This window comes from Crassostrea angulata, chromosome 6, assembly GCF_025612915.1.
Source record: "Crassostrea angulata isolate pt1a10 chromosome 6, ASM2561291v2, whole genome shotgun sequence".
Classification (NCBI taxonomy): Eukaryota; Metazoa; Mollusca; class Bivalvia; order Ostreida; family Ostreidae; genus Magallana; species Magallana angulata.
In genome coordinates, this window is record NC_069116.1 from 52122017 (window position 1) to 52235128 (window position 113112).

Below are 113112 nucleotides of genomic sequence, written 5' to 3' on the forward strand. Positions count from 1 at the left end.
TCTTCAATCATAAGGAGGGCCCAGGATTACTGCAATCAGTCAGCAATCGGTTCAGATTTGTCTCTGGAATCCTTAAATGTCACTGTGAATTGGTCAGGAAGGGGCGGACTAAAATGGGAAGAACTTGAAGATCATATCTCACTACTGCTTCAGGAGCATGGCACCCCACTTCGTGTATTGATCATTCACTGCGGTGGTAACAGTATTGGGCTTGTGTCACATAAAAAACTTCAATTACAAATGAAACCACTCATGGGTTCTTTACATCAAAAAATGTCAAACACTTTGCTGGTATGGTCAAACATACTTCCCCGAAAATATTGGCTGCACATGATATCAAGCATAGCAGCAGAGCAGGCCAAAATACGAATAAATAGCTCTTTGGGGTCATTTGTTTGTAAGAAGCACAACGGGGCACTAATACGTCATCCAGATATTGATATCAACCAGCCGAAGTTATTCCAAGATTATGTTCATTTATCGAAACTTGGTAATTTCATATTTACAAATACCATAAAAACTGCCCTCGTTAAGTTCCTGACAACAAAACAAAATGTCTACCTGTGCATTTCATTCGGCGATATCTGTTTATGGTTGTCCAAAACTTTGTTTAATTTGAACAAACCTACTGCCCCCTATCAACCCGTTTCAACTTCTCTATCCATTCCCTATTAATATCGCAACTCCCAATTGGATGCACGTGTATTGGAGACATTGTGCATCCCCATAAAGTGTTGGTTTGCTAATTCAAAACCTTATTGCTATTCGTCATGATTGAAAAAGACTTGAAGTGTTTGTGTCGTTGTTACTTATCTTGAAGTATTGAATTGAATTGATTTGTTTCTATTGTTTATTGCGTTTCATTAAAAGGCATGATGTCTTGTTCGCCAAATCGCCGCCTGTTGATTGGCGGATGGACTGCGGTTTCCGTGTCTCGCGTCCCGCAATCCACTTGGCAGAATTTTGCAACAAGCCATCGCTGGCAACTTCTGTTCACCGTCCAGGGTTGCCAGCAATACATGGCTCCTTTTTATCATCATATATAATGACTAAATTTCAGCGCCAAATGCCATATTGAGGATCGGCGCTTATCCATTGTAATTTTATAAAACTCATGAATCATATGCACATGTTGAAATATTGAAAACATAATAAAGCCATGACAGATACCGCCAACACTGTAGTCGTTTATTCTTTCAAGATAAATCAATTCGTACATATTTAAATTATACTCTGTCCCGAGTTTTTGCTTCCACCACTTTTCGCTGGATATTTCGATAATCACAAATACCTTTGAGTTCAAACTATGTTCATCCACTGATATGAAAAATGTTCAGATTATCTGTTTTTAAACGCCCCCTCTACCGCATCAGCTTTCAATGCACATTCCAAAATAGAAAGTCAACGGGGATTTAATAAGCCCGGACGATAACGTTGAAAAATTGCGCGAGGTCGCAGGTGTCCCCAGTACTTCCAAATGGAGAAAAGATGTAAACATTTCCCATTATAAATCTCCGTAAGAAATTTGTTTCCGTTCCTGTGAACTTTTATGAGTGAAAAATGATTATTAAAATCATCGAAAAGTGATGGAAGCAATAACTTGGGACAGACTATAATTTTAAAAAAAACTTCAAAATACCGGTATATTTGTCAAACCTTATTTCAAAAAAGTGTTTAAATCAGTATATAATCTTTATATTTCTGAATTTCTTTCGTCATTATAATATAAAAAGGTAACTTTATATAAAGTATTTTGTTATTTCTGGGTCTTATCAAAGGAAAGCTGTATATTTTACCGGGAATTAATGTTACAATAATCTTTTGCCGACTTCTGAACGCAAAAGTTTTTGTAAGCACTGGTAAAATTTTTAACATCTCTTATAGTACCATCTTTAATTGTTTGCAAATGAAAGCAATGCTTACCTACCGAATCCGTTGATTTTGATCTCTCATATTTTGTAGGTTCGGTTGAATTTGTCGTCGTTATGCTATATTGATTTATTTCCAGCTTGTTCTGAATCGAGAGACAGCGAGCCTGAGGGTTCTTGCATACTAGACACACCTATGTCATTTGATTGACCTTTCTCATCCATAGAAAAAGAATACTGTAAATTCCTTTTGTAATTTAGCTTTGGAGTGGTTGTTTCCACCATACTTTTAAACTCAGTGCAAAATGATGCATTGCAATTAAAAGTCATGTCTCTTCATTGTATAGATCTCTCTAACATTTCTTTTGATTTACCTAGAGCTCATATGTACTTATGATGTGAACCATACTCCTACAGATCGAAATACATGTACTCTTTGGGTCACACGTTCATTGCTTCCTCGAAACATTGTTTTTCATCCCTTTTCTTTGTTTCCTATCAGTCTGTTTGTATGAATTCGAACATTTTTTTTCTTTCATTAAGATTTTTCTCATCTCACACCATGCTCTTGCTTTTATACGACAATATTCGTCAGTGGGAAATTTCAAAATCTCATATGAAGGACGGGCGGCTTCTTTGTTTTTTCATTCGTTTATAATTTTGAAAGGTATGAGATTGTTTGCGTAAAGTAAATGCAAGATGAAAATCCCAAAGTAAATTCCTCTCTGGTGCTATACCTTCTATATATGGCTCTCTGGAATAGCTGCACTGCTTTTTCGTAGTGGTGTGGACCCAGTCGGGAATAACAGTACCCAGTTTCTGCAGTCGCTCGAAACTGGAACCTTTTGTTTTTAATTTTGTCCTGGATTTCATCTAAAAGTTCCATCGCACAGTAATGCTGTTCAAGTGCGACATTGAATATTACTTTATTGCAACGAATCAAATTTGGCTCTTTCTCTAGGTCTTAAGCAAGCTTCGAAGAAGCAAATGCCTTTTCTCTCTCTCCTCATCTCCAATGCAGAAGGAAATACAATTATAGACAAAAAACCCTCGTCTATTATTCTTGTATGTTTTGAAGTTTTTTCTTCATTTTATCTTTGTGGGGCAGTGCATCGTCCATCACAAAAGATGACCATTGTCTGGCTGTAGCCTTCATCATTTCTTCTGCTTTTTTATCTATTGTCTAGATCTTGTTGTGTCGCCTCTTATTTATCTGAGAAGACAACGTGGTTTGTTCTAATGTAAATTTTGAAGATGCTTAGAGGAAAAAAAGAAATACAATGAATACGTTAAACAATATACTAAACGGTGTATGAGTGTACATAGAATTTTTTAAAAAGATAAACACACAATCATGTATTTCATTTTCATAGGTAGGTATTATTTTACTGTTACAATATCAGTGTAACAAATACAGGGAAGAGGGAAATGATTTTTCCCCATGATTTATTTAAAAATTTATGAATTATGTTTATGTTCTATAAAGAAATACGGCAGGTCAGATGCAATTTTAAAAGTGCATTCGTTAAAACAGAGAGTTGAAGTCGTTTTTTAGAGGTTTGATTGCATGATTACTTGTAACTTCTGTACACGTAAAGAGGGATGTAACCAATACTTGACACGTGTTTCATATAGTTTTTTTCATTTTGATGAAAGAGAGGTTAAAATGATGTATCATTATTAATTATACTTTTACGTTTTGAATTACATGTGTAGATTGGGTGCTGTAATTGTCATAATACATGTAGCGTGTGAAACGTACAATTCAAGAAGGAAATTATACTTTATATATTGAAAACAGTAAAGGTGTAATGCGTCTTTTTCTTGAAATCGATTAAGTAGGTAATGAGTGTTAAAATGAAAACATTCTTGTTTAGGTGATAATGTAATTTAATTTATTTGAACCATGTATAATTATAACGCGAAAATAAACAAGTAAAGATAGAATATTCACAAGTTTCGACTGTTGTGTATAATGGTTTACCATGATCAAATATTATTACATATCCTTGGATACATACGTAACATTTGATATAATATAATTCTTCTCTTGATGATAGTATAAGCATATAGTCACAACAACTGCAATATCGTTTGAAGTGTCACCGTGTGATTTGGGTTATGGTGATAACTAAATTCTTTAAACTTTTCTCAAGAAAACTGACAAAGGTCCTTAAGTCATTAATTCTTTTTAATCAAAGTAAGGAATTCAAAGGACCTTATTATCTATATCTTAGGAACTTCTAGGCATATAAATACCCCCCCCCCCCCCCGCCCGCCGTTCTGACGCCTATGACCTTTTTGCATTATAATTTTTTTTTACCCCTATAACAATCTAATTTGAAATAAATTATTTGAGAATATCAATCTTTTTATATATGCAATGCAGTTTTTTTTAGATATAATCCCAGTATGTGAACGACAAAATAAAACATGAGGATCAAAAGTGTAACATTTTAGAAAGAAGGATTGAAAGGTAAAATTCTTGCAGAGTTTTGTTATATTTGAATGATTTTACGATGAAACTTAACCAAATTCTTTAAAAAAGGATCCGGAGCGTGTTGATTTTTGAAAGTGAAACAATACCTACAAAATATGTTAAATACATATTATAAGTTAAAATTAGAGTTGCGACCATAAAAATGGTTTTTTCTTAAAATGTTAATTAAGAAATAAACAGCAATTTAAAAAGTTCACCGGGATATGAACTTTGTTGGTCACATGATAGAATCCTATGAAGCCTGAAGGGCTTCTCATAAGATTTGATAACGTACCAACCAATTTGATATCCCGGTGAATTTTTAAACATTGCTGTTTATTACTAATATTTATGTTTAAGACTGGCAAATAGTTCAGAATCATTAATGTAACGGTATTTTTACGTTTACAATATTGCAACCGTCAAGCGATAAGCGCTTGCCGTTATCATTGTCACGTCACGGATGTTCACACAAAATTCAACGTTTGTTTTCGCTATATTGTATAGGTAAAAAATAAACGGCAATTTAAAAAGTTCACTGGGATATGAACGTAGCTGGTCACGTGATCAAATCCTGTGAAGCCCGGAAGGCTTCTAAAAAGATTTGATCACGTACGAACCAAGTTCATATCCCAGTAAAATTTTTAACATCGCTGTTTATTACTTATATTTACGTTTGAGAATGACAAACCATTCAGAATCACGGCATAAAACGGTGTTTTTACGTTTACAATATTGCAATCGTCAATCGATAGGCGCGTGCGTTTATCATTGTGACGTCACGAAAACGTTCATACAGAATTTTTTTTAGGTATATATAAGGAAGCATATTTGCAATTGAGAAATAAACGGCAATCTAAAAAGTTCACCGGGATATGAAGTTGGTTCGTCACGTGATCAAATCCTGTGAAGACCGAAGGGCTTCTCAGTAGATTTGATCACTTACCAACCAACTTCATACGCCGATGAACTTTTAATAACATTGCTGTTTATTACTTATATTTACGTTTGAAAAGACAAATCGTTCAGAACTGTTAAAAATTACCGAGATAAATGTTTACTAGAATAATCCAAGCGACAAGCGATAAGCGCGTGCTATGATCATTGTGACGTCTTGAAAAAGTTCATACAGAATTGAACGTTTTCGCTATTCTATAGGTTCATCTAAGGAAACATATTTGCAAATGTAAGTATATGTAAATGTGCTCATATAAGGAAACATATTTTGCAAATGTAAATTAATATATGCAAATGAACTTTCAAAAATGCAAGATTTTTTTTTTTACATGTAATCATTCTTCTCTAGAAAACCTTCCACACGAAATTATAGTTCCTGTCAAAACTTACATGTTTCTTAATTTTGGATTCGGGTTAATTTTTACAAATCATTTGTAGTAATGATAAATAATCTTCATGTGCTATGTTGATAAATATATTAATTTTATGATAATTAAAAAAAAAATGACAACGTGCGCAGTGAACGAAAAAACATGACAAAATATTTTAAAATACACTAGTATTTATGGTCAACTGGAGTACAGTTCCAACATTTTGTAAATTACATTCTCGTTGATTTAATTTAATATGTGTCTCTCAGAACATTATCTTGCAGTAAGTAAAGCACTCCCCTGAAATAATCTAGATTTGTTGCACATCATGCAAGTTATACTTAACCTTGCAGTTGCTGCTTTCTATGTCACTCCCATGTACAATGTACACATAAAATAAAGGTGCATTAAAATCAATACATTATCAATGTTCTCGGAATTTTTAACTTAACTTCTTTTTTCACTTTATACTTTAATTTACGGCAGACCATAAGGGATATATAAACAATAAAAATTATTGCTTTCTTTGATGATCGATGCGTGATATGAAGATGGCGACGTTGCAGAAAATATACATAACCTGCTAACGCGGGTTATGTAATTATTTTATGCAATAATCGCTACCTTCATAACCCACATGAATCATCAAATAAAACATTTTAGTTAATACTTTCGTCTTTCTTTTAACAAATTGATTAATCAATTGTAAAAAGTAAGTAAAATTCACTAATTTATGTTAATGTACATCAGTACGTTAGCTAAAATAAAGAGCCAAATCGTTTTAATGGGAATTTGAGTCTGACATTATCATATGGTTATTTCGTGCAGTCCGGGATTTTTTCTTAAGTCGCTGTAGGTTTCGACCAATCAATAAACGGGGCCTGTACATTTCAGTCTGTTTCTATATTTTGACAATAAATTTTCCGTAGGAAATATACTAGGTAAATATAAATAATATTTTAGCTTTAACATTCGAGTGTTTGATTGAGGGAAAAGCTTATTCAAATAAGACTTTCACATCAGAAGTTTTTGTTTTGTTGTCAGGTTTTTTGTTTCCCAATGAAACAGGAAGATTATTGATACGAGTATAACGGTGATGGCATTCCAATACATACAAAAACTTTCAGCGCGACGCATGACATGAATTGAATCTCTCTATTTCATAAATGAACTAAATATTATCTCCATGCAATAAAATATCTGTGTTGTGATACATGTAAATGTCATATACCTAATAGTGAATCAGCACTGATACACGTGTTTTGGACTAAATGAGACAGCAACCAAAAGCTAGGGCTGTATCGCCCTTGGGGCTGATATCTCTCTGTCTCAGTCCGTCGTCAAGGAGGTATATTGCCCTCAAATTTAAAATCGCTAATTCCCAAATATTTCTGCTTTAAATTGAGCCTATTTTGTAAAATAACGTTAGAATAACAAATGAATAATACAAAGCATCACCTTACACATCTGAATATTTTTATTTATTGCTGAAAATTGAAAAATAATAATTGAAAAATAGCGCCAAATAGTAATGTGTATCTAAGTAAGGGGAGGTAACCTACACAACGGTTGTGTATTTAGAACAATAGTATACAATTATTTAATGCTATAGCAGTCAATAGACCAGAATATTTTCCCGAGGTGCAGGGAACAGCTCAGTATGATCTATTGCCCGAGGCCAACGCCCGAGGGCAATAGATCATACTGAGCTGTTCCCTGCACCAAGGGAAAAAAATCTGGTCTATTGACTGTTCAAGCATTAGATAATTGTTTTATTACCTAATTCCTTTTTTAGTTTTCAGTGTTTACAATTTGCAGATGGTTTTCGTGCCATTATGCAATATACAAAGTTTTTTTTTCATCTTTTACATGCACCAAATCTGTTGCATGCATTACAACATCTTAATTTAATATCAGTTTACACAAAGAAGGAGGATTCTTCAACCCATTAGATTTTAAATAGTATTTTACCTTATATGAGGCTTTAAAACTGTTGATTATTTGATGCTCCATTTTGATAACATTGAATTTGGTTTCACCAAGTACTAAAACAGCGTCTATGTAAAGGAATATACATTCCCTGAGAAAGGATGTAACATTATAACGTACACGCGTTCTGATATACGTTGCCGGTCCAATAGATCACAGTCTATTGACCGGCGGTCTAATAGATCGCAGTCTATTGACCGGCGGCCTAATAGATCGCAGTCTATTGACTGGCAGTTCAAAATAGACGCAAATATTTAATTTGTAATAAAACAACAAAATCCCTTTGATTAGGTAATAATACGCTTTATTTAATATCAATCAACATTAAATTTTAAGTCATGGAGGATGTAGAGAATGATGGAACAAGACTTAATCTCAGAAAACCAGAGTTTAGATTAAATGGTTAAAGTAATGGACGCACTTATGAACGTTCTCAATCAACTTGCTATAACAGTATGAATTTTTATAAATGGAATGTGACAGGGAAATCACGAAATCCCAGTGAAAGAATTTGACGTATTACGAAATTGCGGAGGATGGAAGTTTCTCTCTCGATCATTTTGAACTCTACATGATAGTGCTTCATCTCAGACGACAGACTCCCTTCTACTCTATTTAAAACGACGATGATTTGTCAACAAAGTCCGACAACTCTTTCAGTTCTTAACATATATAAAAAGGAATAAAAACGAACGAGTTTTGTTCATCCGAAAAATATCTAAAGCTTCTTCATGATAAAATGATATTCCTTATTTGCCAGTTAGAATTTGAATAAAAGTCTTTGATTTTATTATATGACATAAACAACATTACACTGTTGTTTTGACCTCGGTCCTGTTATCAGCCCTCGGATGGTATCCCCAAAGCCCGCTCGAGCTGATACCAGGGCCAAGATCAAAAGAACAGTGTTATATTCTATAAATATGGCAAAAAGTGATACACAGATGATTTTATAAGTCGTTAGAGCACCTTTCCAAAAGGCGTTAACAACCGGCTTTTTTCATTTATTGCAGACACTTGTGCTGATTTTACCATTTTCATTTCAGAAATGTTTTATTAGTTTTTTTTAAATTATTATTATTATACTTTATTTCACTTCAACAACAATACCCATTTATTTACGCTAGATATCCCGGGCATTAAGAAAGCTCTCATCATTATAAATATTTAAAGTTATCATGCAATTTATTCCAAGATTCACAGAAAACACACAATATACCGGTACGACATATTCACATTGTCAGCTCATCGTCTCGTCTCATCAGAGCGATATAAGGTGCGATGCGAAAATTAGGGGGGGGGATTCTATTGGAAACTCTTTCAATGATTAAAAGGTAGAGATTTAATCAAACACTTTATAACATCTTAAGATACTTTATCTTTTGACCAACCGAGGCTCGGCATTCTGCAAAGTTTCAAACAGTCTCAACTGACTTTTTTTTTTAAAGATGTAATCTTGCTTACATTACATGCACATATTGTTTTAGCATTATATCGTATAATATAAAAAAATATGAAGTAAAATAGTAAATTGTCGTGAAAAGAATGTGTTCATGTACTTTCATACGCAAACAAATTGCTAAAAACAGGTTGGATCCAGATTTTATCAACATAAACAACAATCAATTTTAAAATTATATAAGAAGCACTAAAAAACCAACAATACTCGTTTTCTATAGTGTCGGATCAAATGATACACGGTTATAAGATGAGATATAAAAAAGCACTAAAAATAACCAACGACACGAACAATGAATGAAAATATTGTCAAATTTTCGGGACGACCCGTCCCTTCTTCAGGACAACAAAATAAAACTACATATGAAAGAAGAAAAACATCTACAAAACTAGCACAAAACCAAAAACTAAATAATATATAAAAACTAAAAAATGTATAAACACCGGATCGAAACGTGGCAGCTACATCTTTGTATTAAAGATTTCAAGCCCGAGAAAGAAAAATCCCGTCCGACTTAGCGGACGGTTTGTGAAGAAGTGCTAGAAGATAACACGAATGAATTAATTTTGCTAATTGGGGATTGCTGTTAATTAAGTTGTACTAGCAAGAGAATTCGTAGTGAAGGTTTGTAGGGAAGATAGGCTCTGTAAAAGTACATCAGAGTGTAAAAACTAATGGGAGTTAAATAAAGAAAATAAAATGGATAAAAAACAATTTAAAATAACAAAACCAAAGAACGAGAATAAGTTGAATAAATTACATGAATGAAAGTTTGTACATGGACCCAAAAGGATGATGATAGTGATATTGCTACGCTTAGTTGATGTTCATTTTAGTGAAGTCACTTAATTTGTTCATGCCGTCAGGGCGGAATGACTTCAGTCTATGCATCCAAAATTTTTCTTTATTTTTTCTATCCGCATCTGTCCAGTCTGGGTTGTGATCAATAACCAAAACCATCATGTCCTCCCATTTGTGACCATCTAAGTTAAAATGTTCCCTATATATATATATATATATATATATATATATATATATATATATATATATATATATATATATATATATATATATATATACATAGCATTCACGGATTGATTGGATAAATAAAATGTTTTTGTTGTCATACAACCAATCATAAACCTATCAGAATTGTTAATAACAAATATTCCCTCTTTACATCTCTGATACTTTCTTTAGCACATCAGAAAGCAGATCCCCTTGCAGACGTTGGCTTCTTTCAGAATTGAAATTTTCATCCAAATCACATGAAAGGATTACTTCTTTACATACTAGTTCATCTTGATCTACTCCTTCTTTCCTGATTTTGAGAGTTTTTGTTTGGTGCATTACTAACGCTATTTTCAGTGCTTGATCTATGAATTCATCCTTAGTAACAACAACTTCACTTTGTTCATGCTGAATTATTAATATACATCGGGATTTACGCATTTCTTCGATCAGATAATCAATTCTTTGACGAAATGGAAGGCAATCGTTATCGTTGATGGCATATTTCAACTGCACAAATGATTCTAATGTAGCCTTGACAAAGTTGAGGTAGCGACAATTATCGTTACTACAGCTATGCAAAACGAAGATATCGAGTGTATTATTATCGTCTTTTTCTTTCAATGTCGACATAATTTGTTTTTCATTCAAAGTCAATGGTATATATTGCTCCTCTCTGCAGGTTGATTCATTTTGCTCCTCTTTCGAAGCCAGTATATTTTGTTCCTTTTCGGAAGTCGATATACTTTGTTCCTCTTTGGAAGCTGGTACACATGTCTTTCCTCTGGAAGTTGATACCCTTTGTTCTTCTTTGGAAGCAAATGCATTTTGTTCTTCTTTGGAAGCTGATACATTTTGTTTCTCTTTGTAGGCTGGAACATATTGCTTATCTCTGGAAGTCGATATTGTTTGTTCTTCTTTGGGAGCCATTGCATTTTGTTCCTCTTTGGAAGCCGATAAATTTTGTTCCTCTTTGGAGGCTAGTACATATTGCTTACCTCTGGAAGTCGACACATGTTGCTCCTCTTTGGAAGCCGATATAATATGTTGAAAAAATGTAGCTGTGTATGCGTTTAGAAATCTAATCTTTGCCATTTCTAAATCACGCTTCATCAATGAATCCTTGGCTCCATCTAAGCATGTATTCACAAACATTAATTTATAGGAAGTATCCCACTCAATTTCGCCTTTAAGTAATGCCAGCGTACATATGGCATTATTGAAATCTCCAACCTTTATGTAGCTTTGTGCAAGTTCTTTTACTGTTGTTGAATTGCATTCCATATCGGCTATCTCTCTGTGAAATTTGATAGACTCTTCATCATAACCTAGCAATTTGTGTAATGTTGCAAGCTCTTTGGACGTACTGAAAGATTTCTCTTCATTTTGCAGTAGCTCTTTAAGAATTAAAAAACACTGGCTTGTTGTTTTTAGCAATGGTATAGCCAAAATGAACCCCGATGTTATAGTAAGGGCGTTCCACAAGGATTTTTTGGCGTCGTATTTTAGTTCTTTCTTCCTCTTGGGGTCAGTTTCTTTTAATATTAAATCTAGTTTGCAGATTGCTTGTTGTTCATATGCATTGATTAAAGTCATGGGAAATTTGGATGGTTTTCCACAATTGTTGAATGTGATGAAAGAAAAACTTCTAAAAGCATCGTCCGGTTTGTCTAGCATTCGGTATATTAACCCCAAATCATACCTTGCAACGTCAAACCCTTGGCACATTTCAATTGCCTTTTGAAGGTGTTGCACTGCTTGCAACAGCAACGGATTGTCTTTCGAAACACGCACTGATCTTGGCGATTTTCTGTAGGAAATGAAATGAAGTTTAGGGTCAGTAGCATTTGACTTTGATTTAATTTCTGTCTTTTCTAAATCAAGAGACGCTGCGGCCTCCGGTATGCTAGACATAGACAAATCTAATTCTGCCGATATCTGAAGAGTCAGAGCCAAATGGTGTCTTGCAAAAGTCGTGTCTCTCAACTGTATAGCTTTCTTTAACATTGATTCCGATTCTTTTACCTCTTTTATGTATCTGAGATATACTCCATATTCCTGTAGGACGAAATAATCATCGGGACACAACTTCATTGCTTTCTCGAAACATCGCTTTCGATCTATTTTCATCGTTTCTTCCTCATCTGTGTGAATGATTTCAAACAAATTCTTTACGTTACATGTATGTAAGGTTCTGCTAATCTCACACCATGATCTTGCTTTTATACGACAATATTCTTCAGTGGGAAATTTCAAAATTTCATAGAATAGACGGGCGGCTTCTTCATTTTTTTCTTCGGGTCTATAATTTTCTGCCGTTGTCACCTGAAAAAAATGCGACTGTCTGCGTAAAGTTAATGCAAGGCGAAATTCCCAAAGTATATTCCTCTCTGGTGCTATACCTTCTATGGCTCTCTGGAAGAGCTGCACTGCTTTTTCGTGGTGTTGTGGACCCAATCGGGAATAACAATACCCAATCTCTGCAGTCGCTCCAAACTGTAACCTTTTGTGTTTAATGTTATTGTGGATTTCTTCTAAAAGTTCCTTTGATCGGTAATGCTCTTCAAGCTCCATATTGAATATTACTTTATTGCAGTGAGTAACCAAATTTGGTTCTGTTTCTAGCTCTGCGGCACGCTTTGATGCAGCAAATGCTTCTTCTCTGTCATTTAATCTCCAATGAAGATAAGAAATAAAATTATTGACAAAAATCTTTTCTTCGTTAACGTCAAATCCCTCGTCTAAATCTTGTTGTAGCACTTGACGTTTTTCCTTCATCTTTTGTTTGCTTTGCAGTACATCGTCTATCACAAACAATGACCATTGCCTGGCTTCCAACATATTTATTTTAACTTCTTCATCCATCGTAATACCCAAGCTGACAAAGCAAATGTAGATCTGGCGGAAGAAAGAATAATCTTATCAACATGAAGCTATTTATGATTATACTGAATGATTACTAATAAAGAAAGATTCCCTGATGCTCTAAAACATATTTCCGTTTATATGTGATCTTTAATAATATCTTACTTTGGTCGATGAACATAACAACACCAACCGTTTTTCTTATTATTTAAAAACTAATAGCTATTAGATTCTGCAGAAGACGTTAACTTAAAAAAACTAAACCCATTTGTGCATGTCCCCTGATCATGCTTCAAAACAAATTCATTCAAAATACGATATGATTTGTACAGTATTGTCGTATAGTAAGTTCTGTTATTCTATTAATTAACAGTTTAAATGAATTTTTTGTCATTGTTGTCCTTATGTCATTCTTTAAGCATTCGCAGGGTAATATTTGGAAGCCTGCCCAGATCAGAGAGTTCCAAATAACATGATAAACCTTTTTGATAAGCGTATTGCGGCTTTTAAAAATTCTAATTCATGGTCTCTCTCCAAAAAATGTCTGTTTGTTTATTTATTTATTTATGTTACAAAATTGCTATTAACAGGCTTTCGTACCCCCTCCCCCCTCCCAAACAAATGTCATCAAGACAGATAGCCCAAACTACTTAACGGTATCGAGTTATGCAGGAGCACCTGTCACATGTTTGAAAGTAATCCCTTTTGGAAGGAGAATAACTTCAGAATATACCGTATGAAATCGTTGATTTTTAATACACGTCAGATCATTATTTTCTATTTATTAGCAGCAGCAAAATAATTACATCAAACATTAAGCTGACACTCTAATATACCTACCTTAATGTAAGGCTAATCAAGTCGTTTAAATGCCACAAATGTATGCACACAAAATTAAAGACAAAATGATAGTGTTGGTTCTTTCAAAACTTTTATCGATTAGCACTATAGACTACGTACTTCTTCCTTCTATGTATTAAGTATGGCGTAATAATCCGATCAGCTGATAAAAACTGAATATCAATACTGAGGCAATAAAGTTTCCTAGCTCCCCATTGAACAGCGGAATTTTTCGCCCTCGACGGGAGTTTTTTTTTTTATGAGATGAAAATCAACATATAAGATTTACATTTTGCACTTTATAAGAATACGCGGTCCTTCGAAGTTTCATTTTTGTCATTTTGGAGTGGGTTACTTTTGATAGGGCTGGTGTAATGACCCCCGTAGAATATTGAGAAGGTGTTGTTTTTATGTAGAAAAATGACCCACACTGCTGTAAAATACTTGGATTACATCGTAGAAATTATGTCCTCATGTTCATTTTTCTCCGTGTGGGTTGTAGAAAAATTTCTCTGTAGAATATTGACTATAATATCTTATTACAAATTCTATGTCGACTGGTTTTATTATGTGCAATATTGATTGCTATGGGTAGATACAGGGACGGGGGTTGGAGAATAACATTATCTACGTGATATTTCGTATTATCTTGTCCGAAGAACCAGCTTAGTATGATTTTCTGATCACCACCTATTACTGCCTATCTTCATTATTTCAGTCTGTGTTTAAATTTTTCAAATGAAAAAAGAAAACATACAATCAGAATTATAGTACTCTGAATATAAAAAGTAATATACTACCCTTCATCTTGGCAACTAAAGAAAAAGACGTACCTTAGATAACATAACAACTGATGGTTAATTTGAACATGTTTATCATGGATAAGTTAACAAGGCATGAATTTAGAACATTTATAAAAGACTGTGGGAGTTGGGGGGACGATTGATAATAAAACATATGTTCATATTGTCAAACAATGACTAAATAGAAATGGTCTCAGGTTCGTAAACGATTCGTCAACTATAGTTTACATCTGTATGCTATATTTAATGCATGTAAACTGAAGTTTACGAATGCTGATTTAAGTTTATCTTTCTGCAAATAACGTTAACAATGGCTTTTGTTGAGAAATAAAGATTCACACCTATTTGAATTTTAATTTCCATTCGTTAACTATAATTAAGAGTTGTTAATCATAGTTTAACAATCGTGAATCTAGATTTGTCACCGTCGCATATGGTTGTTTTCAGTGTTTATTATGGTTTAACACTTCTGAAACACAGATGATCATGTTCATTTAAATATGGTTTACACATGTTAAATATAGATAAACATTGTTAACTATAGTTTTGTCCTTAAACTATAGCATACAACCGTTATACCTAGGGTATCTTCTGTGAACTCCATTTTTGTGGACTTGGCGTAACAGACCAACCAACGTCCGAGGTTTCTAACCCCGTCAAACTCTGCCTTTGCAGTCAAGGATTCATGTAGAACGGACCGGATCAGAAACCCTTGTTTTGAGAAGATTCACATTGTGTACAGAAACTCAGGAAGTAAGGTCTCAGTATTGTATTATATTTAACAGTTCGTTACAGAGGTGATGAATGAAAGTTTAAATGAGACTTAATGCATTTGAGAGTTAAATAGCATTCAACGGTATTTGATGCACAGTCGCTGTATGACCCTGTTCTGTTATATTCAATCTGCTATCAGTCTGAGAGCAATTTAACTTCTTTCAAACTAAATCCTCCATTTACAAAACACTATATTGATCAGAGAGTTGTTGCTCATGTGAGCGATCTGTCCCTGGACATCTTGTTGTAATCTTTGATGATGATTGGGAATCTACAAAAGTAGAAGTCATGCAGGACATCCTTGAAAACAAATGTGTTCAGGCTCCTATGTTTCAGAAGAAGCTGCGTACCTCGAAACAATCTACGATTTTTGTGGAGGCAACATTCAACGAAGAATGGGGATCAGGACTCGATCGCCAAGATACCCTGAACACTAAACCCGAACACTGGCCTGGGTATAACAAAATCGGTCAACTTCTAAAAAAAGATCGCAAAAAAAGTCAGGAAAAGAAAACTTAGTGATAGCGTTAACCGCAAACTAAAACACTCGAATCGGGACCAATCAAAGCAGCTCAACATCGTCCAGATGTTAAAGCAACTGAGAACAGCTTCAGACAGTGACGTGTCCGGCTGCAACCCAGACTCTGATAGCAGTTCCGATGAAGGGAAAAAGTATGTTTGTGATTGTTATCGGTATGTGAATTAAGAACTCTCTTATTCATAACACAATTATATTACGAAATGGCATAATTCTAATTTTTTGATTTAAATATTACTGGGGGGGGGGGTTGTCTGCAATGATGCAAAATGTCAATATAACTTATGTCAATGTACGAGGTTTAAACACTTATGAAAAAAGAAACACATTTTTTACATGGGTTAATCAAAGTAAAATTTATGTTTTATTATTACAAGAAACACATTTTATAGAAAACTTTTAAGAAAATATGATATACTAACTGGAATGGTAAATCGATGCACGTTTTTTCAGACTCCACTTACAGAAGAGTCGTCTCTATACTTTTTAGAAAAGAACTAGATGTTCAAATACTTAATACAAATAAATCAGAAGACGCACGAAAGGTTTTAGTAAATGTAAAATTAAATGACGAGATACTAAGTTTTGTAAACATTTATGCACCAAATAGTGATAATGCCAAAATACCATTTTTAAGAGACTCAAAACTTTCATCAGATGCAATATACCACAAAAAAGTAAAGTATTTTAATGTGGAGATTTCAACTGTTGCATGGAAAAGAACAATGATAAATCTTCAAAACGTTTGTTAGACATTTTAAATCAGCTTGATTTTAAAGATCTGTCGCATTTTAAAAATCCGCATAAAGATGGACGCACGTGGTAGGATTCCGAGAATACCCCCAAAAGCAGAATTGATCATATCTTTGCTAAAAATATTAACCTAAACCAGATAAAAACTTTTGTTGTAAGGCACGTACCGGGAACGCATAATAATAACACAAGAATGGGTGACCATATATATTTAAAAATATGTGCCAATTTCATACATTAGAACAAGGCTCAGGCTACTGGAAATTAAATATCTCTCACTTAGAAAAAGAAGATTATAAAGAAGGTATTAATTCTTTAAAAACAATCTAATTCTGATATTTTAGAAGAAAAGTCACAATTTTATGAAAATCTGAATCAAACTAAAAAGACGAAAAAATATGTGATTATTTAGAAGATTTTAACTGTCCAAAACTAAAGGAGAATGAAAAAGATATAGTAGATTCTAGACCTACACTCTCAGAATGCGAAGAAGCTATATAAAACAATCTCCTGGGTTAGATGGATTACCAAGTGAGTTTAGACGAGTTTATACGAGAACTGTCATTCTCACAACGTTTAGCATTAAATACTGTTCTTTCCAAAAAAGGAGATAATAAAAATCTAAAGAATTACAGACCTCTTAGTTTGACAAACAATGACTACAAAATTATTGCGTTTATATTAGCAAGAAGGCAACAAAAAGTTATTAATAATTTAATCGGCAGCGAACAGACTGCATACATCAAAGGTCGTTTTATTGGCGCCAATGCAAGAAATATTTTTAGATATTTACGAGTATTGCATGGCGAATGATAAAGACGGATTATTATTGTTTTTAGATTTCGAAAAAGCATTTGATTCGGTAGAATGGAACTTTTTATTTAAAGTGCTTAAAAAATTTGATTTTGGAAATCATTTCATTTCATGGGTAAAAATTTCTGTTTATAAAGAAATGCTGTGTTGTTTTAATGAATGTAAAAGGTTCATTCATATATCTGAACTTTCAAATGTAACATTTGCACAACAACCACTTTGGAATAATACTCTGTTCGAACATAAGGGGAAATCATTATTTTTTTAAAAACTGGGTAATGAGTAAAATTTTGTTTGTTAAAGATTTATTCAACAAAAATGGTGAATTCAAAACACTACAAGAACTTTCAAATGATCTAAAGAAGAAAAATAATTGGTTGTGTGAATACAATATTTTTAAGAAAGTAATTTAGAAAAAAGTGAGCGTTTTGATATGAAGTGTTTTTTTTATACTGAAATACTGAAAATACTGAAAAGATATGTTTATAATTTTCAAAAGGGAGTATTTGATATATTCGATAAGAGATGGAAATTGTTATATGTAAACTAGCTTCATAAAAAATTTAAACCACCTCGCTACCAACCTGCATTTAACAATTTATTTAATATTGGTAGAGAAAATTGGAAAGATATTTATGAAAGAAAGGTTAAGAACATGTATGACAAAAGACTTAGTGAATTTAATTATAAGTTGTTAAATAATATTTTGAATTGTAATTCCTTTCAATACAAATGTAAATCAAGGTCTTATGCAAAATGTGAATTCTGTCCGTGAGAAAAGGAGGACATTAAGCACCTTTTATTTGATTGTCTATCTGTACAAATATTGTGACAAAAATTGAATAGTATTTTGAATTTTGATGTATGCTTGAAACACAGCATTATAGGATTCTATTTAGAAAAAAATTCAAAAACAGTATTTTTAAATACAATTATATCATATGTATCATATGTGATTTATACATATAAAATAACATGAAGAATGAAAGAAAATTTTCAATCATGTAACACTTTTGATTTTTTTTCAAAAGGTCTCTCTCTAAAGAAATGGACTTGATGTTGAATTTTTCAAAAACAAATATATAGAGAGGTAAAATATCAGAACTTATTCGATTGTTATAATCTGTTTATTAGTTAAGATTTAACTGCTTGTCCTGACCCGGGGCAATCAGATATTGTAAAGGGTTGCATATTTCTGAATAAGATATATGATAAAAAAAAATTATTAAAGCTGTGACCTTCGGACATATACTGGGGCTCTAAGAGGGGTTCCAAGTTTAACATAGAAATATAATTGGAAAGTGTCTAAAAATTTTCTTCTCGAGAACTACAATTCTAGAGCTTGTGAGATAATCATGCAAGGATCCTCAAACAGTGAAGATTCTAAATTGTTAAAGCCAACCGTAAACCCCATACAATTACTAGGGCTCCAGAAAGAGGTCCAAACTTTAAAATAGAAATAGCATATGCTATGAAATAGAATGTTACAAGGAACTGTTGTTCAGGTGAGCGATGTGGCCCATGGGCCTCTTGTTTAAAATGAAATATATGATTACATCACATACATATTGTACATTCATCAATAAATTTTTTGATATGTTACAACTAATTATAGTTATCTTTCAACTACACACAAAGCATGACCCTATATACATCGTTGATAAAATATATCAAATTTTGCATTTAAACTTTCAATTATCACAGAATGAATAGCTTCTATCTAAGGGAAACAGGGGGTTGCTGTGTACAAATATTTGTCAATGATTTTTTTTTTTGCTTTTTTAACACATTTACGTTAAGATGTCCAAAACAACATATATATCATTTTCATGACTACTTTCTTACCATGCAAGGAATATATTTTTGATAGGAATTATTACCTTTTTCTGGTATTATGAATTTTTTTTAACAATTTCAATTTTCTGCAATACTAGTAATTATTTTTTTTTATGGAATTTATATACAAATCATATTCATTAATTTTGAGAACGAAAACAAATTTCAAAAATTGTTTACAACTTTGGCTCTTTTACATTGTAATATCACAATTTTATCAATATATTGCTGAAATCAGCGGTTCAAATTTTAAAGTTTCTGATTCTAAATTTGAACAAAATTTGATGGCACATTAAGAATTGTGTATGAATTTTTTTAACAACCTTAGCATGTGCTTTATAACTTATAAAATTTTCATGGTAAATTTCTTGGCTTTTGAGAGATATACTACAATAGGAATCACCTTACTCCTTATATTGGAATTATGACCTTTTGTGACAAATTCTGTTTGGAACCATAAAAATTAATGCGTTATTTCGATTTATCAATCAACATGAACGGATCATTATCAGAATGTATATCCAATTATATCAATCGCTTATGATTTTGTACATTTACATCTCTAAACTTAAAATTGTTAAATTTCCATCAGCTCATGTTGTGACAATGACTACTTTACAGTAGAGCCGTTATACATGGAAAAAGATCTATCAAATCCTTATGACGTCATAATGAATAAACGACATCATAGCATCATACATTCAAATCAATTATGACGTCAGAATAGAGTTAGCACATCAGCGCATCGTTGCAATGATAGTCACGTGATATATGCCCTGTTCCCTCTTAAATTTTAGATTTGGGCCTGGTTTCAATTATCACAGACTGAATAGCTTCTCTTTAAAATTTTCGATTGTTTTAAATTGTTTTCTCTCTAAAAATCTGCGACATTTGGATCGGCATCTTTGAGAATAGTTTCCCTCGCAACAAAAGTTGGCTGCTATCATTGTGGACTATGTCACGGCAATCGCCCGGCAGCACTACTTCTTTACACCCTGGGACTTCTGGTGGTACCCCTTCTGTCCTTATTTGGAGAATTTTCGCTCGATGTTCCAACGACGCCGTTTCCAACACTAAACCTATAAATTCATCCCCATTAGCATGATCATTGTTATTTTCGTGAAGAATCATACAAATACAGTGGGATTCGAGCATTGCTTTTTTCAGGTAATCCATTCGTCGATGACCTGGAAGACAATCTTTGTAATTTACGACATATTTTGACTGAACAAATAACTCTAACGCAGACATAACATATTTTTGGCAACAACAACCATCATCACAACAGTTGTTTAAAACGAGAATGTCCAGCGGACTTTCATCGTCCTCCTCTTTGGTCACAGACACATTTAGATGAGAAAAAATTTGACTGTAAGCCGTAAGAAATCTTATTTTTGCCTCTTCTAAATCAAATTTCTTCAACGAATCAATTGCTCCCTTTATGCACGTATCTACATAAAATGATTTGTCGAAAATGTCAAGATCCTTTGCGTACTGGAGTAGCGACGAAGTGCGAATAGCATTCTCAAAGTCTTCGGCCTTAATATATTTTTGTGCAAGTTTTTTAATGGTTGCTGAATCATTGCGTTCCACATCAACGATTTGTTGATAAAATTTTATGGCTTCTTCGTCATAGTCCATTAGTTCGTGTAGTTTCGCAAGCTCTTTGATCGTTTCAGAAGAGTTGTCTCCCTTTTGCAGTAATGTTTTGATCGTTGGAAAGCACTGGTTTGTTGTTTTTAACAATGGTATTGCTCCAATAACCCTAGATATTACAGAAAGAGCCCTCCACATACATTTCTTTGCATCAAATTCTAGGTCTACCTTTTTCTTGGGGTTAGTTTCCTTAGAATTTTAATCAAGTTTACAAATTGATTGTTGTTCGTATGCGTTAATTAAAGTCATTGGGTACTGAGACGGCTTTCCACAATTGTTTGATGTAATTAAAGAAAAACACTTCAGCGCTTCATCTGGTTTGTCTAGCATCCGGTATAATAACCCTAATTCATGTCTTGCAAGGTCAAATCCTTGACACATTTTAATAGCTCTTTGAAGGTGCTCCGCTCCCTGTTTCAACTTTGGATTATCCGGAGAAACACACACAAATCGTGGGGATTTCCTTTTGGAAATGAAATCTTTTACATCTGACTGATATTTGGAAACCGAGTTTTGATGGGACATCAAATGTTGATTTTTTGTTGTGTGATCTTTTTCTCGAAGGCATTTAAAGGGAACTTTTGAGACATTTTCAAACTTTGTCAAGGAAAAGTTTCCATTTATATCGGTGTTTGCTTTAGTACTTGCTGTAGTATCAAGTTTATTCAATTGCAAATTATAGCCACGCTTCCTTCAAGAACCAGTAGATATGGATCCTGTCTTGTCTGAATCGAAAGACAACGAGGCTAGGGCTTCCGGCATAGCCTTCGGCATACTAGACATACGACTGGCACGTGGGTCAAGCTTTGATTGCCGCATCTCATCACGAGAAAAAGATTTATGTAAAATTCTTCTGAATATTGGCTTTGGAGTGGTTGTTTCCACTATTTTTTTAAGAGTCAGTGCTAAATGATGTCTTGCAAAAGTCGTGTCTCTCAACTCTATAGATCTCTCTAACATTTCTTTGGATTTTTCTAGCTCTCGTATATACCTGAGATATCTTCCATACCCCCGTAAGACGAAATATTCATCGGGGCACAACTTCATTGCTTCCTGAAAACATCGGTTATCGTCTATTTTCTCCGTTTCTTCCTTATCTGTGTGTATGATTTCAAACAAATAAGGTGTTGCTCATCTATACCCATGATCTTGCTTTTATACGACAATATTCGTCAGTGGGAAATTTCAAAATCTCATATAAAAGACGGGCAGCTTCTTTGTTTTTCTCTTCATGTCTATACTTTTGTGCCGTTGTCATTTGAAAGATATGAGATTGTCTGCGTAAAGTTAATGCAAGGCGAAACTCCCAAAGTATATTCCTCTCTGGTGCCATACCTTCTATGGCTCTCTGGAAGAACTGCACTGCTTTTTCATGGCGTTGTGGACCCAGTCGAGAATAATAATAACCAATTTCTGCAGTAGCTCGAAACTGTAGCCTTTTGTGGTTAATGTTGTTGTGGATTTCTTCTAAAAGTTCCTTCGAAGGGTAATGCTGTTCAAATTCAATATTGAATAATACTTTATTGCAACGAATAATGAAACTTGGCTCTTTCTCTAGTTCTTTAGCAAGTTTTGAGGCAGCAAATGCCTTATCTCTGTTACCTAACCTCCAATGCAGATAGGAAATAAAATTATAGACAAAAATCTTCTCTTCGTTTACGCCAAAACCCTCGTCTAAATCTTCCTGTAGCTGTTGAAGTTTTTCCTTCATTTTTACTTTGCTGAGCATTACATCGTCCATTACAAATGATGACCACTGTCTGGCTTTATCCATCATCTTTTCTTCTGCTTCTTCATCCATTGTCTAGATTTTGTCAGGTCGCCTCTTATATATCTGAAAAGACAATGTGATGTTTTTAATTTAAACTAGATCATATCCCGGGAAAGTGCAGGAATTAAGACTTTTAACAATAATATGATACAATTTTAATATGTTAAACCATATTTTGGTTTTTGGGTTTTGTTTTTGTTTTTTGTTTTTGTTTTTTTTGTTCATTGTTACATACTGTGTCGGATTTTTGTCTCAACTGTTTTTTAAATCTTAACCTATTTTTTATATTTAAAATTTAAAAAAAAACCAACTGTACAGCTGGATATATAGAGGAGCGGACAGGGGTAAAAATTTAAACTGAAATGTATGTAAAATATATGTACGTGGCCTTAATTCTTTTTGTTGCAGGATTGAGAAAACTTTTTATTTCAGTGAGTTGGTATTGAGTTCATTGTATCTCTAAATTTTGTTCTTTCGGTCAAATAACCTTATAATTTTAATACAATACAATTATAAAAAAAAAAATTAAAAAATCGCTAGTGTAGGCATATGTATTTGTTTATTTTAAACAAAAGTTGTCAGATCCAAAGTACAAAATTATATCTACCCAACGGTTTACTCGCCCTATTCTTTTCGCTATGACGTTAATTAGTTAACCCGCGTCCTTGGTTGGTTACCACGTTCTGGAAAGTTCTATTTCATTCTCTCACCAGGGGGTCGTGCTTGGTAAGCGTTCTATCCATCCAAATTAAATTCGCGCATTCAAGAAACGAATTGGCTTATTTTATTTGTTTAACATTCGTCAAGTCTTAACTTCTATATATACTCGAAATAAGTTGCCAGAAATATATTTGTTCTTATCATTAAATATCATTTCATTTCAAGTATATGTTTTGATGCAAACTACCGCTGATATGGATCCGCCAAAGCATGTCCACCACCTTACTCTCATTTTTGCTATTTTGGGCTTGTTTATCGAAAATGAAAGTAGGTTTTTGATTAATTTCACAATAATTACATTACAGTTTAAATTCAATTATAGCTTACGGATATCATCTTACACGTGTTGAAATACAAAAGGTGTAAGCAAATTCTTTGGTGCAGGCGTTTTGTAGTTTATTTGCAAAATGTCTTGATTTCGATTTTAAAAATACTTCGGGAGACAATAAATACGTTAAACAATATACCTAACGATGTTCAAGTGTACATATATATTTTTTTTAAAAGATAAACATACATGTATTTCATTTTCAGAGGAAGGTATTATTTTATGATTACAATATCAAAGTAACAAATACAAGGAAGAAGGAAGGTTTATGAATTCTGTTATTTGTTCTATAAAGAAGTACGGCAGGTCAGATGCGGTCTTAAAAGTGCATTTGTTAAATCAGAGTTGAAGTATTTTAAGAGGTTTGATATTGCATGATTACTCGTAACTTCTGTACATGTAATGAGGGATGTAAACGACAGTTGGTCATGTGTTTCTTATTGTTATTTTTTTTTAAGATGAAAGAGATTGTATCATTATTAATAAAGTTTTGAATTTTATATGTCCAGTAAATCAGGTGATGTAATTGTCATAATACATGTAGCGTGTGTACGTACAATTCAAAAAGGAGTTTATACTTCATATACCGGAAATAGTAAAAGTGTAGCACGCCCTTTTCTTGAAATTGATTTAGTAAGTAATGAGTGCTAAAATAAAAAAAAATTCTTGGTGTTTTCAAGTTGGTGATGTAATTTAATTTATTTGAATCATGTATAATTATAACGCAAAAACACAAGTGAAGACAAAATATTACCAAGTTTCATCCGCTGGATATCATGGTATACTATGATCAAATATTATTACATATCCTTTGATAAATGCATATCATTTGATATTACATGTATATCATTCTCCTCTGGATCATATTACTATCATATATTCAGTCACAACAACGTACGTTTACTGCAATATCGTATGAAGTATGACCATGCCAGTTGCTACTTAAAAATGCATTGTAATTCCAAAAACAGGAAGTATCTTTAACGGAAGATTAATTCTAAGCATTTTTTTTCCTGTTATTTTGCTTTGTTTTTTGGGTTTTTTTTTTTAGATATTTTCTTATAGTCATAGAAATCGAATATTGTGAACTTCATGTATGTTATATAACCATAAATAGTTATGCGAACCGTGCAATATCGAATGAAACAGGGCCAAATTGTCCTCAACCATTTCCCTAAGGCACCACAATGTTTGAACCTTTACAGTGAAAAAAGCCCAAAATGCCCATTTCCTCTTAGGGACTACTCGGTAAATTCAAAACATCATACTTCATACTTTAGGAAATAGTTAAGTAAAGCCTTAGTCACAACTGGTCGCACGTTCTTTTACGGGTGGTCTACGGGCGGATTTTAATAAAAATCTTGCAAGACAGGCAATGCATCTTACGATTTTGGAAGGACGTACGCTTGCCGTAAGCACGCACGGTGGCTGTTGGACAAGCACAACAATCGAAACGGTTTCCTTGCGAGATCTGAAAACGTACGTTGCACTTGCACATCAATCAAAGAACCCGTAAAATAATCAAAGCTTCCATTAATCCCCCTCTAAAAACAAAATCCAAACAAACAAATACGTTCTTGTTTAGAAAACGGAAAAAGGTGGAAGGTCTAAGAAGAAAAGTAGGACAAGAATGAACTTGATATTGAAGTAGATTGGAGAGAAAAGGTAAAAGATTTCCCAATCACTTCGACTCGCAAGTGTGCTAAGAAAGCTTCTTAACATTTTCGGAGTAAGGAGAAGACATATTATATCAACGCACAGAACGATATTTTTAGCTAGAACCATCTTCACAAAACTCCAACACATCCTACCTGAGGAAGTTGTTGAAGGTCTTGTTGCAAAATCTGGGCACACAGTTTTTAATGAAACTCTCAGATAGCTATAGTGCTAGTTATTTTCGTGAGCGTTAAATCTTAATATCAGAAAATAATCTGTAGGCTTTGATTTTTAAAATGATTGAAGTGTAAATGGTGTCACTCTTTAATATTAACATTTGTAAAAGCAAAGTACGCTGTAATTCGTTGTGGAATTTTACTTTCAATTAAACGTTTCGTCAAAGGTTTTTTTTTCACACATATTGTAAAGTTCGAGAAATAGTTAACAAAACTGTAACAGCATTCACAGATATAACATTGTCCAGGAAAGTTATCATTTGATAATTAATTTGCTGAAATTAGATTTTTGCGCAGAAATTCTTCAAGATTTCAGAGAATTTTTTATCTTTAGTGGTAGTAGATACGAAAGATGACTTATGTGTTCAAAACCCTCATTATTTGTGTCCTCTATGTTATCTAGTCTTTTCATGAAAGCAGCAATTACAGAATAATACTGTAGATTCCTTATTTTACGCAAGTACTTCATTCCGCGTCTAACTATTTCTCATCGAGTCGCAAGAATATTAAATCGCGAACGCCGAGTTTTTATCATTTTTCATTTTGGTTTACATGCGTCCGAAATATAAGGGCGAGGTTTTAAAATTCGAGAGATGTGATTCTCGCGATTTTACGCGAATATTAATTCCTCCCTTTTAATTAGGAATTTACAGTAGTCTTCTTTTTCTTTGAGTTCTTTTGGCGTTTCAATATTACTGTAGATATATTTTAGCACTTGTTTAAAGAAAAAGAAGTTCTTTATTTAATGTTAAAAATATTAATTGTCCGCGCAGCTATTTTGGGGCACAGAAAGGTACGGTTTACGTTCAAGTGACCTACGACGTGAATGTTGTTACTGTCGTTTGCAAGGCAAACGCACGTTTGTTGCACGATAATTGTAAGACACAAGTACGGTTCCTACTGTCAATGCACGTTGCAAGTGATAGCCCGTCTCCAAACAAAACTGTACGTGGCACCTGCGACTAGCACGCCAAACGTCCGTTTGTCTTACGTTGCCCTTTCAATCACTTCAAAAACGATTTTTCATGCTACGATCAGCCACGGGAGCCACGACTGGCAAAACTGGTAGCACATGCACGTTCATCAAGCACGTACGGCGAGTTGTGACTAAGACTTTAAAGAATTCAAAGGACCTAAATATCTTTTTGTGATCAGGAACTTCTAGGCATATAAAACGTTTTAAAGAATAGGGGCTTACGGCAGCTAGAAAGAGTAAGTGGGTTGGAGGTATGCACTCCGTACTTTATAAACTACTAGAATACAACATGAAACTTTATATTCAGGGCCTGATGTAAGTGGAAATGTGTTTGCGTGGGAGAAAGATGGCCTTTTAATCATTTTTCCCTCTTCAAAAATGCAAGTATAAGAAAAGACAACTTAAAAATATATAATTACATAAAGTTGTTCAACTAAGCTGTAGTGTATTTAAAAACTACAACGAATTGTGTCTCCAACAGAATAATTGTATAAAGTGTACATATATGTAAATCTGTACAATTTTATCTAAAGGTATACATGTATGTGGAATATTTTTTCATGCTAAGAAATATTTGATTGATTTATTTATTTAAATATGTTATATAAGGATAGATCTTCACAATAGATTACGCAGTTTATATCAATCGGGTTAAAAAAGATATAGAAATTGAAAAAAAAATATAATTACTGTGGAGTCCATAATAAGTACAACATTTAAATAACCCCAGCCTTAAATCGGTCACGTGATACCAATCTCAGTCTATCACAACAACAATGGCGACGACGAGTAAGATAGGTGTACCGTTAAAATTGACAAGTTTGGCAAAGAAAGAAAAAAGACACAGACTGACAACGATAGGAACAATGGGAAGATTGTCATCCCAGACCATGTAGATTGATGCATTAGGTATTTAAGCCGAATTAAACTTACGTTTCCTCATGAAGTTGTAGGGGTTTTGCTAGTCAGGTTCGTATGTGCTCCATGTGTTTCATGTTTTTACTTTATAAATATAAACCACAAGTGGATTTTCGTTTAGAGGAATTTTTTAATAAAGAATAAATAAACACTCTCGGGACATGCATCCCTTAGGAAGAGGGTGTATTCAGTCAATTTACCGTGTCGTTGATGCTATAATAGTGTTTCATCTTTATTACACATAATTAGCAATTTATATCGTTCTACATTAATGCATAACGAAATAATAATGCTTCGGATAATCTTCTGAAATAAGAATTATATAATTTAAGACATTAAAATCGTGATTCTAATTTGTAAACAAACTGTTCTTCCATCGTGTTTTCAATACTAGGTTTTCCCGCACTCATGCGCAGTTATGTTACAAATGGCAGATCACTTTATATATTCATCAGACGTATAGCAAAGTTTAGAGACAAATAACTAAAGAAAGATAATGTTTTACGGGCCTAGAGTTTGTGAAACATCTAATTATAAGAAGCATGATGTATATTTTTACTCAAACTCATGTAAAGATTTTTTACTCCAAATAGCCACATATACCTTTAAGCAGTCATATTATGAACGACCATTGTCAAATGTCAAATTGTCAATTGAGGGCTATAATACGTACGTTCCTCATCCATCAGACGTCTAAAGATGCAGACTCCGGAATTTAACTTTAAAAGATTAATTATCAATTGCAAACCAAATCAAAGTATTAACTATATGAATTTTGACTATTAAAAATCGTTCCCAATTCAATTTATAGAGCGATTCAATTAAAAAAGAAATCAGATTACCTAAGTTTTACAACAGTAAATATAATATTTGTAAGAAAAATTATCTATGCATTGCATTTTTTCATCGATTCACTAAAAATTTCGAATCAACCGTTGACCTTTTTCCGTATACTAGCTCCTTTGCAGCAATAAATATCTACTTTAAGAGATAAAAAATGGCATTTAAAAGGACAAACTGTAAACCATCATTTATTTGCGCACGAGAACTTTTTGCAAGGTTAGCAACAGCTTCATTGTCGATTTCTCGCCGCGGATATGTATTTGCCACATTGTTCTTATACAGAAATCGGTTTGGATAAAGCTTTATCGCGAAATAAGTCGCCGAGACCAGTTCATATAAAGTAAATCGCGAAATAAAGTTGTCGCGAATAATTTGTTGGTTTATAGTATCTGGCTCATCCTTGTTATGGCATAGTTTCGAAATGAACAATTCTAAAAATATAAATATACTTTGAATTACTTTACCCTCAAAGCCCCTTATTGTTTTCTTTCACAATATCACACATCTAACACTATAGTATACTTGTAAGGTTGAGGTGTCAACTACATGACTGTTTATATTAATAGTGTTACTGAAACCAGCAACTCCAACTTAAGGTACCTCACTCCTCTAGGTGGTTGTATTAAGAATTTCTGAAGAAGTATATCATACAATCAGTAGGCAAGACATGCTTAAAAGTTACAAAGTAAAAGGGGGAATAAGTACCCATCCATCTGAATATAGTGCGTTCAATTTGACCCTTTTTGCACTAAAGATTCAGTTGCCAATGTATTTACATTTAAACCAAACAGTATATTTACATTTAATATTGTTCTTAATTATGCGCAATGATCAAGTTGAATGTGGTGATTATGAAAGAAACTATATACAGCCACATGATTTTTCCATGACCCTTTTGCACTTAAAAAACATTTTTAACTCTAACAATTTAATTTGAAATAAAATATTTCAGAAAATCATACTTTTTATAGTGCAATTTGTCCAGACATGCTCCCATTATGTAAATGAAAAAATACACGTGGGGTAAAAAATGTCAGTTTCTAGATATAATGACTCAAAGATAAAATTCTTGCCTTTGGTTAAATATCTTATAGACTTATTCGTTATATTTTCACGGTTTGACGATGAAAGTTAACCAAATTCTTTAACACTGATTTTTAGATGTGAAACAAAATATACAAAATATGTTTCAAACATAGCAAAAGTTGAAAGTTTGCGACCATATTTTTTTTTTTCAAAATGTTTAGTTAAGGATGTTGTTTACTCAGGGTTTGAGTTTTCAAATTTGGATTGTTATAAAGTTCAATGTCATGAGTAAAATTTATTCTTAACACAAAAAGTATTTATGAAATGAATAATCATTGACATAACGTTCAATATTTCAACTATATTATGGAAAAAGACTCAAACAAACATAGACTTTTAGCCAAACAGAAAAAATTTAAACTACATTTTGCAGATTTTGTTTTCCGCTAAAACATTTTTGGCAGTACTCTAATATTAAAAGTCAAGGTTTTATATTTTAGTCGATATAATTTTGCATATTATCTGTTGGTTTTACCTCATTTATTCATTAAAATAATCGTATAGCATCTTTCAATGATATTTCAAGAATGCATATGGAGAAATCACGTACACTTTATTCATGAGGTAAACGCCACGTGACACTGTTCTCATTAATATTCATGTCTTCAAACTGTCTCCCTTACGAATGAAAATTACATACCTTTTATGTATGAAATTTGTGTGATTACGTCAAAACTTTCATTTTTAAATGAGAACATGTGTTAGGGGCAATGCATAGATTATCTGTGTATGTTTTTGTCACCACAATCAGTGATTCCCACTTCAAATTCACTTTGAATGCCTTTCTATCAAACCATTTTACTAAAAATAGGACTATACCGGCTTAAATGAGTAAATAAATCAGTAAAAGCTAAAAATATCAGCCTGAAACAGAATAAAATTATAAACTGAAACATTTCATTCAATTTATAACAATAATTCTTAAATAGAAATATGCAATATGCCTAATGATTCAACATAAAGCCTAAATGCCTTGTTGCAAGTCCGATAGCTTACTGAGAAAGTCTTGAAAATGCTAAATTTAAAGTAAAAGGGAACCGACACTACTTTTTTAATTTGAGTCAAGATTTCTGACACAACTAGTTTGTAATGTAAACTTTTTAAATATATGAGGAACTATTTTATCTATGAATGGCAAGTATTTTAAAAATAATTCCAAAATCCCTTCATGACGCCTTTCATCACTAAAACACACTTTATTCCTACAACGTCCCGCTTCGATTTTTCAGGTTCAAAAGGAACCGCAATCTCAATATCTAATGTAAACAAAACAAGTACATTCCAATCCCGGATAAAGTAAATGACAAAACCAAATGAGGAGAAAATATTTCCGCAATACTTATTATTTTAAATTTGTAATTTTCTCATTCCTTTCTATATATTCTATTGTATTGAAAATAGCCATTGTGGTACATGTAACAATATGGCTGCTATGCAAATTAGTAAAATGTACACCATTTCTCCATATGGCAAGATTTTTACATGTAATCATTCTTCTCTAAAATGAAATCTTCCGCACAAAAATATGGTTCCCGTCAAAACTTATATGTTTCTTAATTTTTGATTGATTTTTCGTTACAAATCCTTAGCAGTAATGAAAAATAATCTTTATTTACTTATCTTTATGTATAATTGTGATAATTTTAAAGAACAAAATAATGTGCGTAGTGAACATCAAAACAAGACGAGTGAAAAATCTAAGATATTTAATAATACACTAGCATTTAAGGTCAACTGGGGTACAGTTTCAACATTTTGTATATTACATTTATATTCTCGTTGATTTAATTCGATATGTGTCCCATAAAACGTTATCTTGCAGTAAGTTAATTAAGCACTTCCCTGAACTTATCTAATTTTGTTTCATATCATGCAAGTTATACTTTACCTTGCAGTTGCTGCTTCCTATGTCACTCACATTGATTGTCAGTACAATGTACACATAAAATTTAGATGCATTAAAATCAATACGTTATCAATGTTCTCGGAATTTTGAACTTAACTTCTTCTTTCACTATAAACTTTATTTTACGGCAGACCATAAGGGATATATGAACAATAACAATTAATTCTTTCTTTTATGATCCATGCGTAATATGAAGTTGGCGACATTGCAGAAAAAATACATAACCCGCTAACGTGGGATAGGTAATGTTTTTTCTGCAATAATCGCTACCTTCATAACCTGCATGAAACATCAAAGAATACAGTTTAGTTTATATTTACATCTTTCTTTTAACAAATTGATATATCAATTGTAAAAAGTAAGTAAAATACACTAATTAGTTTTTAATGTACATCAGTACGTTAGCTAAAATAAACAGCCAAATCTTTTTCTACTGGTATTTGAGTCTGACATCATCATGATTATTTCGTGCAGTCCGTGATTCTTTTTAAGTCCCTGTAGGTTTTGACCACTCGATAAACGGGGCGTGTAGATTTCAGTAAAGTTTGTTTTTCTTTCAGTTTAAATCGTTGTAAATTTCAACCTGTAGATTAACGATGCATGTAAATTACAGGGAAATAAAAGAATCATACTAGGTAGATGAAAATAATTTATAGCTTTATTATTCGAGTGATTGATAGAGGAAGAAGCTTATTCAATCCAGGCTTTCACATCAGAAGTCGGGTTTTTTAGTAAGTGAGCTATTCTGATCACATGTTGTCTGTCGTCCGTCCGTCTGTCCGTAAACTTTTCGCCCAATTGGAGACATTGAAATTCGCCCAGTCATAAATTCCCCTATTGACATTGAGGGAGAACGGAACAAAAAGGAATATGGCAAAAAAGTGATATGTACACCGATGGCCCTTCCAAAAGTCTTTGGAACACCTTTCTAAAAGGCGTTAAATACGTCTGGTTTTTTTTCTCTTCTTGCAGACACTTGTGCTGACATGAACATTTCATTTCAGAAATATTTAAGGTTTTTTTTATCATTATTATACTTTATTTTACTTTAACAACAATACCCATTTACAAATGCCAGATATGCCGGGCATTAGGAAAGCTAGCATCATTATAAATATTTAAAGTTATCATGCAATTTTATTCCATGATTTACAGAAACACACAATTTACAACACATACACATTGTTAGCTATGTTCGTCTCATCAGAGATCTTAAGGTGCAATGCAAAAATTTGAAGAAATAAAATGCTAATGGAAACTCTTTTAATGATAAAAAGTTAGATAATTATTTAAAGCAATTTAAAGCCTCTAAATACACTATATATTTTGGAGAAAAGAAGCTCAGTATTTCTCAAGTTTCAAACAGTATCAATTGACCGAATTTTTGAAAATATAAACTTGCTTACCCCTTACGTGCACCTAGTTTTTAGCTCACCTGAGCTGAAAGCTCAAGTGAGCTATTCTGATCACATTTTGTCCGTCGTCCGTCTGTCCGTCCGTCTGTCCGTCTGTCCGTCCGTCCGTCCGTCCGTCTGTCCGTCTGTAAACTTTTTACATTTTGAACTTCTTCTCTAAAACCGCTTATCCAATTTCAACCAAATTTGGCACAAATCTTCCTTATGGGAGGGCGAATATAAATTGCAGAAATAAAAGTTTGATCTGTATTCAAAGCGGAGAAAACCTTGAAACTGTAGAAAAAGGGGGGTGCATTTTTAAAAATCTTCTTCTCAAGAACTACCGAGGCAAATTCAACATAGTTTAGCATAAATTATCCTTATGGGAAGGAAAATATAAATTGCAAAAATTAAGTGGAAATTTTGTTTCAAATCTGAGTTATTACGAAAATAATAATAAAGGAAATGCGTGTTTCAATCAGTTTAATAGCTTCGGGTTCGGCATCCGGTAAAATGATTCCATACTTCTAAAACGAGGTTCTTTGTTTAAAGCAGCCATGACATTATACGAAAAAGGGTCGATCTGACTATGATGAATTTGCTTGTTGTGCAACAGTTCGCGTATGAAGGGAAATTTTGAAACATACAAAATATATTGGTGCCGATTTTGTGAAGTAAATTGAGGCTAAATATTTCAATGCGTTGACAGTTTTCACACATGACGTTGGTGTTAGCTTGTTCTGATTTTCGTTTCGTTCTCATTATGCTTTGTAACCTGGAAACTATCGTCTGTATTTCGTGATTTTTACGTATCAAATCAAACAGAGACTTCGGTAAATCAAACAGTTAACTGTTTACCTGCGCAAATTAAGCAAAATCGGATGTAGGGGACGGGTACTGAAATACAATTCATTCTATCAGTAATTCGGCATTATCTTTTGCGTAATGGTACATGTAGATTAATGCAATAGGTTTTGTTGAGATGCTCGGCATTTTTTCGAGTTTATTCAGTTTAAATAGAGTTTGATATCGCTGACGGAAATATGTAGGTATATACATGTATATATATATGATTCATTTCGAAAAAATAAATTGTGTTCTTTATTTGTTATACATGTAGTGCATGTTTCTTGTGTTTAATTGTTTACAATTTCTATTTACTAACCATATTTGAGTGTTAAGCTTCGAATTATAAGCAAGATACAGCGATTTGCTCACAATTCTATGTTTGTACACAGATCTTAAAAACTAAAGCTTAAAAAAGTAAAATATTTGTCAATATTTATTAAGAAAATTTTCAAAGTCTGTTCTTCCAGAAACCAACTTTAACAACTTATTGTATTGTAAACTTAACCTTTTTAGCTCACCTGAGGGTGGGGCCACAATGGGGGGTCGAAGTTTAACAAATGAATATATAGAGTAAATCTTTAAAAATCTTCTCCTCAGAAACTAATCAGCCAGGAAAGCTGAAACTTGTGTGAAAGCATCATCAGGTAATGTAGATACAAATTTGTGAAAATCATGATCCCCGGAGGTAGGGTTGGGCCACAATGAAGGATCGAAGTTTTACATAGGATTATATAGAATAAATCTTTAAAAATCTTCTTCTCAGAAACTAATCGGCCAGGAAAGCTGATACTTGTGTGGAAGGATCCTCAGGTAGTGTAGATTCAAAGTTGTGAAAATCATGACCCCCGGGGTACGGTGAGGCCACAATGGGGGATCGAAGTTTAACATAGGAATATATAGAGTAAATCTTTAAAAATCTTCTTCTCAGAAACTAATCAGCCAGGAAAGCTGAAACTTGTGTGAAAGCATCCTCAGGTAGTGTAGATTCATAGTTGTGAAAATCATGGCCCCCGGGGGTAGGGTGGGGCCACAATTGGGGATCGAAGTTTAAAATAGGAATATATAGAGTAAATCTTTAAAAATCTTCTTCTTAGAAACTAATCAGCCAGGAAAGCTGACACTTTTGTGGATGCATCCTCAGGTAGTGTAAACTCATAGTTGTGAAAATCATGACCCCCGGGGGAAGGGTGGGGCCACAATGGGGGATCGAAGTTAAACATAGGAATATATAGAGTAAATCTTTAAAAATCTTCTTCTCAGAAACTAATCAGCCGGCAATGCTGAAACTTCTTTGGAAGCATCCTCAGGTAGTGTTGATTCAAAGTTGGGAAAATAATAACCCCTGGGGGTAGAATGGGGCCACAATGGGGGGTCGAAGTTTAACATATGATTAAATAGAGTAAATCTTTAAAAATCTTCTTCTCAGAAACTAATTAGCCAGGAAAGCTGAAACTTGTGTGGAAGCATCCTCAGGTAGTGTAGATTCAAATTTGTGAAAATCATAACCCTGGGGGTAGGTTTGGGCCACAATGGGAGGTCGATGTTTTAGATAGGAATAAACAGAGTAAATCTTTAAAAATCTTCTTCTCAGAAACTAATCAGCCAGGAAAGCTGAAACGTGTGTGAAAGCATCGTCAGGTAGTGTAGATTCATGGTTGTGAAAATCATGATCCCCAGGGGTAGGGTGGGGCCACAATGGGGGGGGGGGTCAAAATTTAACAAAGGAATATTTAGGGTAAATCTTTAAAAATCTTCTCAGAAACTAATCAGCCAGATGTTTCTTTATAATTGTTAAGACTTTGGCCCCAGGACAATTCTTTGGCCTCCCGAGAAGGTTCATAGTTTGATGTACGTTTATATCTAATATATAAACTATTGTTAAGGATCATTTTGAGAACTGCAATACTCAACATATGATAAGACTATAAAATCATCTTGTTAGAAAAGGGACTAATGATTATAAACATAAGAATATCCAGGGGAAAATGGATTTTATTTATACAGGATCTACATGTATTATTGTACATTGTCCAGATAGTTTGTATTATGACTCCATTAAGCTGATTTTATCATACCTATTGTTCCTCAGGTGAGCGATGTGGCCCATGGGCCTCTTGTTTGCATCATATCGTATAATTTAACAGATTATGAAGTAGAATAATAATGTATCGTAAAAAGAGTGTGTTCATGTATTTTAATACGCAAATTGCTAAAAGCGGGTTGGATCCAAATTGTTTTTAATCGACACAAAATAAACAACAATCGCTCATATATATATATATATATATATATATATATATATATATATATATATATATATATATATATATATATATATATATATATTGGTTATAAATGTTTTTGTTGTCACACAACCAACCATAAACATATCAGAATTGTTAATAACAAATATTCTCTCTTTACATCTGTGATACTTTCTTTAGCACATCAGAAAACAGATCCCCTTGCAGACGTTGGCTTCTCTCAGTATTTTCATTTTCATCCAAATCACACGAGAGGATTACTTCTTTACATACTAGTTCATCTTGATCTACTCCTTCTTTCCTGATTTTGAGAGTTTTTGTTCGGTGCTTTACTAACGCTATTTTCAATGCTTGATCTATGAATTCATCCTTGGTTCTATTTTCATGCTGAATTATTAATATACACCGGGATTTACGCATTTCTTCGATCAGATAATCAATTTTTCGACGAAATGGAAGGCAATCGTTATCGTTGATGGCATATTTCAACTGCACAAATGATAGTAATGTAGACTGGACAAAGTTGAGGTAGCGACAGCTATCTTCACCACAGCTATGCAAAACGAGAATATCGAGTGTATTATCATCGTGTTTCTCTTTTAAAGTCGACACATTTTGTTCCTCATTGAAAGCCGGTGCATTTTGTTCCTTGTTGCAAGCTGATATATGTTGTTCTTTGTTCAAAGTCGAATTATTTTGTTCCTCTTTGAAAGCTTGTACATATTGCTCCTCTCTGAAAGTCGAAACATTTTTCTCCTCTTTTGAAGCCAGTAAATTTTGGTCCTTTTTGGAGGTCGATATTATTAGTTCCTCTTTGGAAGCTGGTATATATCGCTTATCTCTGGAAGTCAATACCTTTTGTTCTTCTTTGGAAGCCAATGCATTTTGCTCCTCTTTGGAAGTCGATACATTTTGTTCCTCTTTGGAAGCCGATACAATGTGTTGAAAAAATATAGCTGTGTATGCGTTTAGAAATCTAATCTTTGCCATTTCTAAATCATTCTTCATCAACGAATTCTTGGCTCCCTCTAAGCATGCATTCACAAAATTTAATTTAAACGAAGTATCCCACTCTTTTTCGCCTTTAAGTAATGCCAGCGTACATATGGCATTCTCGAAATCTCCAACCTTTATGTAGCTTTGTGCAAGTTCTTTTACAGTTGTTGAATTGCATTCCATGTCGGCTATCTCTCTGTGAAATTTAATAGACTCTTCATCATAACCTAGCAATTCGTGTAATGTTGCAAGCTCTTTAGATGTACTGAAAGATTTCTCTTCGTTTTGCAGTAACTCTTTAAGAATTAAAAAACACTGGTTTGTTGTTTTCAGCAATGGTATAGCCCAAATAAACCCCGATGTTATAGAAAGGGCCTTCCACAAGGATTTTTTGGCGTCGTATTGTAGTTCTTCCTTTCTCTTGGGGTCAGTTTCTTTCGATATTAAATCTAATTTGCAGATTGCTTGTTGTTCGTATGCGTTTATTAAAGACATCGGGTATTCAGATGGTTTCCCACAATTATTGGATGTGATGAAAGAAAAACTTCTCAGAGCATCGTCCGGTTTGTCTAGCATTCGGTATATTAACCCCAAATCATACCTTGCAACGTCAAACCCTTGGGACATTTCAATTGCCTTTTGAAGGTGTTCCACTGCTTGCAACAGCAACGGATTGTCTCGAGAAACACACACTGATCTTGGCGATTTTCTGTTGGAAATGAAAATAAGTTTTAGGTCTGTGGCATCTGACTTTGATTCAATTTCTGTCTGTTCGACATCAAGAGACACTGCGGCTTCCGGCATGCTAGACATAAACATGACTGACTCCATCGTTTTCTGAAGAGTCAGTGCTAAATGATGTCTCGCAAAATTCGTGTCTCTCAACTGTATAGCTTTCTTTAACATTTCTGTCGATTCTTCCATCTTTTCTATGTACCTGAGATGAATTCCATACTCCTGTAGGACGAAATAATCATCGGGACACAACTTCATTGCTTCCTCGAAACATCGCTTTTCATCTATTTTCATTGTTTTTTCCTTATCTGTGTGTATGATTTCAAACAAATTCTTTCCTTTAAATAAGGTTCTGCTCATCTGACACCATGATCTTGCTTTTATACGACAATATTCGTCAGTGGGAAATTTCAAAATCTCATAGAATAGACGGGCGGCTTCTTCCTTTTTTTCTTCAGGTCTATAATTTTCTGCCGTTGTCATCTGAAAAAAATGCGACTGTCTGCGTAAAGTTAATGCAAGGCGGAACTCCCAAAGTAAATTCCTCTCTGGTGCTATACCTTGTATTGCTCTCTGGAATAGCTGCACTGCTTTTTCGTGGCGCTGTGGACCCAGTCGGGAATAACAATAACCAATTTCTGCAGTAGCTCGAAACTGTAACCTTTTGTTTTTAATTTTTTCGTAGATTTCATCTAAAAGTTTCTTCGAACAGTAATGCTTTTCAAGTTCGATATGGAATAATACTTCATTGCAACGATTAACTAAATTTGGCTCTTCCTCTAGCTCTAAAGCACGCTTTGAGGCAGCAAATGCTTTTTCTCTGTCTCCTAATCTCCAATGCAGAAAGGAAATAAAGTTATTGACGAAAATCTTTTCTTCGTTTACGTCAAATTCCTCTTCTAAATCTGCTTGTAGCACTTTAAGTTTTTTCTTTATCTTTTCTATCTCTTCTTTGCTTTGCAGTACATCGTCCATCACAAAAGATGACCATTCTCTGGCTTTAGCCATTTTTATTTCAACTTCATCATCCATCGTAATACCTATGTAGACAAATCTTATACTAATTTCAGTAATTTGGCAGAAGAAAGAATAATTTCTTTAGCAATGTGAAGCGTTTCATGCCGGGTTCTAATTGATTTGTAATAAAGAGAAATTTCCCTGACGCTATAAAACGAATTATCGCATATGTGTTGATCTTGAACAATAGTTTACTTTGGTCCAAGAACATACATAAAAACTAATAGCTATCATATTCTACAAAAGATGTTTTACTTTAAATTTAAGCCTAATTTTATCCCCTTATCATTCTTAAAAACAAAATCATTAAAAATACAATTATATCATGTTTACAGATCATGATAGTATAGTAAGTTCTATAATTATGTTATTGTCTTTATACACGTTTTACATGAACTTGTTGATCGTTGGTGTCCTTAAGGATTACGTTTACTCAGGGTTTGAGATTTTAAAAAATATTTTTACTAAGTTCAATATCTGAAGTCCAAAATTGTTTTAAAAACACGAAATAACAACGTTATTAACAAATATCGATATTGATATCCGTGATTTATTTATTTGAGGAAGATATGCTCCGACAAAGGTAGATGAAAATTGAAACAGAGGAAATTCGGACTAATTTTTTCATTTTCTTATTTTCTCTTAAAAACTTTTCGTTGCAATGTAATTGCAATAGTTAAGTTTTTATGTGTTTTTTCATATCATTTTACATATTTTCTGGTTGTATTTACTCGTCTATAAATTTATATCACTGGCTGGCACGCGATTGGAAAAATCTTTAAAATACATAAAATCGATTCAAGATAAAATATCTCGAAATTTTGATCATTGACCTTATATAATGTTAATGACAACATAATACAGACAATAAAAACAGTTTTAGGCAATCAATGGTTTGGAGCTCCTATTAGTCAGTTTTTTGTAAAACTCGATCCAAAATTGGTACAATTTTAGAAATTGGTAGAGGAAATTCGGACTAAATTAAACTTAAGATATGAGCTTAAAACGATTCATTCAAATATAAAATTAGTAAAGCTATTCGTATTTTATCATTTCCCAATCTACAAATTGTTTTATCATTTTCAATAATTAAAAAATAAAGAAAACCTTGAAAATGTTGGACAATATTGACAAAGAATTATATATGATATTAGTCAAATTTGGCCCCCAAAATTCGCTATTTTTAAAATGATTCAGGTACATTAACTTCTTGTGTTATTTTATAAAAGAGTGGACATGAAATATGTGTTTCACCTATTTATTTGATTTATATGCACTCACTGGCAGTATATGACGTCAGAAGTGACGCTATTTTTATAATTCAATCAAAATCAACCAAAAATTGACATTTTTCTTATTTTTTTTCGAATGGGAAATATAGAGCGACTCTTTGAACAAGAACGAACTTTTTGTCACTTATAAGTATTGGAAAGATACATCTTTGGTGAAAATATTTTGTTTGTTCAAGCAGTCGCTCAATGTTTCATTAAAGAAAAACTGCCTCAAAACAGGCCGTTTTATGCTAAAAATTAGAAAATGGCGGGAAAAGGTAAACTTTATGATGTCATATTTTTAAATTGTGGGCACTAAAATCAAAATGAAAATTATGAAAAAACTTCAAATGTATATTTGTACAAATAAAACAAAGAATTACAGTAAAATGACAATGTTCATTTTAGGGGGCCATTTTAGGCTCAAACCATATATAGTCCTTTTGACGATTTTTTCAAAAAACATTTAGAGGTCACTAGCAGAAAAAGTAGGTCATTGACCTAGTTATTTGAAAGTGAAAAATAGCACCACAATAGTGGGGCTACAATGAACAATAAGTAGTTTTTCGTTCCTATTAGTGGATTTGGTAGATATTGGTACTTCTGATTTCCTTTAGAATAAGGGTTAAGTTTGAAAATCCGCCTAGATCAGAGGGTTCCAACTCATATGATAAATCTTTATGATAAGCGTATTGCGGTTTTTAAAAATTGTGTTTGCGTCCTTTCTCCAAAAAATGTCTGTTTGGAGTTGGCTTGTCTCTATTACCAAATAATTTTTATTGTCCTTAGTGTGATAGCCCATGAAATTCGCATTATTTGACCTGAAAATTTATTTCTACCTACAAAAGTGCTATTAACGGGCTTTCGTAATAACCCCCCCCCCCCCCCATGTCATCAAAACAGATAGCCCAAACTACTGTACGGTATTGAGTTATTTATGAGTACCTGTCATATGTTTAAACGTATCTTTTGGGGGGAGAGAATAACTTAATAATCTATGAAATCGTTGATTTTTAACACATTTCATTGTTTTCTGTTTGTTAGCAACAGCAATACATCTGAAAAAACATTTAGTTGACAAAATTACAATACGTACCTTACATGTGTTTCATATCAAGTCGTTTAAATGCCAAAAATTTGTGCACGTAAAATTCAAGACATAATGATACTGTTGGTTCTTTAAAAACTGTAATCGATTAGCACTATAGACTACGTCCCAGGTAGCACAAAACGTTTTCATAACATTTTATTGTGGTTGTAAGGTTGATTTCCAAGAACGTTTTCATAAAAACATTTTAAGAACGTTTTAAAAACATTTTATTTTTGTTGTAAGGATGTTATAAGAAAACATTATCAATACAACATTTTAAAAACATTTCCGTTTAGTTTTGAAAACGTTGTAAAAACATTATGAAAAATATTATGGTTATTTAGCATAAAAACATTTCTAAAATATGTTATAAAAATGTTTTATTTGTGATTTTTATAACACTGTCAATTAGAAATGCCTGACCAAAATTGCTTTCATTGTATTTGTATTTCAAATGTATATTTCTTTATCGTCAGAAAACTGCTTATCATACAGAATGAAAATGTTATAAGACAGCATAATAAAAACATTACCCGGCAATGTTTGCAGAACGTTTTTAAACACCTAAATAATCGAATTGTTTTTTCTCTTTTAAATGCCAAAGATTGGCATACCTCAGTTATTCATATTAAGGACAAAATAAAAGTTAAAGCAGTAATTAAATTTTAGAACACAGTTTATTAAATATCATTATAAAAAAAAGCCAGATTAATTGATTTTCATATTTATACTGTTTGTTGTATTTTTTAATTTAAATACTTGTATATTGTATTAAAAAGACAGAGCATGAATTTGACTGTGAGCATCTAACTGTGGAAAATATATGAAAATACTTAGAGTGCAGGGCATTGGGTTTTCTCTTTCAATGTGTTCACTGCGAGTTAATTGAATGTCACAGCGGGATGCCATGGCCAGGGTGAAAGCAGCCGATCCCAGTTGTACAGTGTCCGCGCTATTTGTTATCAAAGTGGGTCAGAATTTTTGAAAAACCCACGCCATTTTACAAAGAGCAAGGATCTAGAATGGGGGATATTTTCGGTAAATGTAAGTATTTTTGATCTTTCAATGCAGAATAATAACTTGGGTAGTGTGCACATGTACATTTAACTGCATGCTTTGCGCTAAGCCATATCATATCTGTATACTGCTTGTGTTATTTAATTGACATTAAATGTGTACATATGCTAGCAATATATGCAACTCATTGTGGTAATTCCAAAACCATGATGTTTTCAACTTTTAAATACAGTTATTATATTTTACCATTCACTAGGGGCTAATCCCAGACCTTGACTACAGTGTACCATTCCAGAGTGAGAAGCTTATTAAAGTTCTATTGTGTTGATGTCAGCCGAAGATGACTTTCATGGTGTATCAAGCATATAGGTATTTGAAATTTCTTCCCCAGCATTATATATGTATTTTTATATAAACTACATGCAATTGTTGATTGGACTTGCTAAATGCATCACAGGAGAAACAATTTTAATGATTCTATTCCACTGATCAGATGTTTATTTTTGTTTTGATTTAGGGCTAAGAAATTCAATGAAACACACCTGCTGCAACTATAACAATCAAAATGTGTGAAAACTTTTCAGACAGTTGTGAAACTGTGACCATTGGGATGCTGTGAAGTCTTGATATCTAAAGACAATGGATTAAACAGTGGATTTATATCATTCATTTTGTGAAGTATAGTTCTGTGATAATACAGTTGGAAAATTTTAAATGATGTTGTTTTGTTTTATATGAAAATGTTTATAAGGCTCATGTCTTTAACATTTAAAACTGTTGTATTAAAAATCTTAGGTTTTAAAAGTACAAAGAAAGTTTCATAGGGATATGAAAATGATTTAAAAAAAACGTTCCCTACATGATAACAAACAATGTTTAGAAAATGTTTCTTTCAAACGTGTTGTTAACATTTCATAGGAATGTTTTTAGAAAATGTTATTATAACGTAACAAAAACCACACAGATTTACGTTGTAATAACGTTTTTTAAAAATGTTCTATAAACATTTCTTACAAATGTTTTTAGAAAATGTTATTATAACGTAAAAAAAACCACACAGATTCACGTTGTAATAACGTTTTTAAAAATGTTTTGGTTACATTTCTACAACGTTTTTAAAACGTTATGAAAACGTTGTTGTGCTAACTGGGGTACTTCTTCCTTGTATTTTTTAAGCGTGGCGTAATAATCAGATCAACTGATAAAAACTTAATTAATATCATGACTGAGCAATAAATTAAGTTTCCCAGTTCCCCATTGGACAGAGGAGTTTTTCGCCCTCGATGGGAGTTATTTTTTTATAAGATGAAAATCAACAAATAAGATTAATGTTTTCCACTTTATAAGAATACGAGGTCCTTTGAAGTTTCATGTGTATCATTTCGGAGTGAGTTACTTTTGATTAGGCTAGTGTAATGACGAAAAGTGACCCCCATACAATATTGAAAAGGGGTCATTTTTACATAGAAAAATGACCCAAATTGCTGTAAAATACTTGGATTACATCGTAGATATTATGGCCTTAGGGTCATTTTCAGGGACGTAGCATGGGGGGGGGCAAGGGGGGGCCTGCCCCCCCCCCCCCCCCCCCCACACACACACTTTTTCTCGCAGCAAGTAATTTTTTTTAATTTACATATAAAAATTAAATTGAATTATCATGGAGTTCCCCCTCCCTTTTTGGGGGGAGTAGGTAAAAAAATTGATATGAAAATAAGGTTGGATCTCGAGAATTACAGATTTTGTCAATTAAAGTTCACTGAATATAAATAGTAGTCTACTGCCCTACATTTTGGCAATCAAGGAAAAAGATTAACCATAGATAACATGAGAACAGAAGGTTAATTTGAACATGTTGATAATGGGTTATTAAACAAAGCGCGAATCTAGAACATTTATAAAAGGATGTGGGGGGTGGGGCGATTGATAATAAAACATACGTTCATATTGTCAAACCATGACTAATTAGAAATGATATCCTCTATATAAATCTATAAAAATAACTTGTAAGAAAAAATTCATCACGGTCTTTATTGCCATGAGGGATTTATTATTCAACGTGTATAAAATAGGCACGTCCCATACATGTATCACATGCGCGGATCCAGATTATTTTATCGGGAGGGTGGTGAATCCGATTCGAGGGGAAATTGTGTTCGTCAGTGAGGGGTTGGAGGTTGGATCGAGGCCTTTTTTCGGTTAATTTACAAAGCCAATTTAATAAGTTTCAATTTTCTAAGGGGAGGTTCGGTCTCTCCCACGCCCCCACCCCTGAGATCCGCGATTGCATGCATCATCACATTTGGATTTTTCTAACGGCAAATCATTCCTTGCTACAACAGCTTTTAGGGAAAATATATTTTAAACAAATACATTGCTTAATTTTAAAACCATATAAACATCACGAACCCCAAAACTCATCTTCCCAATTAAGTCAGTGGTTTCTGATCTCTTCCGCTTTACATGAACAAGTTACACTAATCGAATTTGTAGCATATTGGGTTCACTAGGACTATAAATTGATATCAAAACAAAAGGTACTTACATACTATCTCAAATTCATTTGACGACAGTGCAACATTAATCAATATACAATTTAAACATCATTCTTGAATAAACGTTTCTTAATTTCTGGATCATTCAAATTTTTATGACACCAACGTTAACCTATGACAGCCAAATTCACGAAAATGAGCTGAACATAGTTTCACAGTCGATATACTATGATTTTTGGTTGTTAACTATAGTTTACGGTTCGTTAACTATAGTTTTAATCAGATTGCAGGTTGTCTGACGATGCCCTATTCACAGTCGTCATCCAGACTTTTTTAGTTTATCATGCATGCACTACATAATTATATATATTTCGAAGACATATCGAGTCGGATGCAGTCATCATCTACATGTCGAAAATCGAGTTTTGGAGGAGTTGTCCCCCTTTTTTTAAGGAGCAGGTCAAAGAAAAAGAAAAAGAAAGTAAATTTTAAAAATTAACTTTAAAATACATGCAGAAGTTTTACTTCGATCGCCCATCGCCCCCCCCCCCCCCCTTTTTTTTTTTTTTTTTTTTTTTTTTTTTTTTTTTTTTGCTTGTCAAGATTTACTAGGATAAGTCTGTCCCCTTCAAAAACAATGTTACATGTTACATATCTGATTCATTAATTATTCATTATTTTGTAATGATAAACTTATCATGTTGTTTTAAGAAATCTGTTCGAGTGCCGCGTTTTTAATTATATAAATCGAAACATCTAAGGTCGAAACATCTTGGGTTGAAACGCTCCGTTCCCGCCCGAATTTACTTAGTCGGGCAATATATTTGACACAACTTCACAAGCGCCTGCAGTTACACGGACGATGAGCGACCTAACGCTGTATTACTTTCCAGCATCCTATTATTCACAGAGGGTAGGATATTAGGAATTTATCAAAGATAAAATTTTCACCCATTTTACAAATTCATGATAAGTAAATTTATACACGTGTATTGCGTAATCGTCACAGAAAGTCACCTTATAACAGTATAATAATTTCATGGGCGATAAACACTTTTATGTGTAATTTAAATGAATACTAGATATTTTATATTTATATGTAGAAATATTCAATAAGCTTATTTAATGAGCTTTATTCATTTTATCAGGAGAGAAATATAAATACTCAGCACATACATTTCCCAATACATGTACCAGTACAATTCCAATCTGATTAAAATACAGATCTAAAATACAGATCTCTACATAAGCGCACAGCGCTCTCTGCACTGTGCGCTTATGTAGAGATCTGGATTTTAATCAGATTGGTACAATTCCCAATTAGCCCAGATCGAGTTCTCTTCCATTGTGTAACATGTTTAATGTTGGCAGGTTGGAGAATGCTAATTATACCAAATCTACAGATATTATGCATCATTCTATTAATTAAATTTATTGGGTGATAACACTGAAAAATATTAAGGAATTGTGATATTGATAGAACTTCCAAATGGAAAAATCTTATTTGCTGCTTTTAATTATACTTATCATTTCTTGGGATATTTTGGATTTTTTTCCCCTTCTATCCAATTAATTGTTTTTCTTTGGCAGGTATTTGTTTTTACATTGAAAATTGTTTACCAATTAATTGCAGAAAAGATTACAGTAACTTGAGCATTTTTGGGAGAGATCAGTTCAACTATTCTGTATATGATTTCAGTACCTTTTTGAATAAGTACATGCAATAGTACATGATTGAGATATTCCTTGATTTGATAACATCTACCCTTTATGCAAATCAGTTGTTATGGTTACAATTAATTTATATAAACATATTATACACCAATGAAAATATAGACAGTTATTCCTTGATTAGAAATTAACATGTACATGCATTGTTAAAAAATAAAGGATTCAAATATTTCAGTGTCCTTGACTGTCTATATACATGTACATGTATGTAATAAAGCCTAAAATCTTTTTATTGTAGGCTCTTTTAGCTCTCTATGAAAAGAATGCAAAATTCAAACACAAGGTGGTGTTTATTCACTCTGGGGACCAGAATGACCCCACCTATATGAGGATGAATCCTGCCGGCCAGGTGCCAGTGCTGACAGATGGAAAGAAGGTCATCACCGAATCTGATGCAGTGATTAGATATGTGGATGAAAATGTACATACAGGTAAAAAGTGTATTCTGATGCAGTGATTAGATATGTGGAAGAAACAGACATACAGGTAAAAAGTGTATTCTGGTGCAGTGATTAGATTGTGGATGAAAATGTACATACAGGTAAAAAGTGTATTCTGATGCAGTGATTAAATTGTGGATGTAAATGTACATACAGGTAAAAAGTGTATTCTGATGCAGTGATTAAATTGTGGATGTAAATGTACATACAGGTAAAAAGAGTAATTTACAAAATTTAGACTCATGGGAGAGTTTTATTTTACCTCACAAGCATTGCGTTAATAAGTGTTTATTGCTAGCGCTCTCGAGCGCTAGCGACTAGATTAGTCTTTTTCACTGGAATATGCATGCTCGACTCCATAGAAGGGGATTCTGGGAATACTGTACTACTGTAGATAAACTGTACCATTTGAATTTCGTTTTATCATCTTCTTATGAAATTTTGTGTTTTATTGTAAATGTCAAAAAGTAGCAGTAACTTAGGTCTAAAAATGCAAAGTTATTTTCAGTATTATAATAAATAGGTAGCTTTTTCTTAAATTCCTTCAAGCTGGGAAACAAATTCGGATATGTTTTCCGAGCATATGCAGAAAAGGCCAGAGAAGATACTATTGCTACAAAACAGTGCCAATGGTTCTTGAAAATTTTCACCTCAAAATTGAAATTACAGTAGATACATAATGATTAAGGCGCAGTGAGCTATGCCATTGCCGATGTGAAACCCACTCTAGATTCACAATTCTAAATTGAGACCCCACTCCAGCACAATTCCAGTATACCACTGTGCCTTTTTATTGTTAATTAATTGATTCAGAAATGATTTAACCAATGTTTTAGAAATCTGCTTCTGTGTTTTATGATGGCTACAGCGCTAGCTCACAAATCTTTTAAAAAGATAAGCTTGTGAGCTATATATACTGTTAAAATTTAGATTACCTGTGTTTTCGTTCTCATGCAGGGATTAGATATGTGAATGAGAATTTAAAAACATATAATAATTGGTATTTAATTTTGTTACAATGCAAATCCTAAGTTATCTCCCTGTATCTGCAAACTTTATCCTTCGTGCACTACCTCTCAAAAATTCTAAAAATGATACTGCAACCCATAACTTCCCTTCCAAAATCACCAGTATAGCACACTGAAAATAGATACAAATATGTTATATACTCTTGATAGCTTGAAAAAATGTAGATTATTGCTACATGTTTTTCAAATATCAGGTCTTCGATGACTGTAATGAAGATGACCTTATTTTCTAGGTTCTACATTGATCCCTGATGAAAGTTCTCCGGTTGGTAAAGAAGTGGCTCGTTTATGGAAATTGATTAATACTGTGAAGGTGGAAATTGTTACTTTTGGGGTAGTCAACTTCCAGGATTTGTCCAAGTCAGGCCTTCATCCAATGGCACAAGGAATGAAAGGTGCAGTAGTTTATAGGAATAATTTTTATCTCCATGCAGAACTTGTTGCAATAGGGATATACCATTGCTGCTGTGCATGTGTGTATGTATATATGTGTATGTGTTTCTTCTCCAGCTCGTAAGCAAGATTCAAGGAAAACCCTTGCGCAGATATTTATCATAATTCATACACTTATTTGGCATGGTAAAAGCTAGGACAATCCCTATTTATTTTCAAATCAATTGGTTACATACTTTTTAAAATTGTTAAAATAACACCATTTTATACAGAAGTTTTGTGTGCAACTACTTCCGCTTCACTACTGTGAAACTAAAGTAAAGGGAAGCAGAGGTAGATTAAATCAGCAACTTGATATTTTTTTTATTTAGATCTAGTGAAGGTAAAATAAACTTTTGTATTAATGGAGGGTTGGTAGAATATCCACAGTTAAAAGTTGAAGCAGGCAAGAGATTTACATTTTAAGGAGAGGCCAAATTTTGGACAATTTTCCCTGTATTACTTTGAATAGGTTGGGACCAGTCACTCAAGTCAGATATATATAATTATAGCCTTTTTGGGATATAATATCCCAAATGGGATATTCATATGAAGTGCAAAAAAAAAAAGAAGATATGGTAAATCCACATTAGAATAGATGAAATGTAACAACTTTTGGTGAACAACTTTTTCTGAAACCATACTATTACGGAGATTGATCCTTTAGTATATCCAAAACTTCTTGGGGATCAATCCTACAAATTATAGGCTTATAGGAAAACCTGCTAACAAAAGTTGTTGCATTTGATATACATTTATGGGGATTTATTTCCAAAAATTAAGTTTTTTGCACTTAAAATTAATGACCTATTTGGGCTCTTATAACCCAAACGGGCTATTTTATCCCATTTTGGCAATTGATCCCAACCTGAAGAATGGTACTAGGCCCTACCTAGTCCAAGATTTAGAAGGGACTTTTACAAATATTGCTTATTTATCATCAGAAAATCATTTTATATCAATAGCTGCATATCTATTATTTTGGGTTGACATGCGACATACCAACTTTAATTTTCCATCAGGGCAGACTCTTCTGCTAGGTTTCATTATGATATATAAATTTGCTTACACAAATCGTTTATTTATACTTATAAAATCATGTATATTAAAAAATGAAGCTAAATCATTAAATTTGATAGCAATAAGCATATGTATTGTGTTTCTTCTAGGAGTAGGGACAACCATTTAAATGTAACCCCCTCCCTCCTCCCCAATGTATACACCAAACAGATTGGGGATAGGGATAAGGAATATTGTGAATTCAAAGTGGTTTTAAGGAGATGAATACTCATGTCATATTTTATATTTACTCTGATCTAAGTTACAGGCTTGGATGCTTCATAACTCTATATTCTTTATTAGCGCATCCCCCACACAATAATTCAAGTCGTGAGGGGATGTTCCGCTTAGCAGTGCCCTTGTTCACTAGGTTTTAGATTAAAACCATTAATTTTCATCATTTAAGTCAGAAACTATAGTAAACAGTGAAAATAACATTGTTTTGCATTAAATACATTTGTCCATTTACCTACTAGCATGAATATGAAAGAGTATTAGCTATCTTACTACTGTAACTTTAGAATTTCTGAAGTATTTTATCATACTAAGCTAGTATTTTCAGTCTAAAAAAATAAAAATAAAGGGACAAACAATTATAAAGTGTTCACTGTATTGTGAAGTAAGATAAGTTGAATTTAATTACATGTACCTGGTATACTCTATAGCTACCAAATGGTTTTTCAACACATTTTGCATTAAATCATTTGATATCCATTAATTATAAAAATTTCTTTCTTTCTTATGCATCATATTACTGGTACCGGTACTCTCTGTGGGGAAAAATGGTTATTTTGATTCTGCTTGCAATTTCAGGTTTTCTTGGAAAACGATCTGATGAAATAAAGAAAAATCTAACAGCTTTAGCTGACAAATATCCAGATCTTCGTGATGCTTACAATGTGAAGATTGAATCTGCCTTCAATTTTCAGCAAAATTATCAGAACAGAGAACTTGTTGTTCAGATATTGAATGATTTGGAAAAAACTTTTGATGAAATGGAAAGGACACTGAAAAAAGTTACAGAAGGCAAGTGAAGATTTTATCACTATGGAAACTTATCATAAATTTGAGTTTAGGACAACAATAAAAAAAAGATAGCTTGTTTGATGCACGTATACTTAAACAGACTCATTCAAAGTTTGTATAATTTTTGTACTTCTAAGGATTATACAGATAGTTGAAATTAATTATGTCAATCACAATAATGAGATTGAATGTTATTAGAGCAACAATTATCGATAAGAAACAAAAAAAAACCTAATGCTGGCCTTATCAGACTGTTGGCTACTATTTTTAAAATAAATGCTGTAAGTAACTTTATTAAGATTATTTGTTTGAATTGGTTTTCCTTGATCAACAGCATAAAAAAATCATTTGATCTGGACAACAGTGTGTATTCATGCTGTGATATTTTACAGAGCAGGGTGTCAGTGATCCTTGGTTGGTGGGGCCACGCTTTACGGCAGCGGACATTGCTCTGACCACTCTTCTAGACAGGATATCATTCCTCGGACTAGCTGAGCGATACTTCACCTTGGAGGTTCGCCCTCTTCTATACAGCTACTTCAAGAGGCTAGGGACCAGGAAGAGTGTTCAGCAAGTCAGGGCGGGGATTGCTGGCATCCCACGGCTGTTTATTCTACGTAAACTGAAGAAGTCTTCCCCGTTTGTTGTGGGGGCACTTGCTGTTGGTATAGCAGCTGCTGTGGCATATAATATAGTCAATAAGAAGTAAACAACGTCTTGGAGAGGCTAATACATGTAAATAGACTTATAGACAGCATGTAGCTGATAAATGAGAAATCTTTCAAGGAGACTTGACAATCTGCAATCATGTTATGCAGGCAGTAGATGTAAATTATTCAGTAGAACTGCTATTTAGGTTGTACATGTAAGCACATGTAATACATATATAACTCTGTCATAGGGCATGGATATGAATTTTGTTACTGATAGTTTTTATACCTTTGTTACATAATGTTCTGGTCATTCCTTTATGATATGATTTGTTCTCTCTGTCTGTCATGATGATTTTATTTTGATTTGCAAGTACATAGTAATTTGAAATGTGGTTGTCAGGTTTAAATGTGTATAAATGATGACATTGGTTTTATAATAATTTGCCTACGGTACTTGCTGGGTTTTAGAGGGTGTCCATAGGGAAAGCTGGCATATTGAATGTATATTCATTAAATTAGAAATGCAACCTAATATTTTTTTTCTTTTTCAACCATCTGTAACATAGAGAAAATGAAGAAAGTCTCTACACAATAAAGGGCAAATAACTCTTGCTGAAGCACCTCATTTACATGTACATTGTTACATATTTCATAGAATATCATTGACTCTTTTAAAAGCTAGCCGTGTACATGTAATAGATAAGTATCACAAGAAGCGGGAACCTGGCACCAGTGTTATGTGTCTACACTGAAATAACAAATATAATGTCTTAACCTTGTAACATGCAAGATCGTGGAGTTTGATAGCTGTAATGTCACTCGGGAGTTCTGAGAACAGTTTCATGATAGGTACAACTGATTGATTACAAAATCGATTACAAAGTAAACTCTTTTGTGTAGAATAGAATAGTTCAGTAGCAGAGAAATATGATGAATTCTTATTCAATACAAATTTCAGGCAGATGATTTATTTATATGAATTGTTGTACACTGCTTCTTTTTCTTCATGGCATTGCATTGTGATTATCATGTACTCAGTTTCGGTGTAGATTTTATTAGGCTTGCATACTTTATTATCAATATATTTTTATCATCTAGTCTGTGATTTGAATCTATTTTTTTTTTTTTTTAAGGTTTGTGATATAAATTTGACAGTGAATGTATTTTGCTGAAATGTTCAGAAGTTGTACAATCTTAAAACATATTAGTGCAATAAATATATCCGAAAGTATTGAAAAATCTGGTTCCAGATACAGAAGGCCAAATGTTAACTGAACTTCAGAACACGTTTATATTTACGTATACACTTCTATTTGTTCATTTATGAGTATTTTGAATAACTTTCTGGCTAGCAATATGAATGGTTGAGGTTGTAGATTTTTTTCCCTACTTTTTAATATACCAATATACATTTTGTTTGTTTTGATAGGATTTCTTAATATTTAGGACCAATTCTTATCACTTGAAAATATTATCCAAGATAAATTATAAAAAGTTATTTTGACTTATTTCTGGTGTTACATGGAAACAGTGAGTCTTATGTATATGCGATAATCTTGTTATTTCAATGCGACAATTTTTTTCTTACAATGCGACAATCTTGTTATTAAAGCTGAACAATGCTCATAAATACATGGAGGTATATACGAGGGTTGTCCTAAAATGGCATAGACAAGTGGAATATTCAGTTAATCGAAGACACAGGAAGATGAGACTTGGGTCACAAAGGGTTCAAGTAATTTGCAAGTTGCATAACATCACATAAAAATCGCAAGATTGTCGCAAAAGATTATTATTATAAGTTTGTTGCATTTTTAAAGTCACATGATTATCACATATTTGTCTCACGATTGTCACATATAAATTTCAAAATTATCGCATATTAGTATCATGCAAGAATGTTGAACTAAAATATCACAAATCAAGTGAGTCAAATATAATGACATTTTTCACAATCACGTTTTATGTTATTCATTTTAAAAATCTGCATGTCCCATAAATTTTGCATTGAAAAAAATATGTGTCCAATGCCTGTAGGCTGTAAAAAAAGTTTGTGTCCCATGGATATACATTTATATTCGTGAGGTTGTTGCAACAAAAATTACAAAAAGTACAAGGTAATTTGCCATTGCAAAACATAGTTTATCTGAAAAATATAGTTTCACGAGTGTAAAACTGATTTACAACTCGTAACCATACTTAACGAATGCAAATTATTTTTAACAGACGTGGATCTATATCAGCAAAATCTTTTGTTAACGTTATTTGCAGACAGATAAACTTTGATTATCATTCGTAAACTATATATATGATTTTGCAGATGAAAACTATAGTTAACGGATCGTTTATTTACGATTCGTAAACTGTAGTTAACAATGAAATATGGTTAACCATAGATTTGCTTCCGTAAACTATAGTTAAACCTTGTTTATCATCTGTGAAACTTTATGTAACGCAGTAAATTTATATTTCACATATGTAAACTATACTTAATGCGATCATCTATGTTTCAGAAGTGTGAAACTATAGTGAACACTGAAAACAACCATTTGCGATTGTAAAACATAATTTTAATATCTTAGAAATATAGTTTCACGATTGTGAAACTATGAATAATAACTCGTAACTATAGTTAACGAATGTTAATTATAGTTTACAGAATTCAATCTGTATTTATATATATTTATCAACATTTCGGGGCAAAACCTTAAATTATTTGAAGACAGATAAACTTAAATTATTATTCGTTAACTATAGTTTACAACCGTTCAATACAGTTTTACCGATGAAAACTACAGCTAACAGTCGATAAACCTAATTTATCAAATGTTAAACTATGTTTAGCTCATTTTTGTGAATTTGGCGTGATATATATAGGCATCACACTTGTACGTAGGTCTTACTGTTTTAGCATGGTTTGATAAAAGGAGAATAGAAATCAGAATGGATAAGATATCCACTAAATATGATTGTTAGCTTACTTTTTTGAATGGAAAAAAGTCATTGTCTCATGCCTGATTAATGTTTATACCGAATAAATTCGATACAATTTGTCTGGTCCCTTAATTACACTGAAAACAACCATTTGCGATTTGCAAAATTTGTTTTACAAATGAAAAAACAGTCGATAAACCTAGTTAACAACATTGAAATTATGTTTAGCCCAGTTTTGTAAATTTGGCGTACCATACGTTTTCAGAAAACACCCGTTTACGTTACATTTTTATAGTTTTCATTGTCTAATTTTTTATATTATTATTAATTATCAAATGTTGTTAAAGATCTTAAATCGTTAGTTTGTGGAAAAGTATAATCCATAATTTTTAAATTAATATGCAGAAAATTTAAATAATGCGTCTTTGAAGAACTTATTATCAGAAAAAATACCCGTACCTTCGGGTCATTAGTCTTTTTCCAAGAGGGGTTCCGAGTGAAGTTAAACGAAAGTAAACATTTCCTCGAAGTGTTCGTATGTGGGTGACTCATTTTCTCTAGCTGGTGAACATGCCGATGTCTGACAGTGAAAAGAAAGGGTGCATTGATCTGTTAGAGGTTCTGAGTGATTGTGATTTGTATTCTCTCGCAGACACAGTGACAAATAAAAAAATTCCTGTTGGGGGGAATAGAAGAGGTAAGAATTAGAAAACGAAAGTACAACAAAACGCCATACAACCTTTAAGATATCATTTGAGCTTGACACGTTTCCCCACGTTCGTTTAGTCGTTTAGGCTTGACGAACCCTCTCATATATTTTCTGTAGATCACAGCAAACCCTGGACACATGAACAAATGATAACTGAAATGGTGCACATTTTGTGTTCTCGATGTACTGCTGTATAGTTGTGTATACATGCAGGTGTAGCTATAGTTTACATGAATTGGATGAAAAATAACATATGTTATTTTAAGAGCCCTAAAGCTTCTGAATTTGATATAATTTTTTTTTTAGTTTTAATGCAATGTGTTTTCCGTAAACACATCAGTCAAACATTTGAACAGTTTCAAAGTGAAACTTTCCTATCTTATTGAAGAATATCCTGTGTAATGGCAGACTTACCGACAGCATTTCATTAAAGTGAGAATTCTTAAAGGGTTATGTGTTTATTTGTTGTTTTTTTTCTTTGAAAAAGGGGTTTCTTAGTTTTAACAGGTTGAGACCACTATATTTTGTGACGTCGGCATAAATTTGCATACTAAATTAGCCATCTGTTTACTTTTATCGACAAACCAATCAGGTGAATGAGTTGCAAGGCATTGTAGGCTACTACAAGTTTCAGTGTATACAAAGCGTATTGAAAATATATACCATTTTGAATTGTCCTTTGGAAACTCACTTTGAATGATTTTTCAGAATTTATGAAAGTAATATGGACAGTTATGTCTGAACTTCAATTTCTATGCTCACATTTAAAAAATATTGCATATGAGGACTTATATCAACCTATTTAAATACCCAATTGTCACTGTTCAAAAGAGAGGCACGTTCTATAGAATTAAAAGCAGCGAGTACCGTTTTTTCACGTGATATCCCATATTTAAGGCAACATTATTAGAATGCGCGTTGATATTTTCTTCAGGGACATTCATCAGAATGCATAACGGACAAAATACTATATGCTGCACAGCTTGCGCTTCTGCGTTTGTATATTTGTGCATTTCTACTACCGTGGCAATTCACATATGTTAAAAATGTACAGTTACCTGTATTTATTTCTAGTGCACAATGATAAAGTCACCAATACACAACTGTGCAGTTTTTTCTTATCAAAACCTGTTTGTACTTGTATGCGTATGTTTGTCAGTCGTTTGATACTGATCATTTCTGAAGCAACAATTGATCAACTAAAACAACAGTATTTTTCAATGTGAGCATGGAACAAAGTTAATGGTACGTAATCTTTCCTTTTTTACCTTCTAAAGTAAAAATCAAGATGTACAAACATTCTGGCAAGCAATTAAATATTGTGAATAAAACAGATATTAAAAACCACGTGCGTCTGTTGAATCGTAAACACGTTGTAGTCACCATCATGCATTGCAACTCATTCACTGGATTGGAGAATCTGTTTGCCGAAAACACTGTCACGTGTTAAATAATGCTATCCATATAAGGTAGTGTACCCGACCTGTTTAATTTTTATAATATATGTACATTTGTTGTTTAGTTATTTACGACTGTCGAAATTATGTATGACCCCATGATTGTTATATTTTATGAGGATAAAAAAAGTACCAATGGTTAATGTCAATTTCTAATTTTAATAAACTTTTGCTAAATACTATATAGTGTACCTGAAAGATAATATACAATCTTATGAATTACTTCACATAAGTACATGTATACACACATAAAATCTATAAAAAAAAATTGATAAATAAGACATAAGTGATTTTTCATAATTATGTACTATTGCTTAAAATATGTTTATAACCCATATTTGGCATGTACCAATAACTTATTTCACCGATCAAAGTATATTTATATGAACGTATGATTTTCTTTCAGAGGCATTGAAAACTATCGTAACTTTCTCTACTTCTGCACAGGAGCTCTTGAGTCGACAAAAAATCAACAAGGATGTTCTTTTTAAATACTTAGTGAAATATAATGTTACTCCCTCAGTCAACACCAAAAAGCCAGAACTAATTGATGAAGTCTTGTTGCTATGGATGAAACAATCACAGAAACGGTCACAGGTCTGTCTGAAAACTCTCTCTCTCTTTCTATCTCTCTCTCTCTCTCTTTCTCTCTCTCTCTCTCTCTCTCTCTCCAAACCGGAAATTAGTTTGAAACAATTGAGTTTAAAGATGAAACTTATATAATGAAGTGATGAATTGGTCATAAAAAGTAAAAAATGCACAAAGCCATTCTGTTCCTTTCTGTATAATTTTTATTATCATGGGTAATTTTAAAATTCAGGTTAAGGTTTACACTCCACAAGCCTCCCCCTCTTCTAGTCGTCTGTCTTCCAGGGATCTGGCCAGTGGTAGCCACACATTCAACGCTGTAAAGTTGGAGTCGCATTCAGTGGTAAATTACAGTCCCACCATCAACTTCACCATCAACAACCAGTATAACACAGTAAATGTGAATCCAGTGGCGGGTGGGGCCTCTCATGAACAAGACCTGCATAAACTGGGACTGACCTTCATAAAGTGGTTCTATGATTCACTGAATTCCCATAATCCCAGTAGAGGAGTTACCCCAAAAGATTTCGGTCCACAGCATTTCTATGGGGACGCTAAGCTGATGGTTCTTCTTCCGGGGCCACCAGAGACCAGGGAAAATTGTACTGGCCAGCAAGCTGTGTCCGAAAAGTTCCTGCACTTTGTAAGCAGGGAAAATCTATTGTTTAATCCCAACTGTGACCACGGTGGAGTGATGGTGAAGGATGATCCACATGGATTAGTGGTGGTGATGGTATGTGGAACAATCCACAAGGATAATCAGTGCCTGGGTGTGTTTGATCAAATGTTTGGACTGATCAAGGATCCCCAGTTCCACAATAATTATAAGATCAAGATTTCAAAAATGAAACTGACGGCTACCGCTGTGTCAAACTTGCCAAGGTTGACAGACAAATCTCAAGCTGAAATTTCAGATCTGGCAGCAGTGTAGCAACTTGCGCTGTACTTTAATGATCACCTGTTTATACCTGAAAAGTTTTGCTTTGTTATTTTTATTGCCACAATGATTCATGCTTCAAATTTTCCTCATTATACATGTAGATAAAATTTGTTTTAATAGCATCATTATTCTTTATTGCTTAAAGATATTACATGCATTTAGCTGTGTATTTCCCATGTAGATTTATACATTGAATGGTATGGAAAAGATCATTGTAATAAAGAGATATTGTTTTAATACACACTGTTTTCTTTTAATTATCATGAATTCATTAAAGCAGAAGATGAAATAATTGCCTTTTTTCTTAGAAAAAAAACTAACAAATGTACTGACAGTCCTTGAAATTACAAGAAACTTCAAACTTTTAAAAAATGTTTTATCACCAGTTAGTTTGCTAGTAAACCATGCAGCTTAATTATGTTTTGCCTTTAGGTCTAGGTTTTATTCAGAGCAGAATAGATCCTTGACTTATGAGGATTGGTACCTGGGTTTAGAAAAACAGTTGTTGGTTGGTTTTTTTTAGAAAATTCACATACTTTGTAACTTGTGATTAAGAAGAGAATAGATGACAAGTTTTGAATCTTTGAAGCTCCATCCAATGGAAATATGGAGATAAACTAATGATAAACATATAACACCTCATCCCCCTGGATTTTCATATGAATTGAATTCATATAGTGAATTATAGTCTGTCCCAAGTTATTGCATCCGGTTCCGACGCCTATGGACTGTCTCTTGTGGGTTGTGAATTGAAGCATGAAGCAGTAGAGGGGGCGTTTTAAAACAGATAATCTGGACATTTTTTCATATTAGTGGATGAGCGTAGTTTGAGCACAAAGGTATTTAATATGATTATCGAAATATCAAGGAAAAAGTGGTGGAAGACAGATTATAGTAAATCCTGGAGATTTTTTTCATAACCTGTTACGCACGCGCTTCATTCAGGAATATAATGGTTATGAATTCTCCCTCACCTTTTTCCTCTTTCGTACATGGTTAATCCAGACTCCTCTGTATTATTAGACGGGGTCACGTGACCCCGTCTATTGGTTTTCTGAAACTGGAAGGCACGCGTAGAACACATGAATTGAGTCTACGCGTAAGAAAATAGTGCAGAAAGTTTTCATGCATTTCAGTAAATATGTATCATAAAAACACGCATTAAATCTTTTTAAGTCCTTTTTGTATAAACAAAGTTCTATTTAGAAAATATACAAATAGTTTTATTGATCAAAATATTCTTGCTCGGGTTCATTTGTGGAATGAGTTACGTAACTGAATGCACAGCGCCGTTGACGATTCAGTTGGTGTACGAGCTCATTAATCAACAGAAGAGGTTGATGGTGGAATCGAAATTAAAGTTCCCAAACGCAGTGTGCCATTTTTGAAAAATTGTGAATTTTATTTTGACAATCTTTTACCTGAATACTATCAAACTTCGATTCATGCGCAAGCCGAAGTTAAAATCGGGACGGGTTATGCACAGATGTTTTACAAATTAAATAGGTGTTTCATTGTCTTCCAGTCTACTTGCGGTATGACTGCTGTTCGTCTCTAAAGGAATTTTGTACAAAGAAAATAAAAAACAGGTCTGAATTGGCCTTCTCGTTCGTTGTCTTTTTAGTTGATTAAACTGAATTTAAATTTTAAACAATGCATTGTTAGCATAATCTATATATATAATTGATTATACATTTTGGAAGACTTATACATCATATAATATATACAATATTGTCGATTGAAGAACCAAGTTAAATATTAATGTTCATGTTTTCCGGCTTAGTTGGAATCCGGCTTGGGGTGAATTACATTGTAAAATAATGTATTACATTACCATTACTTCATGAATTAGGGCATTAAATTACCATTACCATTACTTAATTTTCTTGAACTAATGCATTACATTACCATTACATGAGTAAAGTAATGCATTACCATTACTTTGTGAAAAGTCAATAAGTTTTAAAAAAGTAATTTAAAAACTAAATACAGAGTTTTTGTAAATATTTCATAAATAAAACATGCTTTAAATATTTACAGGTTCATGTTCAGTATCAGGTTCAAATTTAATGACTTATACAAGATTGCTGTTGCACTTGTAGATCTCAAAGTAAGGTTGGTCCCGTAACATTTAAACGCTAATGGCGGGGTTGACAATCTCTGTTATTTATGTCTCTGATTTTCGGAGTATGATTTTTAATGAAAGGAAATGTTGTATCGTAATTCGTGTAGGTGATGCACGAGTTTACACAAAAAGTAGTAAGTGGCGAACGGATTTATTTTTACCTATTAATTTTGCATGAATCGCAAATGAAGAAAATCGTGTCAGATAAGTCGGTCTTAAAAATCAAAATGCCGACCGTGACAAATCTTTTCATTGTCAAAGTTCTTGGAATCTTATTGTAAAAAAATATTTCTAACGTCAGGTGCCTGTGTTTGTTATCGGTATACAAATGTTCACTTTGTTTGTTAATTCAGCATTTTAGAGCTTTCGGGGTTTTCATAAAACTTTTATTACGGATACCGTCCGACCTGTGGATTTTCCCTTGGATCACAAAATTGAATAAATCTAATGATTAAAATTATCTACTTTGATATAGTTGTTTGATTTCCCCGGTTAGTAGTAATTTTTGAAATTTTTCCTTGGGGTCTTATTTTACATAATATACCGTACGTTGTGTCAATTTTCTACAATAACGAAGGCCGGGATTGAGTAAAATTAGACAAAGTATCAGACAATTGCAAAAAAGCCGAATTAACATAGATTGTAACATGTAATTCAAACTCATAAATTTTGGAAGTATATTCGAGGAAATCCAGGACAATTACAAATTCAAACTTTCAAGACCCCGTCTTTCAGTACTCTCAGTACTTTGATAGTTTTATACATGTATTTACATTTACTGAATACTTTCTCCACTTTTATTTACTCTAATATATACTTATTAAAAACACTATTTAATCTGAATGTCTCCATACAGCTACTGACAAAACCGAATGAATATATAAACAGTTCTCATGTGTGTTATTAACATGATTTCCATGCGATCTCTTCACCTTCATACCCTGATGAACCACCAACGTCTTAGAAGACATTTTAATCTTTTTTGGAAAAAGGGGGCATTTCATATTGATTTTTTTTGTTTTATCTCAATCAGTGTTTCTTAAATTTTTGCAAACATTTGTGGGAAATTTAAAAAAAAAGGTCAAGGAGGAAGTGTTAATCTTGGCGAATATTTATTATTACGATATTGTAAAGGAAAATAGCAAACTGTCACTGTAACTTTATATTTAAATGATTATGAGTTTTTAGGTTTCTTTGTCAATATTTTATGTTGATATTTATTGCATGCACAACAATTTTTTACACACGTTACACATACGTGTAGCCATAAATGATTCGACTTTGAACTCTCCTCTTTCTAGTGTTGATATGTCTCGTGTATATACTTGAACTTTACTGCGTAACGCACATCTATAGAAAACTCTATTGTCATTCATCAGAGTCGATGTAGGTAATACTGGCTCTACCTGTCGGAATATGTCTACATGTATAGTGTGTTATGGAGGAGAATTTCACTACGTGCAGTAATCTGTACGTGACCTCCCTTGTCCTCTCCGGGTTTGTTGAAGTCGCAGGGCCTGCTGGGAAAGAGTACCTTTTTATCGTCGATGTCACGTGGTCCGATAATCGATCTTTAACTGTGAAAAGGACTTATAAAGATTTTATAAACTTCCGGACGAAATTGGTGAATGCAGCCAAGCGTGAGAAATGTAATGTCAACATACCGATACTTCAAGGTAAACATAACTCTGTTTTACACTTGAATGATTATCTCGTTTTAGAACAACTGAGACTGATTTATTAAATAAAAGTTTTAGTACTGAACTAACTTGTAGATTATTGATTACAGAAAACTACATACACGTATAAGATGTACATGAATAATATAATCATTCCATAGTCAACCCTTTTCCGTACTTTTATAATGAAGGTAAATCCGATAGGAGATAACATTGCTTGTATATCGATCTTAAAGATTGGGTGTCAACTGATTTTGCTACAGAACTTACAGACATTCCATACTCCTCTGAATGTTGTAAATTACGATATTGTTATGTTGGATTTAATTATAAACTTATAGTCAATGGTCATTCTACAAAATACACTATGAAAGTTGGTGCACTAAAACATTTTAGATTAATATTATCTAGCATAGAGAAAGCACATATTGTTTTACAGTCTGTTTATCAAAAATAGTTGTTTTGTTTAAATTAGAGAATGGATTAGAATGTTTGCGAATTCTCCAAAATGATAAAAAAAATAATCTCTATGTTTAAGCGTTAACGTGCACCTGTATATTTCATGTATATTTTCTTGTAACAATGCAGTCTGATTATTTCGTTTGTTTAGGCTACAGAATTTTTCGCCGTTACGACCGGAAATTAGCCGAGGAACGGGAGGAGGAACTACAGAAGTTTGTTTCTGTAATATTAAGCGGAGACCCAAAGGTACATGTATAATACACAACGTATATATACCACTTTCTTTAAAAAAAAACCAAAATGTTTTCCATGTTTTATATCTATTATTAAAAGGAGTTAATATTGCACATTCATCTTGCAAAGCCCCCCCCCCCCCTTTTTTTTTTTTTTTTTTTTTTTTTTTTTTTACAAAAAACCGACAACTTAGAGAAATATTTTTGAAACAAATGTTATCAGCACAACCCAAGCTTGCATCCATCCGAGTTCCTTAATTATAGTAATTTTGAAACCTTTACAACATTTTTAATGAATCGTTACTTTTGTACACTTAGCTGAGGAAGCTCCCAACCGTTGTAGACTTTTTTGAGCCACAGCCGTCAGATCCGGTCCCTTACAGATCGCCGCCAGATGGCGCTTGTAACGATTCAGATACAGACGACCCGTTCGCCGAGAAAATCTTCGACCGGAAATGGATGAAAAGCAAATGAATCATAAAGACGCAGGGGTTCTTTTCACCTAATAAAAATATAGATTGTTTGGAGGCAAATATACCGGTTGCATATTGATAAAATGTCAAACGTTGCAGTATTCGATCTCCCATCAATGATTTCTGTTTGTATTGGATATTCTACAATATATCTTATATGAATTCGATAGTGCAATGTCTGATATATCATACACATTCGGATTGGAGGGCTATACACTATACGTCTCACTGAACATTGTATTTACTTGATTGTTATATATAAGATTTGTCTATGCATGTAATGCTTTTTCTATCATTAATTATTATGCCGATGTTTGTTTTTCATATTTGACACAAATAAAATCACCACTTTGTTAAAATTGACTTAAATTTGAAAAAGAAGTAAAATCGACGTAGACGACGACCTTTAGGTCTGCATATTTTTGGGTTTATTTTTGAATATACGTCCAGTAAACTTTTTATAAATGGAAAGTTATTTATTAGGAAAATATTATAGTCAGTTTCGTCAGAGAGAGAGAGAGAGAGAGAGAGAGAGAGAGAGAGAGAGAGAGAAGTGATCATCTATAGTGCTTACACTTTCTTCAAAATTATCAATATTCATGTATACAGTTCTAAGAGTATGCTCAAGTCGAGTGGCTATTTATGAACGTACAAATGTACTAGAAATTTCGGTTAAATATTTCCGACACATGAGAGAAAGTAGACTCAAGAAATTTCAATTTTATGAACAAACCATTGCATAATTATATCAAAGATGAGCTTGCCAAATATGAATTTTTATATCAGTTGTCTAGATCTGTCAGAGAGCACACTTAATTAGTACATTAGTTTTAATATCATATGAAGTGGGCCCTTTTAAGTTCATGTATGGAATACAGGTACGAAATAAATAAAAAAAAATTGCAAGTCATGTAAACTATTACTATACGCCTACAAAATAATTAAATGCACCATGTGCATGGGCTCTAACTAAAAAATATGATTTTAGGGAAGACCATTGGGAAAAACAATAAGTGAAATCTAGTCAGTTTTTACTATATTTGTATAGAGCAATGGTACAATTAGATATTTTTTCTCTAGATCTAAGGGTGAAACAAACAACTCATAAAATATACATTGGTTCGCCAGGGTAAGTACAGCCTCATTATGGGGAAAGTGCAGTTGGAAACACATTGGTTGTAAAATGTTCGGTTGCGGTTTCTTAACTTTGTTTTGTCTTCAGACTTAAACTCTTTTAGTCTTGTGGGTCTTATTTAAAGGGGTTTTCTTTTATTTTCTCTGATTTCTTTGTTGAGTTGGATTGGGTGGGGTTATATTCATTATTCAAAGAGGTGTAGCGCATAATATTTCGCCAACAAAATAGCAATTTTGCAAATATCCGACATTTTTTTATGTAATATTTAATACTCAATTAAAATACAATGTTTATTCACGGAAACACAAATTACACAATTGCCATGTTAAAAAAGAGTCTTAATTATCTTACACAACATCATTAAAATCTTCAGGTTTTGTTAGGGATATATAGGAAAATAGTCAGTATGCAATACAAAATTGGATATTTGAATATTTGAACTTCTTAAACTATGAAAAATTCGATTCAAATTATGTTCTACAGGATTTGTAGTACACGTTTATATCGAAATAATTTTGGTTTAACGTGGTCTTCGTACTAAAATAAGGCAAATATTTCCGTCAGTGACATTTCTCTTACAACCATATATATAACCACCTATATTTGTTTTAAAAATCATCATTTGAAATTATTATACACGTGACAGTGATGCCGCGTGTCTTTTTGATTTTGTGGTCGCTGGATCGATTCCACCAAGTAGTTTTTTCTTCTTTTTACTATTTAAAAATTATGATAAGAAAGTTTCAATTGCATGTATCTATTCGGCTGTAATTTCACCCTTAATCCTCTTGTTATATTATGAGTATGAGCACGCCCAATATACACAGATCTCTTCAATAACTTTATACTCTATTCACACTTACATTCATTGCATTTTGCTGGAAGTTATCACGGTTCAGAATATCAGTTGACTTCTAGTAGTACTTTCCGTTCAAACACGGGTGTAAGCGAAATAGTGGGAAAATTTGCTATACTCCCAAAAATAGTTAATTAGCAACGAAGACAAAATAATCACAAAGTAGAGGGAAAACAGACTTTGAGTTTATCAAATCAAAGCTTTAAACAAAGGCATACTGCCATAAGATTACAATAATGCAATTTGTAAAAAAAAATATTTTATATATTAATGAATTATCAATATTCATTATTTGCCTATATTGTTATTATCTTTGTTAGTTTGTGTGCCTCCTGGGCCAATAATTGGAATAAAATCGTCTTATTATCTTATCGTATTCAGAAAACACTCAATTAAATTCATTGATTTAACCCAATTTTGGAGAGATACAATTTGGGTCGTTTAAGTACTTTGACACAAATTAGACTGAGTACATTTGTAAAATTATCATGAATATACAACTGTAGTAAATAAATTTTGACAGGTATTTCCACACCATTTCAACACGGTGACCTTTCAGAAAGGGTACGTGGGTTGCGCATGTTTACTAGTACATTTATATCGTTATGTCATTTTTGTCAACGTTAGTTGAGAGACAATAGTTCAAGGTCTTAAATTAACGTACATGTATATCATATTTTTGTAGGATATCTAACATATATATACTGCATGTGTCATACTCTCGAAAATACGTATACAATTATACCATTTTTAATTGGCATTACGAGGTTGTTCTTTTTAAAATAAAATATTACTTGCATTCGTACATGTTGAAATAAGGAAAGTGGTCAATCGTTCCATTTACATGTATATATTTAATCATTTGATTTAATATATGAAATGTCCTCTAGCTCCTCTAGCTTTGAAAAAAAAATACAATTTCAATTATAGTTGTATACGCAAATCGTTCAAATGTGTGAATCATGAAAATGGAGAAAATTCTAAGCATGGTTATAAACATTAGATAGAATAAAGGTGTTTTTGTTAAAGCAACACATACGAATTTGTTTTGGTTACCAATACTAGTATAACTATTGGTTCAATTTTTTTAATTCGTTGAATATATATACACGTGATTACAATAGATGTTTACATGTGTATATCTGCTAAAGCCAACAATTCTAATGGATACATGTACTCGTGAGAACACACGCGTGTCTTCGTTATATTATATAATTAATTCCTTTTTTGGGGGGGGGGTCAGTTGTACAATATTTTCTGGTCATAAGTTTAATGATACATGTACATATGAATTTTGGTAAACAAGTATAATTTACATACAGTTGAAGATGTTCAGAGAAGTATATACTCAGTATACTGGTTGGTTTTGTTATTGTTTGTTACATCAGTTACAGGGATAAGATTGTCAAAATTTCAATAGAACACAATTGGTTATAGCATTGTGTTGAAACATACAATGTAGGAATTGTCACATTAAAGTTTTATATCAGATTATAATAGAATTTAAAACTTTATCTATAAAAACCACAGTTAAGAGCACTGGGTTCTAATGACTATTTTTAAACAGCCAACTCAATCAATTTGTTCCGTAAATATATGCCTTAAGTTACGAAACCCATTAAGTATATTTAATTTAGTAAACGGTGTACCAACATAATTCACACCAAGCTGAGACACAACTGTGTATTAAATTAAGATATATGATTTATATATAACCGTAATATTTAAAACAGAAGGCGTGTATCATTTCTTTTTTTCTTGTAAAAATTATTCTAGAGCTAGAAACAACTTGTTTGACAAATTGTTTATGCTTGATTTATTCAATATTGATACGAGTTTACATTTATATGGTAACGATAACCTATCTTTACATCCTTACAATATCTTCTTTGCTTCTGGGCACAAATTTATTGACGAATCTTCGAGATTCAAGTAATTTGTCTTTGTTTAAATGTGTATATAAGTACATGTATGTATTTTGATTTTATATGCATGCCAGTTTTGCTACTTTTAATGAGAAGATCCAGTAAGTTGCAAAAACTAATCCTTTTGAGTTTATCTCAATTAAATATGTTCAAAACAGACTATTGATTTTAATCTACTCGAGATGAAGAGCTCTTAGAGATATATAAGAACATCTTCTAGTTTAAGTTAGAATAACATTAAGGTAGATTGGATGGGTAAATTGTTGACCATCCAACATCCTTAAACTTATTAGACATCTTTGATTTCAAACTTCTAATATTACAGAATCGTAACATCAACATGTATGCAATACTTGTACATAATTGATATTCTTCTCAGTTGCATTGCGAGTTTCTTTTTCTATTTTCCTTAGCAATATTAATTTAATCATAATGCAAGCAGTATATGCGATAACTTAATGTAGTCACTGAGAACGATATTAATTTTCCAGAGAAAGAGAGAGAGAGTAAAAAATCAGCAAAGTTTGATAATATTTCTTCGATGAAAGAGGTCGGTATTGCATAGTTTTATTTATGCTTCATTCGCTTGTCGGTAATCATCGATCACCAGCCATCGACACTGCTGATCTGCCGATGAGATGATTGCTTCAGAGATGAGAGATGATGTTAATGTGCACCCTATACTGGTGTCATAACAGTATATCACTGAAGGTTCAAAACATGGCTGAGGCAAAATAATTCCCGAATTCCCCTTTGAATTTGGGGCGTGTCCGCACGCGACAGGAGCTGATTTTTTTATAAGCTGAAAAACAATGTGTAAGAGGTCTAACTATCCCAGTTTTGTAATGATGCGATGTCATTTGAATTTTTGGTGCGTGTTGTTTCCGGAGGGGGGGGGGGGTGAAAAGGCCCGGTCTTGATTTTCAAGCACATGTGTAACTTCGAGGTAAAGTCTCACGCCTTGCTGGACGCACGAGTGTATTTTGCCAGAACATTGTAAATGAATTGTTGTTTAAAAGATATCAAGAGGATTTTCTCAGAAGTTCGTTTTGAATTTTTAATCTGTATCTAAAGTTGCGCATTTTTGGTTAGACTATATAGTAAAATTTAATACTGTTGTGACACCTGCATATGTTGTACTAGTTTTCAATTGCAATTTTGGAAATATTCTCTTGTTTTGTTTTGGGTTTTTTCCATACACGTTTTTCAAAAAAATATTTTCAAACAAATCACTCACTTTTATAACTTCAAGATCTTCTTTATACATTTCTTCCTCGGAAGAATTAAACAAGCATTCTTGAAGAAAGTCATCTCCAAGTAAAATGATATTTTTATACGTATTTAAAACGTAACAATCAAAATCTTCATACCAAATGACATTCGAATCAGCTAGAAGTGTAAAAATCACATTTCCACAAAGACCCAAGTGTGCCCTTTATCCGTTGGTTATCCTGCCGTGTTACGCGTATCTATGAAACTATGTTTTTATTCAGTGTCGTGGGACAAACAATGGTTAAATATATATATATTTCTGATGTCATTTACTTACTCTCTTGAAATTTTAGATCTACATGTATGCATATACAAGCCATGAAGTATGAATCAGCGTCTGTGAAATGAAATTTTATAGCTTTTTTTTAAACCAAATCCGACCTCATTTTTTATAACATTAGCAAACTATGAAAACTCTTTTTGTGATTTGTAACAAATCGATATGAAAAAAAGTTAGTAGATATCAGATTCCTCCTACATGCATCAGTAGATAAATAACTAAGTGCATCATAAATATATATATGCATTCTATGTGCAAGTTTCAGTGTAAAGCCTCTGGAATCCTGGATACAAAATTGATAACTATGAATGTCTAATATACTTTGTTTATGGTTTTTTAATGGATGTTGATAATGCTAAAGACTCTCCTTGAACTGAAAATTTAAAGTAGTGGAAATTTTTATAAATTCGGTCCATTCTTTGAATCGCCAGGTTTGTTTTTCTTTCTTTTTCTCTCTTTCTCTGTGGATCATGCTAGAGCGGACACAGATATTGCTCTCCAACATTCTTTTCGGTTCAGAATTCCATCGAATATTGAGTCAAGCTTGAATATCTAATCGGTCAAGTCACATTAATTGTTCTGTTCTCTGCTCACATCCTTTTTAGACCAATTTGTCGATTTATAGACTTATCAACGTCATCAAGAAAGAGAATAAAATCGTCAAAAAACGGCCGATATCTCTTAACATCAATGGCGCATCGAGTCATAACGCCTGACGTCCTCACCAAGTGTGTTATAAACGAATCTGGATAGAACAATAAGTCTGCCTGGTGATGGCCAACAATAACACGTAGATAAGAAACATTTTGATTTCAGTCAACATTATTCTGGTCTACGACATTCGATTTCAATTGAACTGTTAAGATGCACTCGCGTTTCATGACGGTGCAATCCTTGCAGTCAAGATAAAAACAAAATTGAACGGATTTTTCTTGTTTCATTCAAAGACTATAGTCTCCACTCCAACAAAAACACCATATATTTAATCAGGCAAAAACTATCAATATTTAGCGCAACTATGACCAAATATTAATTTACTGGTGTCGAACAAATATCGACATATCTAAAAGCTTATGATTAAACTCTATTGAGAATGAACAACTTGTACTGTAGATTGTAAGTACAGAGCACTCAACCCTCAAGAGAGAAATGCAACGGTTACATTTGAAAGAATGATGCAAAGTTTTCAGAATTACTTTTGGTTAATTATAGAAGTGTTGCGCGTGTATATCATCAACGATAAACTGTTCTATCCTCGAAAATTAAAAAATCGAAATCTCTAATGCACTGACAATGTTTAACAGACTGGCGTGAAATGACAATGAAAATTATCTCCTTGAAAATAATCCGAATAGCGTGTCAACACCAATATTTGAAAGGTTGCAAATGGATACCGGAAATGGCAAATTATCTTATTTTTACTTGAAGACAGTTTGATTGCCATAAAAACTTTGACCCCCACCTGAAACATGATTGAAGGATGGACTTTTAACTATGTGAGCACGGGTTTTTTAAATAGCCACACGTTTCAGACCAGATCATAAACTAAAGCTTTAGAGAACAATGTTACAGTGTTGTAAAGACCTTGACCTCCAAGACGTTGATGCATGCAAAGTTGAAAATCTTTTATTTAAATAAAACTGAAATGAATTTCTCAGATGAAGAAGGAAAATGCTTTTAGTCGAGTATATAACAAAAAAAGAAAACCAAGATTTCATAACCACCAAATAATAAAATCAATATGGCGGCCATAATGGTGATATGCAGGAAACGGTGCATATTTCAGTGCATGTGTTATTTAGGCAATATATGAAGGAAAGAAAACTCGTATTCAAATTTTCTTTCAGAGATAAAGCAATCTGAAAGTGAAGCACACGCCTCATGTCGCATTGGGTGAAGTATACATCATTAAAAAAAAATGCTTACATCATATTCTGTAAACGTATTATATTGAGCGTGTACGATATTTGGCGGAATATGATTTTTTAACATGTTACCGTGGATTTGTTTTAGCGCATTTTTGATTGTACCTATTTATCTACTTATATATTTTACATTTTGTGGTATACTTGATTTAGCGGATGGCGTTTTCCGCCGAAAACGCTAAACAGAATACACAGCCAAATGTAATACGTTTACAGTAAATAAGGCTTACAAGAAAAGCTAGTCTTCAAACTATTTGATACTATGACTGACTTACAAAAGCCTGTTGTTCCCTGAGGAACATAGACCATCAACAACATTCAACAAACACGGTTCTGGGCTGCTATGACGGCATTGTTCCAGATCATGTTACTATACGACCAAGTTATTGGGCAATCAAAAGATTCACCTGGGATTTGTAATTGAACATGAATTTTTATTGAATCTGTCGGTTGCTTTAATTCTATCCGCACGTCATCGAGAGAAAGTGGAAATACAGATTTGTTTTTAAATGTACGATTGAATTTAAATGCATTCACTGTTTAAAAATAATATTAGAACATATTATGTCCATAATCATAAAAAATAGATAAACGTTAAAATCTTTGAAGATCGTTTCCATAGAGAAAAAGAAAATAGCTCATTATAAGATTGACCATTTTTGTTCATTACATGTACAAGTAACAGGAACCAAGAACGGTACGAAATGCAATAAAATGTCTGGCATGAAGCGTGGGAGTTAGCGATATGCTATACTGATCTAATTGTCTGACAATACCTTTACCAACATGAAAATGAGTGGCAAGGTTCGAAACTACTTACTGATATGTCACTAAATCAAAACTCAAAGATGTTATTTTTTTGCCATGATATTAATATTTTAATATCATGGTCACATGTATTACATTAAATTCTAAATTTAAAAAAAAGATGAATTCATGACTGTAGCCTATAATTTAATAATAACAAGTCATAAGAACATTGTTCTTAATTAATCTTTGTTTTAAACATTTAACATTAAATTATATGTATCGCCTTTTTTTGAAAGATTAACCAAGTTTTGATTCTTATATTGAATTTCAATAAAAACATATTTGTATTCCTTTTTGATGATCAAACACAGGTCAAATAAGCCAAGCCGATTAATTCTAAAGAAGGTCTTTTTAAAGAAACATAAATCATTCTTGTAAAATGTTTGTTTCGTTATGTTCCTAACAGCGGGAATTATGACAACTGGGAAAGTATACATTTACATCTTCATTCCTTATCTTTTTTAGATAACGACAAAGAGCACAGGGCAGAGGATGCTCACTCCTCCAGGGCACATGATCCTACATCTAATTTTTGAGAGGTCCGCTCTGCTCCTGTTTTGTGTTTTTCATTTGGACTTTTGATTTTGCACACTGTTCGTTATGAAGATGTCATTTTGCTCTTGTTTATTATTTAATCGTTTATAAACTTAATCGAAAAAAAACCACGAGAATCCCGATTGTTACTATTTTCACATTGAAGAATTCAATTTGCCATCGACACTTTTTTATTTACTAAACCTTTGTCACCTTGATCATCAAGTTTATTACGTTTGTGATCCAACTATAAAGAATGGACTCAAAATAATTTTCTCTCGAATGTGCACTTGAAATTTTTTGTCTATTATGGAAAGCAAATCCTTCAAAGCTTGTAGTTCAGACCTCTGTGGAAACGCAACAAATAATATCGATTTAAAAGATACTAAATAGAGTACTCTACAAGGTCCACCACGTCAAAGAACTGCTGATCACGTGGTTTCTAAGATAAAATGATTTTAATATTCATGAGATAAAAAAGATATAACGGACTTCTTAAAAGCCATCATTAAATAATTCTGTATACTTAATTCATTGTTCAAGTTTTCTTCCGTAGGGTATTTTCAATATACACAAAGTAATAATGGAACTGGGTAAACTATGTAATCCCGACTTGAACCAACAAAGAGGTATTTTTCGAATTGATTAAAAATGTTCAAAGATTTCAGTCGGTGATTTTTATAATTATAGGGAAAAAACCAACAGAAATATGCAGGTGATCTGAAATTACTTTTATTACAAAAATTATATGAATATCAATTACAGTCAATAACTGAGAAAAAGAACAGAAATATGTGTCATTCGAATAGAAATTAAATGAACATTTTAAACATGATTAAAATATTTGAATACATTCCTCGAACAAATGTCTTTTCTTATAAAAGTTCAATTCAATATTTTGGAGAGGACAGATAATGAGACTGATGAGACAAGGCCAGTCTAGAATGATTTCTGCCGCGGCGCCGCAGTCTTTGTTTATCAGATAACGCATACACAAGTTTGTCCCAGAATAACCTGTCATGGGTTTCTAAATACGTCAGCGTCTTAAGACACCTCTTAATGTCAGTGTCCAACTCCCCGTGGGGCAAGTCTCCCATCACAATGATTATCATGTGTCGTCTTTTTTCGATCAGACTCTGATGGAAAGCTGTTCTAAATTCCATCAAACACCATTCACTTCTGACAAAGTTGGAGGAGATAACAAGAATTGTATGTCGACTACGTTCGATACTATTTATAATGTTCTCAGCTATTGGAGCGCCTACCGTAAAATCCCTCTGATGCAGACAGAGATGGAACCTTTGATCATGATTCTGTAGCTTGGTCTCTAGCTGCCAAACCAGGTTCTTCAGAACCCAGTCGGAATCCTGTTGGCTGTAGGCAACAAAAGCGTCAAATTTCTTGTTGTCCAAGTTATCCTGCTGCTGGCAAGGAAACACAATGTTAAATCGCGTAAAAGCTAATATCTTTATTTCAACTCTATATCGAATAATGACGACAAGGCATACAAAAAGGACAAAGACTAGAACACACAGTATGATAATAGGGCCACTCTGTAACACTTGAATTTCACTTCCACACCCTATATCGGCATCTGACAGCGTTATCAGTTCCCGCCCTGCCACGGATTTAGGATTCTGACACTTTAATCCTCGTAAATAAGAATATTCAGAAGAGTTTCTTGGCTTAGTTTTCGTATTATTCAAAATGAAATGTTTAACATCACGCATTTCACATCCGCACGAGAAAGGATTGTTTTGCACATCGATGTAAAAGGAACTGTGTTTTTCGAAGAAATTTTTTAGCTGATTATCTGATACGCTTGTCAAGTTGTTATACTGTAAATTTATGACGCCCTTGTCGGAGCTATCAGGATCATGGTCGATGAAAATTATTAAATCACTTATGTGGTTGTTGCTTAAATCTAAGACTTTCAACTTTGGGAAATTTAAACGCCAGTGACGAAGACTTGGAGGAATGTTATAGAGCTCGGTATTTGAAAAGTTCAGAACCTTAAGGACTGGGTAAGAATGACCAATCAGGTCTTGGAAGTAAGTAGATCCGTGGTTTTTTGTCTGACTCTGATCGAACACCACTAAGTTCCTGTATTGACAGCTGACAGTGTTAGCAGCCATAATTGTAATGTTCTTGGTATACAATTTTCCTAAATTACGGAATTCCTTCAGAGCCAGGGACTTCGATCCATAAAACGTGGCCGTGATGTTAACATACGCAAAGAGTTTTGCATTTTCTGGTCCGCATATAGATGCGCGTGTTAAAAGAAAAGCATTAGATTTTAATTGATATTCAAAATAGCTTATGTCATTAATAATGACACAGTCTTTCATTCGAAATGATTCAATCGTGTCTGGCAGCTCATCAATTTTATATTCGTACGCTTCTGTGTAATGGTCCACAATGTAGCAAGCCTGTACTTCCAAATATCGCAAATTGTTGGCTCTCATAGGCCATGGCAAGTTGACAGTACCATTTCCTCTGCACGACAGGGAGAGTCCAACATCTATTTCTGTAAGCTTCAACATGTCATTGACCATAGCCCGAAATAACTCTAAAGACCAGATATGGGATCCGTCAACGTCACAAGAGACCATTAGGACGAGGCCATTTGCCTCCGAAATGGGATGCGGCAAACGTTCAGGTGTGTCCAAAGTACAGTATGAGGGCATGTACGCATCAAATATTTTCCTCGCACGCAGAGTTTCATATTTCCTGGCCGAAGTATTTAGTATCATGGAATGCAAATCGCTGGATTCCGTCACATATATTTTTTCCAATATATTGTCCCGCAATGACGTTTTCTCTGTTTCAAGGGCCATCGCGACTTTGTTCATACAGCAAAACAATAGAAAATTGATGTACATGTATGCGGCTAACAGCATCCCGATTGCTTGTATTTATGGAGTTTGTCAATTTGTTTTGACATTCAAAGCTCTTCTTTACATTGCTACAAAAATGTTATAGATCAATATGAAATTAAAGCTTCCCCAAAATATACATACATTACCAATAAATATATGCAAAATACAATATAAACACTATCAGATTTTATGCATGTGAGTTAAATGAAATAATACTATTTTTAAGTAAAATATTTGAATGGAAAATAAACTAAAAAAGAAAACGTACCTTACTTCAGAACACGAAATTCAAAGAAGTGCCCAAGACTGCGAGCCGGTCTCCGGAGAAAGTGTGAATAAGAGTCGTTTCTGACTTAACGACTTGGTGCTTATTACGAGAAATCAATAGATGCAGAATTATGTAGAGATGTATGGCCGAGGGCTGGGATCGGGATTAAATGACTTTATCCGGTAATGGTGTTAGAAGTACGCATCTTTAATACCGTCGTAACACACGAAAAATACATTTCGGAGATTTACAATTTGATCGTTTGTTATTTTCCCGCCAAATCATCAGATTTATGTTAAACTGAATTCCGGCACCAATTTTATCGTAAATCGTAGAATTAAAAGACCAGCGAAATAAGGGCGGAATGGTGTCACAAGGGGGATTATATCAGTATGTGATAAACCTGTCCTGTTTAAACGAAGTGTGAATACAACTTTTGTGGTACTAGCTTATCACAGAAGTATAAAATAGTCTTATCTTCAAATATGATAACCTTTAAAAGGCCTTACATCGCCCAAGTCAAATTGTTTTGTAAGGCGAGGCTATTAAATCTAAGGTACATTTTCTTGAATTTTGAATGCATTTGTCTCTTTTTGTATTAAGATTTTATTGCTGACAGATCACGATTCACGATTGAATTATTCAAAGTATTATGGAATCACAGTTAGCCTTGAGAGGAGGAGAAATCGGTCGTTAGCTAGAAATTGATCTTTGTTTTGTGTTACGAGGTGACGAATATTGCCGGGACATTCCATATTGTTTTGGTTTGGATTTTGATAAGGAGCTTGTGATTTGCATATCAATTATCTGTAAATGTTCTTGAAACTAGCACACAGAATATTACCCATGAAATAAATCCACTACCTTGATATATGCTCTAACCTGTATTAATGATACTGTAGTGTAGGGATACATTATGGTGGCATTTCAACAGATAATAATCAATTTGTAAACAAAAGTTTACCCGGTAGAAGAAATACGTACTGATGTATACGTGTATATACGAAGAATTGTGGAAAGGGAACCGGTAGGAGAGAGAGAAAAGTCAATAAGGCTTAAAGAATCAATTATTGTTTGAGTTACGTAACTCAATTCCATAGTTATAATAGAGGGAATAAATTGAAAAACAAAATAATTATTCAATAGATGTAAGACATAGAAAGAGAAAACGAACTGATGGGTTTATAGTTTTAGCATTTTATCCCTTCTCATATCTTAGCTGGCAACAACGAGGACGTTCCATTAGAGGGTAGTAAGACCAAGTCAGTTCGCAATAAATGTCCATCAGCAGTAGAGGATTGCGACTCCCCATTCGCGGGTGACATATATAGTGACACTCACTCTGCTGAACTAAAACTACGACGAAAATCAAATTGTCAACGTTCTAATGTCAATGTAGCGAATAGAGGCCCTTAATGCACTGAAGAAATTTAATTTTTAGAACACATTCCAATGGCACTCCAGTTCACAAATTGAAAGAGAACAAAAAATTGTGAATATCCCCTTAAATTTAATTAGTTTCGGAAAAAAGTTTAAATACAGCTCTTTTAAAAGATTTTCCTTAGGACCTATTAATGCAGAAAATGATTGACGCAACCTATCATCTTTTACAAATTCAATTAATAGCTTCAAATTAGTGACCTAAAATGTAATGGTTAGTGCAAAATGTATTTAATTTTCTTATATACAATTCATGTATCATGTATCCTATGCAAACATAAAAACACAAAGAATAAGTCTAACATACGCGCATTAACCAGTATATAATTCTAAGTCGATTTTTATACAGAGTTATGATCAAAATTGTTAGAGGATTTATGGATTTATCAGTTTTTCTTACCAGCTGAATACCTCTTTATTGAAGCAATACTCCGATATTGGAATATTGAAATATGTGTTTGCTGTTTTATACCAATCTTGCTTTCAATAATTTTCTTCTTTCTTGTCATTCTATATTACCAGCATTTTCGCTCTTAAAAGAATTTTTTTTCGAAAATGAAAGACAACCCCTTCTATAAAACTTTCACCCAACGTAATTGTTTTTCTTCTGTAAAAGCCAACGTAAGCAACAACGAAAATAAAATACAAAACGCAATAAGTAAAACGTACTTAAAGTTTGCATTACTCACTTTTAGCACAATTATAGAGCTGATGGGAAAACATAATTTGTCTCAGAAATGTCATTGAAGACACGTTGAAGACGATGGACTACTAATTGATACAGCAGATAAAGAGAAACTGGTTAAATACGATGTCACGGTTTATATACGCATCTCAATATACCCTATGTTAAGAAAGTAATTAGGAATTCTTATTTTAAGTATCAGTCGTTAGAGAATTTACAGACTGTTTCACCTCGGTGATTTATGTAAAATGTATAATGTGATTTTATTTTTTAAAATATTTTATCAGAAAAAAAAATTATTTAATTGACAGTAAAAGTGTAAACACTATCTAATTTTGTTTCCAATATTTTCTTTTTTAACGAAGCATCGGCTTCAGGATTTTTTCTTTACTCGATAATATTTAATAGGTAAACAAATCATATTGTCAATTTTTTTTTCAAAAGTAGATCTAATGTTTAATTTGCATTGTTGACTACCGATTGCGGGCTTCCTTAATTGAATGGACTCCTTGATTAAATTAAAACAGATGTATTGACTTCGTTGTGCTGTGCTCATTTTCGGAGTTTTATTTTTTATATTTAAATCAAATCATGCTGATATCAACATGCCCTCTTCAGATATCTCTTTGCTATTAAAGAATTGTTTAATTAATTTTTCATTTTTAATTTCGACTAGACTTTGACCCGTGCGTGCACGGTTGACATTGCATATCGGACTTTTACGAAATAGGTACATCAACACACCTTATTATTGACATTTACATAACAATGCTATAAGCCTACAATAACGCTATTAATTTCACTACACTTTCCATAGTTTGTATAATCTGTGTCTCGGGAAAGGCCCTCACCACAGTTAGAATACCTCCCTTATACCCGTAATGTAGCAGAAAATAACAGTCAAATTGATCACAACAAACCCTATTGAGACTGCAAATACCTTTCAACTAAAATTTTTAATCCATAGAATGGAAGAATTTAACACCTTTTCACCAACGTACACGTATTTTCTTAATAAAACTGGGTCCGTATGACATTATTCATTTTTACGATTAAACATATTTTATTTTCACTCTCCTAACAAATATAATGTAACTTTTTTGCATGTAATCAAATATTTTTTGTCATCACGAAGACAAAAGTAAGTACTTAGTTAAATGTATATTTGTTATTTTATACTTTCTCTCAGAAGAAATCATTAATATATATGAACAGAATATATAGCAAAAGTCCAATGAAAATTTTCCCGTATTTGTATTATCATTTCTGAGTTTATTCATGCAGATGTGATATTGTGGAAACATAAACTAAAGACCCCGTTAGCGTGAAAGTATTGCGCAAGCGCAATATTGAAAAATATAAAAAAAAAAAAAAATCCAGGTGATTTCCGGGATTTCTTGAGGAATTTTCGTTGATTATTGATTAGTGAAGCTTAACTGAGAATTTTTTTTTTAAAAATTGGTAATCTTCAAGTATGTTTTAAATATTTAAAACAAAGGACAGTATTCTTCCGATTTCTCGGTATTAAAGACCAAAAATTCGAGTCTACTATTTTAATATAGTAGTATAGATTTGCTATTTGTTTTTGCTGGTCATCTAGTTTATCAGGAGGTCAGGTAGGATCGATACCTGTAAATACACTCAAAGAAAAACAACATGTTCAATAAAACCGTGTCAAGGCTTATCATGGAAACGTCAGAGAAGAACCTAGCAGTGAGAATAGTCCCAGTTCCTGCATTTTGTAGCGTGATAATCACGTGGTTATTTTAAATCATTGGATAGAACTAAAAATTACAACGCAATGTTAAAGGATGTACAGATGCACATTTACTTGGAATAAATGTGGATTTGTTTTTACTTTAATGTTTACTTAATAATATAACAGTTAATAAGGTACAATATATACACAAATCACAAACAGAGTTAATTTTATAAATATATATTTTAAGAATTCTGTTTACTATGGCGGATAAATTGTACCAAATTTAGTGAACATGGAAAAATTATGTAATTAAATACAAAAATAAATAGAAGTCCAATTTATGTAAAAAAAAAAAATGCTTAAATCTTATACATTTGCATTGTAAAGCCAAATGAAGTTACATAATGTGTCAAACTTCCTCTGAATGAATTCAGTACTCTAAATCATGGTACAAAGCAGTGATTTCTGCAGTTCCTTTGGTACAGTTTGAGGACCAAAGATTAAAAAATATCGATTCTTTTGAACACAAAAGGTGTCCTAAGGTGAGCGCAAACTACTTTTTTAAATTATTTTTTTTCTCCTTTTGATACCGCTAGAAAACATTCAACATGCCTATTATAATCAGGCAATATAGGGATTTTCGTGCATGCCTGTAAAAATAATTGTAAAAACACTATTCTAATTCCTTCCAAAACGGTTCTCTTGTTAAATAATAATACCAGAAAATATGCTTTTTTAAACGCCCTTAATAATTTTTTTTCAACTGATATTTTGAGAACGCTTATCCAACATTTAAAAAAGTGAAGATCAAATTGTGCTCAGTGTAATGAAGATGATGCATTTGGATGTCTCAGGTGTAGCAGGACTTCAATTTGACATGGGTGAACCAACACCAGACAATATTGTCCTGTGCTGTCATCGACAAGACTATTATGCCTGTCAACTGTGCCGTAATATCGATATTGAAGAAAGATTGTCGGCAATAAAACAAACATTCCAGCAATATGTTACATCATTGCTGCTAAATCTTGATATCATTTATTCCATAAAGGAAAAAAACCTATTCCCTCCGAAGGAAGAAATTTTATCACTAAATTTCTTCAGCTGAAGTTGTTCATAAAATAAGGTTAAGCTTGATTATCATAATTCAGCTAAGTAAGTGTAGATGTTTATTGTGATGATTTAATATATGAGACAGCGATTATAACTAATGACAATTTGGTCTCCGATGATCTAACCTACAGAATAAATAGATTTATGACCAAATGACTGAGATCGAATAGCCGTGTGAGGTTATACACAGACGAGGCCGCGGCTATGTTAAGGCTGTCCGAAGCTAAATATCTATCGAAAAATGATACTATTTTAATTATCGAAAAATACTTTAACCGAGTGAGATTCTTTAAACTTTTATTACATAAATTAACAGTGAGATCCAACACTATATTTGATGTATTTTTGTGACGTCATATATTTTTCTTAAGCACGTGATGGGTGTATTCTAACACGGTAAATAATCTATAAAAATCGCATCGGCACAAGTGAATAATGACATTAAATCAAAAATATTTTTATGAAAAATCCTTCGATAAGTAATGTATTTTGCAGTTCTTGCTGGGGGTTCATGCAAATATTTCGTTTATTTGAAATATTGTCAAAAAATTTATCACTGCCATCGAAATTAGGCACATTTTTACCTTTTAGGCTCGATTTACACAAAATCGGGTCAATCGGTAGGTTTACCCCAGCAAGATTCACATTGGTACTGATTTTCTCTCCCGATTTCACGTAAAATATACTAAGATTGTTTTTATCTTTCACTTGTGCCAAGCCGTTTTTTATATGCATATACATATCACCATTCATTAGATTACACGTAGCAGGGGGAGTCTCAAAACCATTAGTTTATGAATAGTTATTTACCTATTACGAAGCTTTAAAACTGTTGATTTTTTAAAACTCCATATCGGTGATTTTAATTTTTAGTATCAGTAGTATTTACAACAGTGTCTATGTAAAGGAATGAAACGCTTTCATTAAGCACAATGAATATCACTTATTACGTTACGATACATTCCCTAAGAACGATCGAAAGGAATGCAGATCGTGACGTCAAAGTTAACTATGACGTCATATCTTATGAAGTACAGACAAGTGACTTTCTACATATCGCTGTGAAATTAATAGGGCAGCCTTAACATAGCCGCGGCGGAACCGTGTTCTTTGGGTTATCTTCAATAAATGAGAGATGTGTTCAGAGGTTCCTCTTCCATGACTGAGATATATTGGTGTTCTGGAGTTCCTCTCAATGAATGAGATATGATGGTGTTCGGGGGTTCGTACTCAATAAATGAGATATAACGGTCTTCTGAGGCCCCCCTTCAATGAATGATATATAACAGTGTTCTGAGGTTCCTTCTCAATGAATGAGATAAAACGGTGTTCTGAGGTTCCTCCTAACTGAATGAGACATAACGATGTTCAGAGGTTCTTCAATGCATGAGATATAAGAGTGTTCTGAGGTTCCTCCTCAATGGATGAGATAAAACGGTGTTCTGAGGTTTCCCCTTCACTGAATGATATATACATGTAACAGTGTTCTGAGGTTTCTCCTCAATGATTGAGATTTAACGGTGAGTTTTGTGCTCACTAAATGAAATATAACGGCGTTCTAGGATTCTTCTTTAATGCATGAGATATAACGGTGTTCTGAGGTTCCTCCTCAGTGACTGAGAAATAACAGTGCTCTGAAGTTCCTCTTCAATGAATCAGATCAATAGATTCATTCATTATTATGGGAAAGTGAAACTCCACCGAGTGCACAAGATTCACGGTTTAGGACGAGGCTATGAATGATTATTTTTCTCGCAATATTTTACATTTTAAAAATTAACGATTTCTGACAAATTTCTGCTATGACGTTAAGAAGTCTTTTTTTTTCTTTCACGCGATACAGATTAGGCAATTAAAGAAGAGAGCATATGACAATTTTTTTCAATAAAAATATGCTAAATTGAAATCAACTTAGCAAAACAATTACCTAATCGATGAACTTATTTCACCATTTATCCTTTTCTTACAAAATACGATTTTTATTTACATTTCAAAGCGGCGTATTACACAGTGCAAGACAGAAAAATCTCACAATACTGTCTCAAACTAGATCAACCGATCTCACAACGGTAATAATGCGAGCAACAAGTGTTTTCTGAGGTTTGTCCTAAAAAAAATACCCGGTATAACTGTTTTCTGAAGTTTGTCTTCAATGAAAAAAAGATACAATACTGTTTTGAGGTTCATCCTCAATGAATGAGATATATAGTATTAAGGAATCCATCTTCAATAACTGAGATGTAGCGGTGTCCTGGGGTTCATCTTCAGTGCCTGAGAATATACTGTGTTCTGAGTTCTGTGTTCAATGAATGAGATACTGTGTTGTTTTAAGGTTTATCCTCATTGAATGAGTTAAAGGTATACAACTGTATTATGTGGTTCATCATTAATGAATGAAATACAACGGTGTAACGGTGTTCTGAAGTCTATTCTGAGCCGGGATGTAGAAGTTGCGAAAATGATTTGACAGCGGGTTAGTGTTGATTTTTTGTGATATATGGATGCAATAATGTTTAAAATGTAGAAATAGTAGGTCTGTTACGAAAAGCAGGCAAACTGGAGTCGAAACATGGTTCAAAGCGTAAACCGTCTTTGGTTCCGACATTTGCACGTTTTCCAGAATCAAAATATGAGGGCTTGCAAAGAGAAGTGGATGTAGGCTATGCCTGTCCACTTCTCAAAAGGGAATATTCTGAGGTCCAGTCTCAATGAATGAGATATTATGTTGTTTTGAGGTTTATTCTAAATGAATGAGTTTATATTAATGAGATATAACTGTGTTCTGTGGTTAATCTTCAGTTCATGATATCCTATGTTGTTCCGGTGTTCATGGAAAAGAATCCAAAAGTTTGTTATCATAATAAACTAGGTGGTTAACCAATTAATCATCAGATCTTCCTTAAATTTTTAGAGATGATTTGTTTAGCTATTATTTAGTATAGGAAAAAATCCATACATTTTATAGTTAATGATTATAACATTTTGCTACATCTTTATACAGATATCTCTATTTCGAGGAGGTTAATATTGTCTAACAATGGCAACGACCATCCAGTTCTCTTAAAATTTAAATGTAAATTCTGATGGATGAACATTTTGAATATTAAATATATGAGGCAAAGATCAGACATTGTAACCGAGTTAATGAGACACGTTTGGTCTATGGGGATATATTACCCAGAGAATAAAAAAGAAAAGTTCCTAACCCAGTGACTGAATTAGAACAATACCTCGAGATTATAAAAGCGAACTGTGTTCTAGATAGAACGCAGTTCACTATTCAATTGCGAACTGCGAACTGCGTTCTAAAAACTGATTGCCGGTCTCAGGTTCATCCTCAATGAATGTGATGTCACTGTGTTCTGAAGTCCGTCCTAATTGATAAGATATAACGGTGTTCTGAGGTTTGTCCTTGTAAATAAGATATAACGCTGTTCTAAGATTTGTTCTAAATGTATGAGATACGACGGTGTCCCGAGTTTCATCCTCAATAGACGTGGTTCGGCAATTTTCTGAGGCTTTTACCGAATAAATAGCTTTGAGATTCTTCCTCGATGAATGACATTGAATGTATAGTAGTGTTTTGAAGTTACACTTCAACAAATTAAGTACGACGGTGTAAGATTCTACCTAGAGGAATGACACAAGACAGTACGTGTTCAGAGGTTCTGGCACTATCAAGGAATTTAAAGGGTTATAAAGAACTAACACAAAGATAATGACATAAAAGTGATTTGTGGTTCAAATCAAATTAATGAGATAAATCACCAGCTCGATAAATTAGATAGAAGGGCTTTCCTTCTGAGGCTTATTCACAATGAAAGGCCATTGTTCTAAAGTTCTATATCAATAAATAACATAAAACAAAACTATATGGTTTAATCCCTATCCAGAATCTGTACAATGATCAAAAGTTCAAGAACTGACGTTTTAGCTTATGTATATAGAGCAGTGTAGTTATGTTAATTTTTCAGTGAATGAGAGAGCACAATTCTCTAACTTAAGGTCTTAGATTGCTGTCCTTAAAAATTAAGACCAGGAAATAAGAACAAAAGTTCTAGGAAATAATATAATATTTAGTATCGGAATATGACACAGACAAATTAAGTATTGGTATAAAATTGAGAAAAAATATTGTCTTGGTAGATGTTGATGCAGAAAAGACTTTGTAATGGATTTTATTATAAGATGATTCAACAAATAAAAAAAAGTTTTACCATTTAGTTCAATATACATGTAGCATGGACTTATAATGATCAAGACAAATTTATTAGTAGCAACACACAAACACGGTAATATCTTGTAAATGAAATATAGGATCAACACTTAATGATGAAGCAAATTAATACAAAGAATAACAATAGAATTCAGTTCATGCGTTAATTAATAGAATAATGTGGTTTTATCAGTTAGAATCTGACTGTATCTGTTTATTAAAAAGTCATAAAAAAAATTTATGATGATATTATAATTACGTACAGAATTAAAAGATTCAAATAATCAGTTCATGGAACCGAGTGCCTTTAAAGAGAAGTAACTTCGTCAAACATATAATAAGTAACAGGTTTACCTCTCTTTGTGCTGTGTAATGCCATAATGTCAACATCTTATCATATGCATGCTTGAAAATTATCTTTAAGGTGGATTGGGGCACCTCCATATTTTGTGACGAACTATTTATCGTAATAAACAATAAAATCAAGTGTAATTTCTTACATAGTTTCTATCACAAAACTGTCACCTACTATCGTTGTGCAGTCGGTTAGAGGGTTCACTACGACTCTGTGAGTAATGAGTTCGAGTCTCGTCGGGGATTTTTCTAGGAGATTCTAGGACTGTAAATTATACACACTTTAAAATTAATCAGTCTGTCCAATACGAATAAAAATTAATCAAAAAAAAAAAATCTAACGAAATATGCATTTTATGATATTAACAATTTTAATAAAAAGCCAGCTTTAATAATATAAGGTGCTAGCTGACAACATGTCTTTTGGAAAAATTCACAACTCTTATCTTTATCTTATTATCCTTACAAAACATATAGCAAGATATTTACATTTTCCGGTGTCTTTGTCTGTGATACCACTACGAATCGATTTGGTAATGTATTGTAAAATACATTTCATCAATCTTTATTTTAATGTATTGGTACAATTGCTAAGTACTACAAAACTATAAGGAATAAGGAATCAATCTTTGAATATTATGAGGTGATCAAATACGGTCGGGAGTTATCAAATGTTTCATGAAGCCCTACAGAAGCGTTTTCGGCATATACATGTATAACCATTACATAAATTGTTTGTTACATCTTATCAAAGTACATGTACGTAGGAAACTGAACAAGGGTATTGGTGCTCTACAGTTATTTACTTGATGGCGCCAAAAATAGATGATTCAATGCTATATCATACTCTACCGGCGTTGAACTATATTACATAGAATCCGTTGTAACAAGTGTAAAATATGATAGTTATTTACTGAATGCACCCTTGATATGTATGCTAATGGCGTCTATAACCTCGCACTGTATTTTTAAAGGTTAGTAGGGTAGGACTAACACGATATAGACATTTGTAGGGGCTTTTTTATTTCAGTTTGGTGACATGTTTACTTAATTCTCTCCATGAATGAAATTGTTTATCGAAATGAATAACAGGTTTAGTCCACATCAAACTGAGAATAAATTCATTAATTCTGACTTGTAACCCTTTCCACTGCGGAAAAGAAGGGGGATTTCATTGAGTTTTTTCACATACTACTAGCATATTTCACCTCAACCGCACGTGTAACCATCGGTTTTAAATACAAAGGTAAACAAAGTACACAAAGAAATATGTGTATGAAGTTTCACAGTTGAGAGAGAGAGAGAGAGAGAGAGAGAGAGAGAGAGAGAGAGAGAGAGAGAGAGAGAGAGACCCACTTTTTCCGTCATGTTAATCAATAAAAAAGAATCTAAGTCACATGGATTTTCACTATATATTATTAGAGTAAATGATTTGTATTACAAATGATTTTTGTTTAAAATAACAAGAGAGAGAGAGAGAGGGGCGCTTTGAAGTTGTTATTTTTAAAACTTAAGCCTTAAAGTTTCCACAACAAAATATCAATTTATTTATGGCAGGGATCATCAAGTATATACACAGATTAGAATCAAAAAGTTTGAAGACGTTATGAAATAAGGTTCTATCACCGAAATCTGCGGAGGTGAATATCAATACAAATGTACAAAAGAGGAGGGCTCGCTAGCCAGTTGTGTGGGAGAGAGTTAATCGGATTAAACTCCTCTGTTTACTTCAGAGGAAAAGTCATTAAAGTTCATCTTTTATGATGGGCTAAAATAACTACCTTTAACATTTTACCAATCTTCAGAAGAATATTCATACAAATTTGAAAAAATAAATATATGGAAATTTAGCAAGATCGTTTAGTTGCTGTTTTATTGGGCAAATTGTGTTGAAAAGAGAATTTATTTTAATAGACATTGACCGAAAGATCTCATTTCTTCTTTTGCAAACATAAGAAAATGGTTCAGGAAATAATCATTTTTATTCTGGTGTTATTTTGCGCTGTTGATTACAAAGGTAAGGATCAGTTTTATTTTTAATGTCCACAGAGTTTCGATCATTTCAGTATCGAAATTTAATTGATGTTAACATTCGTTTAAACTGTTATTAATAATACATTGGAAGTCTTGCAGTTGATCACAAGCTGATTGATTCTCTAAAACAATTTATATTTTTTATGACCTTAAGCAAACGTATGCGCGGATTCGGGGGGGGGGGGGGGGGAGGCATGAGAAATTATTGCGTGCGGAAGGTGGGGTGGAAATGATGGCTAGGGAAATTTAGCAAAACAAAATTTCCAGCGGGGAAGGGAGGCATGTAAAAGTATATTGATTGTAATATGAATATTGATATCTGAATGTGGACAAACGGCATATTTTTGGCCATTGACAGTGCATGCTGCCGAGTGTTCGTTTTATTCCGGGTCCGTCTCCTACGTCCGTCAATGTTCAACCGGATGTTGTGAATCAGCGTGCTGTACGGACAATTTTGAAACGTATGTCTGAACTCCAGAACAATTGTTGCTTATTTACAATTAACATCAAGTCAAGGAAAATTCCTTCAGTTCCTCTATGATTTTCTTTACTTTTTAAATTACCGTTAAAAGCAGATACCAGGAGGAACTCACCAAATAACAATCATGCAGTAGCACATGATACATCACTTTCAGTTAAAAAATATTATAAAATGTACTGCACTCTAAATACAATTTCCGGCGAATGTAAATGATTAATTTACATGTATACAAATGATGTGGTGTATTTGCAGTCACTGTTTTGTGGTTCTTGTTTTACTGCTGTAGGTTGGCCATCATTCTCGGCACGGTGTTTGGATGTGTGCTCTTCCTTATCGGATTAATCATTTTGCTGATTTGTTGCACAAAAGACCGATGCTTCCAAAAAGTGAGCCCAAGAAAAGGTTGGGATCTTCTCATCTTATATTCTAGTTGCCTTTAATGTCAAATCGTTTTTTTACCAGTTCTATTCAACCACAGGGAAATGATTTCTAAACAGAAGCTGTAACAGCCAACAACAGTAACCAGTTAACAGACAATAAGGAAAAATCATCAAAGTACTGAGAGTACTCTTTTGAAAATTATCATCATCAATTCTTCCATCATTGATAAGACGATTAATGCAAACATGAATTACACTGTGATTGCCAATATCTAGCTTCAGTGTATTGAAAATTTTAAGAATGTTTAATAAATGTTTTAAACCACACACATCACGTACAGACACTCACTTAAGACAGGGGTCAGGGTTCTTTTTAGGTTCTTTTTGAGGCCCTTTTGTCATGGTCCAATACATGGCAACTCTACGTTACCAAGGCAGTTCCCCACTGTTACTTGAGTTTTTCACCCCTTCTTACGTCCAAATACATACACTTTCTGTTTGGTGAGGAGACTGGACTTTGAATATATTTCTAATTACATTAACTTGACTTTCTCCAGGTATGAAAAATACAGATGAATCGAAGCCTGTGCTGATTGAAGCGGGAAAGTCCGAAGGAAAACGTTGGTCACAGACCACATGTCACGGCAAAGCCGGGTAAAGAGGCCCATTTAACGCTGGATATTCACTTGTTTGTTTATCTTTTTAATTCTAATATTTGCTTGTTTTACACTACCATCTAAATGTTCATTTAAATATTATGTACATGTAATTGATAACAACAAAGAATAAATACTAGTGAAAAGTTTGAACACAGATTGTTAAATTATAGGCATTGAACGATCAACACGCAGGCCACGAGCTCGAATCCGCCCGGGGTTTTTATTCATATTTACTAATTAAATTAATTAAATTTTTGAAAATCATAATATTTTTCCCTTTTCCCCTACCTATTCAACTTGTATATTCGTATACATTACGCTATCTTTCATGGTCAAGTACTTTTCTGCTGACTTGAGAACTATTTACAGGTATGGCGAGCAACCTTAATGATAAAAATTCCCTGAGTCGGTTAATTGATTTCCTGTCACCTTGTAATCGGCGTTGTCGATTTGCAAACGGCTGTCGTCGCACGTAACATCTTAATTTGAAGTTTGAGATTTTATTGTGTTTAAATACAATATTTATTGTCAGTTTACAATGTTAATTAATTGCATGTTTGTACGTGAGTAAAAAGAAGATGGACGAATAAGATTGCGTAAACAGTGGTAAATGCCAATTATTTTCATTGTAAATACAACTTTCAAATTTGAAATTTGCCATTTCAATCTATTTCTTAATATTGCCAATATATATTAGAAACATCATTCTGTATCTCAAGAATTAACCGTATTAAGAAAACTACCCAAATATGTAATCTACTGGCCAAATTCGCATATAGCATTTAAATAATGCAGTCTATTTACCTGAAATAGCTTAATGGTTAGAGCATCAGTCCCTCCTTCTTCTTTCAACATATTATTGGATAATGTACTTTGATAAACACGAATTATTATTTCAATAACTTTTGTTTTGTTTTGGGGGTTGTTTTTTTTTTGGGGGGGGGGGGGCAAAACCCCTGTTGTCCCAATTCAGACTTGGATGGAGTACTAATTTAATGAGTTGACATTTCTATTTTGTTATCAATTTAATTCTAATTTCATTATCGCAGTGGTTTTTGACAGAAATTTCCAAACAAAAGCCACAAACGACCGGCCATGATTTTTATTTAGGAATACGCAAAGTCGTGGCTATTTGAATTAATTTTGTTGTCTAATTTCGTACTTTACGAACGTTTTTTTTTTTGTTCATCTACCAAACAATAATCAAAATCAACAAAAAGATGTTTATAGTTCAGAGATTTTATTGAAGCAGTAGCATTAAGCACGCTTACCATATTTATGTATGATATAAACATATTTAAAATTTCGATATTGTATTAATAATAAACAAAATTGAAAAACAAAAACAGTAGTTTATAGTTTACAAATAGTCTCTGTTTTGAATAAAAACTTCTGTGAAACTTGGGAATTTCGCAGCATAATTTCTTAGTGATATCTTGTACAGTAGCATCAAATATATACACTAGACACGTCCGGAAATTGACCGTTCAATTGAATGCTGTAGGAAGTGAATTATGTAATCTATTTTTCTTTTATTTGCTTAGATTGGATCATATTTAACAAGCACAGGTAATTCTAATAGCAGACTATTTGTTAGCTATACATATAAAGGGTCACAACCTGATATTGACCTATCGTATGGGATATTGACCTATCGTATGGGATATTGACCTATCGTATGGGATATTGACCTATTGTATGGGATATGCTTAAACTCTACACGTTTTCTTTCTTGTAATTTTACTGTATTTGTACAAACCATAATAAATTTGATAAAATATTTAAGCTACACCCGTTTAATATTCGATGCGTGCAAAGCAAACTCGATTAATAATCCCACAAAACAAAGCATGCCCACAAAAATCCAACGCTAATCAGTTTTAACAACAACACAAACAGGCTTATGCAATTGATTTCTTTTCTTATTTTTTCTTAAATTCAAAGAGCAAAGTTACATACCAAGAATGGAGTACATTGGTTTTTTGACAAACTGAAGAATTATCAGTATATTAAAACAGCTTCTTGAAAATAAAATATATTATTTTGTTCCAGCTGATCAGCAATGGCTCAGATCCAAATCAAAAACTCGTTGCCCTTTTTTCTCGCTTGGTGTCTGACATTTGACGCTTAATATGTCTTCATAAAACGCATAAAATTTCATTTTATGTAAGATCTTAAAGTATGTAGAGAGAGGCCTGATCCCACAGTCACAGTGAATCGGATTGTCTCCAAGTTTAATAATAATGTATGGCTGTCTGTTGAGATACACTGGCAGGTCTTCTGGGACGCTGGTTATGTTATTTTTAGTTAGATCGATGATCAGGAAAGGTCGGTTCATTTTTGGATGATCAAAAGAGAACGAAGTTAGAGCGTTTGACGAAAGATCAAGATTTTTCAACGATGGCAAGTATTGTGGCCATCGCTTTAATTTATGTGGAAGGTCGTGTAGTCCAATGGAGAATAACCACAAGGTAGCAAGTTTTGGATATGTCTCGTTATCGGTAAAAGAGTCAAAGAATGAACTTGATAGACTTGTACGGTATGACTCCTCAACTGATTTCAACTGTTTGAACCTGCATTTAAAATGCTTATTCGTTTCTTTATTTTCCTGATGGGCTGCATGATGCATCATAACGATTGCTTCTTCGAGAGAAATGTTTTTAGAAATTACCAGTTCCTGCGATATATTTCTAGAAACTATTTGAACAACTGATTCTTGACCACACACGCTTGATCTATCATATGGTTGATAAACTCGTTCAAAGTATGTTTTCACATCTTTGCGGATTATTACGTTCTCCCGTTTTAGAACCGCTAAGGTGTCCGGATATCTCGATGAAATATCAAGACTCTCGGATATTTCGCCGTCAATGAAACAATCTTTTACAAAAATTGATCGAAGTTTGCGAGCTCGATATGGCAAAGGTAGAAACACACTACCTCCATCTAAACACCAGAGATTTAAATTGACTTCAGTGACATTCCCCTTGATTTCATCCAGCCAAGTTCTAAACTCGACAAATGACCAGTTCGTTGAAACGGAAAATGTACAGTGTATCTTGCTTCCGTTTACATTACAGTTGGTTTCATATTCAGATGAATTTTTAAGGGAGCCATAACAGATATCCAGGACTGCAAGAGATACGAAAACAAAAACGACTGGTGAAGTCATTCTTGATAGATGACGGGATTTTAAACAACCAATGCTGCATGAAATATGGCAAATCAAATTTTTATTGAATATATATATATAGTGTTCAATCCAATAAGAGGTGGGCAGGAGTGATAACAATCTGCAAGGTGCACCTGCTTTTACTCATTGACGAGATGTGTATGTTGATATGTCTGAATCAAGATTATTCTAAAATGGGGGTTAAGGGGGCCAAAATCAAAACTTAAAGCTCGTGGGCAACTTCTCTCACCAGAGCAACAATATTCTTTTATCTAATCTAATTGCTAACTACGTATACTTCTTTTAATATACCTAGAATTTTTTTTTCATTTCACAACGATCGGTAAACAAGTTTCACAACTTTAATACATTAATATCTTTCGTTGACACCGCTGATGTCGTGGGAAGGTCATTGATATGGGGGAAGACCAGAACGCCCGGAGAAAACTCATGCGATCACCATACCATTTCACATATGTAAAAACCGTTAAACTTGAGTCGCAGCGTTTAGAAGAGGGTGCGCTGTCTATATTGCGCTACTTGGACACCTTTACTACATCATGTTTTATGTATTATGGCTTGAGAACTTAAGACCTTTCGGATCCCAGTTTTTAAAGAGTGCGCAGAGAACCTCCTAAGCCCTTGGTCATTTAGGCAAACCATGCTCTTGATTTTGATGACGAACGGAACCAAGATATACTGTTGCAATCCTTTTGATCATCCGAGCCAGAAAATATATTTTACTGCATCTAAAATTATTTCGTTTTCACTGATTCAAGTTTGGGATACCTTCCGCCGTATTCGCCCATATCCTTAAATAAGCTTGGTCTTGTAGGAGTTTAACAGGTACACAATTAGAAGCAAAATACTGTTGTTATCAGTACATGCACAAACAGCTTTTACAAGATAAAGATAGTTCATAACTACCTATATTACGCGAAAACAGGAGTACGAGTTGCTTAATCTGAACGATAAAGAGAGTATTATTGCATTTAGAGATCAGATAACCATAACTTACGTTCATGTTCATGTAGATACAAGAGTAGCCTCATATGTTGTCTTTTTATCTCTTCGTTTTATTACAGATTGCTGTATCAATGATTAATTTTATTTTAACCTGTGTGTTGGGTGTACTGTTAAAATAAACATCAATAAATAAATAATATTGTTAGTACTAGCCTAGTGTGAACAAATAATAAACCATCTAACTTCGACTTTTCCACCCGAGTGTCGAAATAGAAAAAATTATGCCCTGTATGAAAAAAATAACCAGGACCATATAAGCGATGAGCATAATCGTTTAAAAAGCCAAGAAAACGTCAGATATTTTGGACTTAAGGCATAGATACATGATTAATTAACTGACTAACTAAGTTAACGGATACACAAAGTTGAAAATTAGGTAAGTTAGTTTGAACTGTCCTGTGTCATTGGGACATTTAAACAACAAAATGTTCTCTTTGGTGATTCATGCGGGATACATGTACATGTATGAAGGCGGCGACATTTCAAAAAAAGCAACATAACCCGCGTTGCGGGTTGTGTATTTTTTTTCTGCTGTGAACGATACCTTCATAACCCACACGAATCAAAGAAAGTATTTTATTGTTTTTATTTACATCTTTCTTTTAACAAAGTAATAAAATTTGTAAAAGGTAAATAAAATTTATTTAATTACTGTTATTATACATCAGTACGTTAACTAAAAGAAACAGCCAAATAGTCTCTTATGGGAGTTGAGTCTGACATCATTATGATTATTTTGTGCAGTCCGTGATTTCTTTCAGGTCGCTGTAGGTTTAGTTAAATGGATAATCGGGGCGGGTAGATTTCAGTCTGGCTGTTTCTACAGCGCTATATATATAAATTTTCGGAAGAAATAAAGGAAATCATATAATTGTTAGATGTAAATATATGAAATTAAATGTATGCATCAAACATTTAATTATATGCAAAGTCGCGCTGAAAATTGTTTATCATTTTAAGTAATTCTAAGTTTTTAGAAGTTCCAAATTCAGCTCAAAAAATGCGCTTAAGTTGTTTTTATAAAAACTGTAGACTCACTTTAACTTTTTAAAAGTAAAATTGATATATTTGATGAAAGTAAAATTATAGGGTATGTTGTTTTCAATATCGTGTAATCAAAGTATGAATATTTTTTATTTCTTTTCTAAATCTTTATAATGCATAATTTATTTTAACTACACAACTCATTAAAAATCAAATCAAAATTTTATATTAAAGATTTAGAATCTGAATTTAATACCATATTTTCATTCATAGCTCTTCGTTTCGAAAAAGTTAATTCTAAAGTCTGAAAACGGACACATAACCAATTTAATTTGGCCATTTAACATCGTTTGTTATTATATTAAGTTTTTTTAACGCTTTTAACACTAGCATTTTAATGTTTACAATATTATGTACATGTAAACAATAGAATCGTTTCAACAAAAGCTTGGACTTTGGACAGTACGTGAATTTGATGAAGGAGACCATGCTTTACTTTCCAGTCATTGGCTAATATGTAGATATGAATACATTGAACGCAATGACACTCGTCCGACTTCATCCAGGGATGTATATTTCGTTTAAACAGTGTTAATTTTACACAACAAAGCAGACCTGGGTTTTGACACTCCATACATATTAATGAGCTTTTTTTTTGGCTATCAAATTTGAATTCATCAGGTGGCAGTAAACAGAAAATTTACAACATGACAACATGTAAATTTTGTATCTTCTGCCATCCGTTAAATTCAAAATTTACAACAAGACTATAAGAAAGAAGGTCAATATTTGAAAGCATCTATTGATGAGCTAACTACATGTAGAGAGTAACATCCAACCAAAAGTCGGTGCACTTTTCAACACAGTTCTAATATGAATGATTAAATTCTTTTAAACAAATTGAACACCAATTTTTTTTAAATGAAAGATTATAAAATTCTAACGAGAGTTTTAAAGAAGTGTTATCTTTTTAAATCTTGACAAAATCAGCAGATTTACGTTAATACGTTTGATTACTGAGTTTTGATTTTTTTTCCAAGTTCCATTATATTTTTGAAAGTATGACCAGTTCTGTCTGGAGTAGGAATGATGTATATACATGTAAAAAAAAAATGCTAGTTGTAATTTAATCGGTTATATTTAGAACGTATTTAAGCGCAGTCAGTTCGGTAAGATTGAGTCATTTTCAGCTATTTTTCATGTTCATGTAATTATCATTACAGATTGTATTGGATATGAATAGGAAATGACATAAAATTGAAGTATAGAATAAGGCACATTAAGCAAATTCAAATCCACGTACACCTGGCATTACCTGCCAAAACTAATTTTCCAATAAAACATGGTATACGATATAATCTGATATGTGAAGAATATCCAGGTATTTTACACGTTTTTTTTAACTGCCTATACCAAACAGTTCCACAGAAATTATAGCTATTTTATTCCAAGTCTTATACGATTATAAATTTTTGAAAACTGCTCAAGCTATTCGATAGAAAATCGTTTGTTGTAAACAAGCAATGGCAAACTCGTACATATTCCTAACCCAATAACACATGGAATACCCACAAAACACTATACTCTGCCAAGTGTTTCTGGTTCCATCATTTTTTACTTAATATTTCGATAATCGTAAATACAATACCTTTGTACCCAAACTACGTCCATCCACTAGAATGACAAAAAGTCCATGATAATACAATGGGTACGAACATCTTTACATGCTTTTGTTTTTCTGGTATGATCTTTAGGTATGTAGAGAGTTGTTTGATATTACAGTCACCATGAATTGGATTGTCGTAAAGTCTTACAAATACAAGAGTTATTCCGTTGGGATAATTTGGCAGATCATCTGGGACACTAATTATGTTATTTTCAGACAGATCGATCGACAAATTGGGTTGATTGGTGTCCTGAATGACGATAGAGCGTTAGACGAAAGATCAAGTCTTCTCAACAACGGGAAGCGTGGTGACCAATGCTTTAACTGCTGTGGAAGGTCATGTAATCTGATGGAATTAAAATTTAAGTTGACAAGAGATGGATACTTGTGATCATCTGTTAATATTTCAAAGAATGACCTCGAAAGAACTGAATCCTGTGAATCGTCCAGAAATACCATATTTTTGTACATGCACGTAAATTTCAATTTGTTAAATAAAGCGGCCATCAGTTCATCACTGATTTTTTTACTTCCTTTTATTTAAATGAAGTATTATTAAAACAACACGTGGAGTGATAACGTATAATTTTTATTTGCAAATTGCGGCAATACATATTTAGCAAAGATTAATTTGATTTCAATCGATGAAACAACACAGAAGAAATAACCAAAAATAGAACCACCGGAATATCAAACATTCGACAAAAAAAAAAGCAAAGATAACATGACACGCTTATTCATTAAAATCAAAATCATTACAGCAATCATGCTTAACAATAATCAAATTTCAGATTCTTAACGCATATTCCTTCTTTCGTACTTGGTGAATTACATTTGACGTCGGATAAATAATGAAACTGAGGAGCGATTGCCTGCAATGATATCAAATACTGAGAAAGCGCACGTGCTTTACAGTCGCAGTGGATAGGATTCCCCAACAAGTTGATTACAAGGGGCGTTTTTCCATTCAAATAGGTTGGCAGATCCGCAGGTACGCTTGTGATGTTGTTATTTGCCAGACTGATGTAGACAAAGTCTTGGTTGACATCCGGATGATCAAAGGAAAACGATTTTATATTGTCATTAGAAAGATCTAATTCACGCAAAGCTGGAAAATGCTTCCACCATTTGCTCAGCTGGCGTGGAAGATGATTTATATTGTTTGATGAATAGTTAAATCTTGTCAGGCTTGGATACAAGGAATTTTCTGTAATATCGTCAAAGACATATTTACCCACCTTGTCTTTTCCTGTTGATTCTATTTCAATGTAATCTGGATAGTTACATACAAAAGTGCGGTTTTTTATGTTTGGTAATATGGCATCTGATACAGCCTCCATTTTCTCTAGCGAGGGCATTGTAGTTATTGGATGAAAAGAGAACTTAATGTTTTTGTCAATGGTACGTACATATGTTTCATGTCCACAATGAACAGACTTTAACTGGGAATCATTTAGCATCATATCATACAGCTGATGGATATCGAACAGGAAAATTGGATCGATGATAGTCAAGTATCTTATTGAATCCGGATATGCAGGTGGATTATAAAATTCGGAATGATATCCGTCAATCACACAATTTTTGATATAAAGATTTTCAAGATTTCTCGCCCGGTATGGAGAGGGCATATAAACTGTTCCGTTGTTAAGGCAGGTAAGTTCCAGACTGACGCTTCCAACAGTCCCTCTGATGTTATCCAGCCATTCCCGAAACTCCAAGAAATTCCACTTATCCTGCACGATGAAGGAACAGTCGATGTCTCCGTATTGGTTTGTTTGACAGTTCTTTTCAAATCCGGTTACTATATCAAATAAAAGACATAGAAACACGCTGGACAATATAAAAACTGCGAAACCTTTGTGTTGGTAGTTTGAAATCATTGCTGATAGCAAACAGATATTCAATATTGTAGATTGCAATAAGAAATATTGTGATAAAATGGAAAAAACTGTTTGGGTTTTTATAGAGACTGTAGGTTCACTTTTTTATTAAAATTTAAAGGATCCTGATAAAAAAAAAAAGGCGGAGGTGAAGATAACATTGATTATTCACAAATTATTACAATATTGAACAAGAAGAATAAATTACCTCATCCCCATCCCTGTTCTTTTTACTTTGTACTCCTGCAGTCGTCCTCCATCGCAAAATGTTGAAGAAAGAATTGATTAGGGTTAATAATTATCATAGTATACAGAATTAAATTGAGTATAATTATGTATGTACATGTACATTGAATGTGATAAATTTGTATGTATGTGCAATAAAGGATTTCTGTTGCACAATGTTTGTTTGCATATTTATTAATCATCCACTTCACCTGGAAAAAAAAGACCCAAAACTCTTATTGTGAAAATTGAGGAGATACCGAGTGAAGAAAATCGTTATTTAATTTTACATGTATATGTACATATATTAGAATTTTTTTATCTTGAGATGTATAGTTTAATGATTTAAAAAAGAAAATTAATTTTTAAATATCATAAGAAAGCTTAATGGAATCGTGGCGATCATTTAAAGCTATAGTGATTCCCTCTTAAAAGAAAGCTCTGTATGATGATATAGGAAAACATTTAAATTTTAAAGCTAAAACATATAAAGTTTATCTCTACGTAATAATTGTTTACAATTAAAAATATCATGTATAGAATCATATAAAAACTAAAAGTAAATCTTATGGCTATCCAGCCTCCTTAATTTAATGTCATGCTATTCAACTGATGATAAATGTAACACTATTTTGGAATACATTTTGTAATACATGTATATTAAGCAAAATGTAGAAAAAATCCTTTTTTGTTTGGAAAACCATACCATCTTTTAAAACATTAGCCTGATGTTATTTTTCCTTGTTTGATTTTTAGCGTTAAATGTTGTCTTTAAAGGATTTGTTTTATTTTTAACAAACAAAATTACTTTTTTTTTGTAAATGACTTAAAAAAAGCAAAATGAACGAATAGAAATAAGTACAAAGAGTTAATTTAAGAAAGTAATATGTACTTTGAAATAAAAGCCATTACAGACCACTATAAAGAACTGTATGTTACTGAGTACGTCTATATGATAACCCTCCTTCATATCAATTTCAGATTCGTATATTTTTGCATAAAAATGATCAAAACGATGGTACTAATCATTTCTTTATTGCGTGATTTAATTAAAAAGGATTTAATCTAACACTACCTCATTTTGCAAAAACATGTTTGGAGGCAACGATTCAGCATGAAAATGGGAAAGTTTTTTATTACTCTTTATACATAACAGTAGCTTTTTTTTAAAGGTACATGAGCGTGTTTAATTCAACATATACATAGTCTAAATATTCAATATGCCACTAGTCATCTAAAACACACGTTGTCTTTGTCGTAAGACCTAACTTTGTGTAAATTCTATTTGGATAAAAAAAATCATGTTTATATAAAAATATGCAACATCTTCTCACCTAAAATACTGGAAATTGATTTGTGTAACTTCATAACGCACCCGGCTTTGGAGATTATTTTTGTTAACAAGAACAAAGTTTTTATCTACCGTTAGTTAACGGAGTACATCTTTTATTAAACATATTTATTAGACTACCTAATTTTATTGAAATTAAATCTATGAGATTTTAAACAAACCTAACTGAAAACATTTGAAAAAGGTTGCACTTTCTAGAACATAATGGTATTTTTCATTTTTGGATTTGGATTTTTTTTTACATGGAATTCTCCCTTTCCTTTTTGTATACATGAAGCACCGTATCATATAAACTGGGCATTGTGAAAGCTAGGAAAGACAGGAAAATGAATTACGGCCATTACAATGATTGTTCCAATTTCTTAACCTTTTTACTACTTACCGATATAATTATGTGCACAAAGTGGAAAAAAACTTTGTAATTTGCAAATTTTCAATATGTCAAAAATTAAATTTGTGATTGTATGTCAATTTTCATTAAATGGCTTCTAGCCATACAAAATTGGTGTTTAAATTTTTTTATTGTCAATTTGCGTAAACGTTTTGGAAAAGCCTGACGAGCTACACTGGATTCAGTGGAAACTAATACGTTTAATTAATAATCTCAGATAGTAACTTCTGATGAAGATAAAAATGTACTTTGAATACGATAAGAGCAATGTTACATAACGTTCTATGTACAATATTCTTTTCATTGCTCTGCCTACGATGATCCAATCCAGATATATTAAATCACATCGCCCACAAATCTTTACACAGCAAATTATTTCAAAAGCGATAAATTTAACAATGATTTTTGCATGGTCTACAGTTTTTTTTAAAGATAACATCTTTAACAAGTTTTCTATTAGTTTTAAAATTGTTTAGGGCGCTAACTCCTACGACAAAAGGTGGTGTGTACGGACGATGTGTACTTGAAGTAAAACTGTACTGAGGGACACGTGTTCATTTATACACATTTCATATTGCTGTTCTGTCAGCACGCGCGTTGATAGTTCGTCAATTTTGACAGGTTGCCTTGGTTCGTGTGGCCTAAATGTAGAGGAAGCAGGGAATCTGTAAAGTGGGCCATTTTACAACTGGCTGCCTTTCTTTCATTTTTAAATACTGATAGGCACCTGTACCAAAAGATCTGTTTAAAAATAAGCAGAAGTGATGAGAGAATTTGTCAAAGCTCTCATAAATCAGATTGCCTTTCACTACAATGACGAGGGGGGGGGGGGGGGGGGGGGGGCTAAAAATTATTATTATTTTTTCTTTAAAGTAACATGAAGTGAACACAAATTATGGTTTATAACCAGAACCCAAAATTACTAAAATCAGTATGCATGGTATAAGGTGTCATAAAAACATAACTTATATTTTATATAAATGTCATAAAACATTTTTGAGGTTAGTTTGTTTTGCTCAGAGCATTGATAATTTAATAATTCATTTGTTTATACCTAACATTTTATTCATAACTTGATACAATCCGATATGTTTAAAAATTGTATTGAGTTGAATTACAAATTAAATTTCAAAATATTAAAAAAGAGCATGGATGAAGTTTTTAAATCTTGATATATTTATGCGTATCTAAAGAATGATTTACAGTTATTTTTATAATACATGCGATGCGCCAAATAATCTCATTAAAAAACAAAACAACACTTTTATATATTCTTTCAAATGTGTTTTATTGTCATTCTAATATACATATACTAATATATTCGATTTGATTCGTTGTAGCTTAGAAAAATGTCGGCATTTTTTTTAGTGAATATTAAAAACATTAGTAATAGTAAGAACTAGTAATGGCAGTAGAGATTGCAGTATATAAATAGTGCCTGTTTGGGAGGGTAACAGTTGAAATTGACACCCCGAGAAAACCATTGTCAACCGACGCGAAGCGGAGGTTGACAATGGTTTTCGAGGGGTGTCAATTTCAACTGTTATCCTCCCAAACAGGCACTATTTATTTTGTTATACTGAATGTCTTTTTTAAAATTTTTAAGAAAATTTTACTGCTTTTATATAGGAATAACGTGAATTCTACAGCGAACCGTACGCGCATAATTTTCGCGCATGTAACATTTTTTAATGTTACCCGTTGCCAAGTGCGTTGCTAACGCTGAGGGTAATAGTAAATATTATTAACTGCGTCTTAACCAATCAGATTTCAGTATTTAACATGAAAGTATAACAATAAAAGTTATCAGTGAGTGTTCTTTGTTACATGTGTTTTGGAACAAATAATTCATAAAATGTTGCATTTTGTCTTAAATTGATAAAATATCCTTGTATACTCTGTACTGAAAATCCCCAGATTTCTGACACATTTTCGCATCTTTCTTCATTTCTAATTTAATCATTCAATTTTTTAGACGGGGTCACGTGACCCCGTCTATTGGTTTACTGTCAGCCGAAGTCTGAAACCGGAAGGCACGCGTAGAACACATGAATTAAGCCTACGCGTAAGAAAATAGTGCAGAAAGTGTTCATGCATTTCAGTAAATATGTATTATAAAAACACGCATTAAATCTTTTTAAGTCCTCTGGGTATAAACAAAATTCTATTTAGAAAATAAACAAATAGTTTTATTGATCAAAATATTCTTGCTCGGGTTTAAATGTGGAATGAGTTACGTAACTGAATGCACAGCGCTGTTGACGATTCAGTTGGTGTACGAGCTCATTAATCAATAGAAGAGGTTGATGGTGGAATCGAAATTAAAGTTCCCAAATGCAATGTGCCATTTTTGAAAAGTTGTGAATTTTATTTTGACAATCTTTCACCTTAATACTACCAAACTTCATGCGCAAGCCGAAGTTAAAATCGGGACGGGTTATACACAGATGTTTTACAAAATAAATAGGTGTTTCATTGGCGTCTCGTCTACTTGCGGTATGACTGCTGTTCGTCTCGGAAGGAATTTTGTACAAAGAAAATAATAGGAAGTCTTAATTTGCCTTTTCGTTCGTTGGCTCTTTAGTTGATTAAACTGAATTTAAATTTTAAACAATGCATTGTAAGCAAAATCTTTAATAGATTATACATTTTGGAAGACTTATACATCATATAATAATTACTGTAGAAGCAGAAATATTCGTTGAGGATTTAATTTCGTTATTTTCGTTGGCAGAATGAATCAACGAAATTACATCCATGACGAACTTTTAAAACGAGTCTCAATAAATGCAGAGTTGATATGTAATACACTTTAGGGATAAGGATATGACGAATTTAAATGCCAACGAAATTGTATTTGGTTTATAAACAACGAAATTTTACCCCAACGAAAATATATGCTACTACAGTATATACAATCTTATCGATTGAAGAACCAAGTTAAATGTTAATGTTCGTGTTTTCCGGCTTAGTTGGAATCAGGCTTGGGGTGAATTACTTTGTATAATAATGCATTACATTACCATTTCTTCATGAATTAGGGCATTAAATTACCATTACCATTACTTAATTGTCTTGAAGTAATGCATTACATTACCATTACTTTGTGAAAAGTCATTAAGTTTTTAAAAAGTAATTTAAAAACTAAATAAAGAGTTTTAAATTTGTAAATATTTCATAAATAAAACATGCTTAAAATATTTACAGGTTCATGTTCATGTTCACTACCAGGTTCAAATTTAATGACTTTTACAAGATTGCTGTTGCACTTGTAGTTCTCAAAGTAAGGTTGGTCCCGTAACATTTACACGCTGATGGTGGAGTTGACAATCTCTGTTATTTATGTCTCTGATTTTCGGAGTATGATTTTTAATGAAAGGAACGGTTGTATCGTGTATTCGTGTAGGTGATGCACGAGTTTACACAAAAAAGTAGTAAGTGACGAACGGATTTATTTTTACCTATTAATTTTGCATGAATCGCAAATGAAGAAAATCGTGTGAGATAAGTCGGTCTTAAAAATCAAAATGGCGACCGTGACAAATCTTTTTATTGTCAAAGTTCTTGGAATCTTATTGTAAAAAAATATTTCTAACGCCAGGTGCCTGTGTTTGTTATCGGTATACAAATATTCACTTTGTTTGTTAATTCAGCATTTTAGAGTTTTCGGGGTTTTCATAAAACTTTTACTACGGATACCGTCCGACTTGTGGATTTTCCCTTGGATCACAAAATTGAATAAACCTAATGATTAAAATTATCTGCTTTGATATAGTTGTTTGATTGTCCCGGTTAGTAGTAATTTTTAAAAATTTTCCTTGGGGTCTTATTTTACATAATATACCGTTGTGTCAATTTTCTACATTTATGAAGGCCGGGATTGAGTAAAATTTAGACAAAGTATCAGGCAATTGCAAAAAAGCCGAACTAACATAGATTGTAACAACTAATTCAAAATCATAAATTTTGGAAGCATATTCGAGGAAATCCGGGACAATTACAAATTCAAACTTTCAAGACCCCGTCTTTCATTACTCTCAGTACTTTGATTTATTTCACATTAACCCTAAACGTGTTTTGCAAATATAGCATATGTATTTTTTTATCGCTGACTGAATAGAAGAGACGTGAATCGTGTCGTGTTATATACGATGATTTGTGTGTTGTATACAAACATCGGCAGGAAGTCATAATTCATAAACAGTAAACAAAGCTCCAACACGAACCATTCCATATTGTCCTAAATAGCACAATCATGTAGAGCGTAATTGATAATGGCACTAATCTACTTCATATAACATGGTTGATGCGTATGATACTAGTACAGAAAATATTTGTATGTCGTTGAGAACACTCACAATTTATTCTTATATGCGAAGATTTTTTTTAATATCCTTCCTAATCAATCACTGTTTAAAAAATGCGATATTTCTCCTTGTCTTCTCGTACTTTCATGAAAGGTACATGCATATGAATGGATTAAAAACTGTTTGTCAGGTTACTATCTAGATAAAAAGCATTCATATAGTTTATTAGATACAACCCTGGAAGAAGAACTCTCCTAAAAATGCTAAAAATATGGTTTTTTAAATGTTGTATGAGACACTTTGACAGCGTTTTATCAAACTTTTTAATTACGTCGCAACTTTATTCTAAATGCATTTGTAGAAAGTAAAACTAACTGTTTATGAATTAAATGCATTCTTGGGTTTAATTTATGATAAGTGCTCGTTTTCTCATTATTAATAAAAAATGGTTTAAGTTTGCATAGAAAAATTCTGCATTAGTAGATCTTGCGTTTTCAGTTGCAATTGTTGATTTAAAAATTTAGTTACGCAAGCATTAAAAAAATATAAAAACGTCCTTACGACCTTCCCGAAAGTTAGTTTTCATTGTATGTTCATAAACTGGTTGATTAAACTCAATGACGCTTTCAAAAAATATGCTTTGTATTTTTCCCTGCCAAAAATAACTTTTTTCCCTTTGTTCATCTTGTAGTTGAACTTACTGTATTTATATGTATAATACAACAAAAGAAATGATTTTCTTTTTTTTTCAAATTATTTTAGAAATGTAATTTGAAGTTTAATGGAAGAGTTATGAAATCGAGCAATTGGTTAACGTTCAGATGCTTAATAGAACGAAATCAGTATAGATAGATAACTATTACGAATCAACCGTTATAAAGATGAGGAAAAAATCTCTCTCTCTCTCTCTCTCTCTCTCTCTCTCTCTCTCTCTCTCTCTCTCTCTCTCTCTCATATGAGACGTACAACCTTAATAAGATGCATTGTTTTGTGAATATCAGAAAGAGCATCGTTGTTAATTGCTGGCTGGCAAATAAAGAAGTATTATCAAATGAAAGAATTGAAATAAAAAAGAGCTCAACGGAAATATTAAGAATTCAAAATGAAAGGACAAAGTAACGTTAATTTGTACATAATAGGTTATTTCCCAAACGTATTGATTTCACGATTATCTTGCTCTCATTTCCAAAATTGATAACCGTTAAAGTGATTAATTAGCAACCTGATAAATAACATTCCTGGATTCAATATGTGTACGAAATGCCCCCAGGATAAATAGACGACACAAACACTAAATACGATTTATGAAAACACTTACAATCGCCAAAAACAAATTAAAACGATACTAAGTCTCAATTACTAGTACTATATTGCACAAACATAAAGCAAGTCGAAGTCCTTTGATGTTAATGACTGCAGGTTTTGTCACAATTTACTACAATACTCATTCTAAAATTATGATACTCATTTCTTTCAACAGTTTCTTTTCCAAATACGATTTAAGTGTTATTCATCATCAATTTTAAACTGTTTAAAAGAAAGACTGCCTTTTAAATAAAGGAAAATTACGATAAAATAAAGATTTTTAAACAATTTTTCTTTATGATTTATTTCACGATAAAAGTATAATATATAAATAATAAAACATCAAAATATGATCAAAACAATGATTGGATTAAGAAGACTAAGCAAGGTAACTTGGATTTATACAGTGGATAATAAATAAATTCAAAAGTAAAAATAAAAAAAATAATTGCCGACTTAACACACCTGGAAGTTAACAGTCCGTACCATTCTTCCAGAAAGATTACTTGGCGAATGACATTTAACATTGGAAAGATCCTTAAACTGGGGTACTCTTAGTCGAAGTTTTCTCAGATAAGAGGACAGAGGACTAGCTTTGCAATCGCAGTGAATAGGATTACCCAGTAAGTTAATGAGAATTGGCGTTTTCCCACTCATATACGAGAATAGGTCTTGAGGCACGCTTGTAATGTTGTTATTTACTAAGCTGATGTACAAATACTCCTGGCTGACATCAGGATGTTCGAAGGAAAATGATTTAAGGTTGTTGTTAGAAAGGTCCAGTAGACGCAATGAAGGGAAATAGTTCCACCACTGGTTCAGCTGTCTCGGAAGAGTGGGAAGATAGTTTGAGGAAAAATTAAAAACCTTGAGATTAGGATACACAGAGTGATCGGTCATGGTGTCGAAATGAATTCTGGAAATACTGCTACTGCTAGAATGCTCCAGATACACCAACTCATCAAAATGGCAGGTAAATGCTTGAGCTTTAGATTTCTCGGCCAGTGAGTCGAAGCCATCCTGCAGACGATGTATAGAAGGTGGCGATCTCGTTGGAACGAATTGAAAAGTAACGTTCCTTTGGATGAATCGAATATTAGTTTCTTGTCCACACGTGCTTGATTTTTCTAGTGGGTCATTCAGGTTCATCTCAATCAGCTGATTGATGTCAGTGAGTATAGCGACATCAATGAGGGCCATATCCCGTACCGTGTTGCTGTAGATTGATTTTGTGTTGTATTCAGAGTAATAACCGTCAATCAAACAATTTTTGACGTGTATCTTTCGAAGGTTTCTTGCTCTGAAAGGCCATGGTAAAAAGACAGTTGCTCCATCAAGGCATTCTAAATCAAGTCGGACGTCCGTGACTTTTTCATTCAATTTTTCCAGCCATTTTCGGAATCTTAAAAAGTTCCATTTATTTGGTACGACAAAAGAACAATTTCTTTCGCCCGAAATACCAGTAAGGCAGTTTTTCTCAAATTCAGGCACTGTGTCAATCACAAAACACTTGCTTAAACTAAATGCTACGAAAATTAAAAAACCTGGGATCACAATACGTTTACTTAGCATTTTTGGAATAGAATCTGCAATCTGTCTTTAGTTGTTGTGTGGCTAGGTGCTCGGTAGAATCGGTAATGATGCTATCACCAATTTAGCACCTTATATAATGCCATTCGCGAAATGAGGTCATGTGTTTGTTTTACTGCGCATGTCGACAACCAAATATGTGGGAAACGAAAGAAAATTTACCTATGACGATGTACTTTTCCCCTTTACGTAGGGTAATTAAACAAAGGCATTGCGCGTCACGTCGATAAGTCCCCTTTATTGGTAAATTACTGGTTTTAAATATATCTCAAATGTCATGCCTGTTTCTGTTTTATTTGACATACAGCATGCATAAATAATTTTGTCCTCTCATCGAAAATACATGAACTTTGCATTTATTAATCCCAAACGATGCCTTTCTTTGTGTATCAAAACAAAACATTGTTAAGTCATTTTACCCACCACTTGCATTCAAAATTGCATTATTTATTGATACGAGATTTCCTCAAGGAAACAATTGATTTGACGGGAATTATATCTGTAAGACATTCATTTAAATTTTTAACGGGTACGATTTTTAAAAAAAATCAATTTGATTATATAAAATGCCTATTTTCTTTTTGAAATAACTTGAAGATACATACAATAGTTAATGGAAATACATATACAAATGCTTTTAAATGTAATTAAACTTAACAGGGCTTATAAATGCTCGTATAAAACATTAATCGGACAATGACATGTAAGAATAATAAAAAAAAGAAAATTCGCCATTGATTGATGAGTTAAGTGACTATACATATTCAATTACAAAAATGCTTTTTTTTTGGGGGGGGGTGCATTTTTGTAATTTGAGCTTCGTATATTATTATAAAAAGAATGAAAATATATTGATTCAGCAAATTGTAAGTTTAAAGTATACATGTCGGTAATTTTAAGCGCAAGGCATATGGTTATTTTCAATCATTTTTACATCCATTGTTTTCATAAATATGGCGTGATTGATCGCTCGCTATTTGTCACAATCATAACCTTGGTCCCATTCGTTGATCTGAGAGAAAGAATAATACTGAATCTAATTAAATCAGTTCTTGCTTTTTGTCGCAAAATTTTTCAAATGTATTGAAAATGTTATTTACATAAAAAATTTATATCATTAACAGATTTTTTGAAAGTCAATTTATTTACAAACACGTTAATTTTGTGCTCATGTCATTTACTAAATCTAATATCTAATTAAAAACACAAAGTCAGTATTCAAGCTCAAAGCACAAGATAATTCAAAGTTGACTTGAGGGATTTTGAACCCAGAGTTTTTTTTTCAAACACACGATTACGGAAGGTCTATCAAGGTCCAGGCGTTTAAGAAGAAGGAAATAATCTCCGTGTGTCACGAACCATTTCATCCATCATGCAACTGATCCCGGTGTTTCATGTGGCGAGTTTCACAACAGACCAATTCACACACCAAAACCAATCACTCCGGTACAGCCCTTTCGAACGGATTAGGTGGAAGTGATATAATCATGCATCGGTTTTTGGGTTCCCTTTGTCAACAGTCTTTCTATCAGTGGTTTATTGTTTACGTTTTTGAACGGCTGTTAATATATTTGTTTTTACTTCTGGATGATTATTATTAAGTAAAAAGTTTCAAAGTTTATCCTTTGACGATTCTCAGAATCTTTTAGTTTTAAATCACCAGTAATGTTTTTAACTGTTTAATCTATAATGGTATTTCGTATACTTAATATCATTGCATGTTTCTATTCTTAACTCGCTACGACAATTTTTCATTGATTTTAATGATTTGATTGAACTAATTGTAAATTTTCACAATAGATTTGTTGAAGATAAAATGGTTATGGAATTATTAAAATTCAAATTGGTACCCGTTAAAACTTTGATGAATTTTGATAATTCAATAACCATTACATATGTATCTATTCAACAAATCTATTTTGAAAACAAAGAAAACCATCGACTCGCCAAATGCTTTCCCAAATATTAAATTATAAATAAATTTTAAAATTAAAAATAATTAAAAAAAATGATTTTATATAACATTTGATATTTATGTTACAATAAAATATAAAAAAAAAAATAAGATTGATTGATCTATTTTTACGCTAAAATCACATATTGATTGATTAGCTGAAGTGAACAAATCATCTTTATTTTATTTTTATCTTATCATTTTTACAAAAGTTCTACATGTATATGCAAAATCGTGATAATTCTTTATGTCTTAATTTATTCAGAATCAAGTTTAGTAGATAATGCTTTAGATACAAAGAACCACTCTTCAGATACTAATATTTCCTCGTTAACTGCTCAATATATGTTTAGGATCATACATCTGGATTCGATACATTACTTATTCTACAGATAAATAATTTACATTACTGTTTTAGGGCTTACTCATATTTATACATTTTCAACTGTTCATTGAATAATGAATTTCCTACGGTCATGTTTCTTGATGTTCGCTTTGACTTTACAACTTGTCATTTGTAGCTTAAATGGCACAAAACTTATTTGCATAGAATACATATAGATATAAATGTTAGGATTAGCTTCGGGTCTTTTCCACTGTTTTAGGTACAGAAGACCGCGTAAAGATGACCGGTTTTCCATATTATGTCACCAAGCATCAAAGTTGTCGGGAGCGGAAGTTGATTTGAATAATGACGCCCACAACTGTAAGAGTTCTCTTAATTAATAACCTTATTATTCTAAAATTCAAATTAGACCAAGCACAAGCAAATGAAAATTTTATTTCTCAAAATTTTTCTAATATTGCTTCATGAAATACAATAAAGCAAAATGATATTTTATTCAAACAACTGACTAATCATGATTTGTCAATCAATAGTTCTATATGGTGTCTCTATGGAAATGAAAAAATATACATTTTATTTCAATAAAACAAAGTGTAAAATCAAAACAATAGAATGACATCACAACGCGAACAAATTTTGAATTTAAACATTTTGAGAGTTGGATAAAATTAACACTCCAAAACACCTAAATCAAGAGCTAATTAAAAACGCGTAACGAAATTTATGTTATGATTTTTTAAAAGTTTATTGAATTATTTTTAGTTTTGATTTTTTTATTCAAATAGTCATTACTAATGATGTAATGAACTTTTATAATTTAGGTTTTAATAAATTATAGCTAATAAATATGCCATTAAAACGTAGGCAAAGTGGGTGAAATTATCGTTTAGTATAAGAACTTTTAACTTATATATTAACTTTTATAACCAATCTACTAATATTGGTTTGTTTTGTATTTTAGTAACAGCTTGGCGTAAGTTATAATGTCAAAGAGTGCGAACTTTAATGATTTCCAAAAATGGACGGAGAGTTTTTACTGTAAAGTTAACTTTGATTTGTCACGTACAAAAACATTGTGTACTGTTTATATAAATAGATTTGATAACAAAAAGGGGGTTTAGGTCAACTGGCTGTCCTATAGACTTAGTTTTAATTGGACTGACGTCAATGTATGGGTGAATGATATCAATAACAATGTTTTATGGATATTGAAAATGACAAATTGATTGATATAAAGGTTAAGAAAAGGAAGAGCTTGAATTTTTAGAAAATTTGATTTCCCCCTCAATGAACTAAATATTTAAATCTTAAATGAAATTGATTGGAGTAAAAGACGCGTATATTCTTTCAGGACAATCAAATTGTAATATATTTGGAAAAAATCATTAAATTGTTGCTAATATTTTTTCACTTATTCAAATAATAAGATGTCTTTAAAAAGATCATTCTTGTTTCTTTCTGGCGTTTATTGCCTATATCGACTTTTATTTAAGGAAATGTGGTTACTTTTTTTTATCACGTCTTTAATTTACATGCGAAGTAGTATTTTAAAGATGACTGTATCAAATTGTTTTAATGGTTTAATTTTCAAAAATATATTTAAAAGAGCTCATGATTATACAGATTGCATGCTAATAAGTCACATTGAAATTGTAAAATCGTGGTTGTTTATTTTGCCTAGACATCTCCTGCAGGCATATGCAATAATGAATGCACCGAATCTAGAAATGTACAGGTTTTGTATCATTATTAGTTCTGTAACTTAAAGCCATGGTAATTTGACTGAATGTCAATATATCAGGAATTTTGCTCAAATATTTACAAGTAATTTACAAAAAACGGAAGTTAACTCTTTTTGCCTAAAGAATTTCTAGAAAGTTAATCCAATAAATGATGTGAATCAAGCTTAATGTTAAAACTCCTGATGATAAGAAATTGCTAGATAAAAATAAGTATTAATTTTAGATAAGTGTCAATGATTTTTTTTTTTGCTTCAATATAACGTAACTGTTAAGAGAAACAAAATAAATTGTACCAGAAATTAATACATTTGCACTTAAGAAAGATGGGATGCTATTACTCATTATAGTAAATGCGTGATCTCATACCACCTACTGAATTGTGGGAGAGTTCCTGTAATTATGTCAGTCATCTTAAAGTACTCTTAGGTTCATCATACCAGAAACATCAACAAGTGTATGTGTACGAAAATCTTTGAAAAGCATCTTTATAACCATATCTGTATCTATCAGCATAGTTAATGCAGAACTTTACCTGTTAATGAATACTTATTGTATGATACTAGTTTATCTTTTACTGCATATCAATTATATTGCGTTTGTGTTTTTCTTTGTTTTCAATACCTTCTTATTTTATTTTAAGATGACCCATATTTCACAAATAAATACAAAATAACATTTTCTACAGCATCAAGTAAATTAACAGTTTTTTAAATTTCAACATGTATTAGATTTTCTTTAATCATGAATCCAAATAGAAATAGAAATAGAAATCCAATCATAGGTGCAATAAATGCGAAAAGTATATCGTAAGTGTTAAGGATCCAGACACTAAAAACTATATCCTATGTATATTTGTACACATAGAGATATTGAACTTCAATATGCTGAATGTATGACAATGAAATTAAAAATTTTCACTTTGATTTCAACCACGAGTGCTAAATAGAAATGTTTTCAAAATAATTTATCATAATTTTACCATTTTGTCAGGTGAACAATCCTTTTTACGATAAATAATTATAATGGGACTAAGACACGATATTTGATCAATATTTTATTTTCTATTTTTTTATGTATAAAATGGTTGTCTTGCACATTTTGAATGATTGACCAAAGAATTGATTATTAGTAAAGTTTTAAGAGAGATACAGGGCTAAGAATCCATTGTTTTGCACACAAAGCTCGAGGCTTAACAGGTAAACATGTAATAAAACACGTATGTTTACAAAAACGATACTAGAGCTTTGTTAACTAAAAAAAATTCAAAATCTGTATCTTGCTTAAAACTCAATATTTGACATTCAAATTTTGACAAAGCATTAAATATGCCCAAATTCACCATTCTAATTATTAAAATGGAAAATAAAATATATAATCGTTTTTAAGTCCCTCGAAGTAAATTAGCAGATAGTTTTTGACACATGTTTTGTAAAATCATGAATCAAATGTTTCTTTGCTTCAAATTTCAAGGACTAAACTGTTCATAAAATGTTAAAATGTTCTCGCACTGTGGAACATTGATAGAAGTCAAGGAAGAATAACTCTGAGATTCATGTTCGTTTGGCAAACGGTAGAGGTCAAAACTTACGTCTTTTTGTAGCATATAAAAATTACAATTTGTCTTCTTTTTACAAACCTTTCATAGCGTATTTTAATTTTCTAAAACAAAATTACCTTATTATTACAAATGCAATTTCTCATGTTTATTGATTGCATTTTTTTTCGATGTACTTTTGACTTTGTTTTTAATCCATCAGGGAATACTTGTTTTTAAAAAATATATTTGGCAAATATTTTGTTCGGAAATTAAACAAATAAAATTTCTGAAATGTTTTACCTTTATTATTTATAATAATCTAACATAATGACATCTTTTCACGACTTCTCTCCTCCCCTTTCCATAATGAAACAAAAAAGCCCCTAAAAAATCCAATAAGCAAGTTGGTCTCTTACAAAACGTGACAGCTTGGAGTGGCTTTAAGAACAGGGATTACTTGTTTTCGTGACCTACATTTGTTTTAACATACATTTTAGTCTTCCGACTTTGCTTATACATGTAAAGGAATTATTTCATTACAGAGGTCAACATAAGTGTAAAACAAAACAAGAAGGAAAGAGCGTATGTTAGCTGTAATGATATTGTAGCACAAAAAATAAAGAATGCATCAGTGACACAAATATAAAAAAAAGTTATTATTGTGAAGAAACAAACCTTTTTAAAATTCAAATTTCATACAATTTTAAAACTTTCAAATATTATACGGTAGAACTAAAAGCATGTACCATATTGCACTGTATAGAAATGTTAAAGTGGTATCTTTTGTCTTTTGCTTTTATCTTTCAATCATAAAAGGGTCATGGTGACGATTTTCGTCAAAAATTATTTTGTGTACAATGCTTCAGTAAGTTATTGGTCAACCAATGATACAGATACAGAGCTAACAATTCTTTGTTATGTAAACAAAGCTCGGGTTTTTGTTTTTATTTTGAATTTTAAAAAGAATTTCTAATTTAGACCTAAAGTGAATGTTTCAAATGTTAGGAACTGTTTTGTTGATGTTTAAAAAGAATTAGCTGATAGAATAATACTCTTGAAAAAAACTTTTAACAGCATCTTAAACCAATATAAACAAAAATCGTGACAAGAACCTTGCTTACTTAACAAAGAATCATTAGCTCTGTACCTTGCTTTTAATTCTATGCCTGGCACTCAAACTTTGGTTGATCATTAGAAATGCAGTATAGAAGTATTGTTGTAAATGATAAAAATTTAAAAAGTTATGATAAATAAAATATTGACCATTCCTTTTACAATATACCTGACCATAGTCCACCCCCCCCCCCCCCTCTCCTTTCTTTAACACCAAGGCAAATATTTTATTGCAATGAAGATCTAATTTGAACATATTTTATTATGCAAATATACATTTACAAAAATGGATAAGGCAGCAGGAAATGCCTATTTAAGCCTTCTCCATATTGCAATGAAGATGGTTGTTTTTGACCTGTGAGGTAAATAATAAGAATTTGAAATAAATATAAGAACTGCTATTGCCTAATTATTCTAGTAAGGTTTACAAGCATATTTCCTTTTTCACTTAGAAACTAATGGACACAATGCAGCATTCTGTCTCACTCATATTTGGTTCGTAGCATTTATTTTTCTATATAAATCAACTTGTATTTCGTTTAAATGACTAAAAAATTGTATTTGTGTGTGGTATTTGTAATCAGGAGACTACACGGTAGTATGTATATCTAAAGCCCCAATTGTCCGTTACTGAAACAGCATAAAATTCAAAAGATTGAAATGAACTTTGTGAAATAGAGAATACAAAATGGAAATATGTTATTATTTTCTTTGTCATGATATTGCACATTGATTTTATTTTTAAAAACTTTTGTACTGCAAAACATTAACTAGAGATTAAAACAGCGAAATAAAAAAAAAACATTCTGACAAGTTTTTGTGAATAATTGATATAGGGGCCGTTCATTACTTAACGTCCAAGGTCATTAGTTTGTAAAGAAACGTGTTAATAGCATTTCGAAATGCACTGTTTAAACACCAGAGGGTCATTTCTGGAACATTATTAAAATCTAGTACTTTCTGAAATTTAAATTTTTTAAAATGAGGCTGACTTTTGTTTTCATTGCGAATGTTTTTGCACAT

General features: G+C 32.6%; 8 protein-coding genes, 1 long non-coding RNA gene and 2 pseudogenes across 9 annotated transcripts; 5 read left to right on the forward strand and 6 right to left on the reverse strand.

Moving 5' to 3' along the window:
- Positions 1-10240: 10240 nt before the first annotated feature.
- Positions 10241-13985, reverse strand: LOC128189154 (uncharacterized). The gene is made up of 2 exons (XM_052860642.1): positions 13840-13985; positions 10241-13032 (listed from the first exon to the last, which is right to left on the reverse strand). Exon 2 carries the CDS (start codon positions 12997-12999, stop codon positions 10300-10302), a length of 2700 nt encoding a protein of 899 aa, XP_052716602.1. The 5' UTR covers positions 13000-13032; positions 13840-13985; the 3' UTR covers positions 10241-10299.
- A 6229-nt stretch (positions 13986-20214) lies between these two features.
- LOC128186982 (uncharacterized) lies at positions 20215-21537 on the reverse strand (annotated as a pseudogene).
- A 168-nt stretch (positions 21538-21705) lies between these two features.
- Positions 21706-31531, reverse strand: LOC128186983 (uncharacterized; annotated as a pseudogene).
- A 4527-nt stretch (positions 31532-36058) lies between these two features.
- LOC128189358 (uncharacterized) lies at positions 36059-41156 on the reverse strand. The gene is made up of 2 exons (XM_052860930.1): positions 41075-41156; positions 36059-38730 (listed from the first exon to the last, which is right to left on the reverse strand). Exon 2 carries the CDS (start codon positions 38720-38722, stop codon positions 36116-36118), a length of 2607 nt encoding a protein of 868 aa, XP_052716890.1. The 5' UTR covers positions 38723-38730; positions 41075-41156; the 3' UTR covers positions 36059-36115.
- Positions 41157-41770: 614 nt separating this feature from the next.
- LOC128190277 (uncharacterized) lies at positions 41771-42800 on the forward strand. Its single transcript, XR_008244346.1, has 3 exons — positions 41771-42112; positions 42342-42454; positions 42603-42800. It is a non-coding gene; the product is annotated as an uncharacterized LOC128190277 (long non-coding RNA).
- Positions 42801-45355: 2555 nt separating this feature from the next.
- Positions 45356-52447, forward strand: LOC128189843 (ganglioside-induced differentiation-associated protein 1-like). The gene is made up of 5 exons (XM_052861612.1): positions 45356-45493; positions 46550-46742; positions 48013-48174; positions 50084-50296; positions 50689-52447. The coding sequence occupies exons 1-5, from the start codon at positions 45443-45445 to the stop codon at positions 51003-51005; spliced, it is 936 nt and encodes a 311-aa protein (XP_052717572.1). The 5' UTR covers positions 45356-45442; the 3' UTR covers positions 51006-52447.
- Positions 52448-54385: 1938 nt separating this feature from the next.
- On the forward strand, positions 54386-57816 carry LOC128188578 (uncharacterized protein C3orf38 homolog). Its single transcript, XM_052859723.1, has 3 exons — positions 54386-54580; positions 56456-56646; positions 56870-57816. Exons 1-3 carry the CDS (start codon positions 54454-54456, stop codon positions 57566-57568), a joined length of 1017 nt encoding a protein of 338 aa, XP_052715683.1. The 5' UTR covers positions 54386-54453; the 3' UTR covers positions 57569-57816.
- Positions 57817-60857: 3041 nt separating this feature from the next.
- Positions 60858-62965, forward strand: LOC128189239 (uncharacterized). The gene is made up of 3 exons (XM_052860769.1): positions 60858-61378; positions 61992-62089; positions 62395-62965. The coding sequence occupies exons 1-3, from the start codon at positions 61141-61143 to the stop codon at positions 62548-62550; spliced, it is 492 nt and encodes a 163-aa protein (XP_052716729.1). The 5' UTR covers positions 60858-61140; the 3' UTR covers positions 62551-62965.
- A 9046-nt stretch (positions 62966-72011) lies between these two features.
- Positions 72012-74526, reverse strand: LOC128189517 (toll-like receptor 4). Its single transcript, XM_052861161.1, has 2 exons — positions 74434-74526; positions 72012-74251 (listed from the first exon to the last, which is right to left on the reverse strand). The coding sequence occupies exon 2, from the start codon at positions 74184-74186 to the stop codon at positions 72177-72179; it is 2010 nt and encodes a 669-aa protein (XP_052717121.1). The 5' UTR covers positions 74187-74251; positions 74434-74526; the 3' UTR covers positions 72012-72176.
- An 11220-nt stretch (positions 74527-85746) lies between these two features.
- On the forward strand, positions 85747-87647 carry LOC128190351 (uncharacterized). The gene is made up of 4 exons (XM_052862374.1): positions 85747-85960; positions 86336-86438; positions 86745-86860; positions 87396-87647. The coding sequence occupies exons 1-4, from the start codon at positions 85903-85905 to the stop codon at positions 87494-87496; spliced, it is 378 nt and encodes a 125-aa protein (XP_052718334.1). The 5' UTR covers positions 85747-85902; the 3' UTR covers positions 87497-87647.
- Positions 87648-104073: 16426 nt separating this feature from the next.
- LOC128189019 (uncharacterized) lies at positions 104074-105428 on the reverse strand. Its single transcript, XM_052860392.1, has one exon. The coding sequence runs from the start codon at positions 105377-105379 to the stop codon at positions 104264-104266; it is 1116 nt and encodes a 371-aa protein (XP_052716352.1). The 5' UTR covers positions 105380-105428; the 3' UTR covers positions 104074-104263.
- Between the last annotated feature and the right edge of the window lie 7684 nt (positions 105429-113112).

Coding starts and splice junctions, on each gene's coding strand:
- LOC128189843 (XM_052861612.1), top strand. CDS start 45,443: ATGAGCGACCTAACGCTGTATTACTTTCCAGCATCCTATTATTCACAG. Junction 46,743..48,012: donor GGATGAAAATGTACATACAG/GTAAAAAGTGTA, acceptor CTTATTTTCTAG/GTTCTACATTGATCCCTGAT. Junction 50,297..50,688: donor ACTGAAAAAAGTTACAGAAG/GCAAGTGAAGAT, acceptor GATATTTTACAG/AGCAGGGTGTCAGTGATCCT.
- LOC128189239 (XM_052860769.1), top strand. CDS start 61,141: ATGGAGGAGAATTTCACTACGTGCAGTAATCTGTACGTGACCTCCCTT. Junction 61,379..61,991: donor CAACATACCGATACTTCAAG/GTAAACATAACT, acceptor TCGTTTGTTTAG/GCTACAGAATTTTTCGCCGT. Junction 62,090..62,394: donor TATTAAGCGGAGACCCAAAG/GTACATGTATAA, acceptor TTGTACACTTAG/CTGAGGAAGCTCCCAACCGT.
- LOC128189358 (XM_052860930.1), bottom strand. CDS start 38,722: ATGGATGATGAAGTTGAAATAAAAATGGCTAAAGCCAGAGAATGGTCA.
- LOC128189019 (XM_052860392.1), bottom strand. CDS start 105,379: ATGCTAAGTAAACGTATTGTGATCCCAGGTTTTTTAATTTTCGTAGCA.
- LOC128188578 (XM_052859723.1), top strand. CDS start 54,454: ATGCCGATGTCTGACAGTGAAAAGAAAGGGTGCATTGATCTGTTAGAG. Junction 54,581..56,455: donor TGTTGGGGGGAATAGAAGAG/GTAAGAATTAGA, acceptor ATTTTCTTTCAG/AGGCATTGAAAACTATCGTA. Junction 56,647..56,869: donor AATCACAGAAACGGTCACAG/GTCTGTCTGAAA, acceptor TTTAAAATTCAG/GTTAAGGTTTACACTCCACA.
- LOC128189154 (XM_052860642.1), bottom strand. CDS start 12,999: ATGGATGAAGAAGTTAAAATAAATATGTTGGAAGCCAGGCAATGGTCA.
- LOC128190351 (XM_052862374.1), top strand. CDS start 85,903: ATGGTTCAGGAAATAATCATTTTTATTCTGGTGTTATTTTGCGCTGTT. Junction 85,961..86,335: donor TTGCGCTGTTGATTACAAAG/GTAAGGATCAGT, acceptor GGCCATTGACAG/TGCATGCTGCCGAGTGTTCG. Junction 86,861..87,395: donor AAAAGTGAGCCCAAGAAAAG/GTTGGGATCTTC, acceptor GACTTTCTCCAG/GTATGAAAAATACAGATGAA.
- LOC128189517 (XM_052861161.1), bottom strand. CDS start 74,186: ATGCTGTTAGCCGCATACATGTACATCAATTTTCTATTGTTTTGCTGT.